Below are 108,657 nucleotides of genomic sequence, written 5' to 3'. Positions count from 1 at the left end.
CAGACAAAAAAACAAGCAGCAGGAGTTTGGATTAAAGTGTTGATTTTGTAGAACTTGTGAGTTTAACCTTAGAAAGTAATCTGAGCTACCATCATTTTGTCCAACCCTGGTCAGGTTCGTTCCTGTAGTTTCCACCATGCTGCAAGGAAAGAGACCAAACCCTTAAACGCATAGTACACAAACTGCAATACCTGACTGAACATGACTGAAATGTTAAAAGGCTCTTTTCTGTTACTTCCCCTTTACCTTCTATTCTAGAGATGCAAACCAAGCATGCATAAAGAAAGAACAATGAAAAATTAAAGTGAAAAATGTTTTTTTCCTCTCAGCAGAAAGAACCTGACAGATCTGAGCAAGTGGAACAAAAACCCTCCAAAAATCTTTGGAGCATAACAAATGCTATATATGGACCATTCAGCTGAATTAGTTGAGACCCCAGTTCCACAGTAAAAAAAAAAAAAAAGTCTTCAGGCCTTAGAGATTTTCACGAATTTTGTTATGAGTCTATTTAAACTTAAGGCATTAATATAGACAGTAATAAACTAAATATACACAAAATCATCATTTATAAGGTATTTTTTGTTGGGGGATGTCTGTCCCAAACCCAAACCTGAAGTTACACTTAAATATGAAAATAATGCTTACATTTTTTTCAGTGTTTTTCTTTTTACTATCTTTTTAAATATATTTTAGATTGATCGTGAGTTTCATTTAAAAAACTTTATTAAAAAAATGCTGTCCCATGCTTTCATATCACTACCCAAACACAGAGTTTTAGTCTGTAGGCAGAGCCTTATTTTAGCAACGCCCCTGCGATTTTGAGTGGGAAGTTAGGCTGCATTTCTGTCCCTTATGGCCACATAGTGAGCAGTTAGACCCCATTGTTTTGAAGTAAATGTGTCCCAAAGTCTGAGATTCAGTTTGGAACATTAAGAATAGTCTCTACCAAAACACATACTTTCTGCAATTAAGTACTTTTTGTGTTTTAATGAAAAATCTGATGATTTTATGCGTGTACAGCCAATATATATATATATTTATATCGCTGTTGTCGGAACAAAACCTCGTATCTCCAAAACTTTACAGGAGTAGGAAAAAACCTACCTTACTTTTAATATAAGTCAGTGGAAGCAGACTTTTTCCAGGTAATTTTGGGTCGTTTCTTTTAGTCCATTCATCATGAAATTTACACACAATGTAAAGAGCAACAGGTATTTTCAAATTGTGTCAAAACCTGAAAAACGTCAAAAATGGAGATACAAGGTTTTTCAGACAACATTGATATATAATGTCATTTAAAGTACCACAGCAGCTACCTCGTCAGTCCTTGGTGTTTCTTTACGCCCGGTGCAGGGCGAGCTCTGTGACTCACAGTGAGGAAGCTTGCTTCGCTGGTCTCAATTTAAGAAGCCACAGCCGTGTGTTTTCCTCCTTTCATTCGGCTGGTTAATTTATCTTCTCCAGTACTTGAATGTCAACACTTCCTTTACAGTTTCCAACGTGTATGTCCTAAATGTCACCCTTAGCTAAGGGAAATTCATACTTCAGCATTACAGCTTTATCAGCTAGTCCACACACACCTACACTCAACAAAATGAAATGTTGGAATGTGAAATGTTATTTTTTTAACTGTGTTAAGCAGATTTTAAGACACTCAATTGAGTAATATGTACTTAATGAGTTCGGGCAAATGACACTAAAGTGAGTTGAGTAAATTTGTTTTAGCTGTTTTGATTATTTGTATGTTTTACCTAAAAATGAAATGTTGAATTTACTTAAAAATGTTAAGTTGTTTAACATAACTGTGTTAAGTAGCTTTCAGGATGCTCAGCTGAGTAATATGTGCTGAGTGAATTGAAGTAAATCACACACAAGTGAACTGTAAATAACTAGACAGATCATTTTTATGTAAAATGAAGTTAATTGGTTAAACCTTTTCTAGATCACTACTGGTACCAGCACACCTCTGTCTAAGAGTTCACATCTGCTTTTTTATACATAATTTTTATGCATCAAATCATCCAGCAATACAGTGATGCAGTATACTGTTAGAAAGCTTGAAATCTCAGGATTCGATTCTTGCAAACCATTTTATGGTTTAAATAGAGAATAGAGGACGACCGTTTACAAAGCCAAATATAAAGTGTCACACGAGTTAAAGAAAAATTTGCGTTGTCCTTGCCGGTAGTGATCTGTGAGCTGTCTACTTCCATGCATTAAGTCATCAGAGGTCATCATTTTTCACACCCGCTATGGTGGTATGCTTTAGTGTAGGGATGCTTAATGGTGTGGTTTTTAAGTTTGCTGTAGTTTCTGTGTTTATTATGTACACTTCATCTGTCTGATTTGGATTTTCATGTTTATTGGAGTAAAGAAAGCGGTCATCAAGAGCGGACGCATGCTTTATAGGGAACTGTTGCATTGGTTGTTATGTTTTTTTCTTAACCTGTGCTCTCATTAATGTGGGCTTAATCTTGCCATTGTTTTGTCTTGATAGGGAGAAATTAGGCCTTTATAGCGCAGATGTGCCCAACACTGTGGTTAGTATGTTACCATTGTGGTGCCTTATAGCTCTCATGTCACTTGCTGTGATATAAAAAGTTCCCTGACCACCAAAAAAAGGTTGCCAGGTAGGGGCCCACCAAACATTTGTGCCCAGGGCCCGACAACATGATGATCCAGGCCTGTAAAGGCAAAAATCAGTGCAACAAATTTTCATGACCTACTCATAACTGAGAATAAGCTTTACTGACACTGACAGTCATTATAATTTTGATGAATATACAGTTGTCCCAAAAAGCATTTGGCCATTTATGCCACATGTACACTAAGACATGTATCAAGTTCATTTTGTTAGGAAACGAATTATCAAACCGAGTGTCATTTATTTTAAACAGATCTTTCCAACACTGCCGTTTCTTTTTTGGTAAAGTTTTCCTTCTAAAGCCAGCTAGTGATTTTCAGATGGTTTTGGTTTGAGAAGTTTCTTTGCAGAAGTTCCTCAAGTTTGTATCCAGAATGTCTTTCTACACGTCTGAGTTCCTGATTCATCACTGAACACAAGCTCAGCAACAGCACTGTAAAAAAAAAAATAACAGCTCCAGACTTTGTTCCTCCTCTGTTCCTTGCAGTAGCTTTAGTGTGGTATGGTTTGAGTTCCTCTCCAGGATTTCACCACACAAACAGTTTGATGTTGTGCTAGAGGAACTTCATTAACCTTCCTGTTGTCTTTTACTACGTCTTTTATCTCAGGGTCAATTTGACCCCAGCAATTTAAACCTCCAGGAAATATTAAAGTTCTGTTAGGAATTCTGTTCTTTCCTCCCTCAAGTTGAGATTGGTGGTTCTACTACAGGGTTGGTTAGGTTAGGGCACTGAAGCCGAGGGAAGTTTGTTTGGAGATTATAATACTGCATAGCTTTCCTCCACCTTCGTACCATCGCTAAATTAAGAAATCCTGTCGCTACAGGATGCAGAAACGTTAGTTCACGCCTTTATCACGTCCAGGTTAGATTACTGTAACGCTCTGCTTTCTGGTTGTTCCAGCCAAAACCTTAACAAACTTCAGTTAGTCCAGAACGCTGCAGCCAGAGTTCTCACCAAAACCAGGAAATTTGACCACTTTAGCCCAATTTTGTGTACCTTACATTGCTTGCCAGTTAAATTCCGCATTGAGTACAAAATTCTTCTACTGACGTATAAAGCTCTGAATGGCCTTGATCCTCAGTACCTCAGTGACCTTATTTCCTATTATCAACCGACACGCCCATTTAGATCACAAGGTGCTGCTCATTATTAGTACCCAGAATAAATAAAGTTACATCAGGGGGAGGAGCCTTTTCATACCACGCCCCCCAGCTTTGGAATAACCTACCAGTCTGTGTTCGGGACTCAGACACAGCCTCCATCTTTAAGTCTAGGCTAGAAAACTTACCTGTTTAGTTGAGCCTTTGGTTAATTAGTTTTCCTGTTAGAAAAAGGTGCAGATCTGGGACAGAGAGTCCTATGGTAATCTGGGAATGTTGGTGCTGAACCAACTATCTGTCACCTCTTTCCCTGAGCTGAGCGGCTGTCCCGTCCTAAGAGCGTCTGTTGTGAACACCACGCAATCACGTCCCAGGGGGATCTGCTGCGGCCAGCACACTGTACAGAAGTGTAAAACTGTATCCACTTATACTGTTTTGTGTCTGTGCTGTTATTTGGTGTCGACCAGTGGAGCATGGGTTCCCCTTTTGAGTCTGTTTCCTCTCGAGGTTTCTTCCTCCTGTTGAGGGAGTTTTTCCTTGCCACTGTTGCTAAGGCTTGCTCACTGGGGGCGTGGACCCAGATTCTCTGTAAAGCTGTATAAAATGTATCCAGAACACTGAAAACATATCATGTTAATTTTATGTTTATTTAGTTTTTCACATTAAATTAGAAAGACATTAAATATAAAGTAATAAATATTGTGTCAGTCTTTTAATTAGAGACGTTAAACATTGAATGATTGACCCCAAAGATAACATGAGAGTTAAAGTTTACCAATCATTAAATTGTCCAAATACTTTTTTGTGCCTAGTGTATAAGGGGCTTTAATAGAAATGTATAGCCGTTATTTAGTGCTTTTAACCTTTTCAACTCCTTGAGACCACCTGTGGTTCCAAAACGTACTTTGTCATATTCTTCATAGCTTGCATATTTCATAAACTACATTCAAAAAGTGGGTGTCATATGAGAGCTGTAACTGTCTTCTTTCCAGTCAAATAGATGGGTGATGTAATTTTAAACCCTTATAATAAAAGAAGCTGAACTCACTTTTTTTGTCTACTGAAAGTCGACCCATTTTTCCACAAATCTGGGCTATAAACTATAAACAGATGGCGTCTCTTCAGTGATCAGTTATTTTTTTTTAGCATCTAAGATCTTTGGCTTTCAGCAGTAAATTGTAAGCATATAGCAATATGTGTATGATCATAAACACATGTTCTGTTAATTTGAGAGGAGCTTTGACAAAAAATAAATAAATAAAATAAAAATTAACATAGATTTCATGCAGTTACTGAATAATTTGCCTTACGATGTGGTCATGTAATTTCAGATGGAAAAAACAGGCCAACAGTTTCTGATTCAGGTTCCTCATTAAGCACATTAAAGAGAGAGAGAGAAAGAGAGAGAGAGAGACCAGGAGTGAATATGAATAATGTTTTTGTTATCAGATATATTTTATTATAAAAAATATTAAGGATGTGTTAACCAGGTTGATGACATTATTTAAACAAAAACAAAACATCCATAAAAAAAGTACAAAAAAAAAACGTTTTTCTGAACTATGCACGACGACGTCATCAATGCTTGTTATGAAGCCCCGCCCACACGACCGTTAGTATTTCCACTCAAAAGGGAATCTGAGCCGAGGCGCAGGGACGCTGTTAATTATCCACAGAGGTTTTCTAGAAGGAAGAAAAAAGACGGGTGGAGCAAATTTAAGTGGTTTAGTGCCGCACAACCAAAAGTGGGAAGACGTGTGCGTGAAATAACCTAAATATACATCCCTTTTCTTAAGGTAGTATTACCGAGACGGTTAGCTAGCTAGCTAACGCAGCTAACTCAAGAAAACTGGCGCGAATTCTGAGGCGGCCGCCGGTTGAGGTGAGTCCAAAAAAGGTCAGTTTTACTCGCGTAGACTCACACTTTATACATTATTCAAGTTCTGGTTAGTTTATTTAAATTTTCTCTTACAGTTCCTCCGAAAATTCCCTCAGTTAAATGGCTGTTCGCACTGTTTGGACAGCTTGCTAGCTAGCTTTCGTCACTTTTTTCGGTATTTGCTCAGCTCACTTGAAACCTCGACGGAGGTGATACCAAAAATAGTACCAGGCACCAGGTTTGCTCAGTAGAAAACCAAAAAGGGGGCGAGTCGAGTTGAGCCGAGCCGAGCCGCTACCGTGCGGGGGAAAAGCGGTTTATGTTAGCCATGGTAAGCATTGGAGTCGATTCTGAAAGAGTCGATTCTTCGACTCCAGCACGTCGGGGAGACGAGTTCGACTCTTGGCCAGTGATTCGGAGAGTCGAGATGCTTGGAATCGACTCTTCAACTCCGTTAACAGTGTTATTGCCTGAAGAAGGAACAGTTTGGCGGAGGTGCCTGTAAGGCAGGAGGAGTCCGAGTTTGAGTAGCGAGAGTTTGTTTAATTAACATCGTTATGATACGCCAGAGCTGCTCAACGGATACCGTAAGCACAAACTCTGCTCATAGAGCCGTTTTCGACCCGCCTGCCTCTAACTTACACTGCCCCCGCATTTTCTTCGAGATCAGGGCTGCATCAAATAACGATTCGGCACGATTAAAGAAACGAAAACAAAACAGTTTTTCACACAACGTTGTGGAAGATGAGGACGCTGAAGTTGGCTGCTTGTTCTCCCTAAATACAAATTTTCCGTTCCACCTTAAATGCTGCTGCAGTTACGCGACGGCAGCTGCGCAGCTGCTACATCATTTAAGGTGTAACGGAAAAACTGGATGAGAAGCCCACTTCGTTCTCGTGAAAAGAGGAATGAAAGATAAAATCCAGCTGTTCCTAAATTACAAAGTCTGGTTAACTGGTTAATAGTGATTCGTTTTCAATGAATTATTACCACAGTAATGACAACCAGCAGTAATCGTTTGTAAAACTACCTACACTCTTAAAGAAATATTGTTCTTCAAGGCTTCTTTAGTAAAGACTGTGGTTCTGTGTAGAACCATGAACACTCAATGAACCATTTGTAAGACTAAAAGGTTCTTTGTATAGTGAAATAGTAACAGTAGCAGAACTCTTTTTGGTGCTGTGTAGAACCATATACAACACATTCTCCATCAATTTGAAGAGCCATTTCACTATGCAGAGAATCATTTAAGCATGCAAATGGTTCTTTGAGTGTTTATGGTTCTATGTAGAACCATTTTCTTTACTAAAGAACCCTTGAAGGACCATCTTTTTTAAGAGGGTATATATAGTTGTAAACTTCATGCATTCTACAGATTTTCATCTTATTTTTATAATCTGTTTATATGAACTATGGGTAAAAAATGGGTAAACTGCGTTTAGGAAGGTTTAGTCTATGCTGTGTCTCTTTACCATCGGCTGTGGTGCCGTCTTGGTTAAAATTATGTGAAGTCTCCAGAAAACCCAGAGTTGTGCATCAGTACTCATGAAGTGCTGTCTGTTAACTGGATTATGCTGACTGACGTTACATTAACAACAGAGAATTTGTAGTGATGAGAATTGCTACTCTGTAATGTCTTCTGGGTTTGTCAAACACTAGACGGCGCTCCAAAATGAATGGGTTAATATGGAGCATTTCAGCAAAATCATTGTTTGTAAATGCTTAAAAACTTTTTACATAGAATGCGTTCATTTCATAAACACAATTACATTTTTGCGCGCTTTTGAACTACAGTTACAAGAATTTATAATGGTGTCTCCTGTATGTTAATGATGTCAGTGAACGCAAATTGCTTCACACCAATATGTTGGTCAGCCCAATTTAACCAATTAGCACTCGGTAGCAGTAATGTTAATTAGTCAGCACTCAATAGCAGTAACATTAGCGTCCTACTGCCCAAAACCTGCTTGCTGTAGCAAAAAAGGAAATATACAGGAAAGTTTTCTTGTCTTTTTTTTGTGAATACGGGGTGATTCAAAAAGATTCATATGATTTCGAAGCGCCATATTTTTACAACCGTGTGGCGCCTAGGAACCAATCACAATCCAAGTGAAAGAGGGGGTCATAGAGTTTCTGACTGTCAGCGGAAGATGGCTCCCTTCAGTCTGTGAGGAGACGGAGACCCCTGAGCAGAAAGCGTTCTGCGTTCTCCACTTCAATAAGAGTGAATCCGTCATAACTGTGCAGCGTGATTTTCGTGGGCAGTGAACCTTCAACAGCTCAGAGCGTTCGTCGTTGGTTCCACAACACTGGATGATCTCCGAAATCGCACTGAAAGAGCCGTGAGTGCAGCGACACCCGACATGCTCAATTGAGTATGGGATGAATTTGACTATGGCGTTGATGTTGTCTGTACAGCTGGAGGAGGTTCATATTTAGCACTTATAAAATGACATAATAAACTTTATGTTCATTTAAACCATTTACAGTTTACTGCATTGTTCTGTAATGATTTACAAGTGAAATAAATCATTTTGAAATTGGATGAATCTTTTTGAATCACCCTGTACATGCTTATGCTTTCGAAATTTAAAGGGAGGTCCAGGGTAAGTGGGGAAAAAAACTATTTTAAGTTTTCCTTTTTAGCCATTTAGCTACTTTCACCCTCATTCATTTAGGACTTGCTCGTGGGAGCCCTCTGGCGTTTTGCAGAAATAGGAAGTGGCCAGGCTCCCCTTAAGTTGCCTCTGTTAATCATATCACAGCTACGGTTAGTCCTCAGCAGTCAATTGAATCAAAGTCGTGTCGAGTAAATAGCTATAGGCTTCTATAGGATTACATCACAAATGTGGGGCACTGGAACTAATAACTAAATAATAAAGAGGGTTTTTGTCAAACTCTTTCAAAATATCTGCTTTTGCACTTTAGCTTGGTTGTCTAGTTAAATGTGCTGTATAAATTTAATCAGCAGAGTACACACTTAAAAAGATGGTTCTTCAAGGGTTCTTTAACAAGTCTATATAGAACCATGAACACTCAAAAATAGCTTTGCATGATTAAAAGGTTTTTGCATTGTGAAAATGTTCTTCAGATTGATGGAGAATGTGCTGTAGAAAAGGTTTCTATACAGCACCAAAAAGAGTCCTTTTATTATTATAAGCTTGACAATAGCAGAACCGTTTTCAAAAAGGTTCTGTACAGAACCATCTACACCACATTCTTCATCAAGCTAAAGAACGCTTTCACAATGCAATAACAAGTATTGTGATACTTCGTTTTTGCCATATTGGCCAGCTCTATTGCTGTGTATCTTTCAAATAAAACAGTGATATGATATATGTACACGTACGGCAAGCGGTCTCTCATTAAAAGCTCTCATTGTCTTTTCCTCTTTCCCTAAATTGTAGGTGAAGTGCATCCCACTGACTCATGAGCATCATGACACGGTTTAAGCTGAATAGACAGTGTTCGAGGCAGTGGCAGCAATAAATATTCGCCCGCCTGCCAATCAAATGGTGAGTTCATTATTTTATACTGTTCTTCAAACAATCTGTACCCTGTTTTTGGGTGTTTTGTGATATTTTATTAAAATGAGTTTGGAAAATGTACCAAATATATTTGGATATAATGTATATCCCTCTCTTTGCTGAAATACAAATGGTAGTCATCATATTGGGTAGGATCTTGATGAGAAACCAAGTAATGTGTTTTTTTGTTTGTTTGCTTTTTTGTTTTGTTTTTTCTTCTCCCCAAACAATAATGCGATGCAACTTTGCAACAGCAACAAACTTTGCAGCACCTTTCAGTTCCAAAGTACTTTATTTTTAAAAGAAACGTTACAAAGCCTTGTAACACTAACATAGTCATAAAAGTGATACAGCCACACATCATTATATAAAACTGTTTAATGCACAAACATTCAGTTTATAAGGATCTGGCTAAAGGTGGTGTACATTCGCTTACTCACAATGGCTTTAATGATACTGTTAGCTGTAGTCAAAACATAGAAATGTGAAAGTTGTTAGAGACAAGTAACGTTTTTTGCTTTGTTCTTTAGAGATAGGACACTCGTCATTGTAAACTAGGGCTGCACAATATTCTCATAAAATGCGATGTATTGTAAATCGCTGGATATCATTATGACGGTACGAGAAGACATAAATTGTGGTCACTAAACATAATTAAATGTGCTTTCTTACTTTCTCCCAACACAGCTACTTTCTGTTGGTACCTTAAAAAGTTACAGATGTGTAGTAATTTTGGGGCATGAGCTCCTAATGTCATACCATCCTACAAACCCCTGATTTTATAAGATATCCTGTAGGGCTGCACTGGTATCAGAAAAGCGTACTTAGGTAATCAATCGTAATGATGATGATTATAATAATATTAATAATAATAATGAAAGAACATATTTAATAGTTTATATAGCATTTCCCATTTTAGTTAAATGGAAGTCAGTGGAACCAAACATCTTTTCAAGTAATTCTGGGTCATTTATTTTGGTCCGTTCATCATAAAAATTATGCACAATGTGAAGGGCAACAGGCATTTTCAAAATATGTCAAAAACTGAAAAATGACAAAGATGGAGATACGAGGTTTTCTTCCAACAGCAGCGATATGTTTAATTGGATTTAGTTGAATGCAGTGTGTGAAATGTTGAATGCAAATCATTGGATTCATAGTTTTGTTAGTATTTTAAAATGTCGTACTGTTTGTCTTTCCCAACTTACCAGATGTCAGAAAGATAAACATCGTGACACATCATGTATTATAAAAATTTCTTGAAGTATTGTGATACTGTATGTTCGCCATATCGGCCAGCTCTATTGCTGTATATCTTTCAAATATAACAGTGAAATGATATACACATACGGCAAGCGGTCTAAAACACCCACAACAGACAAACTTGACATTAGCGACTCTTCAGCTCCTGTTGTGAAGATACAGTTAGGGCGTGTAGAAATCTGCAGTACAAGCTCTCATTGTCTTTTCCTCTTTCCCTTTTTGTTGGTGAAGTACATCCCAAAGACTCATGAGCATCATGACATGGTTTAAGCTGAACAGACAGTGTTCGGGGCAGTGGCAGCAGTGAATATTCGCCCGCCTGTCCATCAAATGGTGAGTTCGTTATTTTATACAGTTCTTCAAACAGTCTTTACCCCGTATTTGGGTGTTCCGTGATATTGTATTAAAATATCAAACATGGTAATTCACCAAATCCTAAACATATATAAAGAAATGAGTTTGAAAAATGTACCAAATATATTTGGATATAATGTATATCCATTTCTTTGCTAAAATACAAATGATATTCGTCATATTGTGTAGGATCTTGATGAGAAATCAAGTAATGTTTTTTTTGTTTGTTTGCTTTTTTGTTTTATTTTTTCTTCTCCCCAAACAATAAAAGTAGATGTAACAGGCTATTATAATAGGTCCACTTACTCACAATGGCTTTAATAATACTGTTAGCTGTAGCCAAAACATAGAAATGTGAAAGTTGTAAGAGACAAGTAACGTTTTTTACTTTGTTCTTTACAGTTAGGATACTCTCATAAATATTCTCATAAATTGCAATGTATTGTAAATCACTGGATATCATTATGACGGTACGAGAAGACATAAATTGTGGTCACGATATTGCACTATAGTGCACAAAAGAGAAAAGAAACAACCTCTGCTTTAAGCAAATACCAAAAGTACATTACTGAAGCCCAACTGCATGCACCTTTGTGTGAACTGTTAGGTTGATAAAACCAGTCAGCATTCCTTAACAGCTTGACCCGACAACTCGAAAGAGCACTATGTCCTTGTGAAGGCACTCTGACTGATAACGGAAATATTTAGCCATGAAATAAAACATGATATTCTGTTTTTTTCATTTACGTATTCATTTTATTAGCAGTTAAATACAGGTGTGAAATCCTGAGCATGTGCTTAGATGTGTGTGTTATTACATTGTAGTGGCGCTGTGTGCCTTTTCTTTCTAGGCAGGACGGGAAAATGAATAATAGCAGAGAATTTCTAGTGAGGAGAATTGCTGCTCGGTAATGTCTTCACGGTTGGTCAGACACCAGAGGGCGCTCTGGAGGGTGTCCAAAATGAATGGGTTATGAATGAGCTTTTGAGCAAAATTGTAGTTTGTAAATGCAGGAAGTTCATGCATAGATGATTTAATTTTTCATTTTTTAAGCTGTTTAGCTCCACTCACCCAGTCATTCAGGACATGCTCGTGGGTGCCCTCTACATTTCTCTAAAATCAGGCTATTATAATAGGTCCAAAAATAAGTATGTTTGTGCTTCACGAAAGCTTGCTTCAAAAGTAATTTAAATATTCCATAGTTTCAGCAATCAAATATAGTTTGATATCACTATTGTACAAGCGGCCACCTTACTGAGCTGAAGGAAGACTTTTTATGAAGCAATATTTACAAACATATTAATACCATCTTTTATGTAGAGTCTAAAACTGACTGTTGTAACAGTCTGTAATTTTTTATGCATTATATGGATGCATTTAAAAAAGCTGACCAATTATAGATCTGTTGTCATGGTTGCATTCTAAGTATCTTAGTAGTGGCCGAACAGACAATAAATGTTGTCATATTGCATGACTGTAGCTGCGTTCCACAGCCTAGGATGCATTTCTTGGCCACTATGTCATAGCAGACCAATTCAAAGTGAAGCATCCTTCATATACAAACTAGAAATGCAGCCTACGTTCGGAGTGATTTCAAGGAGGCATCAGATGTTTCCTTCCAGGCTCTGGTGGCATCACCACGCAGCCTCGTTAGGACTGTCCCATTTGTGTGACCAACAGGCCACTAGTGAGGAGTCTTCATGGGACAGTCCTACTGAGGACACGCACTACATCGGCTGCAGCCTCGGCTTTGGAACGCAGCTTCTGTTTTCTTGTATCCTAGTCTGCTCCTGCCTGCTCGTTTTAGCAGAACGTTTGTATACATGTATGAGCCCTTTCAGTTGCAGTGCTTAAAGGAAAAATTATGACCTACTTCTGTGCTTCTACTCAAGGAATCAATTTTTCCTCTTCTGTCTTCTTCCCGCGTTCTCTGGCTGTGTCCGGAACCCTTAAAAGTTACTGCTTTTTCTTACCCGATCCTCTGCGTCTCCTCTGTAACCCGGATACTAATTTGGTTTTGTTACAGGCTGCTCCAAACAGCTGCTGAAGCGACTTCCAGCAGAGGCTGCATGAACGTATCACTGTTGTCGGATCAAAACCTTGTATCTCCAAAATGGTAACTTTACAGGAGAAGGAAAAAACATACTTTACTTTTAATGTAAGTCAATAGAACCCGATTTTTTTCCTAGTCATTTTGGGTTGTTTCTTTAGTCCATTTATCATGAAGTTTATATACAATGTAAAGAGTAACGGGTATTTTCAAATTATGTCAAAAATAGAGACATGAGGTTTTCTTCCGACAACAGCGATATACTACCCAGAAAGCCTTTTACAGATTTTAAAGTGACATGACTGCATGCGCTCTCAGAGAGGATGGACTCCAGCTATGCTTTTTGTTTTGTTTGTGTTTATACAATTTCAATATTTTGTGTATTTTGCATTTGATTTAAAGCTGCACTATGTATGTTTTGGGGATTTGGAGATTTGGAGATCTCTCCGGTGAAATGGCATGCAGCATTTTGTGAGGTGAGTTGTGCTTCGGACCCCTTCCCTGAGCAGAATCTGATGATTGTGAGCGCGTTGAAAAAGCAATCGAAGAGAACTCAGTCAAAACTTGGTGAAATGTGTGTCTTCTGAGGATGTGAGTGAATTATCCATTATTGTCATTGTATCTCCATCAGTATAAAGTTGATTTTGGGGCCTGAACATCGAGACAGACCTTCTTTTTGATCCGGTATTTGTGACATTAATATGTAAATGTATATGATATGGTCTGAAACTCCCGACTCAGTGGTTCTGAATATTAAATAATTATTTTAGGCTTTACAGGGCGACTCGCAGCAACACACACTCAACATATTTTAGCCTGTTGTTATTCCTGATTTCCTTATTGCAGCTCATTCTTTCCATTCCTCCTGCTCCTTTCCTTGACTCGACTCACTCCACAATTTTCTGGGGTAGGAGATGAGCCGTAGCGGAAGTTTCTGGAAGCAGCCTCAGTTTCCACTACTTTAAAAATCGTCCCCCAAAAATCATACTTTGTGTGAATGGGTCGTTAGCAAAATATATATATATCATATATATATATATATATATATATATATATATATATATATATATATATATATACACTAATAGTTCAATTTAAATACGAGTTCTGTGTGGTTCCTGCTTTGAATATAAATAACATAAAGGGAAATAAAATACATTTATCATTTAATTCATTCTTCTGATAAATACTGCTTTGTGGCCATGCTTCCTATCACTGTTTGTATTCGGCAAAAACATATTCAATGTGTGAGTATGTAGAAGGGTTTCCTTACCACTGCTAGACAAATAAGGCTGTCTTATTTCTGAATTTCACAGGCTGAGGCAAAAAGTGTTACTGCTCTGGGGCCGTATTACAGAAAATCTTTTCGTCTTAAGATCTCACAGGTCAAGATAAGATTTTTCACAAATTTGTAGTACATAAGCAAATCTGATCTTACTTAAAGAACCTTATCTCACAGCATCTTTTCTTATCTCAAGATAGGAAACATAAACTTACTTGATGGAAGTCGACAATCAACTGTCGTGTCTGTTACCTAGCTACTGACCATATGCGCACAGCTGAAATGGAAACACGTAATCAGCTAACATTAGCTACTAGAAAGTCAAACTAAAGTGCGATAAACTGTAAGTTAAGAATATTGTGTCAGCGTTTCGTGCTGTTTATCTGTCACCGCTCTCAGTTTTGGTTTCGTTTCCCAGACGCTTTGGCCAAGCATGCTAACGTTATGTCCTCCTGATAAACAGACACACGTTCAGCTCTGTCTCCATCTGAGATTTTTAAAACACTGTTAGAAAGAAAACATGTCACAGCACCATTTTCAGTGCAGATAAATGTAGCCTCATTATTCTGGTTATAGTGAACTGTGCTGTCTGTCACTGCATAAAACAATAGAAACGGATGATTAAAACAAGTTAAGATGCTCTGGGGTTTATCTTAAAGTTGGCAACTGAGGATGATTTTGTAATACTGTTTTCTTATCTGGAAATAAGTTTATAGACTTAAGAACTGTTGTTCTGTAATGGCTTCTGTTCTAAGTTCAGTCTTAACTGAAGTTGCCATGACAACAAAGCAGATCTCAGACTTAAGAATTTTCTGTAATATGGTCCCTGGTCTCCCCTCCCCTTTATAAACGACTGAATGACTATCCTGATACATTTAAAGTGAGTTTGCATTAAAGTGACACTAAATCATTGAAATTGTTTAGTTTTCCTTATTAATTCATGTTTGCATAAATTTGCTGTTCCTCATAGTCGTTGTCCACAGCCATTTTCTTGGCGTCCGCTTCTGTGTTGATGTAGACGTCATCAGAGAAATTTAAATCCTCTCTCTGGTGGACCGCGGCTTCTGCATTTTCATAAACGTCTTTGTTGTCCATCTCATTCCCTGTATAAGTAATCACACGTAGTTTTGGCACCTAAGGAATGATTTTGTCAAAATAGACTTTCTGAAGATTTAAACATTTACCTTGTTAACCAAATGTTACAGTAGCAAAAATGTCTACATAAACAAGAAACAAAAACCTAATTTGCTTCATTCCATGTATCGTCCAGCACAATTTCCATTAAATTGGCTCACCTTCATGGTCACTGCCCACATACCCCTCAGCGCCTACATTAATGTAGGTCTCACTAAAATCACCTGAATCTTCTCTCTGGTGAAAAAAAGTTTCTGCATTTTTGTAAACTTCATCGTCCATTTCATTCCTCCCTCCCGGAATCTCGTATGTGTTTTTGGCACCTACAGAAGGATTGGGTAAAAAAAATAGACATACTGGTGAAAGAAAATGATGATTGGCACTAATATGAGTAACAGTCCTGCTGCCACTCCAGAACCGATGAAGGGAGCCAGTGATGCTGTGGGAAAAATCACCATCAAGACTTTCTTGCTTTGAACAGAGAATCAATGAAAGAAAACAAAGACTGGTGCATCTTACTGTACCTTTCACAGTGACAACCAAGAGTTCAGTGGTAGGAGAGTTAAAGGCGCCTGAAGACACGGTTACTTTACAAACACAGCTGTAGTTTCCCCTGGTGGACAGAATCTGCCTCAGGAAAGAAGAAGGTGGTTGAGTGGTTAACAGCTAACTGAGTTCTGGTGATGTTGGATCCACTGAACTCCAAGTGGAAGGAGCCTCCTGGGTATTGTGGTTTGGTGGAGCAGATGATGGAGAAACTGTGGCCCCGGATCACCTTTGACCCTTGAAGCCACCAGAAGAACCATCCTTCAAGAGCACTGAAGGAGATATTGGGGTGAAGCAAGTTCACTGGAAAACAAGAAGAACTTGTATAGAGATTTGCAGACTGATAGTCAAGATCTGACTACAAATAAGATGCGTCTTACCTACAACAGAGAAATGAACAGAGCTACTCTGTGAGCTGAAATCATGACTGGACACTCTGGTCTGGTACTGGCAGTAATAAGACCCCTCACGAACAAAGTCCACTTTTGGTAAACTGAAGGTGACGGAGGTTCCACTCTTGGTCTCTCTAAACGACCCGGAGTTCTGTATCAGAGTGAAGGATCCACCTGTGAACTGGATTTCTACAGAGCAGGTGATGTCAACCTTCTCTCCCCATGTGACCTCTTTGGTGGGACTGAGAGGGATGCGTGGAGCAGGTAGTCACTGGAAGAGGAATTTAGTTAAGAACACATAACACTGTAGTAAAAGAGGAGACACCAACAAATCCATGATTATATTTAGTTGTTGATGCCTCTGTGTAATTATATATATGTGTGTGTGTGTGTGTGTGTATATGTATGTTTACATATATAGCGTAGGCTGCATTTCTAGGCTGTATAGGAAGGGTCCTTCACTTTGGAACAAACTGCTATGACGTAGCAGCCGAGACTGCTTCATGTGAGCAACTGAAGCAGCACTAAATTGCACATAAAGCATTTTCGTTTGTCTTTTGTAGCTCAGTGTTTGAGTGCTCTGGTACACCTGCCTTTTGATATCACTTTTACAATAGTTTTATGTTGTGGCTTTATTATGCCAGGAATGCGATTTTTGTTTTCCCCTCGAGATGTTCTTATTGTGTTTTCAGACATCACAAAACAACGTATTTATGGTCCCATAGGCACATGAAATAGAAAGCTGTGAACATTATTAATGATCGAAATGTGCTAAGAAGAGAGCTACTAGTGTACGGCTTTTCAGCCTTTTTCTACTACTAAAGTGAATTCCTCCAATTTTGCAAAAGATCAGTGCATAAATCAGTGTTTGGGATATGAACAGTCATTCAGAATCGTTTGATGTGACGTGGTTTATTGTAGAGCCTCAGATTTCTTTACAGTGGTGGTGATACGAAGCAGGACTGTGTGGTCACGTTTACATCACCATTTCCAAAATGCTCATTAAAATTCATTTCCTCTTTTCTCGTTCACGAGTTACATCTTGAAACTAGTGGTTCTCAGCCAATTTTAGCCATGACCCCCTCCGTCATGAACCACCCCCACACCCCCCTGAAACTGTAACCCCAAACCAGGGGTCCCAGTGTCTACAACACAAATATAGGCAGTTTATTTACTACCCAAAACCATCAGTGATCCTACACGCGTCTTCTGTATTTTAATATGGAATGTTCATGATGGTAAAATAGTGGAACATGTAGAAAAATAAAATAAACATCTTTGCGCACTGTTTTTACTTGCAGTGTCTGGCTTCTTCAACATGAATGTATTGTGTCTATCTTAGCTCGGATAAGTGGGGTTTTTGCGTTGCACCATGTAAACAAATTCTCACATAAAATTTGAGGCTGCTAGTATTCAAGGAGCTGTAGGGTGTCAATGTTATCTAGCTGGCTGATATTTTTGAAAATGGTTCTGATTTGTGCAGGAATTACAATCCAGTGCAGAACAAAAAATCCAAGACTGCAGGGTTGATAAAGGATTTAAAATATTAGTAACACAAAAGTACATCTTGGGTTGGAGGTTAGTCTTGTTTGCATTAATGCACTTGAAATTGACAGACAGTGGTAACCAGAGAGTAACAGACTACACAAAGTTTTACGCCAAAACTTTAACATAAAAACCATTGGAAAACAGTGTAGGCAATATATTTGTGACCATTTCTTGTGAGCTTTCACTTCCAGAACAGCCAACCTCATCCGGACATATTGGGCCACTTCCCTGACCAAAGTGGGCACTGTGAGGTGCACTGACCGCTCTGCCACATCTCATCTGTATGCACACCACTGCCGCATCATTCATGTCCCAGTTATCATCACACACTGTTCCCCACTGGCCATTATGATAGACCTCCACTCTGCCAGAGCAGACGCCATCACCATTGATGAGTCTTATATTAAAGCCCTCTGTCACAAAGGGAGATTAAAGCAGAGGTTTATGAACAGTCATGTTTTTATTTGGTCATAGCTGGACATGCAACACATGCAAAAAACTACCTGAACACTGAATTCTGTTTATGTTGCTGCATAAGAAGTCACATCACATTACGTAATTAGTCCTCCACTGTATGCATATTGATTTTGAATCAGCTGTTTTTTAATGAAAAACGAAACTTACCAGCCAGCAAGGAGTCACCAAGAACAATGACTACTGAAACAAAAGAAAAAGAGATATTTCTTAAAATAAATGACAAATCATAGTTGTTCAGTGAGCCAATAATCTTGTCATTTAGTTGTTAGAATCATGGATGTAGAATTGTGTCCAACTAAGATTCAGTCTTTTTAATATTTTACAGCTACAACAAATTTCAAAATAGTATGAAGATCTGAAATGTCCCTGTGAGGCCTGGGACGGAGAAGAAAACATCATTAAATTATGTTAAAAAGGCAATGATTGCTAAACCCATGTTAACCATTTAAAATGTATGTCATTACCTTGTTGGTATATTGAAAGTCATCATTTGTTTTCAGGTTTTTGGAAATTTGTGAGAATGTTTTACAATGAGAGAAAACAAGTATTCAGACACTTTTGGTTTTGCTATTCCAGTGCATATACAGTGGTGCTTGAAAGTTTTGAACCATTTAGAATTTTCAATATTTCTGCATAAGTTTGACCTAAAACTTAATCAGATTTTCACTAAAGTATTAAAAGAAGATAAAGAGAATCAAATTAAATGAATGAGACCAAAATGTTAGACTTGGTAATTTATTTATTAGGGAAAGTGATCCCATATTACAGATCTGTGAGTGGCAAAAGTATGTGAACCTTTGCTATCAGTATCTCATGTGAACCCCTTGTGCAGCAATAACTGCAGCTAAACGTTTTTGGTACCTGTTGATTAGTCCTGCACATCGGCTTGGTGGAGTTTTAGCCCTCCATACCAAACAGCTTCAGCTCTGTTATGTTGGTAGGTTTCCTCCCATGAACTGCTGCTTCAGGGTCCTTCCACTACATTTCTATAGGATTAAGGTCAGGACTTTCGACTTGGCCAAACATTAACTTTGTTCTTCTTTAACCGATCTTTAGTAGAACGACTTGTGAGCTTAGGGTCGTTGTCTTGCTGCATGACCCATGTTCTCTTGAGTTACATTGGGTCTATATCAATATCTTCCTAAGTTTATTCTGTATTTTTGAGTAAGATCCTAAGAAAAAGTCTGTCAGATTCATGACGTGTTCTTAAAGTGCAGAACTGTTCTAACATTTGGGCTCTTGAGTGTGTGTAGATTCTGTTCTTACATAAGCACAAATCCCAAATACAAAAACAATGGAAAATGTCAAAATCTTTGTGAAAACTGTGTAAGAATGGTTGGTGAAAGAGGCCCATTTTCCTTTAGAATTTGCTGGTATAATTCCAAGTTAATTTTTTGTTTCATCAGTGATGGAAAGCCATCCTGGTTTAGATGCAGCAAAACAGGCCCAAACTATGATACTACCACCACTATGTTTCACAGATGGGAAAAGTATTTTTTTTTGCTGGAATGCAGTGTTTTCCTTTCTCCAAACATAACACTTCTCATTTAAACCAAAAATCTATTTTAGGTCTCATCCATCCACAAAATGTTGTTCCAGTAGCCTTCTAGCTTGTCCATGTGATCTTTAGAAAACTGCAGATTGGCAGCAATGTTCTTTTTTGACACCAGCAGCTTCTCCTTGCAACCCTGCCATGCACACCAAAGTTGTTCAGTGTTCTCTTGATGGTGGACTCATTAACATTAGTCACTGTGAGGCCTTTAGGTGCTTAGGAGTTACCCTGGGTTCCTTTGTGAACTCGCGGACTGGGGAGCGTAACAGTGGTCTTGAATTTCCTGCATTTGTACCCTGTGTGTCTGACTGAGGATTGTTGGAGTCGAAACTCTTTTGAGAAGGTTTTGTAACCTTTTCCAGTCTGATGAGCGTCATCTCTTCTTGTGTATTGTGAAGATCAGACTATGATAGATCTATGATAGTTCTTTAAACAAAACAGGGTGGTCACTCACACCTGACTCTTAATTTCAGATTTCCTTCCAAATGCCTTCAAATTATCTGCTAATCTTAAAGGTTCACATACTTTTACCACTCACAGATCTGTAATATTGGATCATTTTCCTCAATAAATAAATGGTCATGACTAATATGTGTCTCATTCGTTAAATTTGTTTGTGTTTATCTACTTTATGTAGGACTTAATAATCTGATGAAGGTTTAGGTCAAATTGATGCAGAAATATAGAAAATTCTGAAGGGCTCACCAACTTTAAAGCAGCACTGTATCTGCTTCAAATTTACTCGCACATTATTCATCAAAGTTGCATAAAAAGTGCAGATTTGACCATTTCTAATGATGTACGAACTGCTCTGTCTGCACTGACAGGCATGTTTAAATTCTTTGCTAGGGCTCTTTAGTTTTTTCCACTCAAGTGTTGTTTAATAATGACGTCCCTGAGAACTTCAGGATGTTCTCTTTGTTGCGTGAAATTTAACCAGGTGAACCAGGTGCAACTTGCAAGAAAATATTTTTAGATTTATTTTTACAGCATTACTGTGTAAAACTTTATTAATTTTTTAATCTTTATGTACAACTATATTATAGTGTCTGAATGCCAATATATCAGTTTCCTTTTTTATACATATTTCTTTTATGCTCATGAATACACATTTTTCTCCATATAATGTTATAACATTTTGTGGGCAAATTTGAAGTAGATATATGCACTGGAAGTGTCAGTACTTTCCTCTGTTAGGAGCAAAAGTTACTCATTTTTTAGTTAAACGTATTGCGACAAGCTAAACCTCAATAATACTAGAAATCATTGTTGGTTGAACATTCTTTATAAGGAATAACACTGAGTTTGTGGTGCTGACATCACCAAACCTCTGCATGAACACTGAAGAGTGAATATAGAGAAAACAGTTTGGTTCTAAAAAATAAAAACACAGAAGTATTTCACTTTATGCAAACATAAACATAACAAAAAAGTATAAAGGCTACACTTCAAAAACAAAATAGAAGGACCAAGTAGTGCAGATGGAGTTTTGTAAAGAAGTTAAATTGAGTTGAACGTACAACTCAGGAAGTGGAAACAAAGGACGCAACCAATAAACTTCTCATCGCTGTCGGAACAAAACCTCACATCTACAAAAAAATAACTTTACAGGAGAAAGAAAAAACAAACTTTGAATTGAAATTAATGTAGGAGGAAGTTATTCTGCATCATTTTGGATCATTTATGTTTGTCTGTTGTGAAATTTTGACCCAATATAAAGAGCAGTTAATACTTCGTCTTCAATCTGCAGTTAGTCAATATTTCCTGTGTGGCACTGTGTAGTGAGGAAATAGCTGTGGGTAAAATCTCTGACACAGTGTGCATTATAGACTTACTCAGCTGTTTTTACTGAAAACAGGCAGGGCAAGTTCAAATAAGTAACAGCAGGAATGAGAGAAACTGTTGCTAATATGCCACTTTAAAATACACAAATTTTAAACACCATGAATGTGATAATTAAAACCAGAACACACTTTTTATGCTTTTTGCTAATAGAAAGCCTGTCCTGCAACAGAAAAACTAATGAACAACCATTACAGCTCAATTAGAGGGAGTGTGGACGCAGCAAGACCCTAATAAAGCTCAAATAAAATATTTTTGGCTTAGAACTCGGTTACACTCGCACAATATATGTATTTATTAAATTCTTACATAGGAATATTTGGAGTATATATAATTGTACAATAGCCGCGCAAATATTATTATAAACTACTATGTGAAACAAATGTGTACAAAAATTGCATCAAAGTAAAATTTAAAAGAATAAATTTAAGCAAAATAATTGCTTGTGTGCTACTTGTAAAACAGACCAGTCTTCACTGAGGAAACAGATCTGAACACATCTAACATTTCTTCATTTTTATTTCATTTTCTAGAATCATTTTATACATTTTTCTGCACTTAATTTTATATTATTGAGAACATTGACTTTAAACTTTTGAACAGTGAGTCAAAACATTTTGAATGTAGCGTATTTTTAGTATAGTTTAGCGTAGTTTCAGTATAGAAACGTATATTGAATGTACACATGTTCCAGTGAGCATCTGCCCTCTCAAAACAAGTTCTTTGCTATAAGAATGAATATAATGCATCTTTATAACTAAACTACAGACACAGCGTATTGCTCCTGGAAAAATTAAGAAAACTGAATTTGCCGAGTATTAAAATGAGATGAGGTCTCAGCATCCTGGGCCTTAGATCCATGTTCCATAGATCCATGTGATTTGAACTACAGTGTTCACTGGTGCTGTCTTTGAACAGTTTCCCTCCAAAATGCTGATGACTTTGTTGACCAAGGCTGCAGAGGCCGAGTTCCTCTTTTGCACTTGTACTGTCTATTTTGGTTTTATGTTGCACCATGTTGTTCCTGGAGGAGCATAATTTCTCTTCACTGTGTACTTTTACATAGATGGAATGAAAATAAAAGCGTCTTGGCTTGACTTCAAAATTTAATTCCCATGTGATTTTGAGGGCACAGTGTTACCTCAGTCATGGACCAGTTCGCAACGACCCTGCATCACTGTGACGAGGCTTTCAAGACATCACAAACTGTACAAGACCGCGTCCTGCCGACACAAAGATTAGGGGTGGGGGGAAAAATCGATTCTTAGATGCATTGCGATGTGGACGTGGATAATTCTGAATTGATTCACAAATGTCAAAAATTGATTTTCTAAATTTTAATTGATAACGTAATGTTAACGGAGCACAAAATGCTGAACTTTGCAAAGTGCGGAAGTGCAGCGCCCGGACAGTCTGTGATGTGCACACTACACTAAAAGCTAGTGCAGGGGTCGCAACCCAAAGGTTAATAAGTAATTTTGTCCATTCAACAAACACCAAACCACCTTGGGAGCCACAACATTTTATGTCCATTTTACCATCTTGGCTGTAAATGTGTCTCAGTGTGTGCTGTTGTTCTAGTATAGGCTAAAAAATATAATACAAACAAAAACTCAGACTTACTTTGCTCTGCTTTAAGCTTTAACTCAGCTATAGCTGCTTTTCTCACATCTCCAGCAGGAAACTTTTCCTCAAAAGTGGAACAGTTTCTTGTAAAATGTCTCTCAATGTTCTGCTTTTTATGAGACTGAGGTCGCTTCTCATTCGCCAGCTTCTCGTTCTGATTTTCCCGTTTCAAATGGTGCTCCCCTCTGACACGCAGGCTGCACTTAAGATATCTGAAGCCTGTGCTGACCAACTGGCTTCAGTCTTCATGCAGATTTTGAGCAGATCCCTGGAGCTGTGTGAAGTCGTCTCCTGCTTCAAACGCTCCACCATCATCCCACTCCCCACGAGTCATGAGTTTTGAGATGGACGGTCCTCTTCCATTTTTAGTAGCTTTTTGGGCATAACAACATCAACATAGTTTTTTGGTGTTTCAATTTATGACTTCAGGGATTCTTTAAGTTTCTTTGGTGTGAAATCCATGTAGCTGAAAGTCAGAAACTGTGAATTTGTTTGCCTGTTTTGTGTCATATCCAGGTCCTCATTGCACTTTTCAGAACAAGGTTATGCATTTATTTACAATAAGAAGTCAACTTCAGCTTTGTACAAGCAGTTGTTGTCAGGTTATTGTATGTGACTGGTGCATACTGACGCGGGTCGATGGTGAGTCTCTGAGTCATGTGTTTTTACTAAGGCTGTAAAATATTTTATCGATACCTCAATTAATATAAATAAATTTTCATGAAAAAGGCTATAGGTCAATGGAAAGTTTACTTAATTTTATTTTTTTTCACAGTAACAATTCTAGCAACTTATTACATTTAAATTATCATATAAGATAAAGATAATTTAATATAGCCCATCTTACAGTAGCCTAAAATAACAGTAGGCTGTAGGCTAAGTTAACATGGCAAGCCTTTGCGATTTTATTATTTTAACAAGAACAAGACTGTAAAACCTTATTAGTAAACCAGAGCAAGTACTACCAAATAATACTTAGCCTGCAAGTTTCTGGCTTTACACAATGTGTAAGTTTAGAAAAAGCATCCTTTAACAATTAGTCCTGAGAGTTGGTATCTGCCATTCATTTTTGGACCTGTGTACTATCAGTTATTTTAAAAAATTTCTCACATCATGAATGTGCAGCAGTCAAACCCTCCATGGCTAGAGTTGTGGTGTTTGCAACCCCTTCAGCAGAAGTGAAACGTGTGTGGTTTATGGACGATTATGTGTAATGAACATAATATACTGTAATGTGTAAATGTTGTGGCTGCGCTGGAGGTTAACCAGCAGTGAAAGGACATTATGTCCACAGACACAAGCTTGTTAGCTCATGCAGAATATAGTATCATTAATACATGGGTTATATAACAGAAACATCCACTTCTTTTATCTCTCCATAGGAGTCACGGGTGTTACTGGTCAACATTGGTGTTCCACATAAGAAAGGTAACACCAGTCACATTTTTAAAGAAAAATGCATTTTACAAAATGGCTGCTACGGAACATGAAACCACATGTTGTCAATCATGGAATATCCACTAAAATATGTAATTTAATCCATTTGTATTCTATTTTTTCACAATTACCTCAGAATAAAGTCGGTCACACCAGTGACTTCAGCTAAAAGCTTCATATGAAATCATGAGCTAAATGAGAAAATCTCTGATAACTGAAAGTTACAGTGGACTCACCATGAGCTTTTCTTCATAGATCATCAGAAAACAGGTAAAAGGAAGTCAAGTGATGTAATCAGTGTGATCTTTATTTCAAAATAAGAGATGTTTTGTTACGCAGTAACACCAGTGACACGACTCCTGGGGACCACAACTTTCATTATATATTTTGTAATGAAAGTTATATATTTTATATATTTTATAATAAATATTTGGCATTTTTCTTATTTGTCATTTAAATCATATACTTCATAGTCATGTATAGATTATTGCAGTTAAAATTGCAGGAAAATGTGTTTTTTACCTCAAAACATGGCCTCAGCCTTTACACATGACTGTGAGGACGAGCCCTTCTGTGGTGCTTGGAATTCTAGATAATTGATTTAAAAACCAATATTGCTAAATTGATGACTCAAGGAGGTGTAATTGTTAAAAAACTTATTGTTTTAAAATATAAATAAATTGTAACCCTAACATCTTTTTCAAGTGTAATATATCTGCAGTGGCCCTGTTTCTGTAGAATGGCCCACATCATCATTAAAAAATAACAAGGGTCAGACTGGCATCCTGGGATGGATCCTAGAGTGCTGCATTAAGAACCCACGATAAGGAGCTTGGAAGGTCACTGTAGGTTTGTAGTCTGTAGTGCTGTTCAGTGGAGAACATCCATAATCATGCGTAACTCTAAGGAACCTATTTTGTTGCTGTCTTTACAGCATTTTGTCCACACACACTGGTCATATACGTTGCTGTAGAGTCTTTCATGGAAACTGTTGCTGTACACACGTAGAAAAGTCGTTGACGGTGCTCCTCGATACAAACCGTGAAACCGTCAAATGGGCGCAACTTGTTACTTCCCCTTTAATTATTTTGGTCCTGCCTTGCTCGATGGAGACACTAAATAGTCAGTGTTAGAGCTTGAGTAGTGGCTTAATCAGAATATACTTAAGAATTGAGAATAATGTTTTATAATAATGCTTTTGTTTTTGTATATTTAACACATCTTTGTGCTCCCTATTTTTTATTGTGTATAAAATAATAATAATAATAATGATGATGATAATAATAGTGACAATAATGTATATAGATTATTTTATGCAGTTGTGTGCAGAACTTGCCCCTGGTCAAATTACATTTAGTTGATTTTGAAAATAAGTACGTCATCTATAGGAAACACACTAATGCACAATTCTTGGTTAAGAAAACTAAAACCTAAAATGTGGCCTGTGCAAAAGTTACAGCTCATTTCATTTATTTGACCTTTTGACTCCTAATCCAATAAAAAAAATTCATTTCAAGTTTCATTTGTGGGTGGGGCATTTATGTGTGAGGTAAGTATTTTTTTTTCCTTGTTTTATTGCCACTAAACCGTTAATCCGGCATAATCATCAAAAGCATAGAAATGTCTCTTTCTGTGCAGTTTCTTAGCTTCATCACAGTCTCCTTTGTGGCTCATTGAATTAACGAGCTTACGTATATTATATATTATGTGCAGAGCACAAAATCTCTTGCTACTGGTGACTAGCTAACATTTAGCTTGAATTAACAAAGTTTGTTTCCTGCTGGACTGATAAAACTAGTACACAGAAGTCTGTACATACAGAATTGGCAAGATCCTGATGGCTGTATCCATTTTAGTGTACAGTATAAGTTGATTGGTCCATCTGAGATCAGTATTTTTTCATTTGAAGAATGTTATTCTACTCAAACTCTAAACAAACAAATAAACAAATAAAAACTCCGCCTCCTGAAATGGCCTAACTGAATCAAAATCAAACCTAAGAATTCTTTGCTATGCAAATGTCTGCCTTACTACAAAGCCGCCATCTTAGCATAGCCGTTCAGTTTTAAAAGTACATCGTCATGTGAATTTATCAATAAACACAGCGCTTTATCACATTCAGCCACAGACAAGTCATGGGTGACCCAATCATGGACAGCACTAAAAAGTGTGAACAGGGTACAATTTCTTTACATTTTCTTTATTCAGAGTTGCGTAAAAAGGGTGCAGATTTCACCGCCTTTAATGACGCACAAACTGCTTTGCCTCTGAATTAGGAAACTTTCATATGATGTTGAAACGAGCAGAGATTTTAGTGAAGTAGATCAGCTTCAGTGCGTGAAATCAAGCACCTCATTTACACATCATTTACATTTAGCACACACTGATTCATGGACATACTGTACAGTAAGAACATAACATACACCTAACATACACAAACATATATATAAAGATCATAATCACTCTAACTGTGCTTTCCTTTTCTTTCCAGGACCCGCACGAGAGTGGACCCCTCCTTCCTGCGCCGGTGGATCCATCCGATTGGCATAATAGGAGCCTCTGCTCTCGCTGGCGTCCCCTAAAGGACACTTATCAAAGGAATACAGGTATATAACATTTTATTCAAGTGTCCATAACTCCTGATGGTTGTACCAAAAGTCTCTAGAATGTTTCAGGGCTGGTCATGGGGTGCACAGCTCACCACATCACATCCCTGCAGTTTAATTTTCCTTTGTAAGCTCTTTGATTTACGACAGTTTCTCTCAAGCTGCCATATTTCCTCGTTCATCCACACATTTTTATGAGTATGTGAGTTTTTCTTCCATTTGACCGCTGCAATAAAAATGTCAGTTTCCTTTAATCTAGCATTTAGACCAGAGGCCAGGGCTTGTATTAAAGAAACAGAAAATTTTTTTGTCTTAAGGTTAAGATAAGATTTTTCACAAATTCATATTACAGAAGCAAAGCTTATCTTAATTTAGGAATCTTATCTTACAGCATCTTAGCTCAAGTTAAAAAATCTTAACTTACTCGACAATCAACTGTTGTGTCTGTTACCTAGCAACCGATCATACGCCCACAGCTGAAATGTAAACACGTACTCAAGTTAGTTAGCCAGACAGCTAACGTTAGCTACTGTTACTGATGTAAAAAAAGGTCAAAACTAAAGCACGATAAACTGATGGTTAAGGATATTGTGTCAGCGCTTCGTGCGTCGCCTTAGCCTCATTATTCACCACCATCACTGTAATATTTCATCATCGACATTAACACACAAAGGTAATAAGAGGGGAAGGTGGAAATCGTGTCTGCAGCGTCTGGGGGTTTTAAACCGCTGTTAGAAAACAAAAAAAAAAAACACAAGTCAAAGCGCCGTTCTTAATGTGGACAAATGTAGCGTCATGCTAGTTATAGTGAACTCTGTTGCCTGTCACTGTCACGCATCCACCAAACTCCCTTGTGGATTCGGACTCAATCTCCCAGAATCCTCTGGGAAATCACATGACTTCCGAGCTTCCCGTAGGCAATAACACTGAGACGGACTCAATTTCCCAAGAACCTCTGAGGAATGACTTCTCACGTGACTCTGCGCTCCTATCAGCGCTCTAGATCTCTGGAGTATTGATGTGAATCACCTGTGTTAGTTGTCATATGACACAGTTAGTTTAGTATATAAGTCTGGGCTTTAGCTTAGTAAAGTTGCAAGGTATTGTATCCACTATTGTGATCTACTGAGCGGTTTTCTTTTGTTGTGTATTCCGTGTATGATTTTTGCCTTTCGTGTTCTCAACTCTGCCCTTTTTGCTCTGCCCTTTGGATTTGTTTGCACTGATTCTGATCTTGGATTTTGACCAATTGCCTGCACCTTCGACCACGCTTCTGCCTTTCCCTTTTTGGATTTGATGCATTGTCTGATGTATGTCTGTGTGTTTTTCTTGTGCCTTCTGGATCTGAACACTGCCTGGTTTTTTGACGACGACTTGGAACTTTGTTCCTGTCAGTAAAGCCCTTTCTGTAAGTTACATCTGCGAGCGTCTGACTCTGCTTCAAACCTTACAGTCACAGCCTAAAACAATAGAAACAGCCAGTTAAAACAGAAGTTAAGACACTGTTGGGGTTTATCTTAGTTAGGACAATATTTAGGAAATTTTGTTTAGTTAGGATGTTTCTGTAATATTGTTTTCTTATCTGGAGTTAGGATAAGATTATGAACTTAAGAACTGTTGTTCTTCTAAATTCAGTCCTAGCTAAAGTTATCATGGTGACTGAGCAGATAGAATTTTAGACTTAAGAAGTTTCTGTAATACGGCCTCTGATCATTACAGGAGGGAGTCAGAGCTGTATTTGATGAACTCTTATATATTTTTTTAATTTCTCAACTGTTTCTGAGTCAGTGTAATGCTTTTTAAAGTAACTTTTAGGTATTTTCTTCCTACTATATTGACTTGACAGAAAATACAGAAATGATCTGATATAAAACATCGGAGATTAGAGACACGTTTGTGAGTAAACCTTTAGTGATTATTAGATCCAGGAAGTGACCTAGCTTGTTTGTAGGACTGTCCATGTGCTGCTTTAAGCAAGCAAGCAAGCAAAGTTTATTTATATAGCGCTTCTTACAACAGGTGTTGTCACAAAGCAGCTTTACATAAGAAATCAGCATTACAGAAAGAAATTCGGGTCCAGACCCCATGAGCGGCGACAGTGGCAAGGAAAAACTCCCTAAGAGAAACAGGAAGAAACCTTGAGAGGAACCAAGACTCAGAAGGGGAACCCGCCCTCCTCTGGTCGACACCGGATAGTAAACATTGTTAGTATAAAGTATTATAGTACAAAAACGGGGAAAACAGGTGGAGCAAATGATTAATTTGATTATTTTATGTAGCAGCAGCATCAGTGGGGTCAGGTTGTGAGGGTGAGGTTGCACGGCGTTGTACAGCATGAAGCTCAGTGGTGGTCAAGCCGGCCCAGAGGGCTGGCAGCAGTGGCACCCGGTCAAGGCAGAAGAGGCAGCAGCATCAGACGCACAGGATGGGCAGCTGTTCAACTCGGCGAAGAAAAGAAAGAAAGGAAAAACACAGTCAGTTCTGTAATGGGTCACTGATCACAAATTAGTGTTAGCAGAGCAGCAGAGACTCTGGCAGGTGTAGAACTGACAGGGAAAACTAATTACCAAAGGCTTGACTATACAAGTAAGTTTCTAGCCTAGACTTAAAGACTGAGGCTGTGTCTGAGTCCCGAACATTAACAGGAAGATTATTCCAAAGCTGGGGGGCTTTGTTTCAGAAGGCTCTCCCCCCTGCTGTAACGTTATTGATTCTAGGTACTAATAGTAAGCCAGCACCTTGTGATCTAAGTAGGCGTGATGGTTCATAGTGGAAGAGATGTTCACTCAGGTACTGAGGGGCGAGTCCGTTTAGTGCTTTATAAGTCAGTAAGAATTTTATAATCAATGCGAAAATTTAACTGGTAACCAGTGTAGGGTTGATAGAACTGGGCTGATATGGTCTGAAATTTTCTAGTTCTAGTAAGAACTCTGGCTGCAGCGTTCTGGACCAGCTGAAGCTTGTTAAGGCTTTTGCTCGGACATCCAGCCAGCAGGGCATTACAGTAATCTAGCCTTGAAGTAATAAATGCACTGTGAACTAACTTTTCTGCATCCTGTAGAGATAATGCATTTCTTAATTTAGCAATATTGCGGAGATGCAGGAAGGCTGTTCTAGTAATACTAGTTATATCATGACACCAAGATTTTTTACAGATGAGCTTGATGCAACTGAGAAATTGTTAAGTTTAAGTGTTAAATCAGACAGTTTGTTTCTAGCTGCTTTTGGACCAAGAAGTAGAACCTCTGTTTTATCCGAGTCAAGAAGGAGAAAGTTACTCGACATCCAGTCTTTTATGTCTTTTTATACAGTCCTCAATCTTGCCAAGTTTAATTTTGTCATCCGGTTCACTTGTTAAATATAACTGAGTGTCATAGGCATAACAGTGGAAATTTATGCCGTGTTTACTGAATTGTGCCCAGTGGTAGCATATATAATGTGAATAATACAGGTCCTAAAACAGAGCCTTGTGGAACACCATACTTTACTTTTGTGAGGGCAGATGATTCACTGTTTATATTGGGTCAAATCTCTCTTGAAGTCTAGTGAATTCTGTTGTGTTACTGTTTGATGGTTATCTCAAAAGTTCCTAGAGAGAAGAATTTTATCATAGTTTGTGGTTACAACAGATATTACTTATGCAATTTCTGCCAAATAATTATTATTTTGCTTGGGAGGTCTATGTGTTACAATTAGTAAGAATTAAAGGTTTTATTAAAAAGGTTGATTGCAAAATACTCAGCAGTAGTGGTACTTTTATTATTATAAATACATACCACTCCTCGTCCTCATCTGCCCGTCTTACTGTCTCACTGTATGCAGAAGTCTGTAGTTTTCAGAAGCAGCTTCAAGTTACTGTGCCGTTTTCACTTTTACCACATTTCTGCTAGAAACACAAAATCAAGCTTATGCTCTTTAATAAGATCTAGAATCAGAGGTGTTTTAGTTATTTGGTGATCTTGCATTAAGAGACGAACTGACATCCAATATCTGATGAGAATATCTGATAAGAAACATATACCAAATATGTATTTTCTGTCTCTGCTAAAATACAAATAGAGTTCAGTCATTTTATTGCATAGGATTTTTACGAGAAATCAAGTAAACAGTTTTTTTGTTTTTTTTCCCAAAACAATAAAAAAAACATGTAACTGAACAGTAACAGACAGCTTACAGCACCTTTCAGGAATACTGAAATACTTTATTTTTGAAAGACAAATTACAAAACCTTAGAATATAAACGTATGATCATATAAATGATACAGCCACACACCATCATCTAGCACTGTTAAATGCAGAAACATTCATTTTATAAGTAACTAGCAAGGAGTGGTGTATATCCACATACTCCACACTGGGTTTAATATTACTGTTACCTGTAGCCTAAACATAGAAATGTGAAGGTTGTAACAGACAAGTAACATTCTTTGTATGTGCAGTAATTACTAAATATATCAAATGATAGCCTCTCAGAATATCACTGGAGGAGCCGTTGAGTATTAAAAATAGTTTTAAACAGGGAGTTCATGCATTTGTGGAATCCTTTTGTTGTGGATTTCTTCCCTTCCACAAAAGTGCTAATAGCTCCTCCTTGTGGAGACTCTTTGACCCTTAATTTGAAAGATACTCTTATCGTTGCCAGCTAGGGCTGTACAATATCCTGATTAAATACCACGTTTGAAGAAGTTGATGGGTATAACGTTCTAAGTAATGTTGGGAAACTGGCCAAAGAACAATAGGCCTAATCAAATTTCTGCTTTCTTAAGGCCTGCTCGCACCGCACCACACCACGTTCATTTTAATGGACAAAAGAAACACGCGTCAAGGTTTAAAAATGACTATATATGCGTATTGACATATATGCATATTTGACATTGAGTCTGAAACTGTTGCGGTAGTCTAAGCGCGATCTTGTACATTGTATGCATGTTTAAAAATCAGGCTGAAAAAAATCATGACACAATATTCTCTTTTCACATATCCCAGCTTAGAAATCTGGGGTCAGAGCGCAGTGTCAGCTGTGATACAGTGCCCCTGAGGCAGAGAGGGTTAAATGTCTTGCTCAGGAGCCCAGCAGTGGCAACTTAGCAGACCCTCCACCCTGTGATCAATAGCCCAGAGCTCCAATTACTAAGCCCCCTCTGCCTCCAAATATCATGTTCACCTCTGTTGGGGTGTATTCTAGTCTGTTTTTGTAGAATCCAGTGGGTCTGCCTTTTAATTGCAGTGCTTAAAAAACTTACGTTCATAATCGCTAATGTAAGTTAATAATTTCTCTTCTGTTTTCTTCCTGCTTTCTCAGAGTGTCAGACTTTGTGCAAGAGTTCTGCTGTTAAAACTCATCCCAAAAAATCGTCTTTAGCACCACACTTAGAGACACTTAGAGATTGTGTTTAGCACATCCGCGGCTTCATCCGCTGAAAAATCTGAATCTTCAGCCTAGCTGCTTTCCCTGCAGAGCCAATTTGCTCTGTCTACCAGGCCCTCTAGCCTCTCTTAGTGGCGGGCTAGGGCGTAATAGCATAATGCATGCATGTGTTGACCAACGCTTTATGGAGGTGGTCTGACTCAAGGTACGAAGTGCATACATCGTGGCCCTAGTAAGAGTCCAGTCTGGCAGGGCACTGTGTGCAGCTTTGCTGGGACGACATGCTGTCTAGCACAGCGTGATGTTGAGATGGTATATATTTATACTTTTAAGCAGTGCAGTTAAAAAGTATAAATATACAAGAGTGTTGTGCTGACAAAATGTATTGCGGCGTCTCCACGCCGTACTGTAAGTAGCTCAGATGTCTTTTTTGCATCTGACAAAATACAACAACCAATTAATAATAGTAATAATAATAGTAATAATAATAAATGAGACACAAAATTGCTGAACTTTTATTTAACACTGTTATTGTGTGCATCATCTCTGCATTCTGTGTTATTTAACTGCATTATTCTGTACTTAAGAAAATATATATTTAATGCTAGCCATTAACAGTTTTTGATTAGATTTACTGTCATTTAGTTTGGGAAAAGCGTGTTATCATTTAGAAAAAACAATGATAACCAAGGAAATTAAGCAAACGTTTAAAGCAGGGTGCATGAGAGTTATAGTACAGGGCTCTTTTTCACCAAATTCCCAAAACTGTCCTGATGCATGTTATGTATGATATAAAGCAGCCAATCTAAGCAAACACAAAAAATACTCTGTTCACTTGTATTGCACAACCTGCTCATCATCTACCAAGTGACTAGAAGTGACAGCTGTGTGATACAGTGGAGATTCCATGAATCCACTACTATCTCATTAAACACTGGGCCAGGTTATCCTGGTGTTGTACTGAAGCACAGACACGCACACACATGAAGAAACTGTATGTTGGCTAGAAGCTCATAATGTTCGACAAGTCTGAAGTTGGCTTCCTATTCGCCAGCTTCTTGTTCAGATTTTCTTGTTCCACCTCAAATGGTGCAGCAGTTGCATTCTGGCACCTCCATTTAAGATAGAACGGGAAATTTAAACAAGAAGCTGGCGAATAAGAAGACTCAGCTTTGTGTACGTTCGTTGCCCAAAACATTGTTGGCAAGTTGATAACACTAACGCAAGCTTTAGACTCCTGCTAATGTAAGCCAGCATGTTGAATCAAGGCCGTCTCTAGCGCATTAGCAAATGCAACTGACTGTAACTAACGTTGGGTGTCTTATATCAAATCAGTCGCTTACAATAGCAGATTGTTGGCTTCAGACCAATAGATTTTTGAGCCTTGAAAGCTAGTTTAGCTGGTTGAAGTGAAGTAACACCGCTAATGTAATTCGTATTTTCTCATTAAAAGACAGGAACCAAATTAATTATACAGACAGTGAACATTTATATCGCTGCTTCGGAAGAAATCTTGTATCTCCATTTTTGTCGTTTTTTCGTTTTTGACAATTTGAAAATGCCTGTTACCTTTTATATTGTGTTTTGATTTCATGATGAAAGAAATGGCCCAAAATGACTTGGAAAAAAATCTGGTTCCATTGACTTACATTAAGAGTAACAGGTTTTTTCCTTCTCCAGCAAAGTTACCATTTTGGACATACAAGGTTTTCTTCTGACAACAGCGATATGTTATTAAGAGTAGCCAGTTAAATATACTGAGCTTTCAATGCTAGAGTTTAAATCTTGCTGTTTTCTCCCAGGAAACTTTACATCCAACATTGGTACGTTTCCCACTGTTTTACATCACGCACTGACGTCACTCATAGACTGGTGAAATGAACACAATGGGAAGCACTAACATTGTTCCACAGCAGCCACACTGACAAGGCTGTCTCAGAATGGCATTACTAGGCCCGATTAATCCGTTGACTACTATTGATACATTTAAAGTGAGGTTCACTGAATCATTGACATTTTTCAGTTTACGATACTAATCTACGTTTGCATAAATTTGTTTGTCCTCATAGTCGTTGTCTACGGCTCTTTCCTCTGCTTCTGCATTCCTGTATATGTAGTCCTCATTAGAGACATCTGAATCCTCTCTCTGGTGGACCCAGACTTCTGCATTTTCATAATCGTCATCTTCCGTCTCGTTCCCTGTATTGGTAATCCCACTTGTGGTTTTGGCACCTAAGTAACGATTGTGTCAAATTACATTTGCAAAAAAATGAAACACTAACCTTATTAACCAAATGTTACAGTGGAGCATTTTCCTACACAGTTTTACTATTATGTACATTTTTAACAACAAAAACTCTTATTTGGATTGTTGAAATTGCTTCATTCCATGTACTGTCCTGCACAATTTACATAAATTTGCTTACCCGCATAGTCATTGCAGACATTCTCCTCAGCGCCTACATTAGTGTAGTCTTCACTAGAATTGTCTGAATCTTCTTTCTGGTGAAAAACGGTTTCTGCATTTTCATAAACTTTGTCGTCATCCATCTCAGTCCTCCCTCCGGTATCCCTGTATGTGTTTTTGGCACCTACAGAAGGATTGTGTGAAAAAACTTAACTTGCTGCAATATGAAAACTGGTTAGCTGGTTAGATTTTATGGCAGCAAATTTGTCTACACCAAACACTGGATGTTATATACAAAGAGCCTCCGTTTAGTTTTTCAAAGGATTGTTTAATGAACATAATACAGGGTGATTCGAAAAGATTCGTCCAATTTTAAAATGATTTATTTCACTTGTAAATCATTACAGAACAATTCTGTAAATTGTAAATGGTTTAAGTGGGCATAAAGTTTATGTAATTTTATAAGTGCTGAATATGAACCTCCTCCAGCTGTACGGACAACATCAACGCCATAGTCAAAGTGTCGGATGTCGCTGCACTCACGGCTCTTTCAGTGCGATTTCGGAGATCATCCAGTGTTGTGGAACCAACGGCGAACGTTCTGAGCTGTTAGAGGTTCAATACTGACGAAAATCACACTGCACAGTTATGACGGATTTACTCTTATTTGAAGCGGAGAACGCAGGATGCTTTCTGCTCAGGGGTCTCATCTCCTCAGACTGAAGGGAGCCATCTTCTGGTGACAGTCAGACACTCTATGACCCCCTCTTTCAATTGGTATGTGATTGGTTCCTATAGGCGCCTCACGGTTTTAAAAATATGGCGCTTTGAAATCGGATTAATCTTTTTGAATCACCCTGTATAAATACGGTATAATTAAGAATAGAAAGTACTCACAGTGTTTATGATCCGTCTTCACAGCCATCTGGTATTTTTGCTTTTTACGTCTCTTTATGAAGAAAATGATGATTAGCACTGATATGAGTAACAGTCCTGCTGCCACTCCAGAAGCAATGAAAGGAGCCAGTGATGACTCGTGCACTTGAGCTGCACAAAAAAAACTCTGATGAGCAGATCACATCTACCTGAGAGTTGTCTGATTATAAGCAGAAATGGAAAAGAGATAAAACTAAAATAAATTTCACCTTTTTGTACAAAAGCCTTAACATGGTCAACGGCAAAAGATAGCTTAATTTCAGTTGTGACCAAATAATTAAAATATGAATACTTTTTCATTTTGTCTTAATTTTTTCTTTTTAAAAAATTCTAAACCTATTTGTTTATTCCCAGGTTTAAATGGGACCTGGAAATAAACAACAGGTCAGTCAATGTGGTCTCAAACCTTTGGACCCCACTGTATCTCAGGAACCGTGTTTAACTAGTGGGTACAGTTGAAATATCTTGAACAGCAGTAAATGAGCACAGCAGGAACATTTTAAAACATCTGCAAAATATTAGTCTGGAATTGATGACAAAAAATCCAAGAAGAATTTGTCTTAGTAGAGAGCGGAAATCATGACTGGAGACTGGAGAATCATGGTCTGGTACTGGCAGTAGTAAGACCCCTCAATTCAGTTTTGGTAAACTGAGGTAAAAGGTGACTGAGGTTTCCCTTTTGGTCCCTCTAAATGACCCAGAATGCTGTTTCAAGGTGAAGAATCCACGTTTTCACAGAGCAGGTGATGTCAACCTTCTCTCCCCATGCGACCTCTTTAGTGGGGCTGAGAGAGATGCGTGGAGCAGGTAGAGTTACTGAAAAAAAAATTATTTTTAGGCATCAGGATTTTTTTTGGGGTTAGTGGACAGTGCCAAGTCTCACATGTAGATGAATGGCCTATTTCTGCGAAGGACATTACAGTGGAGACAAGACACAACTCCGTGGGGATCATAGGTGGTTGCATCACCTGAAGTTTGGAAGGAGGTTACTGGGTGACTTACATTCAGGACATGATGGAATCACTCGGATGAAAGCATTGGCCCGAAGCTTCCTGTGGTGGCCAGGAGTGGATAAAGGCTACGTTCGCACAGCAGGTAAAAGTGGCCCAAATTTGATTTTCTCAACAAGTCCGATTTTTTTTTTTCGTTTGGTTGTTCACAATATCTTTTAAATGTGATTTGTATCACACAGAACAATGCTTCACGTGGCTCATCCAGAGGTAAACAATCACGACTGCCAAAGAATGCCAGTAGCTCACAGAGGGTTCAGCTTCATCTTCTCCAGCATCACAGGAGCCATCATGAAGCTTCACTGACTGACAGCTGGGCTCATCACCCAAAATCTGTTTGAGCTCACTGTAAAAAGGACACGTTATTCGGGCACGGTCCACATCCTCGGATTCTTTAAACTTTGCTGTCAGACTTCTCGTAGACGCTGCAGCCTCATTCTCCTAGAGCTGCGTTCGTCCATTTCTTTCAAAATCTCTTCAAACGTGGAGCGGTTGCGATAAGTGCCTTCTGATTTTTCAGTACACAAACATGAGCCTAATTGTTTATGAGGTCTCGGCAGTGCGAAATGATAACGAGCGTCAAGTTGGATTGACGTAAAAGTATGAATTCCGATCTGGCTGTTCAGACTGAGTCGCATCGCTGCATATCGGATATGGATTGGATTTCAGTACCATATATAAAAGCGTCTCAAATTGGAATAGAAAATATCAGATTAAATGTGTTTTTTGCTGTTCAACACTGCCACAAAGATGACACATCTGTGTCACATATGGAGTAAAAGATCGGATTTGGGTCACTTTTACCTGCTGTGTAAACGTAGCCGAAGATATTCAGAAATTGTCTTGTCTTGTGAAACCAGACTGGCTGCAGCAGAGGTAGGGCGGGTCCTCGGTAGGACTGTCCTGTGAAGACTCCTCTTTAGTAGCCTATTGGTCACACAAATGGAACAGTCCTAACAAGGCTGCATGGTGACGTCGCCAGAGTGGCACGATAAATCACGAGGGAGCTGGTGAGAGAAAATGGAGCCTGTTCCATTGTGTTTGTTGCTTTTCCATTTTGAAAAAGCAACAAATGGAGATGTTTTTTATGTAGTAAGATAAACTACATACACACAAATACTTCTAAATAAAATTGGAACGGCCCGCTATGACATAGCAGCAGAGAGATGCAGCTTACCTCTGCTGCAGCCTAGGCTTTGGAACGCAGCTAGTGATTGAATGCATGCCAGCAGAATTGTTTTTGAAGCATCAACCACACACACGTCTGTCACTGCTGAAGCCGGACGTGTTGGAGGTTATTCCCAAGCACCAGCTACAACAACAGAACGCTCATGACAAGTAACCATGTTTGGATGTTCAGTCTGGAAGAGAAGAGAACCCTTTGACCTGCCTTATAGAAATCGGGCCATGCCAAGTTAGAGTACGTATAGATCACAGGTTGACATCAAGCTCTTCAGAACAGCAGAGTGAGGGAAACAGTGCCTTTCTGGACTATTGACCTGACTGTGGAGTTTAGATGGGTAGAGCATCTGACAAACATGTTCATCCTGACCCGTCTGAGGAAGTGCAAGCTGAACAATCGTCAGTATTTAAGTCTTTATAGAAGAACTGAGTAGAGAAGCACAAGTTCAATGTGCTAGGAGCCTCATAATGTACATATGAAGCTCATAATGTACACATCAGGGCAGATTTAGCCCTGGGTGTGTTCTGGATTTGGGGAAATCAATTTTATTCAGTAGTCATGAATGTGGAGTGGGTTTGTTTAGTGCTGTGGGTTAAAATCTGTGGTGGGAGGAGTGTGGTATATTTATGCCTTTGTATTGAATGTAGAACAGTATTGTTTATTGCAGACATGTACAGTGTACCTTTTAAGAGATCTGCAAGTTCGACATAACAGTAGCAAAACTTTGGTTCGTATATCTCCCTGTCTTTCTGTTGTCAAAATTGTAATTTGACATTGTTTTGATTATTCTGAGTACACTAGCTTAGCTCCTCTGCTAAGGTACTGTGTGTCTGTGTGTTCAGGAATTCACGTAGCTCCACATTTGTTCGTATTGTGATTGTGTTAGTAAAAGACGGTGGACAAGAATAACCTTTAACAGGCACTTTGGTTTGAATGTGGTAAGCATGGTATGGCTTTTCAATGTAATTACTGTCCTGCATGTATCTGGAATGGTTAACCAGATTAAAAAACAAAAAGCTTTCTTAAACAACATATCCCTGTACTTTACTTACCTGTGCATATTTTTATTTGTATGATCTGGCTGTTAATATATTTCTGCTATAGTTAATCTAATTCTCATTGTAGGTGATTATCATATCAATTTTATGTTTCAAATCACTAAAATAATTTACAAGTAAACAGGAAAAACAGGTTATTTAGGAATATGTTCTAGTGTGGAGAGTTTAATGTAAAAAGCCTCCATTAGTGCTTGTGTGTCTGTTAACAACTTGCAGTTTGGTGGCAGGCGCTGACGCTACACATGAAGACTTTATATTTTCCTGAATGTTTTATGAAAGCTTCTACAACAGTCTTCATTTAAAACATTGTAATGTTTACATTGACCTCCTTCAAGACCTAGTGAGTAAGATTTGGCTGAGCTAAGAGAACTAATGTTTATGCAGCCACTTTTTTACGCAGAGTAGCTCACAGAGTGGTGGAGTTCTTCTATTTCAGCGTTATATATTTGTATGTTTACTGACCAGATAATTGATTAGAGGGATCAGTGCAGCAGCAATATCAATATTACATGGTTATGAATTGAAAATGAGGTTTTCCTTACTTGAGCAGATAACACCAGCATCTTCACCATGACTGCAGTTGTGTGTGTAAAATCCACTATGAGAGCAATTAGAGAGAGAGCTTTCATTTCCAGAACAGCCAACATCATCCAGCAGTATTGGATCACTTCCCTGACCAAAGTGGGCACTGTGAGTGGCGTTGACCGCTCTGCCACATCTCATCTCTCTGCACACCACCGCTGCATCATTGATGTCCCAGTTATTGTCACACACTGTTCCCCACTGGCTGTTATAATAGACCTCCACTCTACCAGAACATGAGTCATTTCCTTTGACGAGTCTTATATTTGAGTCGTCTGTCAAAAATAAAGAATAATGAAGACGTTTAAAAGAGAGTCTCCACAGTTTTCCAGTGTGTAATTTATATAAAAGGAAACTTACCAGCCCACATTGAAACACCAAAAATGCTGGTTACTGAAACAAAGAAGGGATTTGTTGTTAAACCAACAGTTAGAGCTGAGACACAAACATTTCATTCAGTTGTCATAATTGTAGAAGCTTCCAAGACGGGTTCAGCATTTTTAATCCTCAGTGTGTTATTCACGTACCTTGAATTTCAGACTAATTTGAAGAAGGTTGGAAACAATGCCCTGATGGAGAGGTTAATTTTTTTGGATTGGGCAGGTTGGATTGAAATGATGAACAAGGCAAAAACATACCCACCTGGACTGACAGTGGAAATACAGGAATTATGGATGAGTGTGATTTTGTTTAGTGATGAAAGTGTTATGAACAAAAAAAGTTAAGTTGTAAGAAAAGACATGATCACTAAATTTTGAGAGCCTGTTGGTGTACTGAAAATGGTCTTCAGTTTATGGATATTTCTGAGATTAGTCGGGACGATGCTGTCAGTCATACTGGGCCAAAAAATAATTTGCATACATTTCTATAGGAAGGTAGTTCATTAACACCAACACAAAATACTGTTTAGACTGTCTGTAAAAAGTCCAGAAAGATCTGCTTTTGATTTTAAGTGTTTGAAGAGTGCTATAGGGAATTTGATTGCCTGTTTGTAAAGGTCTAGAAGGGGCACTTTCTCTGGTTTTACTTTAAATGGCAAAGATGAAACCTCATGTTTGAGTTTGAAATCTTTTATTACCATTCTTTAACCAATGTATCTCAGTGAAATACCTCCAAGCTAATATTTTAGTTTGCAGAAAAACCTTTGTCTTTATAGACTAAAAAAATCTGATTAAAGCCTTCTGTGTCTAAACATTAGAGGCCTGTTTGCCTCTGCTACACAATGCAGTACCACATTGCAATAACAACTGATCTGTGCCAGACAGGAGTGCATGCTTACATTTAAAAATAGATTATTTAATAGATGATAGAAATTCTGTTTTGTTAAAAAAACTACTCTGCTTTCGCCACAAGAGGGTGCAGTTCCAAGTTTTTCAACATGATTAGAGAGGTTGGGGTCAAGAAGTGAAATGAGTCATCAGATATACTTTAGCAACATCTGAAACGTGGAGTTATATGCTCACTGTTTGAGTGGAGCGACCGGCGATCTGTTCTCCTGTGACCAAGTGTGAGTGATGAGATCAGTGGTGTAACTGTACTGTCCTACAGTGAACTCACCTCTTATCTAACATTCTAACCAGCTTTAGCAGCGTTAAATCACGTCTGCTCCTCACAACTACAGCACTGTTACAGTGCTCAGTCGTATTTTAGTATTAGTGCTTCCCAAGCAACGAAAGTGAAAGAAAGAAGTGGGTTCATGTTCATTACAGCCCTGATTTAAAGTAAACTGTGGGATGCTGTATGTGTGAAATGGGAGAGTGAGAGAATGCTAGCTTCGTAGGCTAGCTGTTTTTAGCAGATGGCTAACTTAAGCAGCGCTCTGTCACTCACACAACACGGGTTGAAGTTACTGTAGCTCAAACAAGACACAAAAGCGCTGATTTCAGTTGAAACGTACCTAAAAGGAGGACTCTGTTTGTCTGGTGTGAGAGAATCACACTGCAGTTAATGCTTTTACACAGCGAGAGTCAGATATGCTGCGGTTCACCCCTCAAACTGCTACGATAGTATAGAGAAACCCAGTCTTCTGCTAGCTGGTGTCTGAATACTGTGATCCACTCTGACATGGATGTGGTGGGACTGATGGCAGTAAGGCGGTGTGATCCGTCACTGATGAACCGAGCCAGCTAATGTTTGCTGTTCGTACTAAGCTGAATTTGCTGAGAAACTAAACAGTTTAGCGTTCGTCACCAGACAGCTAAAATAATCCTTTCTTAAATTATGAACATTACAAAAACTGCGGCTGTGCTTTTCCAGCTGGTAAAAACAGCCAACCAGAAACTTTCTCCCACTCTCCCACGACAGATTTGTGAAATGTTCCACTGTTTGGTGAGTGAGTGTCATTTTCTGACCATAAAGGATAGTTTAAAATAGCAGTTAATCACTCAGGAGCGAAAAATCAGCCTTCAAACTTGAAAGAGATAATGATTTGACATCTATCACGATACATATCAATATCAAACGTATCGCCCAGCCCTAGTAACACACAAAATCTAGATGTTATGAAGCAAATGTTAGCCTTCAGTCTTCTATTTGGCTGTCTATGTTTCATTCTTTGGAATATGAATTGCTTTTTATTTAAGCAAAAATCTTATGATAATTTAAATTTCAGTAATACAAACATCATTATTGGTTGCATATTGCTTGCATGAAATAACTACACTGAGTTTGTCGTGCTAGCATCACCAAACATCTTCATGAGGTCTGAAGAGTGACTGTAGGCATAAAAAAGAAAATAAACCAGTTCTCAACATGTAGTAAGAAATTTAGTCACTACACAGAAATCAGCAGTTTGGTTCTGACGAAATATAAAAAAATGATGTGAATTTATGGCAGAATACCCCAGATTTGTAAAGGCTACACTTCTAAAACTTGTTAGCGTGAAAAACACAAAGACCAAATAGTACAGAAGCAGCAAATTTCAGGGAGGATATTTTGTGTTTAAATGAGTTGAACATAGCTCTAGTAAGCAAGGAAATTACTTCAAGGACTTGTTGTATTCAGATGTTGTTTTAACTGCAAACCAAAGGTCCCTAAATTATGTACACTGACTGACCACTTCATTATGTCCTTGTATTTCCACTCACTGTCCATTTTCTTAGTTCTGCTTACCATGTAATTAATAAATCAGGACAAAACTTGGCAAAGAAATTGAAACAGTAGGTGATATGCAAATAAAAACAGAAGGAAATTATTTATAACTTTGATATACATATACACAGACTGGCCACCTCATTAGGTCCACCTCCTTGTTTCTGCACTCATTATCCCTTTTATCAGCTTCACTGACCATATAGGAGCACTCTGTAGTTCTACAGTTACAGACTGTAGTTCATATATTTCTCTGCATACTTCGTTATCCCTTTAAACCCTGTCCAATTGCCAGGACCCCCACAGGACCACCACAGAGCAGGTATTATTATTGAGTGGTGTATCATTCTCAGAAGTGCAGTGACACAAATCTAAGCTTACAGGTTCAAACCAGAGATCTCCAACATACCATCCATCATACCCGGCTCTAAATTTCATGAATGTTTTGAGAGATAAAGTTAAATAACTAGGAAAACTTGAATATTGATTTGAATTAATTTAACAAAAAGTATTGTCTCTTGGTGATAGAATGTCTGTGATGAATATTACAGACACAGCTCTGCAGGTCTTTTGCTGTTTATACAGGGGTTTTGTTTTATCCGTCTGTTCAGGCCACATGCAGCTCTAACTGAGTTTTCTTGGTCTCCCAGATCTTGCCTTGACTTCCACTGTTCCCCTTAAGTGCCGTTTGTTAACATTTTGGATGGTGGAGATTGCGAGCTGATAGGAAGCTGCTAGCTTTGATGTGTTTTTATAGTTTCCCCTGACTTGTAGACATCAGTTAGCTTCATTTCCAGATCCTCAGTCAGCTGCTTAGAAGAGCCCATGGTTGTTGAGTCTTAGCACAAGGTTTTAAGTGCCACAGAAATTATTACACTCCGACACATCCTAATGTCAGTTCTTGATCTGCCTGTCAGTTCTAATGAGTCAGTTAATACTCTAACAAGTTAATTAAGTGGTCCCACTTTATATTAAGTGTCTCTAATAACTGTGTAGTTACACATGAATACCATATGCAGCTACACTGTAACTGCTGATGGTTTAGTCACTGTTACAGATGGATTACAGAAGTACAGCCTATGTAATTACACATGCGCATCAACTTCAGTGTTGCCTTATGTAATTATACAAGTGTATCTTCTACACAGGAACTTTTCTGTAGTTTAGTGTTAAAGTTACACTTTAAAATAAGTGGACGGTTGCTGTGTAGTTGTTACGTAGGTACTGTGTAATAATGGAGTGGTAATATAGACATTGCTTTGGGGGAAATGCAACACATTTAATTAATGTTATAAAAGTTACATTTTAAGAGAAGGGGACATCTGCTGTACTGTCACATATCACTGTTCCTCGTATCTCCAAAATGGTAACTTTACAGGAGAAGAAAAAACCTACTTTATGTTTAATGTAAGTCAATGGAACCAGACGTCTTGGGCTGTTTCTTTTGGTCCATTTATCATGAAATTTACACAGTGTTATTACACTTGTGTAATTACATGAGGCAAAACTGAAGTTGATACACGTGTAATTACATAAGCTGCACTACTGTAATCCATCTGTAACAGTGACTAAATTATTAGTAGTTACATGGTTGTTGCATATGTTGTTCACATGTAACTACACAGTTATTAGAGACACTTAATAAAAACTGGGACCAATTAAGTTCTGAGATTTTACAAAAGTGCCCAAACCTTTACTTGTTCTTTTGGATTAACAAGGCGATGTTGTGTCAAATATTCATACCAGCAAACCAGGTGTGCAACAGACTGCTAGAACTGCTGGTCTGTCATGAGAGCTGACCAGAATAAAGCACGCTAGCAGTACGAAACAGTTTGGCCAGACGTGTCTGTGGCTACAGCACCTCTTGCTGCAACACTCAATGCAACTCATGCTTGCCTTGCATTATGAATTGCGACATGGCAAATTTAAGAAAGCTAATGTTTGCTGTTTGTATTAAGCTGATGCTCTTGAGAAACGAAACAGTTCAGCACTTGTAACCAGACAGCCGAGCACTCCTCACCAGGCAGCTAAAAATGTTTTCTTTCTTAAATTATGAAAAATATACATTTATTTATTTTGTTGTTTATACAGGGGTTTTGTTCTATCCGTCTGTTCAGGCCACATGCAGCTCTATCTAAAAGTTTTCTTGGTCTCCCAGATCTTGCCTTGACTTCCACTGTTCCCCTTAAGTGCCGTTTGTTAACATTTTGGATGGTGGAGATTGCGAGCTGATAGGAAGCTGCTAGCTTTGATGTGTTTTTATAGATTCCCCTGACTTGTAGACATCAGTTAGCTTCATTTCCAGATCCTCAGTCAGCTGCTTAGAAGAGCCCATGGTTGTTGAGTCTTAGCACAAGGTTTGAAGTGCCACAGAAATTATTACACTCCGTGTTGATACACATGTGATTACAGAAGCTGTACTACTGTAATCCATCTGTAACAGGGACTAAATTATTATTAGTTACATTGTTGTTGCATATGTTGTTCACATGTAACTACACAGTTATTAGAGACACTAATATGAAAGTGGGCCCAATTAAGTTCTGAGACTTTGTAAAAGTGCCCAAAGCTTTGCACATGCCACAACTTTATTTTTAAAGCTACTCAAATATGAAGTAACTGTGCGATTAAATAATAAAAAAAAATTGTTTGCAGCGGGGAGCCCAACATTCTGTAGGTTTATACTTTATATTGATGGTTTTTAAGAACCATTTATACTTACTGTCCAATTTATTAGACATTCCTTCCTTTTAGCTCCTTTTTTGCTGGTGTAGAGTTGTGACAGAAAACATACTCAACACAAGTACACAGATGCAAATAATACCCAGTCGAAGCATTACCAACACACAGTCCTGCTGTACAAGCTCAATATGCGTTCTTAAGTTATTGTGGCAGCTAAAGCACTCAGTACTTAAGGGGGGCCATAGAGGACAAACGTCTGTAATCAGGATCTGCTCTTATTCCAGCAGCTAATTATGTGGACAGTAGAAGAATGGGTGCTGCTTTACTTGTTCTTTTGTTGTGTCAAATATTCATACCAACAAACCAGGTGTGCAACAGACTGCTGGTCTGTCATGACAGCTGACCAGAATAAAGCGCACTAGCAGTACGAAACAGTTTGGCCAGACATGTCTATGGCTACAGCACCTCTTGCTGCAACACTCAATGCAACTCATGCTTGCCTTGCATTATGAATTGCGACATGACAAATTTAAGAAAGCACGGCGTATGAAACAGTTAGCATTCACATACTTACACTGATCAGGCATAACATTATGTCCACCTCCTTGTTTCTACGCTCATTGTCCATTTTATCAGCTCCACTTACTATATAGGTGCACTTTGTAGTTCTACAGTTACAGACTGTAGTCCATCTGTTTCTCTGATACTTTGTTAGCCCCCTTTTACCCTGTTCTTCAGTGGTCAGGACCCCCATGGACCCTCACAGAGCAGGTACTATTTGGGTGGTGGGTCATTCTCAGCACTGCAGTAACACTGACGTGGTGGTGGTGTGTTAGTGTGTGTTGTGCTGGTGCGAGTGGATCAGACACAGCAGTGCTGCTGGAGTTTTTAAACACTGTGTCCACTTACTGTCCACTCTATTAGACACTCCTACCTTGTCAGTCCACCTTGTAGATGTAAAGTCAGAGACGATAGCTCATCTGCTGCTGCACAGTTTGTGTTGGTCATCCTCTAGTCCTTCATCAGTGGTCACAGGACGCTGCCCACAGGACGCTGTTGGCTGGATATTTTGGTTGGTGGACTATTCTCAGTCCAGCAGTGACACTGAGGTGTTTAAAAACTCCAGCAGCACTGCTGTGTCTGATCCACTCAGACCAGCACAACACACACTAACACGCCACCACCACATCAGTGTTACTGCAGTGCTGAGAATGATCCACCACCCAAATAGCACCTGCTCTGTGAGGGTCCATGGGGGTCCTGACCACTGAAGAACAGGGTAAAAGGGGGCTAACAAAGTATGCAGAGAAACAGATGGACTACAGTCTGTAACTGTAGAACTACACAGTGCACCTATATAGTAAGTGGAGCTGATAAAATGGACAATGAGCGTAGAAACAAGGATATATTGTCATAATGTTTTGCCTGATTAGTGTATGTGAAGTATATTTCAGGTCTTAGCGACTATAACCTGCCTTTTTGCAGTTTGTGTAAGCCATCCTCTAGCCTTTCAATCACTGGCCACATAGCTGCTCTTGTCTAGATATTTTTGGATGGTGCTCCACTCTCAACCTAGCAGTTATACCAACACCACACACACACACTACCATATCAAAGTCACTGCTGTGCTGAGAGTGGACCGCCACCCAAATAATATCTGGACAACAGCAGCACTGTGGTCAGAAACTGACCAGTGATGAATGAGGTGGAGGGAGGGCTGATCAATTGTGCAGCAACAGACGGACAGAATTGGAAAGTCAGTAATTGTACACTTGCAGATTTTAGCCAGATCATTCTCTATTTGGAGTGGGAATTCAGGTCGATACATTTCTTAAGAAAAGTATTCTTTTCATCCCCAAACTAAACATTCTTAATATGTTCATGAACATCTCCTGTTATCATATATGCAAAAAAGGAGATTAACTCCAAACATATTTTACAGTCCCTGGTGTTGTATGAATATGGTGTAACATCAGTGACGGTGACTCCAGTGACATTCTGGTTAAAACTGAGGATTCTGAAAATGGGCTGATTCATTGGTTGATCAGGTGACCTTGTGTAACTATTTAAAATCTGTAAAAAAAATTATAATTTGGCATTATTTTTGACAATTTTAATTACCCAGCCATTAAAGCACAAAACAACAGTGACACATAGAAGTTCTGAGCTGCCTGATAAATAAGATTATTAATAAATTAATGAAATATAGTGAGCGAGTGTGACTCGCCTTCTCACGCCTTGAGATGCTTCCTCTCTGATGAGCCTCGACCCAAAGAAGCAGTTTAATAGAGCTGAAAATATTATGTTAAAATGTAAAATAAGAGTCCTGAAAACACCAGTTACCAAATCTGACTAATGAATTTTTTAAATAAAATGTATTTTTTTAAATGTATTATAACATTAATGAAATAAAAAGTAAACACGAATCTGTTTTATACAAATTGCTAAGTTAAACCTCTTAAAAACATGTTTTACATTAAAAATGTTTCTCAAATGTTGAAAATTGTTTTTGTGACGAGCTGTTTTACAGATACAGAGCGACTTTGAAACAGTATAAAAAAGAAAAATCAGACAGTCATAAGGGAAAAGTGTTATTTAATCTTAGGTCAACTTTTTAAGCCCTGCAGCCTTTGTGACATGGCTTCCCACTGCAAATGGAGAATGACCTACCTATATGGTAGGTGTTTCTAGTGAAATTGTCAATGAGTATTGCTAAAAAGAAACACAGAACAGAACACGGCAAATTGAAAGCATTAAATAATGAATCTTATGACCTCAGGTCTAGCATTTCAGAAAAGGCATTTGCAGGAATAGTTACAAGCGTTAGAGCATTCTCTGGAACTGGAACTGACTAATTGAAGGTGAGACAAATGCATTGATTTCAGCAGTTTAAGCATCTTGTCTGTGTATTAAGAGATTATAAAAAAAAGAAAAGAAAAAAAACACCAAGACTGATTGGATGAAGCTTCACGCAAACAACTGAGAGACTCAAAACACACAAGTTGTTGTTTCCCCCACTGGGAATAAAGTGGAAAGTTTCTAACTGGCCATGCCAATGTCTACATTACCATCATACATATCCTGCTTTACTCAAAAGGAAATGAAGTCATTAACGCTTAAAGAACAACTTCATGAAGAACTGGAGGCGTCTGTTGCTAAAGTTTAGCAAAGCATCTTCTGTTTTCTGCAACCACGTCAGTTTTGTATTATTTAGAACCCATCTGTCAAACACAAGGCCTGCAGGTCAGATCAGGCCCATGACACAATCCTGTCCGGCCCACAGAAGTATTTTAATTTTCTGTTAATATTAGACGTTTCACAGTGCGCTACACTACAGTCCCCAGCATGCACTGCAATGTAATGTGCTCTGACTCTCCTACCCCAACAACAGTCTCTGGGACAGTGGTTACACTTTAGTTGTACACAATTCTGCTCAACTCCACACCTGCATTTCAGCTGCAGTTCAGCTAATATTACCACTTAACATCAGTTGAGCAGCTCAGAAACTGAGACCAAGTCTTAATGAACTTGCAGCAAAGAAAGGATGCCAGGAATCTAGTCCAAGCAAATAGGCAGGTTTAAAAGACTGAGTTTCTGGGGACATTTAAATTATAGATATTTCTAGTATTCATGTAATATTTTAAGATCTACTTTAAGTGCCTGTATTTTACTGTTGAATTTTTTTGCGTATTTTGAATAAACAGTGGCCAGTTCAGGTTATAGCACAACATTTATTAAAAATGAAAAAAACTTTTTTCACCTGCCTCACAGATTTGTTGAGATTTCTTAATGTGGCCCCTTAAGTGGTTGAGTTTGACACCTCAGATTTAGAGCATTGACTTTAAAGTTTTGAACAGCGAGTCAAAACTTTTTAACTGTAGCATATTTTTTCAGTTTCAGTATCAAAAAATATTTTGAAGGTACAGCTGTTCTAGTGAGCATCTGTCCTCTCACAAAGTCTGAAAGACTGAATAAAATGCATCTTTATAACTAAACTACAGGCACAACATATTGCTACTGGAAAAATGAATAAAATTGAATATACCAAGTATTAAAATGAGATGAGGTCTCAGCATCCTGTGCCTTAGATCCATCTTCAAGCCTTGTTCAGTTTGATTTGAGCTACAGTGTTCACTGCTGTTGTCTTTGAAGAGTTTCACTCTGAAATGCTAATGACTGTGTTGTATGAAGCTGCAGAGGCGGAGTTTCTGTTCCTCTTTTGCACTTTTTCCTGTTCTATAAGGAATTATTGACTAGAACTAAAAAACTTGCTTTTTACATTTAACGCAGAAAATTGTCTGCTGTAACAGTCCGTCTATGTTTACCAGACTTAACAGTTTGACTGGCTGAAATGAATCTGTATGTATGTTTTAGAGCATTATTGTTCATTATTTTTTTCCTAAAATTGAATAGAATTATTTTTACAGCAATTAAATGTGTGTCTTTTGTTACTATGCAACAGATTAAAAAGTGCCACTGTAAACTCTTTCTTTCTTTCTTTATGTACCACCAGTTTGAAAATTGCCTGCCCAAATCATTGCACAACAACAACAGTCTGTGGATGGTATTTTGACATGTTAGTCAACAGGTCCTTGGTCAGTGCTCTTGGTCACACTGAGCAACACAGGAAACAGCAGCACTTTACAATTACAGTGGTGCTTGAACGTTTGTGAACCCTTTAGAATTGTCTATATTTCTGCATAAATTCGACCTAAAACTTATAATAAACAATAGACTTTGTCTTTATTTATGGTGGAGAATGATCTAGTAGTACAGATCTTTGAGTGACAAAAGTGTGTAAACCTTTAGTATTAGCAGATAATTTAAAGGTGAAATTAAGAGTCAGGTGTTTTCAGTCGATGTGATGGCACTCAGGTGTGAGTGACCATCTTGTTTTATTTAAAGAACAGTGGAAGTGTATCATGGCACGAACAAAGCAGATTTCTGAGGACTTCTGAAGAGGAGTTGTTGATGCTCATTAGGCTGGAAAAGGTTACAAAACCATCTCTAAAGAGTTTGGACTCCAACAATCCACAGGAAGACAGACTGGGTACAAATGGAAGAAATTCAAGACCCTGTTATGCTCCCCAGGAGTGGTCAACCAACAAAGATCACACCAAGCGCAAGACGTGTAACAGTCCGCAAGGTCACAAAGGATCCCTGGGTAACTTCTAAGCAACTAAAGGCCTGACTCATAGTGACTAATGCTAATGCTCATGAGTGCATTATCAGGAGACCACTGAACAACAGTTGTGTGCATAGCAAGGTTGCAAGGAGAAGCTGCTGCACTCAAAAAAAAAAAACCATTTGCTCCCCGTCTGCAGTTTTCTAAAGATCACATGGACTAGCCAGAAGGCTATTGGAACAATGTTTTGTGGGTGGAAGAGACAAAGATACATCTTTTTGGTTTAAATGAGAAACATTATGTTTGGAAAAAATAAAATATTGCATAAAACCTTATGCCATCTGTGAAACATGGTGGTGGTAGTATCATGGTTTGGGCCTGTTTTACTACATCTGGGCCAGGACGGCTTTCCATCATTGATGGAACAAAGAACTGTGAATTATACCATCAAAAAGGAAAATGTCAGGACATCTGTCTGTGAGCTGAAACTCAAGAGAACGTGGGTCATGCAGCAAGACAACGACCCTAAGCTCACAAGTCGTTCTACCAAAGAAGGTTAAAAAAAAAAAGTTAATGTTTTGGAATGGCCAAGTCAAAGTCCTGACCTTAATCCTATAGAAATATAATACTTCATAATCACTTCTTGATGTATTGTGATAATACATACTTTGTCATATTATACGGTGATACATATACTGTAGACAACAAGAGCAGCCTGGAACACACCAGAGACGTTATAAAGGAGGAGACGGTCACTGGATGAAATGTCAATAGGAGCACTCAAAACACTCAACATGGCGTTCGAAATTCCCTCCCTTCAGTAGAATAGCCAGTCAGCTTGCTGGTTACACCGTGGATAGGTCAGGCACACCCTTGTTGTGGAGATCTTTGCAAGCGCAATAGCCAAATCAACCCAAAAAAAACTGTTTTGTGTGTGTTACTGAGCCAAACGCTCCAAACTATTTATGAGGGTTTTATCAGTGATTTCAAAAATGTTTTTGAAACAATAATTTGGCTTTGAGTTTAGAGTGTTTAGGTCACTCCTTACTCAAAGAGGTAGGAGGCTGGTCCTGTATGGCTGGAAATAACTGCCTGGCGGCGTTTCCAAGATGGCCGCTTAGTGAACTGACTTTCCTATAAGGTCTTTTAACACACCAAGAGATAATGAGACACGAGACAAACTTGAGGCGACATTTGCAACTTTTCGCCTCCTAATATGAACATATGGTTAGAGTTTGTGACAGAAAGCTACAATGCAAGCTCTCATTGTCTCTTCTTTCCCTGATTTGTAGGTGAAATATGTCCCACAGAATCGGAGCATCACGACATGGTGGAAGATGAGCCAGTGTGGTAAGGTAAGTGTTCCTCAGGCTGTCAATAACATGGTGTGTTCATGGTTTTCTAGTGTTGAACCAATCTTTACCAACCAATCTCACTTTTTTCAGTATTTCATTGAATTGAATTGGTTTTAGAGGACTTTTTAGTATTGACACAGTCTCAAGTACGCCTGAACAATAGGGCGGTGTAATCGATTGGTAGACAAGTAACCTGATGGCAATGTGTAAAAGGCAATAATCACCATGTTGGGAAAGAACTGAGAGAGAACTGGAGGGGACAAACTTACCGATAAACAGCTTGCTAAATATGAAAGAAAACTAAAGTTCAGGTTCCTTTAAGAAGTGTGCTGGCGACCGAATGGTCAGTCTCCTTTGTTTACCAGACAGAGAGACGTCACGAATCTGTTGGCTCTCTCTGCAGTGCATGGTAATGATAGCTTTCCCTACCCCATGGATTTTCACCCTCTACTTATTTTACTTTACGTTAAGCTTAGCTTCAGCGCATGGAACCTAAAATAAATGCTGACGTGCTTTGGAACTTAAGCTCACTTCAGGGCATTAGAACTGGGTTTTTACCCTACAGCAGCTAGCTCTAACCTGGAACTTCTAGGAGAAGTAGATAATTATTTTTATACTTTTTTTATATATTGCCCAGGCCTGGTCTCAAGATTATTACAAAGTGAATCACATCGCAAACGTGGTAGTTCTATCAAATCCTAAACCTACAGGAAGAAACAAGTTTGACATTGGAATCACATATTTGGTATCCATCCATCTGCTAAAATGCAAATGGAAGACAGTCATGTTATTAGGAAGGATTTTGACAAGTAATGAAGCAATCTGTTTTTTTGTTTTTGTTTTGTTTTTTGTTTTGTTTGTTTATTATTTTCCCAAAACAATAAAATAGACATAACTGAACAGGAGCAAACTCTGCAGCACCTTTCAGGGATTCCAAAATACTTTATTTTTAAAAGACAAATTACAAATTACAAACATATAACCATGAAACCATAAAAATTATACAGCCACACATCATTTTTTATATATATATGTTTAATGCAGACACATTCAGTTCAGGTAACTAGCAAACAGTGGTGTACATTCAAGTACCCACACTGGGTTAAATATTACTGTTAGCTGTAGCCTAAACATAGAAATATGAAGGTTGTAACTGACAAGTAACATTCTTTACTTTATATGTTTTTTTTGTTTGTTTTTTTTATAAAGTGAATCAACTTTAATCAGATGACATCTCAGAATATCAATTGGAGGAATCTGTTAGCATTAAAACGAGTCTTACGCAGGATGTGAATGCAGGCACGGATGCATTCCTGAGATCCTTTTGTTGTGGGTTTCTTCCACAAAAGTGACTAATAGCTCCCCCTTGTAGAGAATCTACAGACTTTAATTTGAATAACAGTCAGGATACTCTATCGTTGCAAACTTGGGTTGCACAATATCCTCATTAAAAGCTATGTTTAATAAAGTTGTTGGATATCGTTGTGACAATGTAAGAAGACATAAATTGTGATTACAATAGTGCAATAAAGAACAGAAAAAAAAACTCTGCTTTAAACAAATACCAAAAATACATTACCAAAGCCCCATTCATTGTTGTACAAAGTGCATTAAAAACAATGTTAAAAAATAATGAATTGCAACTTTTTGTGAACTGTAAAGCTGGTAAAACAGTCAGCTTGAACAGCTTTTTTAAATAGATCTAAAAAAAGAAAAATTATATAATGTGAAGCAGATGCCTATTTTGAATATTTGTCATTGAAAGTGGCCATACATTTTTACATTTTCTACATTTATCCTACATTTATAGATTACAGTACACAATATATACATTATTTGTACATTACACATTGTACATTCATTCTATTGTTTTTTACTTTTCCTTCATCAATTCACATTGATTCTCAGTGGTTTTCGAACTGGATAGATGAAAGAAAATGATCTGATAACAGAAACATTCAACCATGAAATAAAACATTCTAGTTTTTCATTCACCTTTTCAGTTTATTTACAGTTTAATAGCGTTATAAAATTGAGTATTTGCTAGCCGTGCATGTTATTACATTGCAGTGTTTAATGCAGTAAGAAGCTTTTTATAAGTAGCCTTTGTTCATTTAGTCCTATGTTTTGTTAGTACCAGGCATTAGCATTAAGCTCTGGCTTAAACGTAGATATTGAAGCTTCGAACAGACATTCAAAATAGCTTTCTTCAAGCCTTTTGTAGTTTCACCAGTCAAATATAGTTTAGTATCAAACAGTTTATCACTATTGTTGATGCAGTCACCCTCCTATACTGACTTTGTGTGAAACACTATATACATAACAAAAAACAAGTTTAAAGTACGAAAGTAAAACCTCATGTCTGGATTATAATTTGATTACTTATGATGCTACTTCTAAATTGAGGTTAAGTGTTCTTACTTGGTGTGGTCTACTGTCCAGCACAGTTTGCTAGTTTCAGTACATTCTAACCGAGCAATATTGTGACAGACCAGTTGTTACGTTTCAAGTAATGTATAGGAAACTAGCCAAAGAACGACAGGCTTAATCACATTTTAAGTAAGGTAGGTGTCGTCATCTGCTTCTTTTTTTTCCCCCGATTTTCTCCCCAATTTAGTCGTCTCTAATTCCACCCGCTAGTTAGGACTCCCCCAATCACATGATACTACCAACACTAGGAGGGTGAAGGCTTCCTCCGAGTCCTGTGAAGCACCACCACATCTTTTCGGACTGCTGCTCATGCAACATCATTGGACAACTGAACGCGCTCGCGGGAAAGTGCCAACCGCCAGATCTGTTATGTCAGCTAACAGACGCCTGCACTGACTAGCATTGCGTTGGGTGATGGGGGGAGACGGGGGGCCACCCTACCCACCCAGAGAGAGCGAGGCCAATTGTGCTCTCTTGGACTCCCAGCCACGGATGGCTGTAGCATCACCAGGGATCGAACTCGCAACCAGGGATCACCGAATTCATTTTAATGGACAGAATAAACACTTATCAAGGTTTGAAAACGAACACATACATATTAACACTATCTTTTACATTGAGTCTAAAACTGCTGTAACATTACTCATCAGATCCAGCGTTTAAAAATAGATTGTTTAGTTTACCGTACTAATCCGTGTTTGCATAAATTTGTTCACCTCCATAGTCATTGGCCACTGCCTTATTCTTGACATCAACATCTACGTTAACATAGTCCTCATCAGAATCATCTGAATCTTCTTTCTGGTGAAAAACAGTTTCTGCATTTTCATAATCTTCATCATCCATCTCATTATTTCCTCCGGTAACCCCATATGTGTTTCTGGCACCTACAGAAGGATTGTGGGGGAAAAATGAACTGGTTAACCAGATTTTATGGCAGTAAATGTCTCTGCACCACCATCTACACTGGATGTTATGCGAATACCAGTCAACAACAAAGAGCTTCAGTTTAGTTTTCAAAAGACATAATGAAAATACTGTAATTAGTTTAGTTCAGAACAGAAAGTGCTCACGAAGTCTATGATCCGTCTTCACAGCCGTCTGATGATCTTTTTGGTTTTTGCTTCTCTTTATGAAGAAAATGATGATTGGCACTAATATGAGTAACAGTCCTGCTGTCACTCCAGAAGCGATGAAGGGAACTGGTGACGCTGCAAAGGAAATCACCATCAAGACTTTCTTGCTTTAAACAGAGAACAAATCAAACAAGACTAGTTACTGTACCTTTCACAGTGACAGCCAAGAGTTCAGTGGTAGGAGAGTTAAAGGTGCGTGAAGACACGTTTACTTCATAAACACAGCTGTAGTTTCCCTGGTGGACAAAATCTGCCTCATCAAAGAAGAAGGTGGTTGAGTGGTTAACAGCTGACTGAGTTTTGGTGATGTTGGATCCACTGAGCTCCAAGTGGAAGGAGCCTCCTGGATACTGTGGTTTGGTGGAGCAGATGAGGGAGAAACTGTGACCCCTGGTCGCCTCTGACCCCTGAGACCCCCAGTAGAACCTTCCATCAGGATTACTGAAGGAGATATTGGGCTGCTGCAAGTTCACTGGAAAACAAAAACTTATATGAAGAGTTGCTGACTGATAGTCAAGATTTGACTACAGAAACCCCAAATATGATGTGTCTTATTCGCATCCAAGAAAATAACAAATAATTTGTGGAGAGCTGAAATAACGACTGGACACTCTGTTCATGAGGGGTCTTACTACTGCCAGTACCAGACCAAAGTCCACTTTAGTAACAGTGGAGGTAACGAAGGTCCTGCTCTTGGTCTCTCTAAAACCACATTTACACCCGGACGCTTCATGTGACTTGTATCCTGATTGTCTCTTGGTAAGATTTTAGCCACATGCTTTTACACTTGGTCATCAAATGTATCTCCAGTTAGTTGGACTGAAATCTAATTACCGTGTGGAATCGAATATTCAAATGTGCTTGTCACATTGCAGCCAGTTACCAACTGTTTATCCGCTTAGCCTCTTCATCTGCAGTTTGTTTTGCAGTCGTGTCTCTACTGCCATTAAGCCTTTCATTTCATTCGGTTCCTCATCCAAAAATAAACCTGATATTCAAAACGCCTGAACCAACCAGATGTAAAAGGGGTCTAAATGATCCAGAGTTCTGTATCAGAGTGAAGGATCCACCTGTGAACTGAGTTTCTACAGAGCAGGTGATGTTAACCTTTTCTCCTCATGTGACCTCTTTGATGGGACTGAGAGAAATGTGTGGAATGGCTAGAGTAACTGGAAAATGATTTTTTTACCATCAGATTTTTCTGGTTCATATTATGTTAATTAAATGACCTCAGAAATGACCTCAGAAATACGTATTTCATTTGACTTGTTCAGTTAAATTTTAGAAAACAAAAGGCTATAAAATCTTATTAAACATCAGAAACACAAAGATTGGAGCTGGTTTGTTCAGTATAGTACTACATTGGAAATGTATAGGTTAGGGGTGCAAGTTATTTTGAAACAATCCTTTGATTTCATTCTTTGAAAGAAGAGATGAGATCATGGTTGTTTTATTTCATTTTATTCCCCTTAGCAAACAAAGGGGCACTGCTCAGATTTGAACCTATCTGAGGGTTGTGCATACAGTTTGCTGCTTAGGTTTTTGTAAAGGTAGAGGCACTTTAGTACCTTGGTTTCATTTTCACAAATCAGTCCATTACATTGAGACTGTTTACATCTTGCATTAACACAATGGGATCACATTCAAATTTCACTTCATCGCATGAAAAACCAGGTGTAAAAATACTTGAGATGCATTGTGATCTGATTACGATTGGATCTCTCAAACCATATTAGGAAGTGGTCAGAGATGGAGCTTGACCACATTCAGTACAAGTTTAAATGGAGTCTGTTTTCCATGTATGCACACAGTTACAGTTACGTAAGCGAAAATATGTCTGCTGAGTGCTGACCAGCAGGTGAGAGGATAAACAAGGAAATACAGGACACATAAGGCTGGGGTTGTCACCAAAAGAAGTATTATTTGTCCCAGTCTAAAATGCTTAATTTGTTGCAAATCTAGTTCTTGTTTGTATGTAACTCCCAATATATTTCAAGAACAATGAGTGCGTTTACATGCATTTAATAATCCGATAACAGTATATATTTAAATTCTTCATTTCAGCAAGCATGTTGGTGGTTTCAGCGTTGCTCCAAAAGTATTTTGTTGCTGTCTCATGGGTGCTGTGTTACACTGCTTGCTTATTTCCGGTACTGCGGTCTGTTGTTGCACATGCGCAGACTGAGAGATATGAAAGAAAGAAAAGTTTACATGCACTTAGAAATCTGATTACTGAGCTAAAATCCAGCCTTTATCAGATTTCTTAATCGCATTTCTAGACCTTATTCTGATATAAGAAATCAGAGTATGCTGTTTACATGACCATTTGAATATTAAGTGCATATAAACACAGTGTTTCACTAATGGGTGCAATTGAAATACCTTCAGCAGCAATGAATGAACACAGGAAGAACGTGACAAAATAGCTGCAAAACATAGGACAAAAACTTGAGGACAGAAAATCTACAAAGACTCTGTCTTACCTGCAACAGAGAACTGAACAGAGCTGCTCTGTGGAGAAGTGAAAACACGACTGGACACTCTGGTCTGGTACTGGCAGTAGTAAGACCCCTCATGAACAAAGTCCACTTTTGGTAAACTGAAGGTGACGGAGGTTCCACTCTTGGTTTCTCTAAATGATCCCAGAGTTCTGTATCAGAGTGAAGGATCCACCTGTGAACTGGGTTTCTACAGAGCAGGTGATGTCAACCTTCTCTCCCCATGAAACTTCTTTAGAGGGTCTGAGAGAGATGTGTGGAGTGGGTAGAGTGACTGGAAAATAACATTTTTGGCATCAGTTTTTTTTTGCTTATTCAAAAAATTATAAAAATTAAATGCGTTTGACTTAATGAAATGTTAGCTATTGGCAGTAATAGAAAACAGTAGGTCAAGAAATCTCATTTTAGAGTATTAGAAATAAAAAAGTACTCAATACACATCAAATCCTGAGAAATCACCTGATAGCCAGCTGTCAGCTGTTTCATTTAGTCTGGTACAAAATTGAAAACGTAAGAGTTTTCATAAGCGGTTACAATTTTAAAGTAAGTTTGAAACAAGCTTTTGATTCCATTCTTTGAAAAAAGAGAGAGTTTTTTTTTATTTGACAAACACAAGGGCATTTCTCAGATTTGAACCTGGGGAAGTGTGGGGAACGGTGCAGACAATTTGTTACCTTTGTATTTATTTATTTATTTTTTTCCCCCAAGCGAATCAGTCCTTCGTGTTGTCAGATTTTACTCCATTGCATGAAAAAAACAAGTGTAGAAACATTCTGGAACGCATTGTGATTGAATCAATCAGACCACATTTGGAGGTGGTCAGAGATGGTGGTCAAGTATAAAAGGAGTGCGTGTTGTCTTTTTGTCCCCAAATAAGTGTTATTTGTCCCAGCCTAAAATGATTCATTTGCTTCAAATCTAATTCTTGTATGTAGCTCCTGATATAGTTCAGCGACAGTGAGTGCATTTAATAGTGCGATAACTGCAGAAAATCAGATTTCGTCAGTAATCCGGAAACTCTGGGTCTACATGCGTTAGGCAGTAATTGGATTTCTGTTTTGCAACCAGCCAATAAATTCGCAGAGGACGTGATGTAAACGTAATGCAAAACTCAGACTTCATGCTGCGGCTTTTTTAAAACATCAAGCCACTTCAATATGCTAAAACATGAACATATATCTTCTAGAAGATGACGAAATATTTAAATCAAGAGATGTGAACAATCCAATCCTATATCGGTATCGGGGCCAATATTTACGTAATTTACTCATCAGATTTCGGATGGACAGGGCCGATCCACTTACTGATCCATATTCCAATCCGCAGCTTGCACTGGACCATGAACGTTACACAACATAACATGAAACGTCACCGATACAGATTCCATTTCTCATGTTACCATAAACCCGCAGCAATTTCAGTCTGTAAGTGACTGAGCAAATAACATTAGTTGGTGGTTTGACTAAAATGTGATTTGTTTGGAGATATTTTAGTCTGGAAACGCCGAAAAGCAAGACCGCTACTTGTAATGTATGTAAAGCCAGCGTGCTGAGAGGTGGAAATACGGCTGTGTCATACAGTACAACCAGTCTAATTAAGCACTTGCAGAGGTTTCACGTGGAAAGAGTACCAGGAGTCCATGCTAACAGACAGGAAGACACCAGGCAGTGACTCTCGCTGATGCTTTGCAGAAACACGATAAACTTCCAGCAGACAACCCAAAGGCTAAAGGGATCACAGAGAAGTTGCTGAACTCCATTATACTCGACAACAAACCACTATCTGTAGTGGAAAATGTCAGATTTCGCAGCCTGTTGGAGCTCTTAGAGCCCAGAAATAAACTCCATCCAGAAAATACATTTCAGAGACTGTGATACCCCATCTGACAGATCCGATCCTGATACACAACCGAGTGTCATCACAGTTAATGGTGCAGTTAGGTGTTAAGATAAGATAATCCTTTATTAGTCCCACAATGGGGAAATTCAGCGCTACAGCAGCAAAGGGGCAGCAATGCACTCAAGAAAAGAAGTACCACGAAGAGAATTAACAAAGTAATTAACCTTGTTAATTACTTAACACGGTTGCAGTTTGTTACTTGTTACCATATAGACTATATATAATACTAGAGTTAAACAATATAAGATACAAAATATAAACTCTATCCTTTACATAAACTGTATTTACAGAAATTACCAATATTAGCATTTATAAATAAAAAAGCAAAAAAAAATTCACACTGTAAGGATATTTTTCCTGAACTGCACGTGGAATATAGCACATGGAGTATTGCACATGGAGTATTGTTTATAATACACATGGGAATGGTGATGAGTTAACAATATAAACATACTATATAGAAAAGCCAAAAAAAATCTTTACACTTCAAGATATTCTATATGTATTGCACATGGAGTATTGATTATATTGCACACTGATATGGTGATGAGTTTACGGTTTATGTGCTGTAGGTGTGTGAGGTCTAATGGAGGGTGGGCAGGGGTTCTACTGGGAGCAGTGCTGGTTGTATAGTCTAACAGCAGCAGGCAGGATGGACCTGCGATAGCCTCCGTCACACACTTGGAGTGGAGCAGCCTAGCACTGAAAGAGCTGCCCAGTGTTGCCAGAGTCTCATGCATGGCGTGGAAGTTGTTCTCCAGCATGGATGCTAGCCTGGATAACTTCCTCCTGTCTCCCACCAGCTGCACTGAGTCTAGGGGGCTTCCCAGGACAGAGCTGGCCCTCTTAATAAGTCTGTCAAGTCTCTTCCTGTCTGCAGTTAAGATGCTGCTCCCCCAGTAGACCACTCCATAAAAAAGGTCAGGAGCACCCCCCGTGCACTCCAAATGACCTCAGGCTCCTAAGCAGGTAGAGTCTGGATTCTGGACTTTCTCCTGTAGCTGGCTTTTCCCTCCCTGATTTTTCCTTTTAGTTCCCTCTGCACAGCTCTCAGCTCTTCCTTGTCCCCTGTTTCAAGTTTATTTATCATTTGCACAACATGTCAAGACATTCATGCATTGAAATGCTTGTGGTGAGGCTCAGGTAATCACTTTACAGCAGGGCATCATTATATACATTCTACAGCCAGTGCAGAGAGAACAAAGTAAAAGTACTAAAGCTAAAATATATTAAATAAACCCAAAATATAAAGACAGGAGGGACCTATGTAGAAGAACTCTCTGCTATTTACTAATATATTAAACAAGGGATAATCTGAAAAGAATATATGTACATTTTAGTGACTTAGTGTTATTGTCTGTAGCAGTGATATGATATAATAAATAATACTAACAAAGTGACCAAAATGGTAGTTAGGGGAGGACCCACAGCATCACAGCTTGTTCAGAAGCCTGACAGCCTGTGGCCAGAAACTGTTCGTTAGCTGGGTAGTTCTAGCCTGGTCTAGTCTCCTGATCTAAAAAACCCCCGTCCAAAGTGATGGAGTTAGTGTAATTAGCCATGACTCTGAACAGCATGACGCTACACTCTCGGTACTCCCTCTGATATCAGATCAGCGCTGTCAGCTCGTCCATCTTATTGGGAAGAGATCTTGCATTTCCCATGATGACTGAGGGAAGAACAGGTCTATAACGTCTAAATACTATACGTGTAAATATAATAAATCTGTAGATATACTTTTATTTCTGCTTTCTTATACTTTAATTTATGTTTATTTTTATTTCTGTTTTTTTCTGCGTAGTATATGTAAGTTTATGTGCAATTATGTCTTGCTACTGAAACACTGCAATTTCCCTTCGGGATCAATAAAGGTCTATCTATCTCCTCCTGGCATGACACAAAGCTCCCATACGACTCCCCGTCTCTTCCTCTTCAGCTCGTCCTTCTTAGTGGGAAGAGATCTTATGCCATGATGATTTCCCGTTACGACTGAGGGAAGAACAGGTCTTTAACGTCTCCTCCTGGCGCTAAGCAGAACTCCGACACAACTTCCCTGCCTCTTTTTCCTCAGCTTGCGGGGGATATCAGATCTCTCATCTGACAGCAACGCTGTGTTGCCTAGCGCTAACAACTGATCCCCACTGTAAACAGTAGGGCTCCGTAGAGGATCTCCAGACATGGAGAAAAAAGTAGAGCGAGGACCAGGGCAAAAGTGTGGTGTCCATAGCGCGAAAAACTCTTGGCAAACAATCAGAAAAGTATAAATACTTAAAAAAGAAAAAGAGAAAAGTACAGAAAGTAAGAAAAAAGCTCAAAGAGAGCCAGAGCTGCTGCAATAGGCTACCACCCTCACAGGGGCCATCTTGTTAAAGCCATGAGCTTTACAACTGATGTTTGGACCTCAGTGTGATCCCAGTGTCTCTCTTACGTTTCACAGTACACTGGGTGAACTCAGAAACATATGCACTACAGAGTGTGGAGCGTCAAGTTAAAAGGCGCAGGGGGTCACAAACTAGCAGTTCAGTTGCAGCTTCCATTACAGATATGCTTAGTGATTAGAAGATTAAACACAATACCAACAATAATAATGATAATGTTAAAGTATCGGAATCTGTATGTATATCAGTTGTGTATCTAATAGGAACTGAAAAAAATGTGGATCGGCCCATCACTATTTAAATCCCTCATTTCATCAAGCATGTCGTTGGTTTCAGCGTTGCTCCGAAAGTATTTTGTTGCTGTCTCATGGGTGCTGTGTTACACTGCTCACTCATTTCCGGTACCACAGTCACAGTTTTTGCACCTGTGCAGACTGAGAAATTCGAACGAAATCCAAGTAAGAGTTTACATGCAATGAGAAATCTGATTACTGAGCTAAAATCCAGCCTTTATCAGATTTCTTAATCGCATTTCTAGACCTTATTCTGATTTAAGAAATCAGATGCTGTTTACACAACCATTTGAATAATCAGATAACTGCAGAAATCCGATTATGATCGGAATATTAAGTGCATATAAACACAGTGTTTCACTAATGGGTGCAATTGAAATACCTCCAGCAGCAGTTAATGCAAAATAAAAGCCAAGAATTGAGGACAAAAATCTAAAAAGAATCTGTCTTACCTACAACAGAGAACTGAACAGAACTGCTCTGTGGAGAAGTGAAATCACGACTGGACACTCTGGTCTGGTACTGGCAGTAGTGAGACCCCTCATGAACAAAGTCCACTTTTGGTAAACTGAAGGTGACGGAGGTTCCACTCTTGGTCTCTCTAAATGATCCAGAGTTCTGTATCAGAGTGAAGGATCCACCTGTGAACTGGGTTTGTACAGAGCAGGTGATGTCAACCTTCTCTCCCCATGTGACCTCTTTGGTGGGACTGAGAGAGATGCGTGGAGTGGGTAGAGTTACTGGAAAATGACATTTTTGGCATCAGTTTTTTTTGGTTAGTCCAAATTATAAAAATTAAATGCGTTTGACTTAATGAAATATTAGCTATTGGTAGTAATAGAAAACAGTAGGTCAAGAAATCTCATTTTAGAGTATTAGAAATAAAAAAAGTACTCAATACACATCAAATCCTGAGAAATCATCTGATAGGCAGTTATCAACTGTTTCATTTAGTGTGGTACAAAATTGAAAACATTTTCATAAGAGGTTTGGGTGCTAATTTTAGTTTGGAACAAGCATTCAATTGCATTCTTTGAAAGAAGAGAGGAGATGACAGTTTTTTATTTTCATTTTTTTCCCTTGACAAACATAGGGGCATTACTTAGATTTGAACCTGGGGAAGTGTGGGGAGCGGTGCAGACAATTTGCTACCTTTTTAGTTTTTTTTTTTTTTTAACAAGGTAGTGGCACAGTAGCTCCTTGGTTTAATTTTTGCAAATCATTGAGTCAGATTTAACTCCATCGCATGAAAAACTCTGGAATGCATTGTGAGTGAATCACTCAGACCACATTTGGAGATGGAGCTTGACCACGTTCAGCACAAGTGTAAATGCAGTGCGTTTTCCAGATATGGACACTATTGGAGTGGAAATGTGTCTGCTGTTTGTTGACCAGCAAGTCGGGCAAGGACATGCATGATAGAGGATGAGTAAGGCTAGAGTTCCCCAACTAACCAGCACTGTGGGCTACTGAAAGTGCCCAAGCCAAGCCTTGTGATTTGTATCATAACAGAGGAAAAACGTGGTGCAAGAAGAAACGCTGTGTTGATAAATAAATTGTAAAATTTGTTTAGTCTATATGTTCTCATGATTGGTTGGGAATAGGTTGTCTGGATGAATCTACTTAAAATCAGTGATCTCTAGTCCATTTGACCTAATACTTTAAGAATCCAAGCTTAAATCAGAAACTGCCCAGAACTTCAGCCTAAGTGCTAAGAGTTTTCTCCCTTCTTTCAGTCATACAGTCTCCTCCCAAACTACAACCATAACAAAATTATGCATATGATAATTTGTGAAAGGCATGGTAAGACCTAGCAAATTCCCCCTGTTAGAATATATTTTTGATATGCAGACAATGATAAAATCTGCACCCCTTACATAGGGAGTGAATCTTTGAAGACTGTTTCTAAGAACATCTGAAGTTGTCAATAAATGTGAATGATGGTGCTGTGCTAATGTTACCAATTATCTGCTTTCATTATAGTCCATCATGCTTGTCAAACATTTATTTTACAGTATCATTTTAAAATAATACCCTGGAATGCTTTCCTTAAATTAGGGTAAAGTTCGTGGAAACCTATCAAAATCAGATCACTACAACTGTTTAAAATGTGCTTTTTATAAAATCACTATCTGTGCACTTACCCACAGTAATGTCAATGGAATTGCTTCTTGATGATGTCATGGAGTTTCTTCTCGGGTGTGAATAGTCACAGCTGTACTGGCCCTGATATGAGGAATCCACCGCTAAAGTAAATGTGGTTGACGATTTAGCTGTTTGGGTTATAATTGATATCCCATTTCTATACAGACGGTAGTCTACAGAGATGTACGTTGAGTCGGGTGCGGTACATTTGAGCTGAACAGCCTCCCCAGGTGAGACAGCAGAGTGTGATGAGATCAGGGACAGAGTTGGGCTCTGCAAGTTACCTGTTAGAGAAGTAGTTCAGCAAAGTAATATGCATTATGTTTGAAGAGCGTGATTTTCCAAAAAAATGCTGCCTTACCTGAGCAGACAACACCAGCATCTTCATTATGACCACAGTTATGTGTTCCAAATCCATTATGACTGCATGATGTGATGGAGCGTTCACTTCCAGAACAACCAACATCATCCAGAAGTATTGGGTCACTTCCCTGACCAAAGTGGGCACTGTGAGGGGCGCTGACCGCTGGGCCACATCCCATCTGTCTGCACACCACCGCTGCATCATTGATGTCCCAGTTATCATCACACACTGTTCCCCACTGGCCGTTATGATAGACCTCCACTCTACCAGAGCAACGACTGCCTCCAGTCACCAGCCTGATGCTTTCTGATTTACCATACAAAAATATGCAGATATTTATCTTTAATGAAGAAGTATAAGATTTTAAGGACCAAATTTACAGTGGAACTATAGGTTGGTGCAAATAGTTATGTTGGAACCTTCATGAATACCAAAGCTGTATATAATTTCACAGTGGAATAGGGAATTTCTTTGTATAAATGAAATCATGATGTACGAAAAGTCAAGAAGATGTGAAATGTGCCTGTTTAGAGAAACTAAAATGCTTAAGGATGCCTCTTAAAACATAACAGCATGCTTTTAAATATTTATTTTTTTGTTTTAATATTAAAGATGTGCTGTAGAATAAGTGTTTACCGGTGTTATATTCAGGAAACAAACATATACATAAATTAATATAATTTAGCTGTAAGAAAATGCTCTAGAAATTCTCAGCTGCTGTCTGCTCAGAACTGTGTGGGGTCATCAAAAAGCAAAAAATGACTGACAGTGGCATCTCCCAGGCAATGCAACAACCCACCAAACTGCCAGCCAGCGTGATGAACGTTTAAGCCCTCCTCAGAAAAACAGACCACCACTTTTCGGCTGCTCTCTGAATGGAGACTGAAAGGGCATATGGAGAACAAGCTAACAGTTAGATCTATCATTTAGAGATCTAATTACATTTTGCAGTTTGAGAACTCAGGCTTTCATCTTATGTGTACATCACAAACATATCGTGTCAAAAATTGTAATGATCAGCACTAACGTTTTATCCATAACCTATAGTTGGCTAGCTAACTGCTGGGCCGTGGAGAAATATCTCGTGCCTTACTGTGCACAATAGAAACACTGTGAGCCTTGATGTTTGGGGGAGTAGCTAATAGAGATTATAATTTTATTCCTACAGTTAAGGTGGACAGCTAGCTATCACGCTTCGTAAATGAAGTTAACTGCATATAACTGAGTAACTGAGGTATACATATTGCTAACTTTAATTTAGTAGATCTGACGTCCTGCGCCAAATTTAGTCCCACCAAATAACTCAAACTGAAGAAAACAGCAGAAAAATGCACAAATCTCTCAACAGAGAAGAGCAACCTCATTCTACCTCTTCAGTTCTTAGTAAAATCATCACAAAAAACGCTACAATTTCACATTAAACCAATTTGTTTACAAACCAACAGTTGAAATATGTAGAATTAAAAGTAGAAATTAAGCCCCCAAAATCATGTCGGGTGCTTGCTGTCATAATGTTTACTACTTAGAGACATTGACCCTTATTCATCAGATTTTCATATGGTCAGATCTGATCGTAAAATGAGCGCATGTAAATTTCACAGACAGTTTTGTTATTCATCAGTTTAATCTTTTGCATATCTCTACGATCAAACTCGTGTCTGGTAGGAGTGTGTGTAAATTTGAGTAAGTTTAACAACCTGACAACTGCTTAATTTTTATACGTATCATCTATAATACCAGTAATTAGTATGAAAATAGGAAATACTACTAATAATTTGTGCTCACAGAAATCAAGGGCAAAAGTGTATTATTGTACATACATATTGGTGTAAACAGATGCTGCAGTTATTCCATGTTCTATTTCAAGACACATTACACTGCGTTTTTGTTTTATTTTACGGACTCAGCGTTTCATTTTATTTTAGGACAATAAACACACTACAAAATCATTCTTCTGTCTTTAAAAAACAACAAAACAAAAAAAAACGCTTTTTTACATTTTACTTTTTTCCAGTCCTCGTAATTTTATAACGTTTGGTCAGTGTGGGAGCATTGCACTCACTGCTTGACCTCAAACTCCGCCCACGAGCAGAGCCGCTATCTTATGAGCTGCTGAATGCTGTCGTTTTATTGGCTCTTTACCAAGATATTTGTATTAATTAGAGCTTGCTTCATGTAAAATGTGAACAGTTTGAAAAAAATGCCTGATTTGCAGTTAACTATTATACGTTTCATCTACAGTACCAGTAATAAGATAATAAAATAGAAAATATTAATAGTAATGATTTGTAAACATGGAATTTCAGTACAAAAGTGGAGGTACTTATTGAACATACATATTAGTAAACAAATGTTGCAACTATTCCATGTTTCATTTAAAGGCACTTTGCTTTTGTTTTATACGACTGACTCCACCCACGAAATAAACAATACAAAACACAGTTAGTGCATGAACATCTCATTCACTGCAAGAATTAAGCAATTAAAAATGTGACTTTAGGATAATTATCCCACTACACTGTAACATCATTGTGCACTTTCTTAAAATACCTAAGACCTTATGTTTATTTCACATTTTATTCTTTCCAGTGTTTCTAGTTTTAACACTATAAAATTCGGTCAGTATAGTGAGCATTGATCACACTGCCCGACCTCACACTTCCTCAGTTGCTCACGAGCTGCTGAATGCTGCCATTTTATTGGCTGATTGCCAAAACATCTTTATTAAATAAGGGCGTAAATTCATGTAAATTATTTGTAAATGAGATACAGGTAGGCCGGTGCTTGATTTCATGCACTGGAGCTGATTTGTGCCCAAATTTACGCTTATTTTCAAGTTTAAGCATGAAGGTTTCATGAATCCTCGTTTTTACGCAACTTTGATGAATAAGAGCCACAGTTTGTGCATTGTATTGGTATTGCTGTTGTATTACAATGAAACAGTAATAGTAATAAACCATTGCAACAAATGAGGTAACATCCAGATGAAGGAGGGGTACACGAAGATTTCGTAACACCTTTTTGTTTTGTTCTATAAAGGCACTTAAAAGGGATGGTGATACCTTAGTGAAATCCATCGTTCATAGGACTAAATGAGAAGGTAAATAAACCTTTCATGACAAATGACATTAGCCTGTATTTACGGTGAAAAATCCTTATTCCATCAAATTTCAGTTTTCATAAAGGCTGCTTTTGTCAACTTTGGTTTCACTTTATGGGTAGTGACAGATTTTATGGTGAAATGACCCAGCATGCTATGGCAGCTGGCTCTGTATCCATTTCACAGTTTGTCTCCGGTTCCTAATAGTCAGATATAATTCTTAAAATATCCACAATATATATATATAAATGAATCTCAGCACAGTGACAGTATAGTTTAAGTATATTAAATATTTAAAGGTTTTCATTGAGAACTGAATGTTTGGTATAAGAAACTTTGTTTTTATAGCACCACCAAGTAGTGAAAGTGGCCAGTGTGGCTGCAGATTTTCATTGAGATTTCATGAGTGTGGATGAAACTCAAGACAGTAAAGAAAGTGTCCACATACTTTTGCTTTGATTTTTTTTTTATTTGATTTTTGCTTCAACCCTACAATGTCATTAAACTTTCGTTACAGAGTACTTATAATTTACTTAAGGGCCAAAGAAAATAAAATACACATACTGCATTTCAGTGTAATAGCTTTACCGTAAGTATTCATAAACTCTGATAATCAGTTTAGTGAAACTCACTGTAATTCATGGAATCTCAATAGGGATTCATAAAAATCTTAGAATAATAATAAATAAGAATAAACACTTAACTTGATAGTACAATTGACAAAAGCAGCCTTAATGACAACTCGTTTGTTAAAATATGCCTTTAAACATGTTTATGTAGGTTTTTCAGTTGTCATGAAGCCGTAGGAACACCGCCTTTCATTGCCCTTGTGTATAGCATTATGTAAAGGATTGGCAACGTGCAGGGAAGTGTTTTAAAGCCTTCATCTGGAGTGCTATGAATGCGTATATCACACCTTCACCATAAGACTGGATTACTTTTATTTACTTGGGTTTCCGTTCTTTCTTCATTTAAAAAAATCTCCTTACTGGTCACTAAATGTTTAAGATCGGAAGAGATACAGCAGCAATGTACATATTACAGTGTTTTAACTTGAAATTAACTTTTTCCATACCTGAGCAGATAACACCAGCATCTTCACCATGACCACAGTTGTGTTTGTAATATCCACCATGAGAGCACTGTGTGAGGGTACTTTCACTTCCAGAACAAGCAACATCATCCAGAAGTATTGGGTCACGTCCCTGACCAAAGTGGGCACTCTGAGGGGCGCTGACCGCTGTACCACATTCCATCTCTCTGCACACCACTGTCGCATCACTCGTGTCCCAGTTATCATCACACACTGTTCCCCACTGGCTGTTATGATAGACCTCCACTCTACCAAAGCAGATGCCATTGTCATTGACGAGTCTTATGTTGAAGCCCTCTGTCACAAAAGGAGATCAGTGCACAGCTTTGTTAAGCATGAGCTTTTTAGGCATTTGTCACATTCAACATATTTCTGCTCTGAAAATTGTGCGTAGACATTATGTTCTGTAAGTGGTCAATACCGTCAGTATTGCACTGTTTAATTCCAGTGTTATTTACAAAATGCACACTTACCAGCCAACCAGGAATATCCAAGAACACAGAGTACTGAAATAAAGAACATATTTTTTGTTAAGCCCATGATATAATAAGTAGTAGCCATTCAGTTGGATGGTAATGTTATTCAGTTATCCTAATGCTAATTTAGATGTCGATGTGTTTCCAACAAAAGTTGGGAATGTTTTATTGATCCTCTTTTGCAGTTCATTTCCAACTAATTTGAGGAATGTCTGAAATGTTAAAACATGCCTGCTTAGGAACTGGTTTGGAGAAATCAACTTTAATCTGATCTTTAATGTGGCAAATTGGATTAAAAAGAAAATTATTAATATGAGGCAAAAGTGCAGTAGACCAGTCTGAAAATGTAGGAATAATGATGGAGGGTGAGAATGACTTTGTTCTGTGAAGTTGTAAAGAAAAGAAATGAAGCAATGATAGCTAAACTAATGAACTAATGATAGCTAATGAGCTGAAAAGCGATCTTTTTACTTTTGGAATTTTCTAAGATATGTAAGAACATGTCATATATTGTTAAGTACAAAATTGCTTCATTTTTGGTTTGAGTAAAGAATTGCAACAAATTAAACTGCAGTAATACGAAAAGTTAGTATTGGTTAAACACTCATTGCAGTAAATAACTACACATTTGCGGTGCTAACATCACCAAACATCTGCATGAAGACTGAAGAATGATTATAGAGAAAATAAAATAAAAAAAAATTATACTAATAACAAATACAGCTACAAGTGGTGATTCTGAGGTCCAAGCATGTATCAGCTCAATAAGGCCTTATGCAGTTTGAAATGAAAACAAAGTCAGAGTTTATCAAAAGGTCTTCATTTGCTATAAATGTTGAGCGGTGGTCTTTGAAGTCCTAGAGAGCACAGAGTAAAATATTAAAAATGTGTATATACTAAACTTAAATATCCAGCAAACCTTGAATGAAAAATTTAAGATATAAATATGACAATAAAAACCCCAGCTTAAAAACGCTGATCAGACCTATCTGAGAACTGTGTAGGCGTGGCTAATTAGCAGCTTGATTGACAGCTGTCTGCTCTGCCACTCATACAGAACTAAAATCATTACCCAGCTTTTGTGTGATGACAACTGGATGGGAAAAGTCACAGACGAACAGATGTGAAGACAGACGGATGGACGAACAAACAGACGGATAAAGCAACACTTGAAAGAAGGAATGGACGAATTAACAATGTTGGTGTATAGATAGATGAATGAATGGGTGACAGGCAGCTACAGACAGGTGGTCTAGCTTGTTTGCTTTTGATTATTCCTGGGTTAGCTTTAGCTGACTATTTTTTCTCTGACTCTGAAACTGTTCTGTGTGGGCGGGGCAAGAGACGTCAGCTCTTTGATTGGTAAGGAAATGCTTACAGATGCAATATTCAAGATTAGGACTGCCCAGTTTACATTGAGAGAAATATGATGGAGACACAGCAAACATTTTGTAGACATTGGGTATTCATAAGACATACTTTGTACATGTATATTTTGTGTTCAGAGGAACAAGATTAACTTAATTAGAAAGAAAACTCATTTAGAAAAGGTTCCCTTGGGCTTTAAACATTATATATGCACAAATTTCTGGAGAAAGGATGGATAACAGTGAGTTTATATTCCTTTTTAACAACATTGCACCTATGATGTCTTTTTATATGCTTCTAAAAATCCATAAGAATTTGCAAAATCCCCCAGATAGTCCCTTTGATTAGTGAAAGTGGAAGTCGTACTGAACCTATTTCTGAATACACTGATTATTTTATAAAACTTTCTCATTTTACCTGCATTTTATCATTTCACCATTGGTGTTTTGAATAAAATCCAAGAATTTAATAATATAGGTGCTGTACATTTTTTTTTACCTGCCACAGGTTTACTACCATCTGAATTTACAATCCTATTTTCAAAAATTTAGGAACAAAGGATCAAATCCTTTAAACCCTATATTTAATTGAAATTAGTACAAAGACAATGTATCAAATGTTGAAACTGAGAAATTGTATTGTTTTTTGAAAAATATATTCCCATTTTGAATTTGATGCCAGCAACATGTTCCAAAAAAGTTGGGACGGGGGCCTGTTTACCACTGTGTTTCATCACCTCTTCTTTTAACAACACTAAGTGTTTGGAAACTGAGGAGACACTGCTGTGGTTTAGAAAGTGAAATGTTTTCACATTCTCGCTTTGATATAGGATTTCAGCTACTCATCAGTTTGAGATCTCATTTGTTGTAATTTTCATTTCATTATGTGCCAAATGTTTTCAGTGGTGACAGATCTGTACTGCAGGCAAGCTAGTTTAGCACTTGGACTCTTTTACTATAGAGCAATGAATGTGGTCTGATGTTGTCGTGCTAAAATAAGTAAGGGTTTCCCTTAAAAACATAGTTTGGATGGCAGCATATGTTGCCAAAATCTGCATATATTGTTTAACTTTAATGGTGCCTTCACAGTTGTGTAACCATACCATGTACATTAATACACCCTCATAGCATCACGGATGCTGGCTTTTGAGCTGTGTGCACTGATAACAAGCTGAGTGGTCTTTAGCTCGGAGGACGCAGTTTCCATGATTTCCGTAACCTCAGTCCATCTCAAATGAGTTTGGGCCCAGAGAAGGCGGCGGTGTTTCTGGATCCTGTTTATATATGTTTTTTTTTCTTTGCATGGTAGAGTTTTAACCTGCCTTTGTGGATGCAGCAATGAACTGTCTTCACAGACAGTGGTTTTCAGAAGTGTTTCTGAGCCCATGCACTACAGAATAGCATCTGTTTTAATGCAGTGCCACCTGAGGGCTCAAAGATCATGGACAGTTAATGTTGATTTTTAGCCTTGTCCTTTGCATACAGAGATTTTTCTGGAACCTTTTAATGATATTCATGGTAGATGCACTAGTTTCACACCCCTCACCATCTGTACTGTGAAAGACTCCGCCTCTCTCTGAGATGCTCTTTTTATACCCAAGCCGTGTTATTGCCCTGTTGCCAGTTAACAGCCAGATAGCATTATACAACTTTACCAGTTGCCCTGTCCCAGCTTTTTGAAACATTGAAAATGGGCATATATTTTTCCAAAAACAATATTTCTCAGTTTTAACATTTGATATGTTGTTTTTTTTTCATTTTCAGTTGAATATAGGAGTTAAATGATATGCACATCATTGCATTCTGTTTTATTTACATTTTGCACAGTGTCCCAGCTTTTTTGCAGACAGGGTTATATCTTACAGTTAAGTAAAAGGACATATTTAATGGAAAAATAATATCTTTGTGTTTCAGGATAAATTTTTTGTAAAAGTAGTTAAAGGTCTTGCCAGGGGTCATGTTGTAGCCTTTCTTATATGTGATGTTATAGCAGGTTTGTTTTAGGGTAAATAGGAAGAGAACAATATCCTAAGTCCTGTTATGAATCTCTTTTTCAGTGAGGTTATTTGGTGGGGTTGTTACAATAAGGGAATTATTCTGTTTTTTGCAGGGTCAGAGGAGGACCTTTAGAGATTTCATGACTATTTTAACAGTGCCTTAACAGTACCAGTTTAAATATTAGTTTATCATTTGAATATAGTAAAAAGAACGTTAATTTTTGGATTTAGAGATGAGCAAGCATGAGAATGGTTTCATACATATTGTTAGAATAGAAATACTATTCTACATGCTTTTTCACCGACATAAATTGATTGAAAGTATACCCTTTGGGCCGTTTCAAACTTTCAAATTTGTGATAATGAACAGGAATATGAGGTAAAACACTGAAGTTTTGTACAAAGAGGTTATAAAAATTGGATTTTTTGTACAGCAAAAACAAGGGTGAAAGAATTGACTTTCATTATCACATAGAAAATCACCAGTGTCTACTTCTACATGGTGTGCTTTGTCACTAGGAGTGCAGTGATGTTAATCATTAAGAAGAACTGGAGTATCATTCAGAGCAATGTATTTTTTAATCAGATTTGACCATTTCCTCCCCTGTTTAGTTTTAAAAGATGTTCTACACTTCGGAATAAGTTGGTACACAGTTTCTACCAACTACACAGAAAAACGATTGGTTAAGATGCAAGATCAATGGATATTTTAAATGTGATCAGTGTAATCATTGTGAAAATATAGTTCAAAGTAAGACCTTTCATTATATTGTGTCTGATAAGGAACATACAATTAAACATTCCATTAATTGTAAAACGACCGATGTTATTTATAGATTGGAACGTCCACAGTGTCAACGTTTTTTATATTGGTAGAACTAAGAGGTGTCCACAAAATCGCTTGGTGGAGCAACAATATTCCATCAGGAAAGGTAATGAGGAGTTACTCTATGTCGAGACACTTTAAACATTCTGATAATTCTTCAGTGCTTAGAATATCAGGTATTGATCATGTTTCAGATACATGTAGGAAAAGGAACAGAGAGCAGAAACTTAAACAAAAGGGTTTTTTTTTGGATTTATGACTTAAAATTTGACTTTACTTCCTGGATTAAATGAGGTTGGATTTTAGCTCATTTGTACAGACATATTTTGGATATTTGCGCCCTCTGAATTCGTACAGTTATAATGTTTATGTTTTGAGGTTTAAAATGACAAACTTTATGGCTTACAGGTTGACTTTTTCTCATGTAAATGTAGTGGGGCATAGCAACATTTTAATTTGGGAACTGTATGTGATATGCAAATGAAAACTAAGCAGTGATGTGTCAATTCACTTTGACTTGTATTTGAATGAAAACAGTAAAGTCAAGATGTTTTATATTTTACTAACTTAAATATATGCTCATACTGAAATGGCTGCCTGAAATGTGTTTCAGATTGTTTATGGAAATAATGGACATTGTGTTCTTCAGGCCAAAGAAGAAAAACCCATCCATTGTCACATGGGTACAGTTCAAAAGCCATGATCTGTCGGGGTATGGGGGCATATTAGCAGGTAACCTGCACATTTGTGAAAGAGCCATTAATGCTAAAAGATATTTACACATTTTGGGGACGCATATGCTGCTTTTAATCACCATCATTTTTCAGGGATGTCCATGCTTATTTCAGCATGACAGTGGCAAGCCACTTTCTGCACATTACAGCAGCATGGCTGCATAATCAGAGAGTGTGGGTGCAAGACTGGGCTGCCTGTCTCCCACTAAAAACGTCCTGTACAGCTGCGCAACTGAAGGCGTGCATGACGGATGAATGGCAACGATGGCAATGATATTAAACGGAGTTATGAAATAACTTGAATTTTTGAGAAAGACCATACCTGAAACTCCTCCCTCTCTTCATCCTTTACCCTATATATCCTCCCTTCTCCATTTCAGTTTCCCATGACACAAAAATATTGCACCGACTAAGCTACACCTCATGGCAGCTCCTCGTTGTTTACTGCCCCTCGTTCACATCGCCATGGACCTCAATATGGAAAACTTCACATCCCACCACCACCCCATTTCTTTTTACTTCTCTATGACTCTTTCTTGTTGAGTGACAGGGGGTCAAGCTTCCTCAATCTCAGCAAAGCCAGCCAGAACTCCTGTCGTTCAGCCCACTGTCCCAAGCTCAGTTTCGGGTGTGGGCTGTGTAACACAATAGTAAACATGCTACTCTCTGAAATGTTTGGAATGTGTTGCAGGCACCAATTAAAGAATGATCATATTTTTACCCCCAAAAATGTATAAAACATGAAGTAATGTATTTTTGTTCTGTTTCTAATTTAATCAGGTCAAATGAAATTTCCTAATTTCTGCTTTCTGTTTTCATTAGCATTTCCACCTTTAAGTGTAAAGTGTAACTGTACTAATACCAAACAATACAGAATCAGAATGTGCAGTATTAAATAATACAGGGCAACATTCAGCATTGTTACCCTGTTTATACACTGTTTAAAGCAAATTCTTCGCTGTAACACTGAACGTTATGCATTTTTAAACTACGCTACAGTATAAAAAAAAGTTAGCAACCAGGCTGCCTTAAAATTTTAGTGCACTCAACTGAAGTTCAATGAAAATAATAAGTTTACAGAATATAAGACAGATTTTTATTCTGTTAACATACTGTTAGAAATTCAGTGTACATACTAATTTAAATACTTTAAAATAAGTCAAAACATTTTAAAACTTTTTAAAGTTAAAACAAACTTGACTACAGTGGTCACTGCCTCTGTCCTCAAACAGCTTTACCTCCAAGTGTGGTTGGTGTTTCACAGCCTCTCCCACACCTGCAGTTTTGTGTATTTCTTTGTAGTTTCTGCTGAGTGTCCAAGTGTTTCTCAGTCGTGCAAAAACAGTGCAGGGAGACCACAGTAACCACACACTAAACTCACACTCTCAGAGGCTGCAGAGGGTCGAGATTCTGTTTCACTTTCACTTTTCTGTTTACACAACAGCCCCCGACTCTTTCCTGTTTTCCACAATCCACAACTCTCAGGCTGCCCCAAACCATGTTTGCTATGGCTTCTGTGCCCCCCCCTCTATTCCTGCCATTCCTACCCAGCCCCAAAAGACTGTGGAGGAGAGGAGGTCAGGAAAGGGAAAAGGGGGAACAAAGAGAGAGCGAGGGGCACAGAACAGCTGCTCTACTTCAAACTCATCTAAACCAGGCCTTTGTCTGTTTCCTTGAAAGCACGCCCTATAACTCCTGTAAGCCAATCGCAGTTACTGCAGTAACAGCCTTTTTTCGTTTTTTGTTTTGTTTTTTTTGTAACAAAAAAAAAATTAATTAAGCACAAACTACATAAAATACTGCAGTTGTACAAATACAAACAAAATGTTAGCCAGACCTTTTCTGTGTTGACCAATTTCTGGATGTGCATGTTTAAAAAAGGTTTAAATTTGGTTGAAATCTTTCATCTGAACAAAATACTGGTGTTTCTTTAGTCAGGTCAGAATGTTCTGGTATGAAGTGCTTGAAACAAAAGTGTGCAAGCTTTTCTTCTGATTACAAAGCATGTGACAAAAAATAGTCAGATTAGAAGGACGGCTTTATGGTTATTTCTTACTGAAGCTGCTGTAGGGTTATGTACAGTTAGATGCCTAACAGGCACTAGACTTTGTTTCTATATCAGTACTTACTTACTTAGGTGCCTCCAAGGCTGGTGGAAAATAATTGGTCTCTAAATATGATAAATTTGATAATACAGAAAAGATAAACACTTCCAAGGCTGATTAAGCCAATTATTTACTTTTATTTATTATTGTGTCACTTTATAAGCCCAGAAGTATAAATAGCTGTGAAACAGGTGTATTAAAACAAGGTGCTTTCCTTTACTTTAAAAGTTTAAACTGCAGCACCAGCACCCATAGTATCCGTCAGGCACCTCCTCTGAGACCCACTGACGCTAACAGCTTTGTGCCCCTTGCCTGAAACATGCACACCATGAGTTCACACTACATGATTTTAGCCCTGATTCCCACTTGCTGACAGTTTTTGGAGATTGTTGAGAAAAGCCCCAGATCAGAACTAATTCAGCGTTCACTCAGCTCACACTTGGCCAATTGGTTCTCAATTGCTATGTGTAAATTGTTCAGTGACGCCATCTGAGAGACTTGCCAGTGCCTTTAAAGAAGATATCAAGCAAGGTAAATTTCTGAACCTGCCGGGGAGTCCAGATCCGTGAAACAAATTCAAAATAATTAAAATATCTCCATTTGTGGAAACATCCACTCTCGTCCTCCACCATTGTTCCCAAACTGAGTTTGTGCTGTGCTCCTCACATTCGTGGTCACATGATGAGCTGTGCTGTCCACAAATGTAATGTAAATGTAATGTGTTACATTACTTCGTACAGAAAAGGGTAATCATATTACTATAATGCATAACTTTGCAACACATTACCCCAACACTGGTCCTAAAATGGGTCAGTTTTACTTGTCTGCACTCACTATTCAAGTTTTGATTATTTCACATTATTTTCCCTTACAATTCCTCTAAAATTTCTTCAGTTATTTGCTTGCTTCCACTACTTAGGATAGCCTGTTAGCTTTCTATGTTAGCCATTCCTGGATAGTGATGGGGAGTCGAGTATTTGACCCCAACATTCCTGGGTTTGTTAGGTTTGGCTCTTGTCCAGTGACTGTGAGTCCAAATGTGTGGAGTCAACTGATGACTCTGTTTTTTTCACTGTAATTGACTGGAGGGACATTTTGACAAAGGTGTGTGTCAGGCAGGAAATAGTCTGAGTTTGAGTAGCGTGCTTTTGATTAATTAACAGCTTTATGAAGCACAAACTCTGCTCACAAAAATGTTCAAAACATCCGACTCTACACTGAACCGCTCTGCTCCCTAACTCTACATTTTCTTCGTGATCAGGGCTGCAAACGAAACAAAAACAATGTTTTTTATAGAATGTTGTGGAAAAACGGATAAAGTTGAAGTTGGCTTCTTACTCTCCCGTGTTTTGTTCTAATTTTCCGTTCCACCTTAAATGGTGCTGCAGTTACACCCTGGCCCCTGCACAGATGCTGTATCATTTCCCGATTTTTCTCCCCAATTTAGTCGTCTCCAATTCCACCCGCTAGTTAGGACTCCCCCAATCACACACGACGCTATCAACGCTAGGAGGGCAAGGCTAACACAGGCTTCCTCCGAGACCTGTGAAACCAGCCACCGCTCACGCAACGTCATTGGACAGCCGAACGCGCTCGGAGGAAAGCGCCAACCGCCAGATCTGTTACATCAGCTAACAGACGCCTGCGCTGACTAGCATCGCGCTTAGTGAGTGATGGGGGGAGAAAGGCAGCCATCCCACCCACCCAGAGAGAGCGAGGCCAATTGTGCTCTCTTGGACTCCCGGCTACGGATGGCTGTAGCATCACCAGGGATCGAACTCGCGATCTCCTGATGATAGGGCCAACGCTTAGACGGTTGCGCCACTCGGGAGCAGATGCTGTATCATTTAAGGTGAAATAGAAAATTTTAATTAGAAGTCCACTTTAGCTTAATGAAAATAGGAACAAAGGATAACATCCAGTTGCTCCTGAATGAAAACCTTAGTTTAAATCTGGTTAACTGATTATTAATGATTCATTTTCAATTAATTATGACCACAGTAATGACAATCAGCTGTAACGTCATTTGTTTAGCTACAATAGTTCAGTCTCTGCTGTATCCCTTTATCACTGGCTCTGACGCTGTGTTAGTTGAAACTATGTGGAGTCCAGCGTCAGGAGTCAAGAAAAAAATGCTAGGGCGCGCTCCCAAGCAAGTTCAAAACGATTAGGTTAAAATGAAGCATTTGAGCAAAATGATTGTAAATGCTTAAACAATTTTTATATAAAAGAATGCATTCATTTCTTGAACTCAGAACAACATAAAACATTTTAACTCTACTGTAAAAAATTTTTTTTTTTAGTTTACTACAGCGCCTAATGTACATTAATGACATCAGTGAGCACGAATTGCTTCACTCAGCCAGTGAGCTGATCTGGCTTAGGATGTTTCATCATACCAAGTTTGTGAAGAGCAGTATGTATGTTTACTGAATTCTTACATAGTAAAACTTGCAGGCTTTACAAACAAATACATACATAAACTACATCATAAAGTATTTAAATAAATGTAATAAAAAATAAAGCCCCAGGTTGCACAAATAATATCTGGACAACAGCAGACCTTTGGTGTGAAACTGACCAGTGATGAATGGGATAGAGGATCTGGTAGGTGTTTATGTAATGGGTGTTAGAACAAAGTACCTAATAAATTGGCAGCTCAGTGTATAGCGTATGCTCTGCTTCACTGTGCAACAATTGAAAGACTCACATTTTTTCTGAGAATAAAGTGGAAAGTTACTAACCGGCTATGCCAGCGTCTTAGTTTCCATCATATGTGCACTGCTTGATTAAAAGGGAAATCAAGTCATTTTTTTTTTAAAAAAAAAAGGAGAACTGAAAACACCTGATGCAAAAGTTTAGCTAAGCGTCTTCATTTGTGGGAAGATTGTGTTCTAGACCCAAGACAGTTATTGTGTGCAGGAAATATGTAACATTTCCACTGTTTTAATGCACTTTGAGTCCCAAACTTGTGGCAAACTTAACTAAGTTAAGGTTAAGGTTGAAGTTTTACTGTACAAATACAAAACATACAGTACCAGTTATGCCTGGGCGATATCTAAAAATAATTAGCACAATATTTTCTAGTTAAAAATCATGATTAATTGATAATATTGCCCCTTTCTTTTCTATATTAGTCTAGAGGTTTTTAAAATATTGACTGTTTTAATGAAAATCTTTAATAAATCTTTCATACTGAGTAACCCAACATCTTTTGAGTATTGTCACCTGTCATTATAATTAATGTTGCTGTAAACACGCGTGTTCATGAGCTTCTTCTGCTGCAGATTCGTGGCGATTTAGAGCTCCCTGCTGGAGGAACGTCAGACTGCAAGTGATTTACAAAGTGATTTCTACACTGAAAACAAGTGATTTTCTTTTGTTACAGCAGCGTTTTCATAATCCAGCTAACCACCAGGACACTGTGCACAGAAAATACTGCACACCGGCCGAAGGCGAGGATCAGAGGAACTTTCTCTTCAGATTAGAGGTAACTTGGCTGGTCTACGCTAACTTTCAGTCATTTCAGCTCGTTTTTTTTACAGCTGCGAGTCACTTTGAAGAGAGCTGAAGTTCCAAAGCACGTCAGCATTTATTTTATATTCTATTGATGTCAAGTAAATTAAGAGGAATTTGTGTGGTGAAGGGGAGGATTTCAGTGCGTAGCAGAGAGAAATAACACAACACTCAACATATACAGCAACCCCTCTCTCTCTCTCTCTCTCTCTCTCTCTCTCTCTCTCTCTCTCTCGCTCTCTCTCTCTCTCTCTCTCTCGCTCTCTCTCTCTGTGAAACTGACTGCTGGTGCATGAAGTGTGAACCCCAGTTTCCCTCTGTTTTTTTCAAGCTGTTTAAGGGTGAATCAGTCCTCTCTAATTCTCAGTCTTTACCAAAATAGTGATTATCGCCTTTTACACATTGTAATTAGGTTACTTGTCCATCATCGACGATGTCTGATTACATCACCCTATCGCCCAGGCCTAATATCAGAAGAACAAGATAACATGCTATTAATAATTTATGATTCAATTCAAAATACACTGTAGGCAGACAACCATTCAAACATTTGGAATCACTTGCCATATTAACCATTTTTTATTGGAATAATAACTTCATACAATGTGGATTTAAATATTATAAACTATTCACCAAAACTATTTAACATAGTTTATTCAACCTTTCAATATTTCAAGGAGCAGGAACTTCATTTTTGGTCAAGTTATCTACCGTGAGAGTTTTTGAAATATGATGAATTCTGGATGTTAATTATACTATGTCATTCTAAACACATCTAACATTTTTTGTTTTTTATTTACAGCTTTATGATGTTCTACTAGATCTGAAACTTGTGAAGTTGCACAGGACGAGCAGATTAGAAAAACTGCATTTTTCTTCAGGCAAGTCAATTTTATATGATTGAGAACATTGACTTTAAACTTTTGAACAGTCAAAACATTTTACATGTAGCATATTTTTCCAGTTTTAGTATCGAAAGATTGAAGGTACAGCTGTTCCAGTGGCATCTGCCCTCTCAAAACAAGTTCTTTGCTATAAGAATGGATAGAATGATCTTTATAACTGAAATTACAGACACAGCATTTTGCTCCTAGGAAAAAAAGGAAGAAAACTGAATTTACCAAGCATTAAAATGAGATGAGGTCTCAGCATCCTGGGCCTTAGATCCATGTTCAAGTCTTTGTTCAGTTTGATTTGAACTACAGTGTTCACTGCTGCTGTCTTTGAACAGTTTCACTCTGAAATGCTGATGACTTTGTTGCCCGAGGCAGCAGAGGCAGAGTTTCTGTTCCTCTTTTACACTTTTTCCTGTGCTGTAAAAGGCAAAGCCCATACAGTTATTACCAGAATTATTAAATAGAACTAAAAAGTGTCTACTTTGACGCTTTGTCTACGTTTACTGGAGTTACACTTTCACTGGATGAAATGAATCTGTATGTATGTTTCAGAGCACTGTTGTTGGCAGTGTTTCCAGACTGATTTTGAGGGCACAGTGAACACCATAGATTACTATGTCAGTTCAATGTGTATCAGAATACATTGCAAGTCTCTTGTTACTGTTTAACAGACTGACAAACACCTACTTTATTATCTCCTTTATTTTTGTAGGTCTGTTTCTTGTACCACCTATTTGACGACTGGCTGCCCTCAAACTTTTATATAATAACACAAGTCTGTGGATGGCAATTTTGCATGTTAGCCAATGGTGCTTGGTCACATTGAGCAACACAAAAAATGGCAGAACTTTACGATTTACAAAGAACAAGGGAAAGATGACTTTCACAAACAATCAGACAAACACAAACATTACAATAAACCAAAACAACACACTTTATACCATCACCAGATTCCACTATACACCCTACAACCCTTTACTACTTAAGCACTCATCTAAGCGGTTCACTCATTTGGTTAGGTATCACAGTTGACTGAGGCATGAAGGAGTTTCTAAACCTGTTAAGTCTCGACTTCGGTTCCCTAAAACGTCTATTTGAAGGCAAAATATTATATATTCACCATATAGTTCATGCAATGGATCAGACAAAATACCACACACTAATCTTTCCTTACTTTTCTACAGGCTGATGAGAATTTACTGCCTGCTGCTCTTCGTATCAGAATCGGAATCAAGCTTTATTGGCCAGGTATGTTTACACATACAAGGAATGTGGTTTTAGTTACAGGAGCTCACAGTGCACAGAATCAGATTTTACAGTAGTAAATAAAATAAAATAAAACATACATTCCTACCACACACACCTACACACACAGTCATACCTGTAAACCTTACATTGTGCATTGTGGAAAGTGCTGAGTGCAGCAGCAGTTAAAGGATGTATAGTGGCTAAAAAGGGATTAGTGAGGTAACAAGTCAGGTAAGTGAGGTAATGAGGCTGGTAATAAGGCAGGTAAGTGAGGTAATAAGGCTGGTAATAAGGCAGGTAAGTGAGGTAATAAGGCTGGTAATAAGTCATGTAAGTGAGGTGCAGAAAACGCTGGTCTGAGACTGTAGTTACAGAGGATGGAATGTTGAGTGTTACTATATACCATATATACTATAGACCAATATATATAAGAGGTGCAGCTGGAATAATTGTGCATGTGTAATTATTAACTGTTCAAGAGAATGATGGCTTGTGGGAAGAAGCTTTTCTGTAGCCTGGAAGTCCTGAGGTCATATTACAGAAACTTCCTGTCTCTTTGTCTCAATTTAAAATCTGACAGGTCAAGAAAAGATTTTTCACAAATTCATATTACAGAAGTGAATCTTATCTTAATTTGAGAATCTTATCTTACATCGTCTTATCTCAGGTTAAGAAATCTTAACTTACTCGATCGAAGTGGACGATCAACTGTCGTATGTCTGTTATTTAACAACCGACCATACGCACACAGCTGAAACATAAACATGTAATGTAATCAAGCTAGTTAGCCAGGCAGCTAACTACCATTACTAATGTACAAAATGTCAAACAAATCTAAAGCATGATAAACTGAGAGTTAAGAATGTTGTGTCAGCGCTTCGTGCTGTTTATCAAAGCGTGGCCGCTTCACAGTTTGTCTCCATTTCCCAAACACTTTAGCCAAGCGCCCTAACTTTATTCCTCCTAATAAACAGACACATGTTCAGCTCTGTCTCCTCATTATTCACCACCACGGTATTTCATCATCAACATTAACACACAAAGGTAATAAGAGGGACGGTGGAAATCGAGTCTGCAGTCTGCATTTTTAAAATGCTGTTAGAAAAAAAAACCACATGTCAGAGAACCGTTTTCAGTGTAGATAAATACAACATCATTATGCTGGTTATAGTGAACTTTGCTGCCTGACACAGCATAAAACAATAGAAGCAGAAGTTAGGACACTGTTGGGGTTTATCCTAAAGTTCGGACCGTATTTAGGAGATTAAGTCTAGTTAGGATGTTTGTGTGATACTCTTTTCTTATCTGGAGTTAATGATAAGATTATGAAGTTAAGAACCGTTGTTCTGTAGTAGCTTCTGTCCTAAATTCTGTCCTAACTGAGGTTTTCATGGTGACTAAGCAGATAAGATTTCAGACTTAAGAGGTTTCTGTATTTTGGCCTTCATTTGGCTGAAGCGCCGGCCTGAAACAAAAAACAAAACACTAATTATAACTGTTTTAGGTAACTGCAGTCAAATATAGCCAAAGCAGCTCATGGATCTCCCTGAAGATTTCCTATCATTTTTGCCGCTGAAAAGATGCAAATGTGAAACAAAGTTATTTGGCTTTAAAGTTGATAATTGAACTTGATGGAAAAGCCACAATTTTCTATAGAAATTTGTGATGTTACTGGTGGACAGCATTGAAGACCAAGACTGAATTTGGTGAAGATGATCAATCATCAGTGATTGATGGAGTGACAGTAGACTGTAAAAATACAAAACAGCCTTTTAGGGTTCAGTCCAAGATGGACAAAGCTGCACAGGGGAACCATGTAGAAGATCCTGACCTACTAGTAATGAGCAGTAGTCATTTCTATGACTTAAGCAGTTATATCTCAGCTGACTCATCACTAATTTTAAGTCTAAAGGCCTTGTGTGAGCTACATTTTAATTTGATTGAGTGGGAAAATATGATTGTATGTTCATTATAACCTCATCAGACATGAAACCTGAGCAAAGAACTGAGGTGAGCCCCAGTGTGATGTCCCCAGTTTAGTCTATAAAGCCCTCTGACCCAATACTGAATCAATTGTGAACTAGTTAAATATGTAACTTATTAAATATGTTAGACTTATTAATGACATTCCTGACACAAATGCGGCTTGAAACCCCTTCATGTTCAAGTTTCTTCAATTTAACATGAAGTTATGCTATCATTCACTAGCGAGGTGAAGGAAGGATTAAACTTCAGTCAGGCTATTTATACATTTGTTTACGATGGCGTCTTACATTTGTACCTATTGTGGTTGTGTATCGTCCCAAGTTTGTCGGTATGAAATATTTCTGCCTGGGATTCTCAGTGACGCAGGTTTAGAGAATAAAGACTCAATCTGAGCTGAAGCTACTTTTAATTTATATCCTTGTAGCACCAGAGTTTAACACTAGCTTAGCGAGAGGGCTAAACCGCAAGCACTGCCAGCTCACTGACGCTGCCCTGAGGCAAGTTTAGAGCATGAATACTCAAATCTGAGCGAGTCAAATCGAGTGACTGGTGCTGAAGTGCCAAACACAGAATCTCTCTTATTATTGATGTTACAGTGGGAGCTTATTTTTGTTTCTGCTCAGCTTCTTAACCTGTTCAGTTCGTAGTACAGAGACAGTCTGCAAGGTAGTGGGCGAAGGGTGGGGTTTAAAAACAGGGCAGCAGGGGGGATTTTACATGTTCATGTTTCGTGTTCTATCCTGTTCTTCACCATTGTCCCTTCACACTTTTCAAAACAGTGTTATGCTTTTGATTACAATAAGGCCGAATCTCATTTCTTATTTTTACCCTCTGCCCCTTGTTTTTTGTGTTACAAGGGGTAGTGGTTGAAATCTTACCCTGTATATGGGCCAACCTTAAAATAAAGAAGAGCATCATGTCATTAAGAGGCTACTAGAGCTGCTCTGTAGGCGACCCTGCCAGTCTGCAGTGACAGCAGAGGAGAGTAAAGTTCAGCTCCTCACTGCTGGGCTTTAGTTACATTTAGGGCATCATATGCCTTCAGAGAGGGGGGCAATTATTTATTTATCGCCCACCCCTAATTCTTCAGTGATATGAAGCTGAAGTCAGATATTCACCAGCTTCTTGTTAGAATTTTCCTGTTCTACCTTAAATGGAGCTGCAGTTCTGACGCCTGAGGCACCAGAAGGTAAATGTGGAGTCACTGTGGGTCTGTAGGTCTGTATTGCTGTCCAGTGGAGAACTGTCTTGTTGCTGTCTTTTCAGCATTTTGTCCACACACTGGTCATATATGTTGCCGTAGTGTCCTTCGCGGAAACTGCTGCACAGATGTAGAAAAGACCAGACTACAGTCCTTAATGCAAACTGCAAAACTGCAGTGTTAAAAGGGCTCAACTTGTTACTTCCCCTTCAGTTATTTTAGTGCCACACTGCTTGATGGAGAGATAATGCAGCCAGTGTTAGAGTCTGAATGGTGGCTTAACCGGAATGTGCTTAAGAATTGACAATAAGTAATCATAATATTTTAAAATAATATGTTTAATTGTGCATTGTGTATAATTATAATGATAATAATAATAATGATACAATTTATTAGTAAATCTAATTTTATTATTGCCCTATTACCAAAAATGTGGGTAAATCTTGGGTCTTTATGTTGTGGCTTGGCTGGGGGAGGGGCCGACACCACTGACCGGGAGGCCCAACAACCTCAGAGACACACACACACAAACACCAGCTCGAGTGCCCAAACGTGCTTTATTTACATAATTAAACAAAACAAAACCGAAACTTAAATCCACGATGGCTTACTTAGCGTCGGCTTTTCAAGAATCCCTTCTCCTCTCGCTCTCTCTGGCGTAGCCCAGCGTCCTCTCTCTACTCACCAGTGAGAGCTCGTTTTAAAAGATGTCCATGCACCTCTCCTCATTAGGCACAGCTGTGCTAAATCAAGGGAGAGGAGCAGCTTGAACCTGTGCAGGGAGTGACTCCATCTCTCCACTGCCACAGTATATACTGTCTTTTACGAAAGTTGGGGTGCTCTTGGTTAAATTGTTTTGCTGATTTTGAAGATAAGTGCACATCCTGTACAGGAACACACTTGTGCACATTTTAAGGCACAACAACAGTAAAACCCACAATCACAATAAAATGTGGCCTGTGCAAACAAAAGCGCTCATTTTAAATGATTTTTTTTTCCAATATGTTAAACTCAGCAAGTAAATAGAGATTGTAGCAGCAGTAGTCTTTTTCACAATGTCTGTTAAGAAACTACCTTTATTTCTTTCTGCTAATGCTAGCTTTACTGCACAGATTCCCCTGAATTTACTTTATGTGAACAGAATCGAGAATGAATGCCGACATACTTTAGAACTTCAGCTCACCTTAAAGTGACTTGCTGCAGTAAAAAACCTAGTTAAATGGCTTCATGTTAGCATAGACAAGTTAACTGTAACCTGGAGACAAAGTTCCTCTGACCCTCTTTACGGCCAGTGTTCAAAAACTGGAAAATCACAATAGACAGAAGAAAATACCGCTCAGAAGCTCTTGAATAAGAAGCAATACCTCGCATCGAACTAGACTAAAAGCCCGGGCTTCATACTAAACTAATTATATGAGAACAGGTGTAATCAGTTAATACTCAGGCGACAGAGAGCGGTGATTGGAGAAAGATGGAGGGCTGAGAATCATGTGATTCCCCTGGGGGTTCTGGGAAATGGAGTCCCTAGAGACCTCTGAGTGTGAGGGATGCGTGACAGATCTAAAATAGAATAGAAAGTAGGGCAAAGCTGCCATGGACTGTATGTATTTGTTTTGTGGGGGGCTGCAATATTATCAATAATTTAACTAGAAAATATAATGCTAATTATTTTTAGATATCACTCCTTATTCAAGCTTGATTAGTATTACATGAGGAGGTTCTATAATTTGAATGATTACCAATTTGAATCCAGTGTGAATCTCCTACCAAGTTATAATTCCAGAGTGAATTACCTTCTATAATTCTTCAGACTCAGAGCTCCCTCAGTGATGTGATAACAAAACCAGGTAAAAGTATTTCTTTGTGACCTGAAGACAGAGCTAACAGCTAAAGAGCTTGATTTGACCCGATTCATTAATCATGAAGTTCATGTCAGGACATCACCTGTGTAAAGATGTTTCAGTCTGGGCTGTTTGGGTTGATTTGGGTAAATTACACAGATATCCTGAATCAGCCAATCAAATCACACACAGATTACATTACCGGACCTCCTCTGGGAAAACTAATCCAGCTCCAATAGGGCTTCTTTCAAAAGATGTTCCATGTTAGCTTTGCTACATATCAAGATCCTGATAGCTGTGGTCATCTTAGTGTACAGTGTATGTGAGATGGTCTTTGATGGTAATTTGAATCATGCATATCCACCACAGGAACTATACACTCAAAGGCCTGAGGTTTACTCACAACATTGGTAGTTCCAGTAGTGGGATAATAACAGTATCAGATATGAAGAACAAAAGTACTTAAAAGATAAAAGAAAGAGGATCTGTTAAATACACAGTGTAGGGCTTTGCGTGTTTGTCAGCTGCGTAACACCACACTAACATTCTTACTCTGCAGGTTCACACAGTCTCTCTTCAAAGCCTGTCATATAAACGTGTTTCCCAAGGCCACTAACATGAAACTTCACAAGCTCTTCTGTGTGAAAAGTAATGACAGCACATTTGTGAAACAACCACAGAGGTTCAAATGTCATGTGTTTTTTGCTTATTACAGAGTTAAAATGACAAAAATCTAAAGCAATAAATGTGAAATAAACAAAGTCTTTTTAAGGTGGTAGAATGACGCAGAAAAAATGCAGATGTAAATGTATTATTACAGTGTATGAGAGGCTTCTATACTAGCTGTGTTTTGTATTGTTTATTTTGTGGATGGAATCAGTCGTATGAAACGCACTTACACACACTCCCACCAGGTGTGAATTTGAGATGTGCCAAAGATAAAATGAATGAATAACAAAACTGTTGGGGAAATTTTATGATCAGATTTGACTGTATTTGATAAATAGGGTCATTGTGTCTAGGAGACATATTATGATCCAATCACTCAGACCTTTGGAAGCACAGATATACATCTCACTGTCCGGTTATGATCAGATCACTTAAGTTGAATGTTAATATAAAGTGTGAAGAGAGTGTATGATCACTCACTATAGGCTGATGAGGACAATAAACACAGAAGTTGCTTAGTTCATATTTATTTACTAGATTCATGCTTGTTTTAAACTCAGCATTAGGAAGTGACAATGGAATCAACCAACCATGTTGTGATTTACAAAAAGCAGGACGAATTTGGTGAGAAACAACATGACTCTTGGCCTTCGAGAAGTTCTAGGAATGTCACTAACTGTGAATACGAGCAGCAGCCAAATCAATGGGTTGTTGAAACATGACAACAGTGGCAGCAGCTCTACACCAGATCTCACTACAGGGTCACTGAAACTGCTACAAGGTAAAACATAGGCTAATCTGTCTCTCACAAGCTTCAAGTAAAACATGGAATGTCTTTTAGAAGCTTTACCTAAGTGTTTAACCTAGAACTTCCAAAAAATGTCCATGCAAACCACCGTTAGCTTAGCGCTAGCAAACTACTTTTTTCATTTCATAGGGATGCTAGCAGAAGCTGTCATTATCGTAGACGTTTTTCCCTCATGTTTGGACCGAGTCTTGACATTGATGGCCCGAATCGAAGGCCGAGCTCTAATAGTCACGGTTCTCCACTGGGCAGCAATAATGACAGCGTATGGATGGGTGGACAGATGGAATGGATGCATGGATGAATGCATGGATGGATAGGTAGATAGACAGATAGATGCATGGATGGATGGATGCATGCATGGATGGATAGGTAGATGGATGGATGGACGGACGGACAGATGGATGGATGGGTAGATAGATGCATAGATAGATAGATAGATGCATAGATAGATGGATGGATGGACAGATAGAACTTTAATGATGCCGAAGGGCCATTGCAGTGTTACAGTAGCAAGACATAAAACTGCACATAAACTTACAGAAATAAAAATAGGAAAATAAATTCCAGAGACACATATTGATCACTTTAGGCCTACAATCTGCAGCCTTTGCTCACTTGAACATTAAACCCTAAGGCTGGCTGTACTGACAGGCACATTGTGGTCAGTGTGATGCAACAGCAGTGCTGACAATGTGTAAAGTTATGTAGGCTCAGTCTTAGATGGCTTCCTGCTTCCTGTGTAGTGCGGAAGTAAGATAGAAAGAAAGTTAAAACTAAGGACAAAGTTTAAACTCGTACAAAATGCAGCAGCATGTATCCTAACAAAAACAGAGAGATCAGATCACTCCTGTTCTGACAGAGCTGCACTGGCTGCCTGGATCTTTCGGGATAGATTTACCTTCTGCAGACCTTCAGTAAAATACAGAAAACGTGGAGAGACTCAGTTATTCTGCTTCTAAACTGTGGAGCTCAGTTCACCTTTTATTAGACAGTCAAGCTCAGAGCTCACTTTTAATAAACATTTAAAAATGTGTCTCTTTAACTTTTAATTTAATTTTAGTTAAAGTTTAATTAAAAGTCTCTTTGGTGTTCATTTGATTTGTCATTTTTATATGATTTTAAATAAGTGGTCATAATTTCTTGTATTAAGGTTAAGCTTTTTCTCTTTAAGCTGACACTGGCATGAAAAGTAATGTGTAAATAAAGATTATTATTACTATTATTATTATTATTATTATGTAGTATTAAATTAAGAAGGAGAATGAGATAGCTTAGAGGTTTCTGCATTAACCCTTGTGTGGTGTTCATGTGTTTGTTACTCAGTGGTCTGGTGGACTCACCACTGAAAATGGGTTATTTTATATGTTCTTTGCAGAAAATGAGCAAAAGGCCAAGAATCTGAGATTCGAATAATAATAAATCACATCATTTTTTTCTTTTGGTAAACATTGAAAATGGGTCCCACAGACCTGAACACCACACAAGGGTTAAACACTGCTTTATAGTGATGTGTGTGGCTGGTGTTCATGATTTGCTATTATTAGAGTAAAACTGATGAAATATGTCTCTCCAAGCTGATCCTGAGTCAGATAATGTAACAGTGTACGCATCTGTGAAAGAGGTCAACATGCGCTGTGCAAATTGGGCAGGGGATGATGTCTGGATAGTGACACTCTGGTACTTTTGTTCCCTGAAAGTTCCCATAATGCACCATAAAACTCATGAGTGTTGACCGTTCACTAGGGTCGTGTGATACTGATATAAAATGTGTTGTTTGATAAAGCTGTCTGATCACGATGATATGGGAAGCGTTGTTATTATTAAAATAGTGCACCTAGTTTTGGCCGTGTAAACAGAAGTCTAACTAAGCTCTCCTTTACACGAACAGCAAAATTATAAAAGCACTGTTTACTGTTGTGCAAAATAAAAAAAATGAAATACTGACAGCTGCTCACTTCAGAACTGCAAGCACTTTTTTGTGCACTGAAGCGCTGAGAAACAGTCAGTATTACCTCAACAGCTTTTCTATGAAGGCTACAAAAGGAAATAATTATGTATTTATTTTTTATGTAGGCACACAAGAACTATACAATACGTATTTTATTTGTATGTTTGTTTGTTTTTGCTTAATTATTAAATATGGTCACTGTCCAAAGGAAAACAAGTATCTCCAAAATGGTAACTTTACAGAAAAGCGCAAAAACCTTCTATACTTTTAATGTAAGTCAGTGTGAAGATATTTTATTCCAAGTAGTTTTAGAGCATCACTGTTTATCCATTCATCATAAAATCTCCACAGGATGTAAAGGACAGTCACTGTTCAAATGATGTAGAAAAATAAAAATCGACAAAAGTGGAGATACATGTTTGTCTTTGGACAGTGATGCTATGTTTGTTGTGACAGTATCATTACTGCCTCACACACTTTACACGTCCTACTGGTTGTGAGATCAGTGCTAATGTTTGATGTGTTTACAGGCGTGTAGTTCAGGGTGTGTTTGAGCTGCTGTGTGTGTTTTGTAACTGGTTGTTTAGCCGAATGGTCAGTCTTTTTTGTTTTTTAGAGAGAGACGTCACAAATCCATTGGCTCTCTCTGCAATGCATGGTAATGATAGCTTTCCCTAACCCACGGCTTTTTACCCTCTACTTATTTTACTTTACGTTAAGCTTAGTTTCAGCACATGGAACCTAAAATAAATGCTGACGTGCTTTGGAACTTAAGCTCGCTTCAGGGCATTAGAACTGGGTTTTTACCCTACAGCAGCTAGCTCTAACCTGGAACTTCTAGAAAAAGTAGATAATTATTCACTATTTTTAGATATCGCCCAGGCCTGGTCTCAAGGTTATCACAAAGTGAATGCCAATACACTGCAACTCACATATTTGGTATCCGCCTGTCTACTAAAATCCAAATGGAAGACAGTCATGTTATTAGGTAGGATTTTAACAAGTAATGAAGCAATCTGTTTTTTTTGTTTGTTTATTCTTTTCCCAAAACAATAAAATAGACATAACTGAACAGCAGCAAACTCTGCAGCACCTTTCAGGGATTTCAAAATACTTTATTTTTAAAAGACAAAGTTTTATAAAATAAAATATATATATATATATATATATATATATATATATATATATACTATGCACTGTTTAATGCAGACAGATTCAGTTCAAGTAAGTAGCAAACAGTGGTGTACATTCAGGTACCCACACTGGGTTAAATATTACTGTTAGCTGTAGCCTAAACATAGAAATATGAAGGTTGTAACAGACAAGTAACATTCTTTGCTTTGTTTTATTTTTATTTTTTTATAAAGTGAATCAACTTTAATCAGGTGACATCTTAGAATATCAATTGGAGGAATCTGTTAGCATTAAAACTAGTCTTATGCAGGGTGCAACATGCATTCCTGAGATCCTTTTGTTGTGGGTTTCTTCCACAAAAGTGACTAATAGCTCCCCCTTGTGGAGAATCTTCAGCCTTTAATTTGAATAACAGTCAGGATACTCTATCGTTGCCAACTTGGGTTGCACAATATCCTCATTAAAAGCTATGTTTAATAAAGTTGTTGGATATCGTTGTGATGATAAAGTGTAAGATGAAGTGTAAGAAGACATAAATTATGATTACAATAGTGCAATAAAAAAACAGAAAAAATAACTCTGCTTTACACAAACACAAAAACACATTACCAAAGCCCCATTCATTCTTGTACAAAGTGCATTAAAAATAATGTTTAAAAATAATGAAATACTAGTAGTTGCTAACATCGAAACTGCATGGAACTTTTTGAGAACTGTAAAGCTGGTAAAACAGTCAGCATTGCTTGAACAGCTTTTTTATATAGATCTGCAAAAAGCAAAAGTGTATAATGTGAAGCAGATGCCTATTTGGAATATTTGTCATTGATCCTACATTTTTACATTTATCCTACATTTATATAATACAGTACACAGTATATACATTATTTGTACATTACACATTGTACATTCATCCTATTTTCTTAACTTTTATTTGAAATTCACATTGATTCTCACTGGTTCTCGAACTGGATAGATGAAGGAAAATGAGCCGATAACAGAAACATTCAACCATGAAATAAAACATTCTAGTTTTTCATTTACCTTTTCAGTTTATTTATAGTTTAATACCGTTATAAAATTGAGTATTTGCTAGCCGTGCATGTTATTACATTGCAGTGTTTAATGCAGTAAGAAGCTTTTTATAAGTAGCCTTTGTTCATTTAGTCCTTGTTTTGTTAGCATCAAGCATTAGCATTTAAGCTCTGGGATCGAACTCGCGACCAGGGATCACCGAGTTTATTTTAATGGACAAAATAAACACTTATCAAGGTTTGAAAACGAACACATACATATTAACACCATCTTTCACAGTCTATAACTGCTGTAACATTACTCATCAGATCCAGCATTTAAAAATCAGGCTGACCAGTTGTGATCCATTCTCTGAGTAGCAGCAGAACAGATAACAAGTAATTTAAGTATTTTTATTGCAGGCTCGGCAATTATACGGGGCCCCTGGAGGAGGGAGGGTTAAATGCATTACTCAGGGGCCCAACAGTGGCAATTTAGACCCATTTATTATCATTATGTTGTGCACCTCTGTCGGGGTGTATCCTAGTCTGTTCATGAGTCCAGTGTGTCTGCCTTTTAGTTGCATTGCTTAAAAAAAAACTAGTTTAAAATCGCTATGACAAGTTCATCATTTCTCTTCTGTTCTCCTCCCACATTCTCAGAGTGTCGGACTTTGTGTTAAAAAACATCCCAAACTAATAGGTTCACTTTAAATGTCTGTTCTGTTTGTCTGATGCTTTGAACTCAAAGAATCATCTTGAATTATTTCTCTGGTAGATGTCACTTTGTGGGCATGCTTTCTGTCACTGTTGGTACAAAGTATTCAAGAGTATTCAATTTGTGTTGTATGAATATTTGAGAAGTATTATGCAAACAACCACTGAATTTTACAGACTGAGGCAACCCTGGTCTCCCCTCCTCATCTTTAGAAATAAAACTGACCATTGATTATTTTTTTCCTGATGCAGTTGAGGTGAGTTTGAATTACAGTGACACACGTGAAATTGTTTAGTTTACCATACTAATCCGTGTTTGCATAAATTTGTTCCTCCTCATAGTCGTTGTCCACGGCCATTTTCTCTGCTTCTTCATCTATGTTGATGTAGTCCTCGTCAGACACATCTGAATCCTCTCTCTGGTCTGGTCTCTGGTCCTTTTTCTGGACAGTGACTTCTGTATTTTCATAAACGTCATCATCGTCATCATCATCATCCGTCTCATTCCCGCATATGGTTTTGGCACCTAAGGAATGATTGACAAAATAGTTTTACTGGAAAAATTAAACATTTACATTGTTAACCAAATGTTACAGTAGCAAATATTTCTACAGCTAGTTTTAATATTATGTATATTATTAACAAAAAATTAAAAGCCTCATTTGGATTGTTGAAATGATTTAATCCCTGAACTATTCTGCACATTTTATAAAAATGTGTTCACCTCCATAATCATTGGGCACTGCCTTATTCTTGACATCAACATCTACATTAACATAGTCCTCATCAGAATCATCTGAATCTTCTTTCTGGTGAAAAACAGTTTCTGCATTTTCATAATCTTCACCGTCCATCTCATTATTTCCTCCGGTAACCCCATATGTGTTTCTGGCATCTACAGAAGGATTGTGTGGAAAAAATTAACTGGTTAACCAGATTTTATGGCAGTAAATGTCTCTGCACCACCATCTACACTGGATGTTATGCAAATACTAGTCAACAACAAGAGCTTCAGTTTAGTTTTCAAAAGACATAATGAAAATACTGTAATTAGTTTAGTTCAGAACAGAAAGTGCTCACGAAGTCTATGATCGGTCTTCACAGCCATCTGATGATCTTTTTGGTTTTTGCTTCTCTTTATGAAGAAAATGATGATTGGCACTAATATGAGTAACAGTCCTGCTGTCACTCCAGAAGCGATGAAGGGAACTGGTGACGCTGCAAAGGAAATCACCATCAAGACTTTCTTGCTTTAAACAGAGAACAAATCAAACAAGACTAGTTACTGTACCTTTCACAGTGACAGCCAAGAGTTCAGTGGTAGGAGAGTTAAAGGTGCGTGAAGACACGTTTACTTCATAAACACAGCTGTAGTTTCCCTGGTGGACAAAATCTGCCTCATCAAAGAAGAAGGTAGTTGAGTGCTTAACAGCTGACTGAGTTCTGGTGATGTTGGATCCACTGAACTTCAAGTGGAAGGAGCCTGCGTGGAGTGGTTGCGTGGAGCAGATGATGGAGAAGCTGTAGCCCCTGGTCGCCTCTTACCCTTGAAGCCACCAATGGGACCTTCCATCAGGAGCACTGAAGGAGATATTGGGCTGCAGCAAATTCACTGGAAAACAAGAAGAACTCATATAGAGAGTTGCAGACTGATGGCCAAGATTTGATGGCCAAGAAAATATGATGTGTCTCATTCACAACCAAGAAATTAAGAGAACTGCTCTGTGGAGAACTGAAATCATGACTGGACACTCTGGTCTGGTACTGGCAGTAGTAAGACCTCATGAACAAAGTCCATTTTAGGAGCACTCAAGGTGACAGAGGTCCTGCTCTTGGTTAATCTAAGACCCCCTTTACGGCTGGTTGCTTCATGTGACTAGTATTTGGATTGTGTTTTGATAAGATTTTAGCCACATGAATTTACATGTAGTAGTCACATGTGTCTCTGGTTAGGCTGGGCGTATACTACACGAGAAACGCTGATATCACACCGGAGAAATATTTCATCAAACACTGGCAGCTGGCTTGAAATTGTAAAGAGAGTAACCTAAGGTCTAGATCCAGACATTATAAACCTGATAACGGCTCTTATCTGACTGTGTTTTACACACAGCTCCTCTGTCTTCGCTTTGCTATTCAAACGGTGTGCATGTGCATCTCTTTGTAAATGTAAATGTAAATCTCTTTGCCTGTTTCTCCGCTCTTCTAGCTCTCTGATTGGCTGTTGTTTGAATCACTGACTTAGGACATGTCTGACCTTCTCACACTACAGGAAGTTTGGAGTTGAAATGATCAAACATGTTTGATAAAATCGGAGGGCCTCCAATCACTTCAGAGTTTGATCAGAGGGCTAAAGATTCACTTCACCAGACCATCCACGTTGTCAGTCGCTTCCGATCAAACTAGTGGCCTGGAAAATCGCTTTAGGTTAATTAGGGTTAAAAATTGAGCAATAAATTGTGTAGTGTAGACTTTAGTCAGACTGAAATCCAATTGCTGTGTGGGATGGAATATCGTAATATTCGAGATGCACAAAGTGACCAGATGTAAATGGGGTCTAAATGACCCAGAGCACTATATCATAGTAAAGGATCCATCTGTGAACTGTGTTTCTACAGAGCAGGTGATGTTAACCTTCTCTCCCCATGTGACCTCTTTGGTAGGAATGAGAGAGATGCTTGGAGCAGGTAGAGTAACTAAAAAATGATATTTGCCATGAGATTTTCCTGGTTAGTCCAAATTATATCAATTAAATGACCTCTTAAATCCTAGTTTGGTTTGTTGAATTAAATTTTAGAAAACAAAAGATTATGAAGTCTCATTAAAAACATTAAAAACAAAAAAGTGCTAACTAAACATTAAAGCCTGAGAAGCAACCTCCAACTTGCAGCTGGTTGGTTTGTTATGGTACCCCATTGAAAACATATAGATTAGAGGTGCCAGTTTTGAAATGATTTGAAACAAGCTTTCGATTTTATTCTTCCAAAGAAGAGATGAGATCACAGCTTATTTATTTAATTTTTCCCCTTGGCAAACAAAGGGCAGTTGTTCAGATTTGAACCCATCTGACGTGTGTGCACACAGTTTGCTACCTTCTTAGTTTTTTGTGGAAGGTACATTAGGGCCTTGGTTTCTTTTTTCGCAAATCAGTCCATTACATTAAGTGTGTTTATTACCTTTTTGGTAATCGAGTCGTGTTCGCTCCATCACATGAAAGGTCAGGTGGAAAAACACTAGGGACGCTAGTGCAGGAGGAACATATTTAAATAGCTGCAATATTAGCAGAGAATTGATGACAAAAAATCCAAAAAGAATTAGTCTTACCCACAACAGAGAACTGAACAGAGCTGCTCTGTGGAGAACTGAAATCACGACTGGGGACTCCGGTCTGGTACTGGCAGTAGTAAGACCCCTCATGAACAGTCCACTTCTGTTAAACTGAAGGTGACAGAGGTTCCACTCTTGGTCTCTCTAAATGACCCAGAGTTCTGTATCAGAGTGAAGGATCCACTTGTGAACTGGGTTTCTACAGAGCAGGTGATGTCAACCTTCTCTTCCCATGTGACCTCTTTGGTAGGGCTGAGAAAGATGCGTGGAGTGGGCAGAGTAACTGGAAAATGATGTTTTTTGGCATCAGTTTTTTTTTTAAGGCTGTTCCAAATTATAAATATTAAATCACATCTGAAATGCATCATTTGACTTAATTAAATGTTATCTGTTGGCAGTAATAGAAAACAATCGATCAAGAAACCTCATTAAAAGTATTAGAAAAACAAAAACACTGAATAAACATTAAAGCCCAAGAAACACCATCCCACACAGTTTGATACCTTCTTAGTTTTTTGTAGAAGGTCCTGGCACACTAGCACCTTGGTTTAATTTTCATGAATCAGTCCATCACATTGTCTTTTTACACCTCACATCAAATATTCGTTTGTGGGCTGATTGGCTTATGTTCAGATTTCACTCAATGGCATGTAAAGACAAGTCTAAAACACTCAGGATGCATTGTGATCTGATTACAATCAGTTCACTCAAACCATATTTGGAGGTGGTCAGACATGGAGCTTGACCACATTCAACACAAGTGTAAATGGAATGCGTTTTCCACATATTATGTAAGCGGATAAAGAAGGAAACACAAGATGGAAGGATGGAGGCTATAGTTCCCCAAACCAGGTGCCTTCTTGCTCTCTAGGCCAATGAAAGCGTTCAAGCCAAGCCTTTGATTTGTATCATAACAGAAGAAAAAAGTAAACACAAGAAAAAATGATGTATGTGTTGAGGTGCTTTTTAACATGGGAAAGTAAAATTGGATCTCATGTGGTCACACATTTATCTGCGTTGTTGCTGCTGCAGTTTATGTCCCCCAGACACTAATGTGGCTATTGAAGATCTTTGTGCTGCTATTAGCAAACTGCAAACTGTGCACCCAGACAGAGCCTTTATTAATCCTGGGGACTTAATCACAGCAATTTAAGATTGGTACTTCCAAAGTTTCATCAGAATGTCTCCTGCACCACAAGTGGACAAAAAACTTTCACCTTTACACCAGTGTGGCTAACGCCTGCAAAGCCACACCCCTCCCCCACCTAGGACAGTCTGACCACCTCTCTGTTTGTTCCTGCCAAGTATACCCCAGTCATCAACCATGTGAAACCCACAACAACATCTGTGAAGATCTGGATGGAAGGAGCTGACTCCTTTCTTCAGCAACAGTTCCAGCACACAGACTGGAGTGTATTTGCAGCCCAGGCCACCACAGACTCTCATACTAACATTGACATCTACACCAACTCTGTCCTGGATCATATCAACAGCTCTGTGGACAGAGTGACAACTCACAAAAAAAAAAAGACCTTCCCTAATCAGAAGCCCTGGATGAACAGAGAGGTTGGCCTTCTGCTCAAAGCAAGAGGTCTTGAGACCAGGTGGCTTACAGCTCAGCCAGAGCCAGCCTCTGAAGACGTATCGCAAAGGCTAAACACTGCTACAAATAGTGGATTGAGGAGCACTTCAACTCCTCTGACCCCTGGCGTATGTGGTGAGGCACACAGTCATTCACTCACTTCAAACCACCCAGCACTGTGCCCCCTACCGACATTTTCAATCTGTTGCTGGCCCAGGCAGCTACAGATACAACTAGCTTCAAGAGCTTCATTTAAAGTCCTGTCTGCCTGTTACACTGGACCCACACCAGTTTGCCTACCTTCAACAGGTCAACGGAGGACGCCATTTCTACGGTGCTCCACACTGTACTGACCCACCTGGACTGTCAAAACTCATATGTCAGAATGCTGTTCATTGACTTCAGTTCAGCATTTAACACAGTGATCCCCTCCAAGCTGATCTTAAAGCTTAGCCAGCTTGGTATCAGCACATCTCTGTGCAATTGGATTCTGGACTTGCTGACTGACAGACCTCAGTTTGTGAAGTTAGACAAACTTCTCTTTTCCCTATCACCCTGAACACCGGCGTGCCACAAGGCTGTATGCTGAGCCCTCTTCTGTACTCCCTGTTCACCCATAACTGTGTTCCTGTTTATTGCTCTAATTCCATAATTAAGTTCTCGAATGACACCACAGTGATCGGTCTGATCAGAGGTGATGACTAGTTGGGATGCTGTGTGTAAAATGTAATTAAATGTAAATAAAACTGAATGCTATAATTTGCAAATCTCATAGTCCCATATTTTATTCACAATAGAACATAGAACACATATCAAATGTTGAAAGTGAGACATTTTACCATTATATTAAAAATATTAACTCATTTAGAACTTGATGGCAGCAACGCATCTTAAAAAGTTGGTACAGGACCATGTCTACCATTGTGTAGCATCCCCTCTTTTAACAACAGCCTGTAAACGTCTGGGAAATGAGGATATATGTTCTGTGTTGTATTGTGAATAAAATATGGGTCTATGAGATTTGCAAATCATTGCATTCTGTTTTTATTTACGTTTTACACAGCGTCCCAACTTTTTTTAGAATTGGGGTTGTACTTTATATCTTAGTATTACTGCACTATTCATATTTACACCAACAATTACTGTACAAGTTTACTTTGCATACTTTTACATATGCTGCTCTCACAGTACATACTACCTCATTGTACGCTTTCCAGTTACTCTATATATATATGTATGCTATATTTATACTTGCATATCTGTATTTTTTTACTACTATACGGTCCTTCTGCACTTTATATGTAAATAATACTGTATTTTGCGCTTCTGGTTAGATGCTAACTGCATTTCATTGGGTCTAATCTTTAATCTAGATGGTATCTAGCCAAAGTACATCCAGATAAAAACAAGACATGAAACATGCTAATGCAAAATTTAAACAAGCTCATTAACCACAGCTCTATATTACAGTAAGTCTTTCTGTCTTTCTCTAATGGCAAGATGTACTAATTAATAATTAATAATGTACTATTGTCCTCCTCAGACAGGTGAGTAAATGGCACAATGCACTGAAGGTCAGTGTTTTTTCCCTTTGCATCGCCTTTCCTTTGTGGCTAGCAAAGCGTCATGTTGCTTGAACTTAGTTCTGTAAATTATTGGTTGAGGCTCCAGTGGCTAAGTAAACAAAGCCCACCTCCCAGACCCTGCCTCCTGTCATGCAGCAACGCCACTAGTGTGTACCTTACATTCAGTCCTAGTGGACGAGCTGTGGAGGGTGGGTGGTGACAGCGAGGTTGACCAGCAACCTCTCTTTTCCGCTCAGCTTAGGCGCTTGCGTTGCCTTAATGAGAGTAAGCCAAGGGAGTCTCTGCCGCCGAGGAAGAAGCCATCTGGACCCTTGTCCATCGCTCTTGGCTGGCTGGCAAGAGCTACAGGATGCTCTTCATTACACAGAATGGCAGTAGAGGCACCTTAAGGAGCAGCAGGTAGCGAACCGCCTCCTCTTGGCTCAGGTGCTCACACTGCCTTAATAAGAGCCAACTGATTCTGGTTAGGCTTGGCAGCATGGGCACCTTTAAAAAAGAACAGAGAAAGAGCAGAGCAAGGTAGGAGTGGGACAAGCAGCTGCATGAGGAAAGGACTGGGGAGCTGGGCAGCTTGCATGTGAGAGAATAATGACTGGATATTCAAGCTTGGAAAGCACAGAGAGGTGGCCAGCTTTGGTTTTTGTTTGTTTGTGTTTGAGCTTAAATGCTTGTTGCAAACCTCCCTCCTGCCTCAAGTGTCCTTTCTCCTCCCAAGTTAGCACACAGGCTGTGCTACACACCCCTAATGAGAATCATTTTCCCCTTACATTTGCCATGAAGGTCCAAGTTGCGATATTTACTCATAACACACTGTTTTTAATATCAAAAAGAGAACACAAGCAGGGAGTTGCTGCTGATTTCTTGCTGTTCTTTGGAAGTGAGCATAGGAGCAAAATGCTTCATTTTGGTTTGAAAAGAGGGAGTCAGGAGATGTTTTTTCTCCTTTGATATTCTCAACTGTTGACAAATTTGATATTGAATATTGCAAAATAACTGCCAACTGTAGAAGTGACAGGTGCAGTTGTATGCATACTATGAATATTTTAAGAATGTCCTAGATTGGTTATTTACTTTAAATCTAATTAATTTTGTATGTATCTCAAGAAATGTGTTCTGCTAGTAGGTACAATTGAACTACAGTGTGATTTAAAAAGATTTGTCCGATTTCAAAATGATTGATTTCACTTGTAAATCATTACAGAACAATGCAGTAAACTGTTAATGGTTTAAGTGAGCATGACATGGCAAGGGACAAGGCCAAAAATCAGTATTTTCTGGCCGTGATCTTTGGGCCCTCAGATGGCACTGCATTAAAAACAGACATGATTCTGTAGTGGAAATCACTGCATGGGCTGAGAAACACTTCTGAAAACCACTGTCTGTGAAATCAATTCATCACTGCATCCACAAATGCAGGTTAAAACTCTGAGGAGTGCTGCCACCTTCTCTGGGCCTGAGCTCATTTAAAGTACGCTGAGGGGAAGCAGAAAAGTGTCCTCTGGGCTAAAGACCACTCAGCTTGTTATCAGTGCACAGTTCAAAAGTCAGTATGCATGATGGTATTGGGGTGCATTAGTGCGCATGGCATGGGTGACGTGCATATCTGTGAAGGCACCATTAATGCTGAGCGGTTTATCCATGTTTTGGCAACATATGCTGCCAGCCAGACAACGTGTTTTTTAGGGAAGGTCTCGCTTATTTCAGCAAGACGATGCCAAATTCATGCCACATTCCACATGTATTACAACAGCAATGCTCTGTATTAAGAGTCCAGGTGCTAAACTGACCTGCCTGCAGTCCAGACCTGTCACCACTGAAAATATTTGGCGCAATATGAAATGAAAAATGACAAATGAGCTCCAAACTGTTGAGCAGCTGAAATTCTATATCAAACAAGAATGAGAAAACATTTACTTTCAAAACTACAGCAGTGTCTCCTCAGTTCCCAAATGCTTACAGTGTTGTTAAAAGAAGAGGTGATGAAACACAGTCGTGAACATGACCCCGTCCCAACTTTTTTGGAATGTGTTTGTTGGCACCAAATTCAAAATGGGCAAAATTTTTCCAAAAACAATTAAATTTCTCAGTTTCAACATCTGATATGTTGTCGTACTATTTTCAGTTAAATATAAGGGTTATGATGATTTGCACATCATTGCATTTTGTTTTTATTCACATTTTGCACAGTGCCCCAACATTTTTGGAAATGGGATTGTATTACTTACTTGAGCACACAACTCCAGCGTCTTCTTGATGGCCACAGTCCTCCACTCTAAATCCTCTGTGTGAGCACCCAGTTAAGTAGCTCTCAGTTCCACTACACCCAACATCATCCAGCCATGTTGGTTCACTTCCCTGACCAAAGAGGGCACTGTGAGGGGCGCTGACTGCTCTGCCACATCCCAGCTGTCATCTCACACTGTTCCCCACTGCCCATTGTACTTGATTTCCACTCTACCACAACAGCTTCTTTTTCCGTTCACCAGCCTGATCTCACTTTGCCCTGATTTGTAATATAAAAACAAAAATGTCTTTGTCAGTCTCTGATAAATTGTGGTGCCAATTATTTCAACAAGGAAGCAATCAAATGAGAATTCTAGGCCAATGCCTTTGTCCAATATTATGTCATGTACATGTCTGTTAATGCTGATAGTGATAAACACATTTATAAAATGCAGAATTTGTGACTAAACCCTCCTGGATTCACATTACGGTGTATTATTTATTTATGTAGGGTTACAAGTTTGGTAAAATGAATTTTTTTCAGAGCAGTAACCCAACACCACCTAAACATTCCGCTTTCCCAGAATGTAACAAATATGTCATCAAATATTGATTATAAATGTCAGTCAAATGTAATGATCTGTTTAATTTATATATGTTTTTAAGAGAGGGCGGCACGGTGGCGCAGTGGGTAGCGCTGTCAACATTAACTTTTAGTATAATTAACTATAATTGGAAATGAATAATATAGTAATGTTAAATAAATGAAAAATCTGTTAATTCTTTTTACCACAGCGCTTTTTGGCTTTTGCTTTACAACCAAACATGTTTTGAATTATTTATTTAATTGGTTTTTATTTATTTTAATGACAGAGAGGCCACAGGCCTCTGAAGAGAGAATCTGTCCTGCATGAGCACTATCACAGTCTTTCCTACACATACAGTGTGCTTCAGAAGTCTGAGACCACTATGAAAATCTGTGATTTTGCTTTCATTTAAACTGGAAATTAAAAAAAAAAGTCTAAAGTTGTATAATTTTGAAATGTTTTAAACAAAGAAAAGTAAAATTCCAAATGAAATATTGATTATTCCGCATTATTTCTAGGTCTCCGTTCAGATTTAACCTGATTTGTGATTATGTTAAGGCTTTTGTACAAAAAGATGATGTTTACTCTGAAAACAGAGTTTTATCTGTTGTTTTGGTGCTTGTATTCAGACTCTTGGGTAGATTTGATCTACTCATCAGATTTGTTTAAGTAAGAAAGTTGCTGGCATCAAATTCAAAATGGGCCAATGTTAAAAAAAAAAAAGCAAAATTTCTCAGTTTCAATATTTGATATGTGGTCTTTATATTATTTTCAGTTAAATATGAGGCTTAAATGGTTTGCATATCATTGCACTGTTTTTATTTACATTTTGCACAGCATCCCAACTTTTTTGGAAATAAGGTTGTATTTTAATATATTATGAATTTATATGTGTACAGCAGTTTAAAGCTGTGTTTTCTGGTCATGTCCTGGCTAGCATTTTTGAGTTATGTTTAAAATTGGCTGAAATTATCACTACCGAAACGGTAAAAGGTAAATGGACAGAAAGAAGAGCATTTGCACTAAAATACTGAAACTGGACATCTGAGATGTGGAGAGTAGTTTTATGGACCGATAAGTCTAAATTTGTGATTGGGATTACTTGGATAGTGAGAAGCAGAAAATGCTAAAAAAAACTTATGTGACTGAACTTTGAAGGTGAGGAAAAATCTTTTTGCAGTCTTTTCTGAAAAACTGAAAAGATGTCTCCCAAAAAATTAAAGCTGTAGTAAAAGTAGAGAGGAGACACACTAAATATTGAAAAACTGATATTATATTTAGTTGTTGAGGCTTGTGTGTAATTTTCTGTTAAGTATATCATCGCTGTCCGAAGAAAAACAAATATCTCCAAAACAGTAACTTTACAGGAGAGGGCTAAAACACTCTCACCTTTCAATGTAAGTCAATGTGAAGAGATTTTCCTCCAAGTGATTTTAGAGCATTTCTGTTGGTCCTGAATTTTCACATAATGTAAAGGCCACCTGGTGTGTTGAAGCGTAGAACAATAAAAATCGACAAAATGGAGATACATGGTTTTCTTTGGACAGCGATGATTTTCTACTTTTTTCTATAAGTGAAGAACTTATTGGCTGTTTTGAAATTAAATAAATGAAAGGATGGTCTCTGACTTCTACACAGTAGTCTAGTTTAATAAATGAAGTAATGGTAAAATTTACAGCCCAGACTTCTGATTGGTGTTTCACCCAGCAACAGAATAAAATGATTGCTCCTGAGTGGCACAACTGTGGCGAGCACCATCCCCGGTGTTGTTACAGCCGTCTGTGGCCGAGAGTCAAAAAGAGAAATAGAACCAAATGTTGTATCACCAACAGTATTGTCAGAAAGCACATTATAGTACCAGCAGCACTGGGCTACTTGGTTCTGTTGAAGGAATAATCAATTTTGCAGCAGTTGTAGCTGTCATGGCTACAACTAAGAAATAAGTCACTTTTTCCTGGACATACAGCTGTTATAAATTACATCAATCAAATCTTGTGTCGAACCTTCCTCACATGGTTGTACAAGTAATGTAGGATATTTTAACCCAGTTTGATTGGGTGACCAGTTTGACGCAGTGTACTGAGTTGTTGGTCTTTACACAACTATTGGGCGGTGTTTGCTAAAATTAACATATAACAAAAAACATAGCTTTTTAACATATTAAATTCTTCTGGCTCTTTCTCAGCTTGCTACAGATATGCTGGAATGTTTGCCCCATCATGTAAAAAGAGACACAAGTTCACAAGCAGTTTACAAGCTCTTTGTAAAAAGGTTACATTTCCCCATTTGACAACACTGACAACATTGACAACACTGTTGACCATGCAGGCTATAATAAATTATGATTAATATTTCAGCCCTTCTCAGCCTGACACTAATAAGCGTCAACAAGCAGGATATTTACATGTTTGCAAGCTAAATGACTAATTAGTTTAAATGTGTGTGTGTGTGTGTGTGTGTGTGTGTGTGTGCCTGCATGCTCGCACATGTTAATGATTGTATGAGTGGAAACTCAGGCCTAAAGTAAAAGTTATTGGTGTATATCACAGTCCTCACAAATGCAAAATAGTGCAGTTATTTTAATATAGCGACAGTGCATGCAAGATGAAAAATAAAGTTCATTGCATGCATAAATCTCTAGCTTTAGTTAGGAACTTGTTTTCCCCATTAACAAATAACATTAACAAATGCATTATAATTTTACAAATTGTCATTTGTCATTCTTGCTGTTTGTTGTCGGATTGAGAGGGGAACTGTTCCTTAAGAGAATAACACTCTGCATTGGCCACAGTTGCTGAAAATTCTTTTACAAAGTGCCGTGCTTACTTAAGTTTAAACCACAGGGTAAACCTCACTTCGGCTCCATATTACTACTGCAGAAGAGATATCAACATGCGATTGTAGTGCACCGTTAAGCTATAGCAGCCATATTTCAGTTTTTGTGCATTGTCCTGACAAATAGTGAGAATAGGAAGTGGATGGGTTTAACTTTAAACTAAAATACTAAAATGTGTAGGTAACCCTGTTTACTGCTGCTCACATGTAGCAGTCTCTGTCTTTGAACAACAAGCCAGTGAGTTTTGTAATATTTGTGTTTTAAAAAGAAAGCAGAATTTTTATATGTAGTGTGAATTTGATAGACTTAATTTATATTTGGATAACTATGCTAGCTGTTAGCCATTGTTAACAGTAGCTATATTCCAGAACTGTTATCAGGCTAACATAAAGCCACATAAATAGTGCGTTGCATTCTGAAGGCAGCTGCCAAACTAGTCACTGCCTTCAAGGGCAGCTCTCTCTTTGTGCAGCTTTTTAACCAAAAAGGTACCTTAGTAGGCATCGCATTCGGAACAGTGCTTCAGAGCCATCATACGTCATAAGTTTCACTGCACTGTACACGTTATATCTGTTTACTCGAAGTTGCTTGTTAGCTTACACTCACCTCCGACTAGAGGTGGATCATCTTAGTGTAAAAGGACGGCTCTGAATCTGCAACAGCTGTTTTCCTGCATTGACACTGCTGTGGAAATTTGTGTATGAAGAACAGGCTGATAAATACAGATAATCGTGACTTAGTTTATGAATCATTTCAATTCATTTACTGTCCTCATCCACCTTAATGAACCTGCTTTATTTAACACACAAAGGATAAAACCTACATATAATTTTGTACAAAATGCTCTCCGAAAAAATGATCGCACACAGTCTGTTAACCTGCTAGTATTAATTTTATTTTATGCATCCTCATCTGACTTATGAGCTTCTAGTCTGAAATTTCGCCATCAACATTCACCTCACACTTTTGTGATTGTGGTAAACACAGCAATACCGGACTAACAGAGCAGGCAAAAATAAGCATCCGTAGTATTTATCTTTAAAAACATTTTATTTCCGATCTTTTACATCGTCCAGTGTTGAAGTATTTTTCATCGTTCAGGGAGAATGTCAGTCTGTATTGCAGGTGCCGCTGTGTTTTCCTCCAAATACTCTCGGGCTGTGAGCTGCTTTTGGTCGTTCTGTGCAGTTTTCTCCCCACTCCTCTTCCTCAGTCCCTCAGAGAGCGCCTCTCCACTGCTGTATTATATGTTATGTTCCTGAGGACAGAAAAAAAATCCCTGAGTACTAACGCTAAACTAAACAAACACTACTAAACAGTGAACAGCCAATATTTTAAACTGGACTCTCTCTCGTTTTGAAAAGCCAGCGCATTTACACAGCTAGGCTGCTAGCTAAGCTAACTAACGTTAGCTTCAGCAAACAAGCTACAAACGCAGCCTGTCAATTCGCCTTAGACAAGCGAACTGCCTAGATTTCCCCACAGAAACAATTTCTAGAGATAAATTAAATACTTTACTCAAATACAACAGTCAATCAAAACAGTAAAGTCAGAAGTCAAGAAATAACTCACATTTGAAAACTCCTCGTCGGCAAAAAACATCTGCTTTGTCCACCATGTTTATCAAACTGAAGTGATGGAACTTCGCCGACAAGGATACATGCGATGCTGCCTTCAGATTTGGTCAAAATAAGGCACCTTAGAAGGCAGCTGCCTTATGCTGCCTTCAGAATGGGACAGCCTTCGTCTCAGGAGCATGCAAATGCTGCCTTAAAATGCTGCCTACTTAGACAGCTGCCTCCCAATTGGAGCGCACCAAAAGTGTTACATTGACCAATTTTTGTACTCATGTTTTTAAAGAAGCAGAAGTTGTAGTATGAATTTATTAGAGTTGCTTTATATTTACAGTTGCATGGTAAGTAGATAATGATACAGTAACTAAACTGTCAGCAGTTAAATTTCACCTACATCAGCTTGATATGAACAGCTAATGTTCACTAGTATTATGCCAGAGACCTGGCCTGGCTCCCCCACATCACAGAAAAGAAATGAAAATGTCTTAGCATAAACACAGTGCTCAAATATAACCTAGGAGCCATGTTTTCCAGCGAGCAGTGTTGGTGCTATAAAGGTGTTATCCGAAGTACTACTTACAGATAATTGCTAACATAGCTAGCCAGCTAATGCTTGTTACTAATAGGAAGCTGATGTTTCTTAAAATGCTAACAGTAGCCTAGCTAATTAGCACATGTAGCCCACTAGCCTTAGCTAACCACTAGCTACAAGAGCTTACAACAAAATCTATCAAATACACATTATGAATTGAAGTTTGTTTTCCGTTTATAATATTACAGAAACCACTGACATGCAGTATGTGTCACAAAGATGGCTTCAAGTTCATCAGTAATAGCAAATAGCTGCTTTGTTTGGGAATTAAGCTATTTTTAGCTTTATCAGATTCTAACTAGAAAAGCTATTTTTAGTTTATCAAATTCATACTGCATTCCCATTGCTAAAAAAGTTTGGACGCTGTGCAGAATGTAAATAAAAACAGAATGCAATGATGTGCAAATCAAGAAAACCATATTTTTAAAGGAAAATGCTACAAAGACAACATATCAAATGTTGAAACTAAGAACTTTT

At 38.2% G+C, this 108,657-nt stretch overlaps 4 protein-coding genes across 4 annotated transcripts; all 4 read right to left on the bottom strand.

Moving 5' to 3' along the window:
- Nucleotides 1–34,298: 34,298 nt before the first annotated feature.
- LOC118821012 (scavenger receptor cysteine-rich type 1 protein M130-like) lies at nt 34,299–49,721 on the bottom strand. Its single transcript, XM_036589421.1, has 6 exons — nt 49,624–49,721; nt 40,167–40,199; nt 39,767–40,081; nt 35,935–36,084; nt 35,057–35,221; nt 34,299–34,862 (listed from the first exon to the last, which is right to left on the bottom strand). The coding sequence occupies exons 1-6, from the start codon at nt 49,670–49,672 to the stop codon at nt 34,663–34,665; spliced, it is 912 nt and encodes a 303-aa protein (XP_036445314.1). The 5' UTR covers nt 49,673–49,721; the 3' UTR covers nt 34,299–34,662.
- Nucleotides 49,722–55,175: 5,454 nt separating this feature from the next.
- On the bottom strand, nt 55,176–60,785 carry LOC118821051. Its single transcript, XM_036589458.1, has 5 exons — nt 60,661–60,785; nt 58,108–58,256; nt 55,773–56,096; nt 55,562–55,699; nt 55,176–55,375 (listed from the first exon to the last, which is right to left on the bottom strand). The coding sequence occupies exons 1-5, from the start codon at nt 60,783–60,785 to the stop codon at nt 55,176–55,178; spliced, it is 936 nt and encodes a 311-aa protein (XP_036445351.1).
- On the bottom strand, nt 58,276–81,646 carry LOC118821011 (deleted in malignant brain tumors 1 protein-like). The gene is made up of 7 exons (XM_036589420.1): nt 81,537–81,646; nt 69,868–69,900; nt 69,377–69,691; nt 65,199–65,507; nt 64,837–65,121; nt 63,145–63,310; nt 58,276–58,396 (listed from the first exon to the last, which is right to left on the bottom strand). The coding sequence occupies exons 1-6, from the start codon at nt 81,583–81,585 to the stop codon at nt 63,294–63,296; spliced, it is 1,008 nt and encodes a 335-aa protein (XP_036445313.1). The 5' UTR covers nt 81,586–81,646; the 3' UTR covers nt 58,276–58,396; nt 63,145–63,293.
- Nucleotides 81,647–93,683: 12,037 nt separating this feature from the next.
- On the bottom strand, nt 93,684–95,342 carry LOC118821015 (RNA polymerase II subunit 5-mediating protein homolog). Its single transcript, XM_036589423.1, has 4 exons — nt 95,165–95,342; nt 94,954–95,091; nt 94,598–94,768; nt 93,684–94,399 (listed from the first exon to the last, which is right to left on the bottom strand). The coding sequence occupies exons 2-4, from the start codon at nt 94,979–94,981 to the stop codon at nt 94,179–94,181; spliced, it is 420 nt and encodes a 139-aa protein (XP_036445316.1). The 5' UTR covers nt 94,982–95,091; nt 95,165–95,342; the 3' UTR covers nt 93,684–94,178.
- Nucleotides 95,343–108,657: the final 13,315 nt, after the last annotated feature.

This window comes from Colossoma macropomum, unplaced genomic scaffold (genome assembly GCF_904425465.1).
Source record: "Colossoma macropomum unplaced genomic scaffold, Colossoma_macropomum, whole genome shotgun sequence".
NCBI classification, from domain to species: domain Eukaryota; kingdom Metazoa; phylum Chordata; class Actinopteri; order Characiformes; family Serrasalmidae; genus Colossoma; species Colossoma macropomum.
Note: the sequence above shows the minus strand (reverse complement) of the source record. Positions and strands in the feature narration are given on the sequence as shown.

Coding starts and splice junctions, on each gene's coding strand:
- LOC118821012 (XM_036589421.1), bottom strand. CDS start 49,672: ATGGATCTAAGGCACAGGATGCTGAGACCTCATCTCATTTTAATACTT. Junction 36,085..39,766: donor TGCTGGTGTTATCTGCTCAA/GTAAGGAAAACC, acceptor TTTTTTGTGCAG/CTCAAGTGCACGAGTCATCA. Junction 34,863..35,056: donor TGTCTGCAATGACTATGCGG/GTAAGCAAATTT, acceptor ATCGTTACTTAG/GTGCCAAAACCACAAGTGGG.
- LOC118821015 (XM_036589423.1), bottom strand. CDS start 94,981: ATGGCTGTGAAGACCGATCATAGACTTC. Junction 94,769..94,953: donor GAAGACCGATCATAGACTTC/GTGAGCACTTTC, acceptor ATCCTTCTGTAG/ATGCCAGAAACACATATGGG. Junction 94,400..94,597: donor AGTGCCCAATGATTATGGAG/GTGAACACATTT, acceptor ATCATTCCTTAG/GTGCCAAAACCATATGCGGG.
- LOC118821011 (XM_036589420.1), bottom strand. CDS start 81,585: ATGGATCTAAGGCCCAGGATGCTGAGACCTCATCTCATTTTAATGCTT. Junction 69,692..69,867: donor TGGATATTCCTGGTTGGCTG/GTAAGTGTGCAT, acceptor CTTTTGTGACAG/AGGGCTTCAACATAAGACTC. Junction 65,508..69,376: donor TGCTGGTGTTATCTGCTCAG/GTATGGAAAAAG, acceptor ATGGTAAATCAG/AAAGCATCAGGCTGGTGACT.
- LOC118821051 (XM_036589458.1), bottom strand. CDS start 60,785: ATGCTGGAGAACAACTTCCACGCCATGCATGAGACTCTGGCAACACTG. Junction 58,257..60,660: donor GGTCCATCCTGCCTGCTGCT/GTTAGACTATAC, acceptor GGGATCATTTAG/AGAAACCAAGAGTGGAACCT. Junction 55,376..55,561: donor GAAGACGGATCATAGACTTC/GTGAGCACTTTC, acceptor ATCCTTCTGTAG/GTGCCAGAAACACATATGGG.